This window comes from Drosophila nasuta, chromosome 3 (genome assembly GCF_023558535.2).
Source record: "Drosophila nasuta strain 15112-1781.00 chromosome 3, ASM2355853v1, whole genome shotgun sequence".
NCBI lineage: Eukaryota > Metazoa > Arthropoda > Insecta > Diptera > Drosophilidae > Drosophila > Drosophila nasuta.
The window spans coordinates 22,758,829-22,877,658 of NC_083457.1; the positions used below are offsets into that span (position 1 = coordinate 22,758,829).

The 118,830-nt window shown below is 38.7% G+C and overlaps 11 protein-coding genes and 1 long non-coding RNA gene across 17 annotated transcripts; 8 read left to right on the forward strand and 4 right to left on the reverse strand.

The window, feature by feature from the left end:
• Positions 1–3,491: 3,491 nt before the first annotated feature.
• On the forward strand, positions 3,492–29,869 carry LOC132792153 (homeobox protein orthopedia). The gene is given in 9 exon segments (XM_060801402.1): positions 3,492–4,242; positions 4,878–5,191; positions 12,595–12,923; positions 13,542–13,697; positions 26,788–26,992; positions 27,127–27,188; positions 27,190–27,253; positions 27,886–28,055; positions 28,115–29,869. Coding segments are annotated over 8 exon segments (1,419 nt in total). The 5' UTR covers positions 3,492–4,242; positions 4,878–5,160; the 3' UTR covers positions 28,517–29,869.
• A 1,071-nt stretch (positions 29,870–30,940) lies between these two features.
• LOC132791475 (calcium and integrin-binding family member 2) lies at positions 30,941–34,703 on the reverse strand. Of its 2 annotated transcripts, XM_060800406.1 has the most exons (5): positions 34,203–34,703; positions 34,059–34,093; positions 33,639–33,781; positions 33,424–33,546; positions 30,941–31,612 (listed from the first exon to the last, which is right to left on the reverse strand). In XM_060800406.1, the coding sequence occupies exons 1-5, from the start codon at positions 34,251–34,253 to the stop codon at positions 31,395–31,397; spliced, it is 570 nt and encodes a 189-aa protein (XP_060656389.1). In that variant the 5' UTR covers positions 34,254–34,703; the 3' UTR covers positions 30,941–31,394. The 2 variants fall into 2 exon arrangements, with proteins under 2 accessions (XP_060656389.1, XP_060656391.1); XM_060800408.1 differs by lacking the exon at positions 34,059–34,093.
• A 267-nt stretch (positions 34,704–34,970) lies between these two features.
• Positions 34,971–44,690, reverse strand: LOC132789714 (inositol-pentakisphosphate 2-kinase). Of its 5 annotated transcripts, XM_060797928.1 has the most exons (11): positions 44,592–44,689; positions 43,957–44,534; positions 43,352–43,504; positions 42,532–42,632; positions 40,860–40,889; positions 39,946–40,320; positions 39,784–39,842; positions 38,848–38,994; positions 36,848–37,493; positions 35,279–35,508; positions 34,971–35,203 (listed from the first exon to the last, which is right to left on the reverse strand). In XM_060797928.1, the coding sequence occupies exons 2-11, from the start codon at positions 44,240–44,242 to the stop codon at positions 35,053–35,055; spliced, it is 2,178 nt and encodes a 725-aa protein (XP_060653911.1). In that variant the 5' UTR covers positions 44,243–44,534; positions 44,592–44,689; the 3' UTR covers positions 34,971–35,052. The 5 variants fall into 5 exon arrangements, 3 of the variants coding, with proteins under 3 accessions (XP_060653911.1, XP_060653912.1, XP_060653913.1); XM_060797929.1 differs by lacking the exon at positions 40,860–40,889 and having other exon boundaries at positions 34,972–35,203; XR_009632728.1 differs by lacking the exon at positions 36,848–37,493 and having other exon boundaries at positions 35,063–35,203; positions 44,592–44,690.
• Positions 44,691–44,799: 109 nt separating this feature from the next.
• LOC132789716 (daisho2) lies at positions 44,800–45,090 on the reverse strand. The gene is made up of 2 exons (XM_060797932.1): positions 44,981–45,090; positions 44,800–44,908 (listed from the first exon to the last, which is right to left on the reverse strand). The coding sequence occupies exons 1-2, from the start codon at positions 45,045–45,047 to the stop codon at positions 44,835–44,837; spliced, it is 141 nt and encodes a 46-aa protein (XP_060653915.1). The 5' UTR covers positions 45,048–45,090; the 3' UTR covers positions 44,800–44,834.
• A 709-nt stretch (positions 45,091–45,799) lies between these two features.
• LOC132789717 (daisho1) lies at positions 45,800–46,146 on the forward strand. The gene is made up of 2 exons (XM_060797933.1): positions 45,800–45,920; positions 46,036–46,146. The coding sequence occupies exons 1-2, from the start codon at positions 45,845–45,847 to the stop codon at positions 46,086–46,088; spliced, it is 129 nt and encodes a 42-aa protein (XP_060653916.1). The 5' UTR covers positions 45,800–45,844; the 3' UTR covers positions 46,089–46,146.
• A 1,882-nt stretch (positions 46,147–48,028) lies between these two features.
• On the forward strand, positions 48,029–48,835 carry LOC132789718 (uncharacterized). Its single transcript, XR_009632731.1, has 2 exons — positions 48,029–48,573; positions 48,631–48,835. It is a non-coding gene; the product is annotated as an uncharacterized LOC132789718 (long non-coding RNA).
• A 1,240-nt stretch (positions 48,836–50,075) lies between these two features.
• LOC132789715 (carbonic anhydrase 1) lies at positions 50,076–53,948 on the reverse strand. The gene is made up of 2 exons (XM_060797931.1): positions 53,744–53,948; positions 50,076–50,961 (listed from the first exon to the last, which is right to left on the reverse strand). Exon 2 carries the CDS (start codon positions 50,948–50,950, stop codon positions 50,093–50,095), a length of 858 nt encoding a protein of 285 aa, XP_060653914.1. The 5' UTR covers positions 50,951–50,961; positions 53,744–53,948; the 3' UTR covers positions 50,076–50,092.
• A 20,374-nt stretch (positions 53,949–74,322) lies between these two features.
• LOC132792739 (luciferin 4-monooxygenase) lies at positions 74,323–76,218 on the forward strand. Its single transcript, XM_060802195.1, has 4 exons — positions 74,323–74,722; positions 74,786–74,984; positions 75,042–75,161; positions 75,219–76,218. Exons 1-4 carry the CDS (start codon positions 74,380–74,382, stop codon positions 76,192–76,194), a joined length of 1,638 nt encoding a protein of 545 aa, XP_060658178.1. The 5' UTR covers positions 74,323–74,379; the 3' UTR covers positions 76,195–76,218.
• Positions 76,219–77,010: 792 nt separating this feature from the next.
• LOC132792841 (luciferin 4-monooxygenase) lies at positions 77,011–79,242 on the forward strand. Its single transcript, XM_060802345.1, has 4 exons — positions 77,011–77,424; positions 77,483–77,675; positions 77,733–77,855; positions 77,913–79,242. Exons 1-4 carry the CDS (start codon positions 77,049–77,051, stop codon positions 78,886–78,888), a joined length of 1,668 nt encoding a protein of 555 aa, XP_060658328.1. The 5' UTR covers positions 77,011–77,048; the 3' UTR covers positions 78,889–79,242.
• A 1,917-nt stretch (positions 79,243–81,159) lies between these two features.
• Positions 81,160–83,251, forward strand: LOC132789779 (serine protease inhibitor 42Dd-like). Its single transcript, XM_060798040.1, has 4 exons — positions 81,160–81,254; positions 81,592–82,508; positions 82,576–82,717; positions 83,061–83,251. Exons 1-4 carry the CDS (start codon positions 81,227–81,229, stop codon positions 83,195–83,197), a joined length of 1,224 nt encoding a protein of 407 aa, XP_060654023.1. The 5' UTR covers positions 81,160–81,226; the 3' UTR covers positions 83,198–83,251.
• A 14,851-nt stretch (positions 83,252–98,102) lies between these two features.
• Positions 98,103–117,545, forward strand: LOC132788617 (uncharacterized). The gene is made up of 4 exons (XM_060796109.1): positions 98,103–98,442; positions 112,326–112,645; positions 113,598–115,412; positions 116,335–117,545. The coding sequence occupies exons 2-4, from the start codon at positions 112,328–112,330 to the stop codon at positions 116,917–116,919; spliced, it is 2,718 nt and encodes a 905-aa protein (XP_060652092.1). The 5' UTR covers positions 98,103–98,442; positions 112,326–112,327; the 3' UTR covers positions 116,920–117,545.
• Positions 104,260–109,722, forward strand: LOC132788618 (phosphatidylinositol 4-phosphate 5-kinase type-1 alpha). Its single transcript, XM_060796111.1, has 2 exons — positions 104,260–105,019; positions 106,468–109,722. Exon 2 carries the CDS (start codon positions 106,476–106,478, stop codon positions 108,915–108,917), a length of 2,442 nt encoding a protein of 813 aa, XP_060652094.1. The 5' UTR covers positions 104,260–105,019; positions 106,468–106,475; the 3' UTR covers positions 108,918–109,722.
• Positions 117,546–118,830: the final 1,285 nt, after the last annotated feature.

Genomic DNA, 118,830 nt, shown 5'->3' on the forward strand with positions numbered 1-118,830 from the left:
AAATTGACCGCAGAGCCGCATTTCAAAGTTCCGAGTTCGTCGACATCTTTGGGGCATGGCCAAGGCATTGAGTGGAGTTTTAAAGTTGTTGCCCACGCAAATCCTTTAATGCATTTTGTCGTTGCCATCGATTATCCTTTCAATAAACGCCCCCATATCCCTGCCTTCTTCCCTGTCAAAATAAGAATACAAAATAAAACGGGAATTCGAGAATCCTTGCATTGCCACTCCGGTTGGCATTGGCATTGGCATCTTGCGTAGCGTAAATCTCGCGCTTGATTTATGCTCTGGCTTAAAAGCCAATTGATGTGAGCGCGCTGAATGGAGCCGCTAACTGGACGCGTGGGTGTGTGAACGAGGACGAATACGTGTTGCTGTTGTTGCATGCTGCACGTACGAGTGGCTGCCTCTTGGATTTGCAACTGCGTGGCGGCTTAAGCGATTCTTTGACACAAAGTCAAAAATGTTGCGCACATGCCAAGTGCAGCATTCTTCTCTCCTTTCTCTTCTATTCTCTGACTTAGTATGCCAAGTGTCGCCTCCATGTGGCAGACACTTGCTTCTTAGCACACTGTCAACAGCCAATATCCTAACGGCATTTGGCAAAGTGATTTATGCCATGTCCCTGCCCAGCATTTCAAAAAAAAGAATCTGCTTCCAGTTGACCTCCAGTTTGAGATCTTTGCTTATTCGGATGACGAGGCCAATGCAAATATTTAGAATTTCAACTAGATCCGAGCAAATATTTGCTCAATACATCTAACTTTTTCGGCCAGTGTATTCTCGGATGGCGTAGCAAATGCGCAACTGACCAAACGGCTTTGATTAATTAACACGCATTCAACATTTCTGATAACAAAATTCAAGCGAAAAAAAAAAATAAGAAAGAAAAAACTATTGACGACATGAAGCTCTAATAAACGAGCTCAACACCGGATTGAGATGTTTTCACGATTTTATTTCGCTTGTTTACTTTGCATACGCTGCTTTTGAATTAAGTGTCCAGATCGGGTATATGCACTTATAATCTTATTATTTTTATCGAGAAATTATAATAAATTTGAAACGATATATTTTATAATGAGTCACGTCACTTAAGGCTTCCGAATTTTTTCTTGTATTTATAGATGATGGTATAGACATATGTGCTCTAATAATTAAATTCTATAGTTCAAATGTATGTTTCTTTATTTGTGTATAGAATAATTTAATTGTTTAGTACAAGAATATTTCCGGAGCAACTCTGGCCCTGGGACTGTTTTATTTTATACTCTCTTCTAAATTTTAAATTCAATGAATTTTTTGATAAAATGTTTAGTTCTTTGTTTGGTATTCAAATAAGTACTAAAGAATCTGATTAATTGTAATGTACTATACCTTACGAATAAAATAGTTGAAATGTAAAATATATTGGGCAGCAAAATAAAAATCTGGTGTAAAAACAATTGTAATAATCTCTCCATAATAATTTTAATGGCTCACACATTTTTAATTTAATTTTGATGTGTGATTTGAATACGAATTAGTTTCAATGCTTTTCTCGTGTATCTTTCGAAATATAAAATATAATAAAATCAATATATAATGTAAATAATATGAGTATGGTTGATAAATTTTTGGACACCACCATACTTGCTTAAAATATAGTTATATTTATTGTTGGTACTGAAAGTAAGTAAAATATTTTTGAATATTAATGCGATGGCTCAAAAATAATAAGCTTATATTATTATATGTTATAAAAGTTTTGTAGGTACCTCTCAGTTAATTTGATAATTTTAATTTAAATGAAAGTCTCATCAACGAAGTTTCAAACTACAACTCTTAAAACATTAAATTCCCATAAAAAAGCATAGCATTTTGATTCATAAGGAACTGCATTGTAATTTGTAATAAATAATTTTAAAAATGCTAAAATATTGAGAAACTAATAGTATTTTAAGAGTCACAATTGCTTCTAATGCTGAATAAGATTTATTTTTAAAACTGATATCTAAGATAGTTTGACGTTGCTGTACTTAAGTTCGATATTCGGAATTGAAGATTTGGTAATGGGATTTTGTTTGCTCATCTACAGTGACTTGGCTACCTGCCAGATCTGAGAAAGGGCTGTGATTTTTTACAGTTCTGAATGTATTTTACTGTATCAGTTACGAAAGTCTGGCTATGACTTCGACATCAATTTGTTTCTTTGTAAATGACGCTGATTTTTTCGTATGTGTCTCGTATATTTTTTTCTCTTCTCCGATTTTTGTTGTATTTGGGCTTCTTGTGGTTGACTTTGATTTGAGTTTTTAATTAACGCTTTGGATTTGTTTGCTTGCGCATTTGGACGAAATGAATTGAAAGAGTCTGAGCACGAATGCGAGTCCAAGTACGAGTCCCCGAGTCCAAGTTCGAATGTGGGCAACTGATGAGCTGGGAAGGGGGCGTGGTAGGCACATTTGAGTGGAGTGCTATGGTTGCCATGGCAAGTTTCATTTTGACAACATTCTTTGTTAGCTAATTCGGCATTTTGCATGCTGCACAAATATAAAATTCCGCCGAAAGCACCCTGACAACTGCCAACGTAGCAAAGAGGCAAAAACTAATAAGCGAGTAGGACAACAGGTGAGTGGGCCAGGCGAGTGGGCAAAGGATAAGAGAGGGCACGTGGCAGGCAGCCAGCAGACAGCAGCCAACAGCCAACAGAAGCAATGAGCTCGAGCCCGAGCTCATCGTCTGAAGGTGCTGCTGGCAGGTCCCAAAATGCCACGCGGCTCAATCTTTGTCATCCTGCGAGAGTTATGCTTTATACAAATTCCACAGTTGCCGCCCCCGAAGTTGACTTTTTGCAATAACTGTGAGTGTATTTTGTATGCTGTGGTTGCACTGGCAACCGTCGTTCACTTTTAGATAGATAGAGCAGAGTGGGGTGGCAATGAAAGCTGCGCCGATTTCAAAAGTTATCTGTCATCGTTTATCGATAGGCAAACACACTAAGCTAAGCGCCAAACATTTGCCTTTTATCGCTGTGCAGCACAATTATTCTCCCCATTTGGTAGCCGCCCCCCACACACAGTAAAAACATGTTTATGGGCGTTCCCTCTGCTACACGCATTGCAAACAGCATGGTGTCTCACTCGCTTCGGGGCAGTGTGCGGGCGTCAGAGTGAGACAACTAGCTGTGCACGCATGCTGCTAATGCTAAGATGGCAGCTGGCAACTCATGCTATCTCGCTCTCGCACAGTGTGCGCGCTTTGCAAATCAATGCAGAAGTTAAGCAGTTGGGCAGATAGCAAAGCAGATAACACGCGCCTTACCCGCTTTGTTGCTTTTTGCTTTTCGTGTTTCGCTTGTCGATTGTTGTTTGGCAAGCCAGTCGAGCTGAGTTGCCTGCCCAGGGGGTGGGTGGCGATTGAAATCGTTGCTGTCGTTGTCGTTGTTGTCGTTGCCGTCAGTGCGCAGCGTCGACGTTCACGTTATCATCATCGAGTCAATTCGTTTTGATTTTTTCGCATTTGTCTCAAATGCGAGCGAGTCGTCTGGCAAACGTTACGCGTTCCGTTTCGTTCCGCACACAACCGTTTGTTTGTTTCGGCGAAAAGCCGTCGCCAAATTTTCACAATCATATTCAAATGCAAACCGACATCGAAACCGGAAAGAGTTAACTCTGAGCCAAGTGTTCCCGCAGGCCAAAACTAATTTGACTTATCAAATATTCAAACAAAGTGCAAACAGTGTGAGAGTGTCTGTGGAAAAGAGAGCATAATAACTAAGCATCGATTACAGAAGAAGCAGTAAATCAATTTAATATCAAAACAATAACAACAACAATAACAATAAACCGCAGTCTAGCAAATTGCGGTCCGTCGGACAGTGTCCAGCTGTCAGTTGGTCAAACATTTCATCAATAAACGATACAACTTCCGTAACATTGCGTGCTCACCTTCAACTTCTACGTGAAGGTGTGTGTGTGTGAGTGAGTGTGGGTGTGTGCGAGTGTGTGTGTGTGAGTGTTAATGTGCATGTGCGTGTCTCGTAAGCGCCAAGAGAAAACTTTTCAACTTCCGGCCAAGTGACTTCGATTTAATTTCTTTGGCTTTTTTATGGTCAAGGCATTTAATTAATTTTACTATGGCAATTTGAGTTTGTCCTGCGTCCAGCGTCTGCATTGAACTCTGACCCAAGCGGTTAAGTTTTGCCTACAAGACACACACAACAAGCGGAAGGGGTTAGCTTCAGACATCAGGGGTCGAAAGGTGAGTGAGCACAAAAGAAAACCAAACTGGAAATGCGCAATCAAAATCTTAAGGATACAATCAATATACCAGGCACTTCACTTGCGATAATTTTTGAGTGAAATGTTGAGTTAATAAAGCAACAAAAAACAAACGAGACTTCTTAGTGTTTAGAAAATATTTCTTACACAATTCAAATTAGTTATAAAATATATTTTTTTATGTATTGAATATAGTTTTCATATTAATTTCTAAATTAATTTTTTTTATATACTTAGCATATTTTCTATATTGCATAATTCTTAGCAATAAATATATATTTTTTTTTCAAATAAGTTATAAAATTCTTCTTTATATCTCATTAAAATTTTAATTTATCATATTTTTTTTTTTTAATAAAAGTAACCTCTTTTGATATTCATTTTAAATAGAATTCCTAACACATTTTCTATAAGATTATTTAAGAAATAAATATAAAATGCTTCGACAATGTGAAGTGTGTTTTTCTTATGTACATTGTTTCACATACTAAAAGTAAAAGTCAAAATCATTTGTTTATATTTACCATTTTTAATTATTACCGATTCACTAATAACTGAATAAATAGCAATCCTTGCTTAATGTTATATCTGATTCAATCTTATTTCTATTTGCAGACCCCCGCTTTTGGAAGGAATTAAGCGAAAAAAACAATATTGAAATGTAATTTGCAGTTTGCATTGCGCTAGATTTAACATACTGTGATAGACGAGTATACGAGCAGATTCATTGTGGATGCTGCCTAAATGAAATAATAAATATATATGACATACACAAGGAATTCAATTAAATTGAATTCGAATTAAGATTACGGATTACAAACAGCAGAATTTTCGGCTAACGACAGATTAAAAAGGCGACAAACTGTCGACGTTATCGATACGCAACTTCTCGGCAAGCATGCTGAACAATCTTGGGGCCAATGTGCTGGGTAAGTAGCAGTAAAAACGGTGGAGAAGGGGAAGGGGGAGTGGGAGGGACAAGCGTATAATATTGTAATTAAGATCGTCGAGTGAATTGCGCTAATATATAATAATATGTGCATTAATCTCAGCTGTCCAGCTGGGCCATAATTAAACTAATTTCTTGAGCATACCTCAGCTGTAGAAATATGTAGAGAGAGGGGAGGAGGGGGAGCTACTTCCGACTTATTGGATATACAGACCATCGATGCCCGATGCTAAATGGCCTATAATTGAGGCGTCTAAACAGCTAGCGCCGCTGTCGCGTGCATTTAGCAATAATTAAGTTGTATTTAACTAGCTCGACTCGCATTTTTGTTGTGGGTGCGAACTGTGTGTGTTGTGTAGGGCCTCAGTCTATACTCGCTCCCATCAGTATATGCACAGTGGCGTGGGTGTGAGTGTGAGTGTGTGTGTGTGTGTGTTAATTGCCATAATTGCTCTTTTAAATATGCCGCACTGAAATTGTAAATTACATTTGTACATTTCACATAATTATCAGTTTATAAATATGCACCACTTTACGATAATAATAACTCATAAATGCGAATACGTTTTTTCTACCACATTGTTGATCATTTTTCAAGCACTTTCAATTTTGGCAATCAACGCATAAGCAGTTGCAGTTGCCTGCCACCTTCATTGCAACTCTGTGTTGCAACAACAGTTTTACACTCGAATGAAATATGGCCCGCGAGCTTTTATTGAATATGTATTTCGCTGGCATTCAGCTCGATCAATTTTACACCCACACTTTACTCGTAATTAATTACTTTTATTAATTTATTGCCATTTTTCATGCACTTGCTGTGCCCGGCATACGCTGCGTATGCGCTATGCAAACAGTTGCAACTGCGTTGAATGTCTCAGTTACGATTTTATTATATTTAATTTCCTCTTTTGTTTTTGGCCCGTTCAAAACTATAAATTTCAATCAGTTGGCGAACGCGTCGAAAAATCCTTTTCTGCTGTAGCAACCAAGGCAAATCCTGGCTGCTAATAAATTTCATAAACCCTTCGCTCCCCTCTATTTTTGTGTCGTGGAATAACAAACACAAAATGCTAGGCCAAGCAACAGACGGCATTTGCATATTACGTATGCGCAGCGTAGGCCAAACACACAGCATGGACTGTGGCGCCCAATTAAACGCCATTTGCATGCAAAAGAAATGCGAAATACGAAGTGAAAGAGGAGTGTAGGGAGAGAAGGGAATGAGACTGTCTCTAATTCGCATTCATTTTACGGAAAACTTAAATCGTTTGACTTAATTTCGACTGGCAAATTGTAGACGCGACGCGTCTCGGGCATTTTTTCGTGGATGCCTGGATTAATTAAATTAATTTCATGATTGCATTTGTAATTTGACTGGCAAACAGTCAGCTCCCAAACACACTGTGCGCATTGGCATTTTTGCGGTCCGCTGCGCTAGTGAAATATGTGCTCCGCTTTTGGGCCAACATTTGCATCGAAATGTTTTGCGGTTGCTGCGAATGCTGCAACTGTTGCTGCGGTTGCATGGACCTCGTCTCTCCTCCCCCTCCTCCCCCTTCCCTTGGCAGCCCACAGAGAGCTGCCGCCTAACCGCACAATTTCCAAATTTCAATAATTATATACAGTGCATGCAACTGACGCGTCTAGGCTGCAGTTGCAGTTGCATTTCCACAGTTGTTGCTGCTGCTGATGCTGCTGCATTCACTAGTCCGTCCCGCATGTGTTGCCATATATTTTGTGGCAGATATTTGCATTTAGTGCGTTGCAATGCGCGATGCAGTGCCAGCTTCTCTCGCTCGGCAGCCACCAACCAAACTGATTTGCGCAAATTGTGCAAATTGCTTGCGCGATAAATTCATGTTTGCCAATTTTAATTAATTAATCGCTTTGTGCGGTTTTCATGCAACGTCCGAGGCGAAGCCTCCACGTGAAGCCAAAATGGCTGCCCGCTTGGTCAGCACACACATACACATACATACATGCCTCACACACAAACACACACACACACACAGAATGAGTGAGAGATATACATCAGCTTTGGGTGCCGCCATGTTTTATTGTAACTGCAAATCGTTGCGAGCATTACACAACATTCAACTAATGTCACAACGACGCCATTTCAAATTAGTTTCTCGCTCCGATGATTGATTTCATATTTCAATTAAAGAACATTACAAAAATCAGATAAATTACCGAATGAAATTAGGTTGGTAAATGTGTAGAGAAAAGAACAAAATTCTATTCTAGAAATGCATAATCATCATAATCAACCTAATTTGTAACTCGGTGGAAAATTGATAATAATGTGGGTAACAACTGTCATACTAATTTAATTTTGTTGCACGAAGTTCGATCGACCAGGCATATAAAAATAAAACTCTACAAACATTACTTGGTTTTTAAAAACTTGCACAAAACAAGATCCATTTCTAAAAACTTGAGTTCAGTCACAGAATTATTGGCTTAGTCTGAAGATCTGTATTTTAAATATAGCTAACTAATCCTGGCGATCTTTTAGGCCCCCTTTAGTTAATTGATTGTAAATTTTATTAGAGCATGGGAAGTAATAAGAAGAGAATAGAAGAATTAATAAACTATAATAATAATAAAACAAATTAATTAAAGAGAGTATAATGTGACATTTTCTACAAAAGATCTGTTTCATTTGACAATAGTGCGCCTATTCAAATGTCCTAAAAATAAATAAATTACGACTGTTTAGGCAACTTTAAAATGTTTACTTTCTATATACATTTATTATTCTAAAAATATAATTGCTTGGAGTTTGATTAACCTTAAATTAATAAACGGTTATTCTTGCTTTTTTAATAGTCAAGTGTTCAAAATAAATATAATTTTGTAGCTTCTTCGCTTTGACTTTATACTTGTTCCTACTTCTGCTTTGATTTGCTTCTCTATGTATACATATATTATAGTTATTACAATATGAGGGAACGATTGGACCAACATCAAAACCATTAATCAAGTGTTTTCGATAAATACAATCTGTTTGAGGTTTGCTTCACTTGAGGTGTTTTCCTAGGCTTCTACTTTTATACCATACTTATACACATTAAACGAAAATGAGTTATTTAAAATGCATAAGGATTTCACTCATTCAGAAAAGTTCCTCATCTAATCATTAAAAATATTCCCATCAGCAGAACATAATGCTGTAAAATTATGTAAACCAACAACTGCTGTCTTTTGTTAGCTACTTGAGATATTTGTGCTGCAAGTGTTTGCAGCTCACACAGATTTACTGTTGGAAATCGGTTGCTGTGGCTGAAGTTGCAGTTGCAATTGCAGCATATTGAGTTGGCTTTGCTTTTCGTATTTATGTGCCACAACTGTAAAATCAAAGCTGGAGCTGAAGCCTGAGCCTAATGCCAGAGTTGAAGCTGAAGCAGCCATCGAGTGCGATTTCGAGAAGTGGCGCTATTTGGCAAGAGAGTAAGACAACTCTCAGACAGATGCTCGTAGCAACAACTGAAATGCTAAAAGTCGCACTTCTTCTTGGCTTAGAGCTGTATGTTTCACCTAAGCGGATCACTGAAGCGTTTTGTCGAGCTGCTGCAGATGAGCGAAGAGTACGAGTAACTCGCACCTAACACCGCGCCTTAAATTTACTAATCACGACCAAAGCGAAGTAGCTGAAGATCCGCCTAAGACGAGAGCTGAAGCTGATGGGCTGATGACTCCATGATGTTGTGTTGGCCCTGTTACAGTTGCAGACCAGTTGAGAAGTTGAACAGTTGTGCGATAACTGTAAATTTTAAATAGTCAACAAGTTGACGACGGAAGCAGCTTCAGCTTCAGCTTCAGATTTCAGCTTTCAAGATGCTGTTTGCTGTCGTTTAGTTTAGTTTTGGTTTTAAATGTTTGACAAATGTCAATGTTGCAACGGGGAAAGGGAGGAAAAGCTGTGCCTATCTCTCTCTCTCTCTCTCCTTCTCTCGCTTTGTGTGTGTCATGTAAGCGCTGTCAGGCGCGTCAAAATCGCTAATGAACAGTAGCCGCGCTCGGTGTATGTGTAAAAATTAGCACTTTGCTGGCGAGCGCTTTAAAAGCGACTGCAACAACACAAGTACAAGCAGCAGCAACAACAACAAATAACAGCAACATGAGCAACAGTTGAACTGGAATAAGGGAATGTCGCCGTCTATCAACAACAAGTGCTTACAAAACAGTCCATTCAACTGAAAGATACTCTGTAAAGCACGCTGAGATACAACGCTATCAATTCCAATACAAAATCATCCATCAGTCAATATAAAAGAATTATGGATTTAAGGCGATAATGTTGAGAGCTTGACACCACTATAAACTGTTTACTGACTAATTCCGAATTTGTATCATCATATAAAGAAAAAGATACATTTTAATGCCAAAGCTTCCAAATATTAAATTCATTATGTTTTAGGCGCTAAACTGACAGCTTTAAATGCTCATTTTTCTTAGCAAGTACACAGAGAGAAAAAAATTTTAAATTGAAAATCCTGATTTAAGAACTTTTCGATATTATCTTGAAAACAGAATTTTAGGTAAAAAAGAGGTTAAATAAGATTTCTAAGTTAAATTTGAATCACATTTCTTGATTTTTTGACTTTTTTTCTGTGTACAACGTAAGCAGCCACTTTTTTATTTTATGTTGTAGTTATTTCATTTATGAGTTTTATGAGCTGACTTCCAATTCCCATTTCACAATACACAGTTCCAGTTTCGAGGCCTGGCACCTGTTGCTGCATCACACAGTCTGCGCTTCAGCTTTGGCTCTGAAGTTGCCGAAATTTTAACAAGTCCATTTGAGAACAATAAAAATCATTGATGCTCTGCTCTCACTCTCTATGTCGCTGCCTTTGTCTTTCTCTCTCTCTCTCTCGCTGTCTCTGTTTGTGTTGCACATCAAAGTCGGCTAGCTAAATTGAAAGGCTGAGTTTGAGTTGAGTTTTTCTGCAATTTGTATTTTTTGTTTCGCTTTCAACGGAAATTGCACACTTGCCTTACGCCCACACCTTCACTCTTAGGCGGGCCTGAGAAGTGCGCATAATTAAATGAAAATAATGACAACATCAGCTCAGATTTAGCTTCGGTTACAGCCTCAGTTTTTTTTCGTTTTTTTTTTCCATTTTTTTGGTCAAGAGTCGAGCCCAGAAAGGTTCGAGAGTTCGCATCAACTGGCGATGAGTAAATGTTTGACTTGTAGACAGAGTTGAAAATATCAGAAAAGAGTTGAACACTGTAGTAGTAGTCTCTTTGTTGTTGTTGTTGTTGTTGTTGTCTCTCACATCTCTCACAGGCAGCGCCTCGCACATACATGTTAAAAATTCCAGACATGCGTTGGAAGTCTCGATGAGGTCTCCGACTCACTGACTGAAGCGCGATCCCAGCGACTTTGACTCGACTAGACGAGACTCGACTTGCCTTCATCCACCCCACTGGACGTACATATATCTATTTGTATTTGACTATGATTTGTTGTTGTTATGTATGTCGAACTTCTTCGTGTTGTTCGCGTTGTTGTTGTAATTGCAGGCCGAAAAAAAAACAACACAACAACAAACACGTTACGTAGTCAGGTGAGCTAAAGGTAAAAATGAAGTGAAATGAAATGAAAAAGGGGGTTACGCTCAGAGTTAACATTTGTATCTATATCTATACAGGTAACTATGTATCTCTATCTGTATCTGTATCTGTGAGTATCGCACCTCAGTTGAGATGCTGCTGCTTCTGCCTCGGCCTCTGCCGCGTCGCTGCTTTTGCCTCTGTTTTTGGCATCTTTTTTTTTCTTTTTTGAATGACAGCTTGTTGAAAATTTCAATTTATCCGATCGCCGCAGTTCGGTTTGAGCAATTCACGACGTCGAAACTTGACGCGGACATCGCGCGACGGTGACGGCGACGGCGACGGCAAAACGGAGAACAGGATTCATTATTCGTGTTTGATTCGTTCAATCGCATCTTCTAACAACTTTTTTGCATCATTCAATTCCAATTCGATCAATAAATATTTACAAATTGCGACGGCATTTTGTGTGTGGTGTGTGTGTGTGAGTGTCCCTTGTGTGTGCTGCTATTTAATTTACACAAACAATTAATTAAACCTACAACAACAATTTATAAAATTTCTATGCTGTGGGCTGTGCCTGTAAATTACATTTAATTCGAAACATTCTTCGGCTTTTTTTTCGTTGCTATCTCTGCAAATAATTATGCGTCTGTTAATTGTCACAGAAATTTACTCGACTTTTGACTACATTCATTTACAACAAATTTACTTCAATGGTTAACACTATTAACAAAAACAATTCGTAGCTTAAAGTCAGCTTGTGCATTTCAACAAAGCTTCTTAAATAATATTTGTGACATATTTGAGTTTTAGTTAGTGAATTATTAATACATTTTTATTGCCAATTAATGTGTATTGAGCAATGTAAGCGAATTAAATGAGAGAACTATATTTGAAAATTACTCAATATTTAGATAAGCATTTATCAGCTTATTATATATAAGTATTAATCAGACCAATTACTCTGCTGTAAATTATTAATGAAAATACACCGGAAAATAGAACTCATTCGTTAAACGTAAATTCAACGTAGCCTAAGAGATTAATATTAAGAAATAATTTAATAGAAAAAAAGGACTTAATCTATAAATTAAATTTATTTATTAAACGAAGAGTTTTTATCAATTATCTTATAGACATTTAAAAGCAAATCCTAGCTCAACTAATTTCTTAATCTCTTTTTTGTAATTTAAACATTGAAGTGTAAGCAAATTCAATGTCACTTCGGAGAAAAATATTTAAAAATTATTTTACATTTAGAAAAACATTTGTTAGTTTAATAGTGAATTAAATATTAATCAAATGAGCTTCTTAATCATTCGCTTCTCTTAATTGTTGATTATTCAACAAACTACATATTCACTTATCTCCATTAATTTATTAAATGAACTGTGGGTATCTCATATACAATATAGATCATAATCTTGGCTTAACTAATTTCTAAATCTCTTTTTCTTAAGCTTAGAGATTAATATTCAAGGTTTGAAAGGCTTATAATAGTCGATTACAATTTTTTTGGTCTTAATTGTGAATAAATGAAATGAATTAAGTTCAAATTGAGAGATAAATATAACAAAATGATTTTTTTATTGAACAGAACTGCTCAAACTGGCTTTTCAGTCTTTGGCTGCGTTAGACGGTTGATTAATCATCAACTAAACACCTTAAATATCATATTAACGATGAATTTTAATAGGATTTAATATAAGATAAGATAGGTTGCATACAAGAGCAATAATCAACATATTTTTACACAACAATTATATTTTTCCTTTTTTTCTCTCCTCTCTCGGTCTCTCATTATTCTCTTAGGCCCCAAGGATTGTGATCTACCGAAGGCGGCAATCACAGCACTGCACGCGGGCGTCAACAGCTTTAGCCAATTGCCCGTCGGCCCGAGCATCGCGGACCTTGGGGGCGGTGGTGCCGGACCTGGTGGACCTGGCGGTGGTGCCAGCGTGGGTGGAGTGGCTCGACTGCATGTTAGCGGGGGATTGTGCGACAATAGCAATGTGCTAAACGGTGCCAGCAATCATAGCAATAACAACAACAACAACAACAATCACAGCAATAGCAACAGCAGCGGCAACAACAACAGCGGAGGCAACAGCGGCGGCAGCAACATGCAGCAACAGGATCAGGTGAGCAGAGACATCTCTCTGGCCAGAGATACTTAGCAGCAAGTAAAAGCTGAACTTTTAATAATCCATGTTCTTTTCGATGTTTTTTTTCCTCAAACTCAAAAAAAATCTCAAAACTCTGCTATGCATTCAAATACCAAAAAAAAACCAAAAAACCAATTCGAAACAAAAATTACAAAAAATATATACAATGAAAACGCAAAAAAAACGAAATCCAAAATCGAAATCAAAAATCTATTGTGAATGTGTAAATTGTGTGTGTTGAATTGTGTATAAATAATATTATGTGCAATGAATAAAAAAAAGTAAGTGTGATTTTATTTCCATATTTCCATATTTTATGTAAAAACAACAAAACAAAATAGATAAACCAAATCAAAATAGTAGCAAAACGAAACCAAATCCCTTTTAGTTGATTTTAGTTTGATTGTAGATTAGTTATCGTTATTGTTATCGTTATCGTTATGGCTATCGTAACTGTTATCGTAATTGTTGTTGCTCTACTAATTGTAATTCATGCTCTTGTTGTTATTGTTGTTGTTCCTCTCTATCACATGCATTGAGATTCCTCTCACTCATGCCATCCCTCTCTCTCCACTCTGCTTCGCTCTCTTGCAGCACCTGGACAAAAACAAGCAGAAACGTCATCGCACTCGCTTCACGCCGGCGCAGCTCAATGAGTTGGAGCGTTGCTTCTCCAAGACTCACTATCCGGACATCTTTATGCGCGAGGAGATTGCCATGCGCATCGGCCTCACCGAGTCTCGTGTCCAGGTGAGTCATTCTACAACTACTTCTCTTCTCCTTGCCATCTTGCCACATGCATGGCTTAACTTTGCTTTGCGGCTTTGTTGCGGTCGCGGTGCATCGCTGATTAGCATTTGAGCCACAGCGAGCAACTGCAGTTGGCCCAATAAACTGTTGACAGTTGGCAAACTGTCATTCGGCTTGACACTTTGTCGTTTAGTTCAACATGACATTTCACGTGTGTTGCACTAACCGCAGCGATGTTAGTTACAACAGACCAACAGCCAAAATGCCAAATGTTGCAACATTCTCTTGTCGAATGCAACTTCACATTTCTGGCATTTATTTCAAACAAGTTTAGAGAATAAACTTATTAATTAGGAAAAAGAATTAGAAACTTATTGTATTTTGAAAAAATGTCGCATACAAATATTTGAAAAACTTGAATAAATGCATCGAATTTCATTCAAAGATTTTTTGACTAACATTTCATACCATCTCAAATATATGTAATCAGAAAATTTATCTTCAATGAATGATTCATAAATAATAACAATTATTATTGAAATATTTGCATATTTCAAGAGCAGTGTTTAAAGATTTTTTTCAATGAAAATCGTTAAATATCTCCAAAATATATATTTGTATTAGCTAATTCAAAGATCTCTTTCCCTAAACTTCTCTCATTGTTTACGCATCGATATAGTTTTGTATTTGATTTGTAATTGGCTCAATTAACAAACAATTAGCAAGTAAATATTATAAACAATACTTCAAATGAATTCAAACACTCATTTTAATTGACAATTGACAATTGAAATTAAGGCAAGTTCAGACAACATTTAATTTTTGACCACAGACATGAAAATTTTCTTTTTGCACTTGTATAAAAAGAATTTCGTTTAAGTTTTCTGACATTATTTCAATACTATTTCGCTTAATTTTCAAACTCACACTGAAGATTTTTGTTTAGTTTTTTAATAGTTATTTAAAACTGTGGCTAAACTCTCATTTAAATGTTACATTTTTCAGTTAATACTTCAGTCTCATTATTTATATTGAATATTTAGTTGTTTTTCTCTACAATGAATATTTAGTTATTTTTCATTTTGTATGAAATTTTTGGTCTAGCAACTATAGACTTTTCAATACAGTGAACATTCCGTATTTTTTATTTAGTTATAACCCATTTTTTTTTGGAAATTTTCAATTTTGGCAAGGCTGTATGATTTATTTGAAAAATTATGCAACTTAGTTTAATTCCTCAGATGTGTTTCAATATATTCGTATTTAAAAAATCATTTAATTTAGTTTGACTCGACAGTTTCAACATTTCATGTACTTCCCAATACTTTATTTCCATAAATGGGAATGAACGCATATTCAGCTTTATTTTGGGAATTTTGTGACTTTGGTTGTTGTTTTGGGGTATTTTCAATTTTTGAAAAACTTTATGGCTGGAAATGGCTTTAACTCACAATTTGAGCACTTTACGAGCGCATGGTCGCGCCTCGAGGCGCACAACGCCATTTAAGCGCCCAAAATTATACTTTATTAAAGCACATAAAGTCACATTTAGACGCGTCGCAGTCGTCTCCCTCTTGCTCCTGTTGCTGCTCCTGCTCATGCTCGCTTTGTCGGGGACTTATGACTGCCGCAGCCAGTGCAAAAAGTTTGCCACATACACACGCACACAGACAAACACACTCACACAAACACATATGAGCGCATCTACAGTGAGAGTGAGCATTATCCTTTTGCGGCTGGCGCAGCTCCCTTTGGCTCTGTTGATGCTGCTTCTACTGCTGCTGCTGCCTCTTGCCATTATCCTGCTGGCTTGCTGACTGCCTTGCCTTGCCTTGCCTTGGCTGGCGATGCCTGTGGCATGCTGTTCGTCCTTTTGCATGCGGGCGGGTTTTGTTTATGCGACAATCGAATTTACTGCTTCATTAAATTTGTGTTTAAGCTTCCGCTTCCTGCAGTGCCACATCAACTTGGCCTTCCCTCTCTCCCTTCTCTCTGCTCACTTCTCTTCCTTGTGTGTGTGGCGTGAAACTATGCAATGCGAGAATTGTTTTGCGGTTTCAATGAATGCCGAAAGTTGGTCCCAGCATTTGGCATTTGGCGTCTTATTGGCCAATTCAATGGGTTCACTTTTGCAGCAAGCGAAACTTGCCTCCGCAGCTAAACAATTATTTGTCCCCACTCCGCAGCAGGATAGAAAGAGAGCTGCGAAAAAAGTGCTGCCTACTTTCAGGCGCTGTCCTAACGGATGTGCTACTTTGATAAATTGTTTTAATAATTGCGTATCAGTGTCTGGCTGTTAATGTATCCTGCTCATCCGGCTGTCGGCGAGTCAACGCGTTGATGCCTGCTGCCTGATTCCTGCCCCCACGCAGGGGACGCAGCAGTCAGCAGAGGTCCGAAGGGTAGGCAGGATAATGCGTGAGGCTTGGTTTTTTGGTTAGAATTACCCTCTGTTCGGGCTGCTCTTGCTGCTGCTATTAACACGCTATAATGTTTGATTTTTCGTTGTCGTCGGGTTTTTGTGGCTTATGGAATGTCAGCCCTTTGGATTAGCAAGGACTTATTGTTGTTGTTGCTGTTGCTGTTGCTGTTAATAAAATTAGCATATAAATTAAGTTTGCATGCTGTTTTAGAGCCCACACTTTCGCTCGCATTCGTTTTGCAACTGACATACATATTTTGCTACATATATGTTTATGTATTTTATATATGCAATTTCCAACTTTAAATGCCAACACATCTCTTTCGCTCTCTGAGCACACACACACGTCTGGCCCTAAATCAATCTACAAGGATTTGCAGCTAATGACGGCATAAAGACAGCACCCATAAATGCCCCCCCCAAAAAAAAAGAAGAAACGTTGGCGCATTAACACGAAAATCAAGTCGAAACTCTCACTCACATATGCTCACAAAAAAAGTGAGTGTGCGAGGGTGTAAGTGTGTGTCTGCATATGTTATGATGCTCACGTACAACTACGTGGCATGCGGCCATTGAGAAAATAGAGGCATGTTTATGAGTCCTGGGATATGAGACAGGTTATGGCGTGCGTTTAGCCAATGCTTAGGCTCAAGGCTGTTTAATTATGCAACAATCAAAAGCTACAGCAACAATAATGCAAAAATAATTTAATAAAGTTACAGATAACCGAGTAAGCGTAGAGTAGAGTAAAAGTTTAAGAAGAGCATTAACAAATCTAATCGCATTGCCAAAGCCAACACAATAAGTCGCTAGAGGGGAAGGCGAGGTCAACTGCCAGCGGGCGGTGCAATTGTTAATTTGTATTTGCCACCGCCAGCACAGCGAGAAATTGACAATTTGCGTGGGGGCATTAAAAGGTAAAGCGCCTTAGCACCACCCATGGATCCGGCAATATGCTTGCCACACTTGCCACTCGCAGTCTGTGCTGTGCTGCATTTGGCAATTGCCACAAAATGGGGGGCGAGGGAAACAAAGCTCTAAATTGACTTATCATGATTGTGAACATTGTGAGCGTTGTCAAAGCATTGTCATGGCTTTCAGTTCTCTGCTTGGGTATGTTTTGCATTTATTGGTTTGTTTATTAAATTGTTGCAATGCGGCAAGCGACGAGTCGACGGTCAGCACGTGCCACAGACACTGCCATACTTACAACTAAATGAATTTCTCACATGATTAATTTGCCAGGCAACCACGGGGTAGCAACTGCAAAAGTGGGAAGCTGCAAGAGGGTTGGGGTAAGGGGTTCTGCTTAGACAAAGGTAAACCAAGCGAGCGAGTAATCAAGTGAGTTTACTGAAGCTACAAATAGTTAGCATTATTAAAACCATAATTATTTTTCAAGCGAAATATGTAGCAGGTGAATTTCTCAGAATGATATAGTTGAGGTTGAAAAATAGTTTATACTTCAATACTTTATGAAGACTAAATGAACCAAACAAAAATCTGTTTAAATTTGACTCTTAATCACTTTATTTAGCTTTCTTATACACGCTAACCAGATGGTAGAAGGGTTTTAGTTGGAGAAGTTAAGTTAAGTTGGTTAATTTGACAGACAATCTTGTATATTTAGTACTCTAGGGTATATCTTAAATACTACTATAGCAATATACCAAATATTGGTTTTGCTTTATTATTGTAGGGTAATATTAATTTGGTATATTTTAAGAATAATACCGCACTGTTTTGCTAACTTTTTTATTTGTTTTTTTTCCTTTGTTATTCTATATAAATTCGTTTATCCATTTCTTAACTTATTTTATATAAATTGTAAATATTTCCATAGATAATCTATTCAATTATTGGCCTTAAATGTTTATAGTCGGTTGATAGTTAAATCCTTTATGAATAACAATTGAATTATTATTTGATTGCTTTCTAATCTTTCTGTAATTTATATTTATATAATTTCTGTGATACATATTTCTATATGTATTCCGGGCTATTTATGAATACATTTATGAGTGTACATTCGTTTAAATACTTTATGTATAATAAAGAAAATTATTATTTGATTTAATTTGTCTTTTAGTCATAAATTTAATTTCTTAATTTTCTTATTCTGGCTTATTTAAGGCTTATTTAAACCTGATCATGTATATGAAGAAATCACTATTTGATTTAATCTGTCTCATACACACCATGTTTTTCTTTGGTTAATTAATTTTTATATAAGCTATTTGTGGCTTCAAATATTTACATTTCACCTGATGCCTGCTCTTAAACATTTACGTCAAATGCAAAGTTTATATACGAGATGTTTATAGGAATTTTGAATCATCAAAAAATTAACATTTTCAATAAACATTTCAAGCGGATATGTAGCTGCAGCTTATTCATTTCAATTCTGAAATAAGTTCAACTTACGCACGAGTTATTCAAGTTGAACTCAGATTAGTCACGAATTGACAGTTGAATCATTGTAGAGACAATTAAATGTTCCTTAAATGTTAAGGCACTCAAATATTAAATACTATATAAAATTTCTGCAATTGAACATTATCTCTCTCCAAGTGTCACGTTTATCGATTGGTCAAGAGAAGAAGAGCTCCACAAATAGAGTCGAGTTCGAATGGGGACTCAGTGATAAATTATGGCCTCGACTTCAGACGCAACTAATTTATTTGCTGAGCCGCCAGCTAATGCCAGCTCTAATAATAGCCCACTGGGCGCCACGATTGATGGCTGAGGTGCGATGAGAAGACGAGGGGCAGCTGAAGGATTTATGGGGCAAGCAGAAATACGAGTAGTAGTTGAGTTGTGCATGCATTTTTTAGCAGACAAATAAAAATGCCAAGCAAAAATGCTGCTGAGAAGAGATAGAGATGATAAAATGAGGGGCAAAAATTTGAAGCAACTCTCAGGTGTAGCTGTTTCTAGTCCGCGTTTGATAACCATGGCATCGCATTTTAATTAAAGTTTAATTGAAATACCAAAACGAAAATATGCAACAACACAACGGGAAAATGGGAAAGTCGAGAGAAACAGAGGCAGAGAGAGAAAGAGACAGAGAACTGTAGAAGGAGCTCAACGAAAAATTCGATGCGCGTAGCTTAAATTAGTTGCTCGCTTTTTTTGCAAAGCTGCAAAACTTTAAGGATTCCTGTTAAAGTTGGAACAGAGAGTGAGAGAGAACATATTGCAAGAGAGGGACAGAGAGTCAGATACAGAGACTGCGACAGTCTGTTTGTGGACGGGGGAGACATAAAGAGGGCATAAAGAAAATCTGGCACGCATCCCGTTTATGGCATATGAAGCAATTTCAAAAGCAATTCCGTTGATACTTTTCATTGAAATGTTTGTGTGAAAATGGCGTGCCAAAGTGTCCACCGTCTGGCTCTGCATGTTGCAACAGTATTGGTGTGTGTGTGTGTGTTGGCCATTTGGGATAAGCTGCAAAACGATTCTGGCAGTGGCTATTGATAAATGAAAAAAGGTTCGACAAAAGCGTTTTGTGTTCTTCTCTTTTCTTTTGCCTCTGCATTTTTTTCTACTCTTTTGATGGCAAACAAAAAAGGAAAACAAATAGCAAATGTTGGTTGGGAAAACGCGAGCTTTGCGCATGCTCCAGCAACGTGCACCAAATATTTTCGGGGGTTGCATTGCGTGTGGCAAGCATCCCCCACACTCCTCGACACACACACACACACTCCAAACTCCATTTATGCTGCACTTTAGCTTGCCTCGATGCGATACAAAACTTCGCAGCTTGCATTCCCACACACACACATTTACAGTGGGCACTAAAAGTAATGCCAGTCAACGACCGATGCGTCAACTAATTCATAAATCAGAGCAACTAAGCCTAAGCAGCAGACGTTAGTCGGCTGTCGGCAGTAGTCCGGCAAATGGACCAATAGTTGGGCCAACCCCCCAATGGAGGGCGAGTCGATGCCAAAAGAGACTCATCTCTGAGGGAGTGGGCGTGAGCACGAGTGTGAGTGAGACGGGCATAGTAACAACGGTTGGATTGTGGATGCTGCTTGCTTTGCTGCCTTGTGGGTGGTGGGTGGAAATCGAGGGGAAGACAGAGTGGCGGGGGACAGCTAGATTTGGGTTGGGCTTTCGCTTTGAGAGGGGGTCGCAGCAGCAAGTGTCGCTGGGCGCGCTCGTAAAGCAGGATTTAAAGGATAACATAAAATAAATCGACTCCATTTGTGTTGTGCTCCAACAACAACAACAACTGTCTCCAACTCTGTAAGTGTGTGTGGGTGGGTGGGTGTGAGAAAGTCTCTGGTTGCTTTATGAATTTATACGCAGTTTTTATGTGGCCAAGCGAATGAAAAGATATTGGCCGAAAAACGATTTCCATAAACCACTCAGCTTCTTCTCGCTTTCTCTGTGTCCAATGTTAATAATAAAAAGAGAAGATGCTTAAGTTGAGTTGAGTTCAAGTTGAAGATGTTGATGATGAAACAGAAGAAGCGCTGCAGCACATCAAACAAATACCAGAGAGGTACAATCATAATGCCTCAGAACTCAGTTGACAGTTGCCAATTTCGATTGTTGACTGTGTGTCGACTCTTGGCTGTTGTTTCTGGAGTGGCCTTTTCATTTGGTTGCCAGGCCAGCGAGCGCTTCGCTTCAAAGAAATGCAATAACCTGGCCAATTGATTTTTGATTATGTTGCAACGGTAACAACAACGACAGCAACAACAACAACAACAACAGCCATCATAACCAGCAAAAATTGCCAATAAAAGCAGAGGCAAATATTATGGCAACCGAGAGCCAGAGAGTTGCCTTTGACAGTCCAAATGTTTATTAATAGAAACAGCATTGGAGTGGGAGTGGAGTGGTGAAGAGAGGAGAGGAGAGAGGAGAGAGATGCAGCAAAATGGAAATCGTTCTCGTTTTTCCTGGCTTAATAAATAATATTTGCATTGCAGCTAATCGAATTTTGATTGCAATTTTCAGTCTCTTTGCTGCCGATAGTTGACATCGCATGCTTTCAGCTCTTGCCGACCAAAACTGTGATTGATATTTTTGCAAAATTGGCTTTTTCAAGTGCGCAAAGTGTATTTCAATGTAGCATCAGAGGATATTGCATTGCAGGATATTGCACTTGAGGCTGCTTGCTGTGTGTGTGTGTACGAATGTCATATGCAAATATTTTTGTGGATAATTTCATGATTTGATTTGCAACTTTAGTGCTATGTGGCAAACGCAATAACTAGACGCAATACGACAGCTGTTTATTAGCCATAATGTGCAATTAATGTTGCATAACGATCCGCCAAAATACTGAAAGAGGGGATTTCGACTGGGATTTGCCATATGACAGACGATTATGAATGGCCTGCAATCAGAGTTAGCACTTGCTTCAGTTTCCGTTTCAGTTTCAGTTTCATAATAAAAATGCCGTTGGGTCTTTGACACCAGTTACCAGTTACCAGTTACCAGATAGCAGTTAGCAGGCAGCATCAGAGCAGTTATCCTTGCTTCGCCCTCGCTCGGCAGCAGTCATAAAATCAAAGCAAATCACTTGTTATCCCATTTGGGCTTCATCCCTCCACGTCGTGTTGCATGTCATTTGGCAGCTACTTAATTTCTGACTTCTGCTTTCAGCCTCCCTTCCACCCTTGTCGAAATGTGGGTGCTGTTGCCCTCCCTCAGTTGTTGTTGCTGCTAATATTTGTGGCCTGCCGCAAGAAATTGCTTTTTCATGAACTTGACTCATTTATTATTTGCAACAGTTTCCTCTGCCTTTTTGGTTCTTGTCTCTGTTGTTGTTGTTGTTGTTATACTTCTCACACCTTTTGTTATTGTCTGTCTGCCCATTTTGCTGGTGGTGTCTTTCCTTTATTTTCTCTCCTCTCTTCTGTATGTTTTGTTTTTTTTTGCTTTTGTTGGCTTGGTGTCATTCGCAAGTGAAAATTAAAAGTCCAAACATGAAAATGCTTTTGTTAGCAGCATATGGCTGGAATTTTTGGAAAAACTCGTTTTCCATTACGTTCTGCTCCATTTGCTTTGACCAACACAACAACATTGCATAAGCTGGTGAGAGATATTTTCTGATCAGTGTTAAAGTTGATTTAGCCGTTAAAGTTAAATCTCTCTGAGGTATTTTAATTTTGATTTAGATAAAGTTGAAAATGGAATTTTTATTTAGTTTTATCATCGGAAGAAATCAAGATACACTTTCATATTCATTTATCACATATTTTCAAAACTACAAAAAGTTTAAAGTCGCATTTTTATTTGGTTTTATATAAATATGTGAATATATTCGCATGATTTCAATTAATTATTTTCCCAATATAATTTGCACATAGTAAATGTATTTAAGAGATTAAATAATCGAAATTATTTTGTATCATTCTTTCAACTTTTTAAAGAGTTGATTGCTTTGTTCACTGATAAATTTGTGTGAATTTTTCACTATCAATTATTTATTAGTGGCGAACTTTTTTTAACATTTCTAAAGCAATGAACATTTCTCACTTACAATTGTGTAATATCTAGGAAAACTCTTCAATGTTTTTATGTAGGTGAATAATTATTTAATATTAGTGTCTCAGCCAAATAGTTTATAGTTGGATTTTTAATATTACCCAATGTTAGATGGCTATTGGTTTGCCTTTTTCATTCACGTCGTAGCGTGTGAATAAACCAAATATAGCATTTGCTATATTTAAGTATTATCCGGTATATTTACTTTTACGTGAATACCACTTTCGCAATTTTTTATACCCGCTACCCATAGGGTAGAAGGGTATTATAACTTTGTGCCGGCAGGAAATGTATGTAACAGGTAGAAGGAGGCATCTCCGACCCTATAAAGTATATATATTCTTGATCAGCGTCAACAGCCGAGACGATATAGCCATGTCCGTCTGTCCGTCTGTCCGTCTGTCCGTCTGTGTGTCTGTCCGTCTGTCCGTCTGTCCGTCCGTCCGTATGAAACACTGGATCTCAGAGACTATAAGAGATAGAGCTATAATTTTTTTTCGACAGCATTTGTTATGTTTGCACGCAGATCAAGTTTGTTTCAAATTTTTGCCACGCCCACTTCCGCCCCCGCAAATCAAAAAAATCGAATAACAAGCGTAATTTTAAAGCTAGAGTTACGAATTTTGGTATATACAATAATTACTATAGTAGTTATGATTCCTGAAAAATTTGTTGCGATCAGAAGAAAATTGTGGAAGTTATTAAAGAAATACTTTTGTATGGGCAAAAACGCCTACTTACTATGGGTCTGAGTTGCTTTGGCCGACAATCTGGTACATTGTGCCGTCTATGGTATATTTTGAATGGTGTACTATATCGATATACCAAATATACCATTTGGTATATTTTTAGTATTTTTTTTAGTATTTTCGGTATATTTTGAAAATGATACCGCAATATTTTGCCTTTATTAAAAATGGGTAGCGGGTATCTCACAGTCGAGCACACTCGACTGTAACTTTCTTACTTGTTTTATTGTTGCTTTCTTACTGACGAGTTTTAATACATTGTGCTTTTGAAAAATAAATGCAGATTATAATGGATTTGCTTTAATCATCTATTTAGCAGCAGATTCAAAATATGCTAAAAATCTGCTGATATAAAATTCATACCTGTATTATTTGCCAAGGTTGACTTGAGTTTAAATTTAAAATGATTTATTTATAGCATTCAGCAATCTGATTGCATTGGCTGCTCATCACATTTAGCTGGTTTTATGTCTTGTTTTCGTTTTTTTCCACAATACACAATAAATCAAATTTGGAAAGAGCTTGAACCCTGTTTCACGCCCCTTAGGCAAGCAGCCAAGAGTCAGCAGAATCACAGAGTAACAGAGTCACAGTCTGTGGCGGCAGTCAGCAGCCACTCAAGCGACGAGCTGATAATTTATGCATAAGGGCGCAGCTTAAAAAATTACCGTCAAAACACAATTTAACGCGGCATAAGGAGCAGAACCAAAGCAAAGCACAGAGAGAGGGGAGGCAACAAAAAACATGAGCATACATTTATTGGACTACTGTCTGGCACACAAACACACACCCTCAACATGTATGTGTGTGTGTGCTGGGAGAGGCGCATAAAAAATAAATGTTTTGTTTAACCGACATTTTAACGCCTATTTACGTGCCTCGCACGTCATGCACGTTATGCCAATTTAATGGTCTGCCAGCGCGCCTCCAAGTAGGCAATGACTTTTAGCTTTCACCCAAGAAGAAGAAGAAGAAGCAGGAAGAGCTATATAAATATATAAAAGAGAAAATAGAGAGAACACCGAACACAGAAGGCAAAGCGAAGCTAAAAATATGCGAAAATGCCAAGCAAAATAAAAGAAAAACACAACGATAATTTAATTGCCGTAAACAAAGAGAAAGCGAGACAACAAACGGGAGAGAGTGAGAGAGATAGGGATAGTGAGTGCGAGTCAGACAGTCAGACATTGTCTTAAATTATTAAATTAAAAGTTAATGAATAGAGCGACGCACAAACACGTAAAAAGCATAAACAAGTCAAGGTCGCTCTGCTGTAAACGTTGCTGCCGCTGTCGCAGTCGCAGTTGGCGTCGCAGTCAGCGGCAGCTGGCAACCCTCTCTGCCATCTCCATTTGCCGCTGTCTCTCCCTTGCCACCGAATGTGGCACATTAGCGTCCCTGGTGTAACATTGCGCGCATATTTAGTTAACGCTCGTCGATCCCAGCCTGGACAGCAACTGTCGCTCTTCCTCTCTCTCTCGCTCTGTGTCTGACTGCAACTGCGAGTGTATTTCACTGTGTGTTTGTGTGTGTGTGTGTGGCAGTTGTCTGCCTGCCTTGCTGGACGACATATGACAAATACACTGGGGACCATCATCAGCATTACAAGCAAAGTTACTTTGCAGCACAAAAGTTGCCATTTTTCTTTCGCTTTTTGGCTTCAGTTTCAGTTTGAGCTTTTGGCTGTGTCTCGTTTTTCTTGGCCATTAGTTGGCTGCGGCTTTGGCGGCGTCGCAACTCTCGGTGACAGCTCAAGATTGCCACGGATTCACGCCACGTTTATATATAAATACGCGACACAACAGCACAGCAACAGCAACAGCAACAACAAGAAGAAGGACGTGGCAACGGTTAAGTTGTCAACCCGGCAAAGTTGATGTGGATTCAGTTTAGTGTTTCGCCCGCTTTTGTTATGCACGGCGGAAAAATCGTTTTCATGTCACAAGTCATTCAATTGCTAGCGAACTTCATTTGCCAACTCAGTAGTGCTTTGTCTCTCTTTCCAATACTCTTTTTGCTATTTCTTTCGAGAAAGCATTAAAAACATTTTGCAGCTCAGCTCAACTCCTAGAAGTAGGCAACACTTTTTCTATGAATTGCAAATCGAAAACTATGCGTCTGTATTTGCATGTGTGAGCCTACAAGTGTGTGTGTGTGTTGCTACTGCTTGTAAATGTCAAAACCTCAACATGTCTACACATCGTCGTCGTTGTCCCGCTTGGTTCTTATGCATATGGAAATGCCAATTTCAAACAAAACACATCCGACATGGGCTTGCTGCTCTCTCCATCTTCTTCCCTCTGCCTGCCACCTTCTCGGCTCTTTTGGCCAAGGCACTGGGCTGCCAATATAAGACAAGAGCGTGTGGCTGACCAAGTGGCAGCTGCCCCGGCCAATTTGCTTTTAGCCTTCTCTGCTGCCTCTGCCGAATGCTCTTGTATAGATAAAGAATTTACATATGGAATTTATGCGTGCTTACGTGTGTGTGTGTATGTGTGCGAGTGTTTGTGTGTGTCGAGACATGTTTTGACTGTCACGACGGTAATTGATCTCGATTAAGACCATGTAAGAGAACTCGCTTAACAAGCAGACAACACATGTGCGCACAAATATTGCAGATAGAGCGAGAGAGAGAGAGAGAGACAAGGAGGGAAAGAGCAAGACGAAGCCAATTTGTTCGCGGTCTTAAGGCTTTAACTTGCATCAGCTTTAATTGCCAGCGGAGCAATGACATTCCAGTTGCCGTATTTCGCAGTTAATTGCTGACAAAGTGAAGTTCAATCTCGCTATAAACATAATTATTCGGAGCTACTTAAGAAATGCTAAAAGTTATAAGAGGGAACATTAAATAAATATAAAAAATGCGCACTTGAAAATCACAATTAAATGAGAACCAAATATTATATTTTCACATACTCATTTTACAAAGTTAATCTCATTTTTATTGGCAGCTGAATAACATATATTCTTGACTTGTAATAAGATTTTAGTCTTATAAAAGAATTAACGACGATAGTAAATTAGTTGAAACTCAAAATCCAGAAAAGAAAAGCTTAGTGGAATTCAATTTTAATGTTAAAGTTAAGTAAAGTTAGGAACATGTTCTCTGCAAAAAATGAAATGAAAGTAACATTTATTGAATAATGCCAGTTAGTCAATATCGTCCTTCACCATATTTACAAAATAACACAAGATAATTTGTAATAAAGCCAAAGGAATATACATATATACAATTTGAAAATTAATAATAAAACAAAACAAAACCAATAAAAATGTAGTTTTCAATATATGTTTAATATGTGTAAGTTTAGACTAACGTATGTAATGAAATTTGAATAAGACTTAATATAAAATTAAGCTGTCAACCAATAAATATTGATTTTAATGAATTGTGTTGCTTTATTTGCAGGTTTGGTTCCAGAACCGTCGTGCCAAGTGGAAGAAGCGCAAGAAGACCACAAATGTGTTCCGCACACCTGGCGCTCTGTTGCCCTCACATGGCCTGCCGCCGTTTGGGGCAAACATCACGAACATTGCCATGGGCGATGGACTCTGCGGCACGGGCATGTTTGGCGGGGATCGCTGGAGCGTGGGCGTCAATCCGATGACAGCAGGTGAGTGCGAGAAGACCGAAGAATCACATTGAACTGAAAAACTAACAGAGTATTTATCTATCTATCTGTGACTTTGTATCTATTGCTACTAATTGCTGCATTCGCTGACGACTGACGAACGAAAAAAAAAAAAGGCTTTGGCCAGCTAAATCAATCGTCACCGCTTTCGTCCTCGCTGAATAGCGGCCTCAATTCGGGGCATTAACATGGGCTCCGCCCTCGGGGCTGGCAGCTATCAGCATTACGGCCTCAATGCTTTGGGTAGGTGTTGCGTCAGGCTTTCTTATCATCAGACCCCCCAGTGTGACCCCTTCATCAACCCTTTCCCACACCAGCAAATGAGATCACATGCTTCGAAAACTTTCCATTTGTTGATACAAAAAAAAAAGATGCGTTGACAATTTTTTGTTTTTGTATATTATTTATTTTGTGTGTCTTTCTCGATACAATCCAGTTCTTTTGACAATTGCCCAAACACGACGCGAGTCGACAACGTTTTCATTTCTGTGAACTCATAACACTTTTTTTTTGCTTTTTTTAAGATTTTGGTTCAGTAGCCAGAAGATAAATAAATAAATAAATGTAGAAAGATTTATAGCGTTTTTGGCTTCGGCTGCGTGTTTGCTCCTTCAATTAACAGACATTCGTTTAATTTTAATTTTCAGGAATACCCAGAGGTATTCATCGACGACGCCATCGACGTCGTTTTATTTGATTTCGTATAGTTGTGCTAATTGACATTTTGGAGACAGGTTTTTGATTTTTGTATTTTCAAAGTTATCATTGTTACAGTTTCAGTTTGACTTGAAGTTAAAGTTTTGTATTTTTTTGTTTGATTTCACTGTGCGAAGTGCGAGACTTTAATGTGTATTGTATGTATGTATGTGTTGCAGGCGACTCGATGATGTATCAGCACAGTGTCGGCGGGGGGGTGAGCTGCGGACCGGGCGGCTCCCCGAGCGCCACCACACCGCCCAACATGAACAGTTGCTCCTCGGTGACGCCACCGCCACTCTCCGCACAGCCAAATGCCACACAGAACGAGCTCAATGGCGAGCCCATGGTAAGTTGTTTAACTAGCCGAGACACAAACGCAAACTAAAGTTAACATTGTGTTAACAGCCACTTCACCAACAACAGCAGCAGGCTCATCAACCGCAGCAGCAGCAGCAATCTCACCAGCAGCAGCAACAGCAGCAGCAAGTATCTCACCAACAGCAACAGCAGCAGCAACAGTCAGCAACACCAACACAACAGCAGCAGCAGCAGCAACAGCAACAACAGCAGCAACAGCAACAGCAGCAACATCAACAGCAACAACAGGACAGCGGCAATTTGCTGCCGCATTGCCATCAGGCCATGCAGTCGCCAGATGGCGCCACCGATGAGGATGTTTGGCGAGGACACAGCATTGCAGCGCTGCGGCGGCGAGCTTCGGAACTAAATGCGACTGCGATTCCATCGTATTTACACCACGCTGCCGCCGCACACAACAACTACGAGCACCACAATTCGGTCTACTGAAATTTGTTGAAAAGCTTTGAAAGCTTTTCGGATTACGGTTTTTCCAATTGCGGCACTCACGAGTTTTAAGAAGCCAGCCAGCGTACAGTTTGAGAGTCAACCCCCGGCCAGCAAGTTTAGGGTTAGGTTTAAGGATTAAGATTAAACCAAAAGTTATGTTTAAACGAATTGTACAATTTTGATGATGAGTTGACTCGTGTTATTTTTTTCTTTATTTGTTCTTATTTTGGAAAAAAAATTGTCCAATTGTCCATGCAGCGAACGCAACGGCGCAGATTTTGAACTTAAAAGACTATAATGAATGTAAACCATGTATACGAGATGAGAACTTGAAAAGCAACTCAATTCAATGAGCTATTTAGTAGAAGATGAAGAAGAAAAAGCTGACGTAGTAGATGAAGAACTAACTCCATATACAAACCCTATATGTGTACGACTATTGAAAATATTAAATATATTAGCTTAAGCTTAAAAGGAAACGGAACGGAAACAAAAGAAAAAACCAATATGAAAACTTGCTTAAAATATGCAATTTATTTAGAATTAACACTGAAAATAATATATTATTATTAATAATATCACATAGCAACATAACTGTATACGAATTGTAAAAGATTTTTAGGCAAAACAAAAAAGTCTAACAAAAATTGTATAAAATGAGAAATGAAAAAGAAATCTAGACATTTGTCTGGGATGTCACAATAATTTTGCAAAAGTTTTCGCATGCTTCGACTTGACTTTAAGAGCATTATAATAATATTAAATACTATATATATGAATATATATGCCTATACATATATAGGTTATATAGCAAGTACATTTTAAGCATTTGTAGTTGTATTACTTAAGTGTTGTTGTTTTTGTGTATAGCTCATTATTGTTTAGTTCTTTTGCTATACTTACACACACAGATACATCAATTGTTTCACTGCAATAAACAAAGAAAAAACAAATAACTATGCAATATAGAAAAACAAAGAAAAGCCCAATTAGAAAAAGCCACAGAATGAGATGAACAGATGTCAATGCAACGCATAATTGATTAATTCAATAATTAATTAGATGGTGTCAAACGAATGGTTTAATTTTAATAAACATACATACTAAAGATACATAACTAAATGGAATACTTGTAATAGACTTTCTTCTAATGTTTAAGCCTACATTTAAACAAAACCCAATGCAAATGCTAAAAACAAAAATCACAAAAAAAACACAAAACCAGAAAAGTGTAATACTAAATTAATATGTATGTAATTATGTATGCGTATTATTAATTAGTAAACTAAATTAAATATGAATTGAACGTGATTTAAATAACAGATAAATGACAAAAATACGAAAAATAAAACTGATTTCAGTGTAAAAACGGGTTTTGCATTATATCTAATTTGAAGTGGTATATCCTGTAAATTTTGAGGATAGAGAGCTGCTAGTTATAGCTGGATATTTGGAGATTATATTAGATTCAGTAATATTCAGATTCTAAGCTCTAATTTTTAGTTAGCTTCATCTTTTAGATACTTCTCAGTTATATCTCAATATTGTCAGCATGTAAAATACAAAATAACATATCTTAAAGATGGAATTTGGATATAAGAAAGTTTAGTATTATTTTTACAAACTAAAATGAACTTTCTTTTTAGATATTTTCCAGTCGAGTACTTTATTCTATTGCCCACCTAATTATTATTAACTATTGCGCTGCAATTGCATTTAATGCCGAGTCAATTAACTAAATCAGCTCACAGGATAACAGGGTGCAAAAGTCAGGGGAGGGAGGGGGCGTGGCAGGGCGGCGAACTTTGCTCAATGTAGTTGGAAAGTAGCGGGAAAAGCAATTACAATAATTGCATGTGATCAGCTTTTTGGCTTGCTAATAAAAACGCCAAAACGAATTTGCCACAAACAACTTTAAGCTGAAAATTGGCAAATTGATAAAAGTTTGACAGCGCACGCACACAGATACACACACAAACATGCACGAACATGCACAAACATGCTCACACATGTACATACGTTGCTGTGTGTGTTTGGGGGCAACTGGCCAAATATCCATTGCAATGGCATTGACTGCTTGCCATGATTGGGGTCAGTAGCAGAGACTGCAACAAACAGTGTCCGCTGAATGTTTACGGCTGCTGTGACTGCAGCTGCCATATATGCATACCACGTGTATGTCAGGGAGGATAGTTAAGGTATGTCCATGTGGTTTTACTTACTTTACTTAAAGTAAGAAAACTAGTTTTATATGCAAAGCTGAAAGCAAAAGACGTAATCTAATCAGATTAAAGAATAGCTGATTGCCTCATAAATGTTAATAAACAGGTTATTTTATATACTTGCTATATAGAAAATATATTTATTAAGCAGTTTTTTAGTAAACATTACTACACAATACATAAACTCAACAATATAGCTGCTGTTGATGAAGGGGTATTATTTTGAAGCCAGCTTTAAGCTGACCACTGATTGCAGGGTATTTTCACATACTTTCAGCCTATTGTCGATCATATTCAACATTTTTGTTGGGCATAGGTTGTGACACACACACATAGCTACTCAGATGTGTGTGTGTGTGTGTATGAATACATGAGTACATGAAGCTTATAAATTTTATAACGATTTGCTGCTGCTCGTTTGCTATGGTGACATTTGACATGCACATTGTCAGGACAATTGGTCAGACTTAATCACACTGATGGCATTTTTATGTGATGTGGCAGCAGCCACACAGTTGCAGGTTGCACAAGTAGCTATATAGCTGTGTAGCTGTGGCAGCAGTAACAGCAATTCAATAATAAAACTACACACAAAGTACTTAAATATGCAGCAAACGAAGATGAAGAAGAAGTTTTTGCTGCTCTTTCTCCCTCGTTTAGATTCGTATGTGGAATGTGGAGAGAAAGTCGGGGGCACGGAGGATAACATGCTCGAACTCCAGAATTGATAGCTTGCCATCGCCATCGACGTCGGCTTCCTCGATTACCTTGTCAGCAATCTGCTGGTGCTCCTCCGGGCTCAGCTCGTTTTTGGTCATTGTCGTCAGGCAGGACATGAGGTCAGCGTGCCCAATGAAGCCGTCTTGATCGAAATCTGCAAAGTCATGACAGACATGCATAAGTACTAGTCACAACACATGTACAGAGAAAGAGAGAGAGAGAGAGAGAGACACATACACACACACACCTATGCAAATGCAGTTGTGCGAAGAAGTGTGTGTGTGTGTGTGTGTGTCGCATTATCAAAGTTGACATGTTCATGCATAAGAGTCAACTGATGTGTGCAAAACTAAGTTACGGGCTATATTCTTATATATAACTCTAGTTCTGTGTGTGTTTACCATGTGTGTGTGTGTGTGTGTGTGTGTGTCTTGTGTGCATAATCGCATGTGCTCGTTGTCTGCGTTGCATGCTTCAATTTGTGACAATCTAATAAAGCACATTGAGACAAAGTGCCAGCGTTATGTTCACATCTCAAAATATTATCGTAGAATTGAAAAACGAATAACTTAGCAGGACTTAACTGCAGAAATGCCAAGCTTCAAAAGTAATATTACAAACAGAAAATTTAATGTTGAAACAAACAATTGCAGCAATTTAAATACTGATATCTTAGTGAACAGTTGTGCAAATATTAATACAACAGTTAATCGTAGAATAGCCAATAAATTCTTAAATTTATTACTATTATTATTAAATACCATAACAAACCTTAAGACTGTTAAATTCAAAGTAAATGCGGCATTAATAAATCATTGTCATCAATCAATTGTCGTAATAACTAAATAGTTTCAACAAAAGAAACGATTATCGGTTATTAAATGCACTTTCAACCGACAGATTTCATCGCATCAAATCGTTGAGGTAAGCGACAATAAACTTTGCACTAAGCGCTCAATTGTTTTTATTAAACAAAAGCAGAAGCAACAGCTTAAACAATTCAATTAAATGTGTCGTTCTTCTTTAATACAATTTGAACTTGGTTAGGGATTCAATTTGATTTGCTAACCGTATCAAACACAACTGAATAGAGTCGCACTATGAATATTCATTTAATTGCTATTGCAAGCACACGAAGTATATTTATTTATTTGCTCGCAGAGTCGTAAATCCCAAATGTACTCAAATCAATTTGTGTGCACAGACCCAGGCGAAGAAGGAAAATGGAAAAGGGGGGGATTGCAGAGAGAGAGAGAGAGAGAGAGAGAGAGAAAGCGCGACATTTTTGCAGATTCTAATTTAAATTTCAATTAAAATGCTTATTAGAATTTATGACTGTCCTTGAACTGTGGCAGCAAACTGTGTGGCACCAAAACTGTGCCACCAACAACAATACCAACAACAACAAACAGTTGTCCTGTACTGACTGCCTGCCTGCCTGCCTGGCGGCAATAGCTTGGGCTCTGGCTTGGGCTTGGACCTGGGCCACAAATTACTGAGCCACGACTCACAATTCGCGGCAAATGGCAAATGGCATTGCGTTCCATGTAAATGCCAAAGACACAAAAGGCACAACAACGACAAAACGGGGCAGCAACAACAATGCAAATGCATAAACAAAACCGGGAAAATTCTGGCCAAAAACGTGCAACTCAACAACAAGCAAGCGAAGCAAACAACAAGTAAAAGTGCTGCAGTTGAAACGACGCGATTCTAAGATACCCTACGACCGCTAGATGGCGCCAGTGTGGAGTTCCCTGAGCCCAACTTCTGCGTTTACTAAAGTGCAAGTTAAATTAGAACTGTTTAATAAATGAAATGAAAACAAAGAAACTAAAATTAGGAATTCTGATATACAAATAGCCATCATGCATTTCTATTTCTATTGTAATCTATTTCTGTATAAAGCCTCGCTCATTTACTTTGAGCTGCAGGGTATTAGGTAAAATCATTGCCAGAACTTACCATAAATTTTGAATGCGTAAAAGACTTTAATATCTCGGGGTGCTTGCTCGCTAAACACGGAGAGGGCATCCAAGAAGTCCTCAAAGGATAAATTGCCCTGGCCATCGCGTGAGAATGCCTCGCCTGGTCAGCAGCAGCAGCAGGAGGCGTTGCCAAATAATATAAGAAACGTTTTGCTTATGAATCTCAGTTGTTGTTGTTGCTGTTGTACTTACAGATACGTCGTCGAAATGGATTCTCACGCAACTCGGGCATCTTCTCAATGCATTCGCGTGGAACCTTGACACTCGAGGTTTGACCCTCGGTCATTTGGCGTGGCACCAAATCCGGACGCAGCTCACGAAAGCGTTTATGCACGCTGCGAACAAGCAGAGAGAGAGAGAGAGAACACACAGCACTTGATGAAAGGCTTTGTCTGTATAATATATGTGTGTGTGTGTGTGTGCTTTGCTGAGTGCCTAAACAAAAGGATGCGGCAAACAAAGGCGCCAATTCAACTCAACTCAGCTCAGCTCAACACAACACAACGTTTTCCCTCATATGAAAAGAAAATAGTTTTCCTTTTGCTTATTATATTAAATAACGTAGCAGCAAAAAATATGACGTATACGCCCCGTGGCGTGGCATATGCTTACCGCAGTATCTCTTTGCGTGTAAAGAACGTGCAATCCTTTTTGTGTTTTTTTGCATTATATTTAAAGAGCAGCGAGCACATGAAATTGATTTGTTTAAAAAGTGAAAAGTTTAGCCAACTTAAGAGCGAGCGAAAGAGAACGCACCTGATAGTCATCCAATTGCTGTTCGGTGAATGTCACAACTTTGTTGCCCATTGCTTATCCAATTGTGTTTGTTTATGCAGTAGGTTTAGCTTCAACTCGACATTCAGCTTCGATTCCGTTTCCCAGCTAGCAGGCTCCAGGCGTATACAACGCTACACACTACACGCTCCACGCCAAAAGCAAACTCGTCCAACAACTGCTGCCTTCCGACTGGCAAAGCGCTGAGCGACTGGCAAACAAAATACACGGCGTCGTCTGACTTTGCTTAGGCAGCCCAGCGCTCACAGTTGATAGAGCTCACAGCATGGCCGTGGCCCAGAACTGTGCCAGGCCAGCACAGACCTGCCCAGGTTCAGTTTTGAGCTTAGTGCGACTGACATATCCTGCGGCGCCTTTGCGGCAGCGGCAGCGTGTGGCTCCAGCTTGTCCTGGCCACATTCGCATGGAAATTAATTAAGGAGTGTTCACGGTGTGTCAGTTTGCCTCTCGTTCTCGTTCTCATTCGCTTTCCTCTTTTTTTTTCGTGCTGTTCATTTTTGCCTTGCTTTCGTTTGATTCACCCACGCCTGTTGGGCGTGTGTGTGTGTGCGCGGTTTGTTTGCCGCTGTTGGACACCAAAAAGGCGAGCGGCAAAAACGCTTTTAGAGGTGCGGCGAATCAGCTAAAAAACCAACACAGCAACACAGCAACCAACACGCACTTTGCACACAAACAAGCCAAAGAGTAAAAACCCAGACTACACACAACAACTTGAACAAAAAAAAAAGTGTAACACAGTTTGTTGTTGTTGTTGTATTTATTGTTGTTGCTGCTGCTCTAGTTTTGCAGTTTTTCCCATCGAGTTTATTAATTAATTTAATGCTCGGCAGCACTTTTCAATTTCCCGCATCTGCTTTACGAACTTGTGAAAGTGACTATCCGGTTTGGGATCGAGATCCAGCACACTCAGCTTGGTGAGAAATTGACGTCCCTGCAGCGTGACGAGCCAAGGCTGCAATAAGCTGCAAACAAAAAAATAAAACACTGATTAGCTAGTGAACATGTGTGTGTGTGTGTTTGTGTGTGTGTGTGTTTACCTGTTGTGCCTGGGCTGGCAGCGAATTTCCTGAAATGTCAACATTATGGAGCAGTCAAGCGCTGTGGCGCCCAACATGTAAGCCTCCTCTGCCGCCAGCTGATCCACATTATCTAAAGCCAAAGCCAAAGCCGGCTCCTGCTGACAGCGACTAAGCAGCGCTCGCAATGCCGCATAGCTGGGCGTGGCATGTTGAGCCTGCCCCGTTTGCCACATGTAATGAAAATGCCTCTGAAATTGCCAAGAAAAACGGTTTGCTAAACTTTAGCGTCAGACAAACAGACAGTCAGTCAGACAGCAGTCCAATCTTATGGCACACACAGAAAAGTGCCCAGCCACTTGGCTGCCATCCAAGTGAGCGCGTCCAGTGCAAATCCCCACTGCACCACAGCACCACAACACCGCATCCCACCAGCACTTTTGACCAATAGCAAAGTCAGCTATCTGACTAGCTGGCGGGGACACTCTTCGTTTGCCGTTTAGCTGCCCTTTCAATTTCATTCCTTTTTAGCTTTTAGCACGAGGCACTCACTTGAAGCATTGTTGAAACATCAACCAGGTAGCTCAATGTAGTTGCCTTTGTGTGGCATCAAAAAATAAAGAAATCTCAAGAAAGAATATACAACTATAGCTAGACGAAAATTAAATACTCTTGTTTATGTCTTAAACACGCTTTTGTAAATCTTTGTTTAAATTAAACTCTCATAGAGAAAAACAAAATTACATAATATATAAATATAATATTTTCAACATTTGAATTATGCCGAGTTTTAAAATTTTTTTATAATATTATTTGAATATGATATTCTTGTAGTACATGAACTATTTTCATTATTAACTAAGCTTGATCAAACGATTTGTAAAAATCTTTTAGATATTGAAGTTAAAATTTTGATGAATAATTGTTAAAGAAAAACATTTAGCACAAATTATATATGTATAAATATATTCTGAATATTCATTTCATTCTAAGAGAATTTTAAAATATTTATTGTATTTGTGGTCTCTGCATTGAATTGAAGCTGTGGCATAAATAAGAATAGGAAGGTGATATTTTCTAAACACAACTTTTATTTTCACACACAAATCAATCTGTAACAACAATTAAATTTCAAACTTTTGGCATTAGGCAATTTAGTAAAAAAGCAAAAGCAACATCTAACTCTACTCTGCTAAATGCAGTGACTCCAAATAGCAACTATATCAACGATATTTCGACAGCTGCTTCAAAGCACGACAGTTGCCACAACAATATTGTAGTACTCGCAGAGCAAAGTGTATTAAAATGGAAAATGGAAAACAGAATCAACTGATGGCCATCAAATGCAAAAAACGAAAAGAAACAAACCAAAAGAGCGAGCAGAAAAAAATGGAAAAAGGATAACAGTGAGAGTTTTGGGAGAGTTTCCCCTCTCTTTTGCTTGAACTCGATAAAAATAAACACCAAAAGGGAGATGACGACACAGAGCCAAAAAGGAGACTTTGGGAGACTCGAAGACTGGGAGAATGGTTGATAGCCAGCCAAGGCAGCAAAAGCAAGAGCAAGAGGAAGAGCAAGTTCTTTACTTACCTTTACCAGCAATTGTAAATGCAAAATTTTTTGCAGCACACAATTTTTTGGTAAGTGAAATATTTCCGCTTTGTTGATCTGTGCTCGAGTTTTATTCGGATTCGGAGTCGCCATCATCATCGTTGTCGTCGTTGGTGGCGATGTCGCAGTTGGCAGTGTTTCCGTTTCCGTTCGAGTTGCTGCCATTGCCACATTCGTTGACAACCTGGTTGTGCTTTCACAGCACGTTGCTGCTGTCGATGTTGTTGTTGCTGTTGGTGTTGCTGTTCGGCTACGCTTTGTGTACCTTTGGGTCGCTTTTTCAGCAGCTGCTCTTGTCGAGCATCGTCGCTGCTGCTGCTGTTGCTCTTGCTGTGGCTGACCAGCAGCAACAGCTTTGACAAACTCAACTATTCCTGCCAGCTGTTGTTGTCCCCGCGTCTCCGTCTCATGTTCGTGCCACGCAGTGGCAACAGCAGCATCAACATTAGCCGCGCCACTTTCTGTAGTAGTTTCTGTTGCTTTTGTCTTCATGCCACACCCAACTGCAGCGCCTCCTTCTTCTGGTTGCTGTTGTTGTTGTTGTTGATCCATCTCATTCGTGTTGTTGCCGTATTCCCTGAGCAGGCAGGCGACCAGCAAATGTTTTATAAGCGCCATAATTTCACTGGAGAATTTCAGTGATTTTATGGCCATGGCGTTGGCGTTGGCATTGAGGGAGCCCAAATGGGAAATGGCAAATGGCAAAATGGGGAAATGGTCAATGGTCAATGGGTATGGCATTGGGATTGCCATTGCGATGTCGATGGCGATGTCGATGTCGAGGCGATAGCAATGGCGATTGGCGGTGTGTGAGGTTGCAGAGAAAGTTTTTGTCCAAAATTTCGTTTTGTTAGCATTTTCAATGCACATTCCAATTTTGTGTGCCAGTTACGCCAATGTTGTTGTTGTCGTTGTTGTTGTTGTCAACGTTGTGTTGTGCAAAGGTGTTGAAATGAGTGAACAAAACATAAAAGAAAACGCAAAAAGAAAAAGAAAATGGCAATGTTAGCGGTTTGGCATTCGAGAATTTGTGTTTGGCTGTTGCTTGCATTATTTATTGAATATTTGCGTGTTGAACAATTGGTTTCCCGATTTCTCTCTCTATCTCTCTCTCTTTCGCTTGCTTTTGCTCTTTCTTTCACCCATCCAATCTCTTCTCATTCTATTTCTCTGTCTATTCCTTTATGGATTCTCCTGCAATTGTTATGGTTACGTTCCAAATTTATGTCGCATATACTTATTTTGTTAGCTTTCAATAAGTTTTCTGAGCACACCTGAACCCAAGAGTCGTTTATTATTGAATACAAGAGATAAGCTGAGCATATTTATATAATATTTACAACTAACTGAATTAATTTTTGCCACCCAGACAATTTCTCATATTTAAATGACAAAGTCTAAGTCTCGTTTTATTCAATTTAAAATTTTATTTCTTTTGGCAAATAATAAAAAGTATTTGCAAGTCTTTTGCATTCACTTTCAGGTGCAATAACTTTATATTTGGGACTTTGCAATGTGTGAAAATAAAATTATTTATTGAGAGTATTAAATTTAGTTTGAAATGCAAAAAATGTAGTCAATAAAGTATGTACATATATAGAGAAACTTATTTAACAAGAAGCAGATTAAGACCAATGTATAAATCTAAACCCCACTTTAATAATTTAAAAAGGAGCATTTCTTAGCTATTTACGAAAATTACTTAAAAATTGAATTAATATTAAAAAAAATGTTTATATACGGAGATTCTTAATAAACTCAAAGCATATCCATATTTAAGAATCTAAAGTTTGCTTTTATTAATTTAAAATCCAGAAAAGTTAAAAGGAAATGTACTATTAGTCTCATCATGGGGTAAAGCATAACACATTTGCTAAAGAATTTCCTTTCAACTGATCAGCTATGCGTTTAAATTCATTTGGAAAGAGAGCGCAGCGGAGGCAAAGCAACAACAGGAGGGGGGATTAATTTGCACTTACCCAGGAAAAACGCGAGTGTGCAGCTCATCACAGGAAATCGAATTCGCGTGATCGCCATAAATTAAATTGCCGCGCTGAAATACACGTAAATTATTTTGCGGGCAGGCGAAAAGTGCATTCAAGGCATTGACCATGCGACCGGGTGTACTAAAAAAAAAACACACACACACACACACACACGAGAGGAACAAAGAAAAGCAGTGAAAAAAGAATATCAATAAATACGAGTATATGTATGTATGTGTGTGTAAAAAAATAACACTATTAAAACATAAATGTATATGCGCGATATATCTGTATGCTACAAATGGAGGCTGTCGCTACAAAAAAGCGGTCCACAAATTTTTGGCCAGAACATTGCAAAAGCCGTGAATGAGACGGCATGGCGAATAAATACCCTGTGGAGAGTACACTGCAGCGTACGCTAGATGGCGCTGGTGCGCGCCTAGACAAGAACGTTGCAGGGTGTCGGAAAAGAAATGAAAGTGGAAGCAGCCGAAGCAGGCGGTAAACCGGAATGAAAGCACAAGCAAATTGAATTTCGTGCACGGATGCACGCATGACTTGAAACAGCGGGCCACAAATAAACGAATGAGCCGCGGGAACCCAACGAGAACCAAAAGCTGAAGCAGAATGATGTCCTCGCTGTCCTGTTCTCTGGCCGCAGTCGTGTTTTTAAAGGCTTGGCCCGGAAATATGGCACACGGCAGAAATGCCATCCAAGTGCTAGCAGGTAGGCACAAGCCACAGCTGTTCGGAGTTGGAGTTCGCGTTGGAGTTGGAGCAGTGGCAGGCCGAACAGAAAGTGTTGGAATTATGAAGCACGACAGGACACGCAAATGGAGCAGATTGAAATTTATGACTTAAAGGCGTGTCCAAACAGTAGCAGCAGCAGCACCTGAACAGCAGCAAACAGATTGAAAACTTAAAACTCACCCAGAAAATAGCTCCATTGGACAATATTCTCCCAATCGTTTGATTTTGCCAGTCTGCAACTGCAAAAAGGAGGAAGCCATAGTGTGAGTCAAAATGTTTGTAAATCAAATAACAACAATGTGGCAATAAGAGAGTGAGACGAAGACGGACACTCGCACTCACCTTTAGGTGCTGCATGCTGCAATAGCGACACCTGCACTTGTCTGGGGTTAACTGTGTTAACCGTTCGCCACCCGTTGCCAGCAAGTTGGTCCGATTGCAGCTCGTCGCAACGTCGGAGGTCGTGTCCATTGTCTTTGCGCCCGCTGGCATTAAATCAAATAAATCGCTGACATCACTTGCCAACTGCAGCCAGCCCTGTTTCGGTTTTATTTCGATGGCATATGTATCGCCCAGACGGCTGATTCTCTCCGTCCCTCCACCTCCCCCTCCATCATCCGCACTCCGTTTGCTGGAACTCGTGCTGGCTGCGCGGGTGCTCAACTCGTTGGACTCGTTGCAGATGTCGGCATTCATGTCCGTGTTCATGTCCTTTGCCTACAAATTATTTCGTTTGGCTTATTCTCTCGTTTCGTTTGTTTTTCTTTTCACTTTGCTCTCTGCCTCTCTCTTTCATTGTTGCCCTTGCTTGCTGCACGTTAAGCGCATGTGGCAGGTGTGGCAAGTGGAGCACGTGAGGGGGCAGCGTCAGCGTTGACGCCATTTTGACTTGAAAGTGCCAACAACAAGCAAAGTGAAGTTGTTGCGGCACAGCAAAAAATATACGAAAAACACACACACAAAATACACATAAAAAGCGACAAGCATTGGGGGTCCTGGACAAGGACTAGCACAAGGTCCAGGACCTGGACCAGGTTATCGCAGCCAGAGCACGAACATGAACTGTAACTGCCTGCCATTGTCCAGCTTGTTGTCGTTGTTGTTGTTGCTGTGACATAAAACAAAAGTTGTTGTTTGCCGCGCTGATTGTATGATGAGTTATGGAGCTGGACATTCACATACACTCATACTCATACACATACTCATACTCCACACACACACACACACACACACTTCACACAATTGCTTACTCACACGTTTTCATCGCATTCGCCTTTTTCTCCCAACTTGAAATTGAAAATTAACATTTAAAGGCACAATTAAAAGCGGCACTTTGCCTGTTTCCCCTCTCATAACCCTCCGCCCCACTCCTGTAGCGCTTCTAGTTTGCCGACTCATAGTCATATCCTGTCCAGCACACAATATGGCGTTAGTTATGGCGCCGTAACTATTCTTTTTTCTCTCCACTTGCAATTTTATTTCGGTCAATGCTTTGGCACCAAAGCCATAAATTGAATATATAACCATCGCGACGAGGCTGAATTCGAAGAGTCCGCACAGCATCAACGAGAAGCGCGTCTCTTTCCCGACTACAAAGATATCCTGTGTCTGCTAGAGTTAAGTCAGCGCCATCTACCGTGCGCTTGTTGCAAAACTAGAAGAACAGACACTGCACGCTAGATGTCGCTACTCAGTTCTTCACAAACAAAACATCGACTAATTTACTGCATTTTAAATAAACAAATTAATTAAATTCATGGCACGCTGTGATAGTAAATTTATGAAACATATTGTCAAGTAATTAATATAGAAGTCATTGAGGTAATTATTAACTAAACAGTGCACATGTTAGCATTCAAATTTTATGGAAATTAAACATGAAATTTTAAATATGAAGAACTAATCAAACAATAGTAAAATACAAAACCGGAGCACACACTTTAGGTAATAACTACATAGAATTTATTGTGAAAAATATGGAATTATTTTGAGAAAAAGAGCAAATTAGAAAGAATATATGTACATAAATAGACATCTTGTTCAGTAACATGTATTTTTTGATTGTTTTGATGAAGAGGTTTTTTTGAGTACATTAACTTTTCTCATTTTTTATAACAAATTCTTAAAACTCGCTATAGTCATATAAGAATTTAAAAGAATTCGAATGTATTTTTATATCAAACTCATGCAGTTGAAAAACACTAAGAAGTATCAACAAATCCGTGACACTGTTCATAATCACATACTAAATACTTCTTCCATCTTGTCAATTTTAAGACCATATCCGTTAAACTACCCGTTTTTATGTTGTTCAGTGGATATTACAGGATATGTTGAACTAGTGGCTTTGGCGGCACTTTCAAAGCAATTTCGGCGTCTTTTATAACCGCACAAACCGAAACGGCCATCGGGTTCAGGCAAGGTTTGTAGCTTCCACTTCCAGTGGCTGCTAGCCACAGCAACAACAATGGCAACAACAACAGCAAACAGCGGCAATAACAACCACAACAAAAGGAACAATGGCTCTAGCAATAGCAACAACAATAACAAATCGCAATAGCAATAGCAACAACAATGTGTTTACACTGTTGCCCACTTTAATTCAAAACAAAGAACCGTTGATTTATGTTGCCTTAGCTTCCACGTTCACGTCTATGTCCGTGTTCCGTGTCGTCCCATGACCAGGGCTTGGCTTCTGGTTTAGAGCTTTGGCTACATCCACATCCACATAGAAACAAACATATAGTTTGTAGTTGTTGCTGTTGTTTTGTTGGACGGGGGCGGATATAAACCGCTGAATCGAAGGGCCATTGCATATGGCCGAAAAAATGCCAATATTGTTCTTGTACAAAATATACAATATATTTGAGTCGCGTCCCAAATACGGCGGGTGGACGGAAGGAAGGCGGAGGCAGGCAGGCAACTCACCTGCAAATTGGCAAGTAAAACATCGAATGTGGCAGGCAATTGGGTCACATCTGGCAACATCAGACCGAATGGCCCCACAAATTCCTTATCCAGGCGCGCAACTGCAAGTGGAAAGAACCAAACATGAATGTAAAGTGCAGCAGAGCAGTCGAGGAGCCGCCTCGTTCGTTTATTGATATATAGATGCCTCTGGGTTAGCGACTGGCAATGATAAATTGTGGCAGGGCCCAGGACAAGGTGCAGCCAGCAGCCACGAGCCAGCAGCCAACAGCGAGCGTCGAGCAGCAGCCTGCAGCCTGTTGCTAGTCAAACGCTCGCTCTATCGAGGCAGACGTCCGATGTCGCAGCCCGCGCACAACTTGCCACAACTTTGCAGGCAACATAAACCGAATTTTGATATATTGCTGCGACTATTGGCTACGGCTCTGGCTCTGGTCCTGGTTGTGGCTCTGGTGCCACGCTTGCAACACTGCCACTAATCAGTCCCATGTGCACATGCAGCACATTTTGATGTACAATTTAGAAACTGGAAACTGGAGCAAAGTGAAACTACGATATAAATAGAAAGAGATAGAGAATAAAAGAGCGGCTAAAATGCTCTTTTATGATTGATTGCTGTGGCGGTTAAAAGGCTTTTGGAATGTGGCCAATGGCCAAACGTTGGCGTGGTAAAGGCCAAGGCAATGTTGCAGCAGCTGATCAGCACAAAAAAAAGAAATACAAAGTGTAGACCACAAAAATGCTTGCAACAATGGCAAAGTCATGGCATAAAGTCACTCCCGACAATCCCCGATGAAGATGAAGACGAAGATGAACTCACCCGGCCTGTGGGCGCGTATGTGCTCGTTTATCCAGAATCTATCGCTTTGCTTGGGTATGGCAACAATATCCGGTTCGCAGACAAACTCATTTCCTAATAGACGGCGCATTATCTCGATATAAGCCATAAAATCCGGCATTGTCAAGACGCCAGCTAGAAAAGAGGGAAAACGCAAAAGAAATAAGATAAATGAAATAAACACATTTGATGCAATGGCCAAAAAGATGCACACCCAGCCGCAAAAACAGTTACAGACTCTTGCCACAGCCACAGCCACAAACACATTCACATACTCATCTTACACATACATACGTAGATGGAAGAGGAGCTAGCACAAAGTAAGAGTAAAAGCCAGCCAAGCGGGCAATAAGCATGGCACAATACACAAATTGGCCAACGCCAGAGGAGCTCAGCTCTTGCTTTTGCTTCTACTTTTTGCCAGGCAATGAAGATGTGGCTGGGATAGGGATTGGGAACTGTAGTTGCTGTGGTGTTTGAAGTTGCACGCAACCATTTCCTGTCCAAAAAAAAAAGAAGAGAAACTAACAACAATAACATAGCAGCTCTTATTTTGTATATATAGTATGTATGTGTATGGTGCTAACCTTTAGTTGGGTCGGAAACGTTGGGCTGTTTTTCCGGCCTCGACTGGCAACTGTCCTGGGAGTCGACGTTGTGGCTCTGCTGACGGTTGGATATCATTTTTGGCAAACGTAAAACTTTTTTAAATTGCGGCAACGCCAGCACCAAATTTGCATTACCCTCCGCCCGATAGATCAACTCTATTTGGCTCAGCTCCATCTGCGCCGGCAGCTGCAGCAGCGAGTTGAGAGTCTTAGCTGCAGCTGCTGCTGTTGTTGTTCTTGTTGTTGTTGCCTCGATTGCTGTCATGACTTTTGCGCGGGTGTTTGCGGTTCGTTGGCGTTGTCAAATTCCAACTGACACGAACATCGGACATGGACGAGAGCGAGACTGCATCCGCAAAAGCTTGGCACTGTCTACTTGCCCAATGGCGCGCCACTGTTGATGATTTTGCCGATTGCGGTTTTGTGGCGAGTTCGTGTTGCTGTTGCTGCTGTTGCGGCGGCTGCTGGGGCTGCTGCTGTTATTGTTGTCCTTTGGGTGTTTTGAGACAAGCGATAAGATAATCCCTTTTGCGCATAAGCCAAACAAATTGCGCTGGCTGCAAAATAGTTTTGATGAAATAATAACTATTTATATGGCTCAGCTTAATATTTACACAACGGAACAACATCTGTTAAGGCTGCAAATTTAATTATTTTGTTTATGAAATGATCACAGCTTGTTGCCGGGCACAGGGTGACTAGAGTGACTAAAACGGGCAGCTGCAGCAGCTGCCAGCTGTTGTGGCGGTTGGTCGATAACCGATCAAGCGATAAATTGCCTGTGAAAATTACCCGCCATATTCAAATAATAAGAAAGTCTGGTTACATGCTTATAATTGCTTTATTTGGGTGTTGGTTTAGTTCTTGCGAATATATTGTGAATTATCTGTCTGTATCAACGTATGGCCACCAGCATGTAGCACTTGTGTAGCTGTTTGAAGAGTAAAGAGATTAATTCAATTAAATACTTATTCAATTTGCTGACTCTTTTAATTGTAATTACCAGCGTCAGCACTAGACAGAGCTGCAATCAGCGCAAAGACAAAGCCACAGATCTTCAGGCAGTTCATGTTTGATTCGAGCTGAACGTATTTGATATGAATTGGCAAGCTGCACATGCAGCGTTTTTATAGCAGCTCGAGTCGCTGAATTGGAATTTCCACAAGTCAAGCTAATCTTGATCGAGTCTTAGAAAATACCCAGTTACATGACCTTGATAGCATTGATAACTGTAGCTTACACTTGTGTTTACATTTTGCAATGGCTTCAAATTCACACGTCAATTGTCTAATATATGTATGCTGTTTGATATACTTACACGAATTGCAAAATTTTGAATATTTTAATAATGTATATTGAACTCTTTCATCTTTTATATATATCAGTAATTGTTTAATATTGGTATTTTTCATTTAAATTATTATTAAATTTTACCAATAAAGTAAAATTATAATATTTTAATTTATAAATAAATTTGGAAATTCATTCAACCCTTTGTCAAGCACATAGTTTAGAAGCATTCTTAATAACAGTCCATCAGTTTCACTCCCTCCTCATTACAAAGTATTTAATGCGTTTACTGGGAATCAATTAACATATTATATATAGCAAATATGCAAATAAGATAAAGTATATTTACATGCATGCGTAGAAAATCCAGCCGGTTTGTAATTCCGATTAAATGCAATACAAACAAATGTGCTGATTAAAGAGACACTGAGTGCATGCCACAAGTTAATCGATCTTTAACCTGCGAATAGCTCAATAGGAAAATCCCACCTTTGGCTGCTGCAATCCAACTGCTATAAAAGATCGCACAGAACTCAGTTAAGCATTAGTATCAGTCATACAAACCACATCAATCAATATGCAATTCTTCAAAGCTGCTGCCGTTCTTCTGGCCATGTTTGCTGCCTTCGCCAGCGCAGAGCCCGCTCCACAACGTGAGTACTATAGAGGAAAGCTCTTGTTGACAATTAAATTTATAATTTTCTAACGATTTGTTGACAATTAAATTTATATTAATTTCCCATCTATATTTATTTGTATTCTATACAGCTGGCACTGTTCTGGTTCAGACTGACAATGTTCAATACATCCGCACCGGCTAATTTATTAAGATCAATGATGTAACCTCTTTGAATAAAATGATTATAAAAACAAACTAAATATGCTAGAGTACTTCTTGAATTAAAGATTTTTAATACTGGCTGCGAGAGAAGAGAATGGAGATCAATATTTAATTCACTGAGATTTTATAAGATGAGAAAAATGCTTTAACTAATTCTTTTATATTAGAAATTTAGTGTGTCAAACAGTAAATGGAAAGACTTTAAAAAGTCATAAGCTTATCAGCTAGACAGTGCGATTTGATGCTTGTTTGTCAGATGCTCTCATTTGTAAATAATTTAAATATATAATTGCACTTATAATAGAAATGCGCACATGAGCTTAATAGAAAATGAATTGTGGTGGTTATGGCTAATAGGTAGCCTAGTTACGCATAAAGAACTGATAAAGAATCATTTTTAAATATGACTGCATATCATTAATATGAGGTATATTTATGATTTTATTATAAATGAATATTTTTTAATAATTATTTGGGTACAAACACATTTACAGAAGACTTTATTTTAATAAATATAACGAAAGAGAAGTTGTTGCTCACTTTCCATAAACATTGTGTTAAATATGTAGGGTATTTTGTAGTATAACCCCTACACATCTACCGTCAACAGTTTGCATTGGCAATACGCAATTGCAACTACATATGTATATCAATAGAAGTGATGCTGAGAACAGGTTTTCCACAAAGCAATGCTATCAGCTGAATGCTCACGTTGTTGTTCGATTTAATTAATATTGGCGTTTAGCTCTTTAGTATTAGTGCAATTGCATTTGCGTATTGATAATAGAATTATCTGGGAATGCCCCGAGACACAATTTGTAGTAACATGCATACTGGCAAAATTATGGGAATAGTTGAGAGTTGTTTGTGGCCAAGTAACATAACTGGGCCATAATGAATGTTGCCGTGATGGACTCTCTTCGCTTATGCCTGGCTTTATAACCAGACCTCAAGCCTCGGGGACCGCCTTCATATTTGCACGATCCCGTCGAAACAGAGCAAAACTTTAAACAATTTGCCAAAGCGCAAAACTATTTGGTTGTCCTGCTGCTGTTGCCGCTGGATAGAGGGAAAGCTTTGCTTTTGTTCCGCAGCTATTGTTGCACAGCTCCCTCGCCGTCGCCCTCACCACCCCTTGTCGTGGGGTAGTTTGGGGCAGCAAACTCAACCACGTTGTATGGTTCGTTACATCAACAATTATTTTAAACTTTTACCGCAAATATTTCCTTGGCTGGTTTTACGCCTGAAATAAATTGTAATAGAAGTTGCCTGGTTAACAGCTCGTATGACTGGCGGCGACTTTGCGGCGACGACGACGGCGACGATGGCGACGATGGCGATGGCGAGGACAATGCCCAGTGGCTGCCAATTTCTTAGGAGGATTCGCAGCCACAGCCACAACGCACAGCCCCAGCAGTCGTGCCCAATCTCCAGCTAATCCTTTTGATTTTCGACTGCAGCAAATTCCGGCTAGCAACAATTTCAATGTTTCACCACCCCACCTCTAGTCTCTCCCCCCTCGTTGTTTATGTGGTAACAGTTGTTGTGCAATCTCTCTACGCCTGCCGCTCCGCTCTGCATTGTGCGGGTTCAATAACTGGGAAGCTTGACTGTTGGCATTGTTTGAACTGCGGCTGCCGCAAAAGCATTGGTACGAGGAATTTGCAACGTTTACGCCGGAGTATTTTGAGCCAACGGCCACTTGTCGGCAGTCACGGAATCACAGACTCTCCGACTCTTCGACTCCGGGACTTACTTTCATGTTGAGATATCAAAGCAAATGTTGTTGGCGCATTCGAGTTATGATGGCAGGGTTTTGCTTGTAATCAGGATTCATTCGGTTTGCCGGATAACCTCGAGGGCGTTTATTGGAAATTAATTTTTACGTGTCTATCTCGGTCAAAGTATTTCAACCAGTTGAGCACAACATGCCAAAGTTCTGGCTGCTGGCTTCAACCGCATTCCCCAATGCACTCATCAAGCAAGCAAAGGTATTCTCGTATTCCATTTCCCCTTCCCTTTTTTATGCTTACTTTTGTTTGTCTGCCTCAAATCGAATGTTAACAGACTTTGACTATGTGCTTCAGTGCATTCCCAGACAGCCAAACAGGCTCAGTCAAATGCTTGTGAGTACTCTCTCATCTCATCTGACCTGACCTGTGTTTGATAGTTTGATAGTTCGCAAATCACGCAAATAGAATTGAAATTGACTGCAGACCAATTGCAAGGCAGATCTTCAAGATTTCAATTGATTGGGTTTTTACGCCGGGCAAAGCCCAGTCAGAGAAAGAGAGACAGAGCTTGAGCAGCGACTTGAGATTCTGCTATAAAAGCAACGACTTTTGCCAGTCAGTTATATATTCGTAGAGACAACGATACAGTCTAGACAACAATAATGCAATTCTTACGCATCTGTGGATTTGTCGTGGCTCTGATTGTGGCTATGGCTAGTGCGGCTCCAGAACGTAAGTAGAAACAGGACATTCTCGAATCCCTTTACAACAATCTTTACCTTTCAACAGCCAAGGGCACGGTGCTGATTCAAACTCCCAACAGCCAGACCATCTATACGGGTTAATAATGCAAGAGGCGAGCTGAAGCTGAAAAGTTTGAAAAAAAAAATTGGAAATGTTCGACTAAAATTTGTACATGGTAATATGCAATGCAGGATTACACTCGCAATTCAATAATAACGAAATATATAATCAAATGTGGTTTTACTAAAAATATTTTTCTATTTCAACCAAATTTCCAGCCTAAAAACATGCAACATTTTTTTCAGAAATGTCATGAACTTCATTTTTGCTCTCCATTTTTGTTCATTTTTGCTAAAGTTGTGCACTGCTAGCTTACAAAGAGAGCTAGCTTTCATATATTTTTATACCCGCTACCCATAGGGTAGAAGGGTATTATAACTTTGTGCCGGCAGGAAATGTATGTAACAGGTAGAAGGAGGCATCTCCGACCCTATAAAGTATATATATTCTTGATCAGCGTCAACAGCCGAGACGATATAGCCATGTCCGTCTGTCCGTCTGTCCGTCTGTGTGTCTGTCCGTCCGTCCGTATGAACACCTAGATCTCAGAGACTATAAGAGATAGAGCTATAATTTTTTTTCGACAACATTTGTTATGTTTGCACGCAGATCAAGTTTGTTTCAAATTTTTGCCACGCCCACTTCCGCCCCCGCAAAACAAAAAAATCGAATAACAAGCGTAATTTTAAAGCTAGAGTTCCGAATTTTGGTATATATAATAACTACTATAGTAGTTATGATTTCTGAAAATTTGGTTGCGATCAGATAAAAATTGTCGAAGTTATAAAATAAATATTTTTGTATGGGCAAAAACGCCTACTTACTAGGGGTCTTAGTTGCTTTGGCTGACAATCTGGTATATTGTGCCGTCTATGGTATATTTTGAATGCGGTACTATGTCGATATACCAAATATACCATTTGGTATATTTTTAGTATTTTTGCAGTATATTCGGTATATTTTGAGAAAATACCGCAAATTATATTTATTTTATTCAAAATGGGTAGCGGGTATCTCACAGTCGAGTACACTCGACTGTAGCTTTCTTACTTGTTTTATTAGAAATAAAGAAAAAAAAACGTACATGTAATTTAATGAAACCTGAATGTTAAGCTACTGCAAAGTTTCTAATTTTATATTTTTTCGCTAGGCCAAAAGTATGCAATATTATTTTGTGAGATGTGTCTTGTTTTAGCTTAGTGGACTCCAAATCAAATTCATTATTAAAAACAAAACTAAATTTGTAATTTACTTAGCTTGTGCTATGCTCAGCGGCTCCCGATTCGCTTCTAAATTATTTGTTTTGCGACACGGAGAAGAAATTTATCCGCTTCAGGTTTGATGTTTTACCTATTGTCAAAGTTGCGTGAAAATATAGTTGACATACACAGCTTTATTAAAAACAAAACAAAAAAAGAAAGAGAAAAACAATAAATTTAATAATTAATTAATTTAATAGAACTTGTCGATTGTCCAGCGGCACCAGAGCACGTGAGTTTCCAGCAATGCGACAACCATCGCGATTACAGAGCTTGCCAAATTGCGCCACTTGCTGGGCACTTATATTAAAGATGGACGCACAGATTAGCCACTGGGTGGACAGTGTGGTGGTGCCATTGTGATAGGTGCCACTGTAGCTGTAGAAGTCATTCTCGAATGGCCAAAACAGTGAACAGAGATCAAATGGCGGCACCTCGATAACCGAACCCGCGTTGATAAGCGCATCCAGATTCTCGGTAATCTGCTGCATGGATTCATTCTTGCACTGGGTGATGACAAATAAATATGAGATCGTCACATATTCAAATGGCGGCGTGGCTGCATTTTTGGCATGCAGCACTTGCAACTCGAGTGCAAAGCGCCGTGAGCTAATCGTATGCTCCGAGCCGCCCCATTTGAATGAGGCCTCCACAAAATAATAATTGTCATGCAACAGAGAACCGCGAAGATGTGGTTTGCACTGTGGAGCGCACGAGATGCGCATCACCACAGTGCTGCCATTGTTTAGCAGCATAATGGCCGGTGGCATTGCATCGTAATTGTGCCACATCAGCGGTGTCCCGCGACCCACTGACAAGACCAGACGGCGATCGATGTTGATGGGCGACGGGAGAAAATCATTCACACTGGTCGGATAGAAGTCCATTAACAATATGCTGGCGGACTTGAGGTTCAGTATGAGAGCCAGGGACATGAAAAGGCTAAGCAGAAGCATTATGCAATTCGATTCGAAGGCATAATCCATGAGCAGGATCATAGGCGACATGAGCGCATTCCAAATTAGAGACAACAAATGGCAAAACATGATGTTCACAGCTAAGGGGAAAGAAGGTGAATAAATATGTTTATTAATTCGTCACAAGTCGGCTAATGCAAAACAGTTTAAACGCTGATTGAAACCCATCAAATGCGCAACCTTTGACGGAATTAGCGAACTGCTATTCAAACAAGCATTCAGTGTAAGCTGTTTGGCTGCGAGAACTCTGCTTTTGTGGGTCAAAGCTGTCAACTGCAATCGAGTGAAAGGATTACATCGGGCCAATGCAATGTGCTGGTCAATGAAGGCAAACACAACAACAACACAATGGTACAACAAGGCAGCCAGGCAAGCAGGCAGGCAGGCGATTGAGCACCGTTATTGACGTGCCATGTTTGTGGCTCCGAAGTGAGCCATTTAGTTAGGGCCATGAATTTCGAGACTTGTGCTGGCCGTAACTAAAACCAAATACTCTGGCACCGCATTCGATGTGCGTTCTGGGCATTTTATGAAAGGACAACAAAGCATGAAACAGGCTGAAAACTTAAATAAATACCTAACACACAACAGGCAAATGACACCAAAAGCAACAGCAAAAGCAAATACAGAGTCCTGCTGCATCCTTGCTGACAAAGTTTGCGACGCGTGCTTCATAAAATAGTCATATTGCATGAAACTCCCCCATGAACCTTCGACTCAACTCTCGACTGCCGCCTATATAGTACCTGCTTATTATATGGCCTATTCGTTTTTGGCCAAAGCCATGGGGCCAAAGCTAAAATGTAAATATTTTCCCATGTAATTATACGTGACTCGTGTGAGTGTGAGTGTGTGTGTGTTTGAGTCTAAAATGTATTACACGAAGCCCATTAAAAGTTGTGAAACCAAAAACTGAAATTGCATTGGGGACTTTACAAGCGAGTCTATAAAATAATCAACTTGCCAAGTGTGCTTTATAAATTCCATATGAAAGTCCAGCGAAAGAAGCTGAATTATGTGGAAAAACAGGTAAGAGAAAAGCAAGTGTTCTCGACTGTGAATTATCCTGCATATGCTTTGATAAGCTGAGAAGATTTCGAAGGGAAATGAGCATGCTTATTTTATTATTTTGTCTTGATTTTATAAACTGCAAGATATCGTATTTGTATATATTCCATTTGTATAATTAATCTTTTAAATAAGAAATGTGCAATTAAATTAAAAGTAAAAAAAGTTTGGATTAGATGGTTTGTTATTTGCAATCATCTTTTAATATGAAATATTAAATATAAGGACCGTGGATATATCGATACCTAGCAACTATTTAGACTTTCAGCTTCAAATTAGGTCCAATTTCAATATATTCATATTTGTATTTGATGTGTCATTAAATTTTAGTGCAATTATTAACAAAGTAATATACCTATATATTTAGTATATTCATATACTCTTCTATTCAAAATATACCATAGAGTACTAAATATATACCAGATTGTCAACCAAGGAAACAAAGATAACGTACACAGGGTATGCTAATACTTAAGCCAAAACATAAAGCGCAAGCCGATTAAGTTCAAAGCTGAAAAGTAGTAGAAATATTGTTGGTGATGGCAATTATAATAAATGTATGTATCGTATTCGTACAACATTAAGCCTGAAATTATGTTTTGAATTGGGTCAAAAAAGCTGTGCAATGCACTAATAAGATTTTCACCTTAGTCAATAAACATACATTAAATATTGAAGCAGATGAAGGCTAAACAACTGTCTGTCAGAAACTGCAATTCACGTTACGAAATTTAATAGCTTGCATCATTAATTTCCAAATTATCGAATTTCAAGCTCAACTGCAATGCATTGCAAATTACAAAATTAATTTGAGCAGCAATATTCACACATGCTTATTTAATGATTTGTGAAACTTTTGTTTCACATCAAGTAATCGAATCCTTTGGCTGGACTTCGCCTAGAGCCGAAGGCGCCTTTGCTAACTGTTTGTTGCGGTTAATGAGAATTCCACACGAGCTGCATAAAGTACGGAAAAAGTGGAAAGTAGAAAGTGTTGTAGAAGCCGCAACCGTCTCATGCAATTGACAGGAGCTGGCTACGAAGTTCGAACAGGTGGTTTTGGCTGGCGGGCCCAACATCAATATTACTGTGCAGCACAGTAATTAAATTGAAACCACATCGTGTAATACACACACACACACGCGCACATAAAATGAAGTAAAAAATCACACAAAGAGCCAGATGAGGAGGAGGGGGAGGAGCGAGGAGAAGCCAACGCGGGGGCGTTGGACGGAAAATGATTACCTGCCAGTGTAAGTTTATTTATGGCTGGCAAAGCAAGTCATAAACAGCAGCACACGCAGACTTTGGACTGTAGAGCAGGAGAGCGTGGAGAGCGGGGGGAGGGCAATGGGATGTTGCAGTCGCTTATTTTTGGCTGTGTGCCTCTAGGGTTAGCATCAAGTTTCCTGCTTCCAACGAAAATCCCCTTTTTGCCTGGCCTGTTTGCCTAGCGATAACTTTTCACTTGCAAAGCACAAATATTACAGAGTGTGTATCTCCATCTTCCCCTCGTCCCCTCTTCTCTTTCCCTCTTTGGTTGCATGAAATGTTGACACGGGCACAACTTAATATTGAATTTATTATATTTGTTGGCCAAGCTCTTGTATATTATTTTGCATTTGCAACAAGCAAATTATTTCTGCCAAAATGCTCTGCAAAATGTCTGGCTTTTATCGCAACCGACAACCAACAAGCCAACAACCAACTTGGCCAACTTAACAGCTGCATTTTACAACTTCTCGGTACGCAAAACTTTTGTGTACATGAACCGAAATAGTTTGGCGCACTTACCTTTGACCTTATTCTGAAGCGGCAACAATTATTTTTAAACAAAATTTGTAAAAGATTTTTAACAAGATTAATAACAAGACAGGTCAATACACGATACACGATCCACTTTGAGTTGATTCCTAAATAATTTCTACCCTCTGACGAAACTTTGTTAATTCTGATACGCATGGAATTTTGAAAACATTTACAAAGCTGCCCAATCACAGATGAATTTGTTTTCATAACATAATAGAAAGTTGATGAAAGCAGCAGAAGTACTCTTCTTCATCATAAATTATAAGTTTAGGCCAGCAGGAAATGTAAAAGGTTGATGAAGGCATCTCCAAAAAGTAGTTTAGTTTCCTTAATTTGACAATCTGGTATATTTGGTACTTTATTATTTTGAATATAATAGTACATATATCAAAATACCAAATATAGTTTTCGGTATAATTTGGTTTATAATCGGTAAACCGAACTATTTTTACTTTTACCTAATACAACTGTCGGTATATTTTAGTATATATTCGGTATATAGATTTGATAATTACTGTTTTGTTTCACAGAATATGGGTATCTCAAAGTCGAGCACACTTGCTTCTTTACTTTCATACTTGTTTTATAATTGTAAATTGAGTTGACGCAGCTTTGATATTTTTGAACCCTCTCAAGATATCTTTGCACGTCAATTGCTTTTCTTCTTGTAGTATTTATTATTTGATAACATCGTTCTGCCAAATGACAACTGTCTTTCTTTCTGTGCGCTGTCAACATTTATTTTCAATTTCAGAAATAATTGCTAAGAATACCATTTTATTAATTACGTTTTGCGCTTTTGGCGTTTTAGCAACGAAAACATATTTATTTCTTCGTATTTAGCAGCATGCCAAGCCATAAGAATCCTTTATCCTTTGGCCAGCACCAGGACTCATCCAAAGCGGATGAGGTTGGCCTGTCAAGCTTGTTTTTCATTTCGAATTTTAATCAAATTAAACGGGGGTGGCCAAGTTGTAAATGCCTTGACGATAATATCAAGAGTTATATCGTGCTTGTGGATGCGAGTTACAAATACGAGTCCAGAGTTGCAAGTTGCAAGTTGCAAGTAGCTGTCTAGTGGCCTGCACTTGACAGCCGTCACTGAAATGGCTGAAACGTCTACAAATTGCTTGTTTGCTTGGAATTATGCAAAATTCCACTAGAGATTTTTCGAAAACTGGCGACGAAAGCGGCCATAGAAAATGAGTTGAATCTTGGCCCATTCTGAGACATTCAAAGACGTCCAAGGACTCGCATTTGTCCTAGTCCGAGTCCTGCTTTGGCTTCTGTTGCTGCATCTAATCCTCTGGCTCACGTTGCTTGCATTTCAAATTCCTGCTCACTCCGCATCCGCATCCTCATCATCTTTGTCAACGTCATCATCATCGTTTGCTATTTGCTTTGAGGAAATTGAAAAGAAATTATTATAACTTGTATTTACCGAGTCTGTCTGAGTGCCGGATGACCGGCTGACTGGCTGCCTGGCTGACTGCCCTCAGGCACAGTTGATGCTAAACTTTTTCAGTTTCGTCCAAGAAGTCACTCTAGTTGCAGTTACTTTCCATCTTCCCAAACTCTGTTCGTCCAAGACATGACCAAGTGCAGAAATGTATGCAGGCTACGTGCGGAAATGTTGAAATTTATTCCTAAAAATATATAACTTGAGCTTGAGGTCGCGTTGTCCACAGTTCTTATTTTTTTTTATTTTATTCTAAAGGGGTGCCCCGAGTTTGCTGTTATTAAAAAACTTTTTGCAGAGTATGCGTTGTTGTCGTCGCATGTTGCCTTTTTATTTTGCTCACCAAAAACTTTCGAAATTAAAAGGATTAATCCAGCTACTTTATATACAAAAATAGTCAGGTAAATTTTGTGTTTACTTCGCAAAGTTTTTGATTGAAACTTTTGATGAATTACACGTTGCCAAATGGCAAACTGTCAACGCCAGCCACACACACCAACACACACAATCACACACACCCACAAAACATATTACCACATTCAGCTGTCTAACTGACAGAAATCAAAACGCCGCCACTTGCTGGAGGCTTAGACTGATGATAAGACTGTTAGAATTGAGTTAAGGTATACCCTATCAAATTGTACTACAAACCTAAAACATATTGAAAAATAATAGGTGGGTGTATAATATAAAATTATCTCTTTTTCTTATAACATTATTTCTTTTTCTATTTTTATTCTATTTGTGAATTTAGTCAAAAAATGATTACACGAATTACAATTGATTGGAGATGGTATGCCGCTTAAAATTGCAGAAATATCTTCAAATATATCTGATAACTGAAGGTAGTAGCAGTAGTCGAAAGTATTTTTTCTGAATTTAGTGAAAAATTGTTCAACGAACGTAAAAGGTTTATTGAATATAATATGATCTTTCAGTTGTAATTGCTCTGATTAATTCAGTCAGATATTTCTTATTGAAGTAGTAACTTCTTAATTGTATGCTACATTCTACTTTTTGTTACACTTTGTAAGGACTAGAAAAATTAGATACTTTTTAAAAGTTTTCTGCTTAAAAATTATTTCAATTACAAGATAATTAATATCTATATATTATTTATTTTATCATTTGTTGTTAGTGTTCATCCTTGATACTTAATAAGATTTGTTTACCTATAACAAAAAAGTGTTCCATTATAAGATAATTTATATCTTTGTTCTAGCATTTTCGAATACATATACAATTTCGTTTTTCGTTACATTTTAAACTGTCTTTATAAAATGAATGTTGACAGTTCTAATTGCATTTCATCTATAAACCAATTTGTATCCAAATAATTCATAGTCGTAATCGCTTACTATTGAATTATATTCAATTATAGACCATTTGATATCCATATTCTTTCAATCCGCAATGTATTGTTGAATGATCATACCCTTTACCCCATATATGAATAAGTGTAGGGCAAGCACATAAGAAAAGTGTTGCTTCCTATGTTGGACGAAAGTCAAAGTTAATGCTGTCAGCTGCAGATTATGACTGACAATTGGCCTGCTCCCAGCAGCAGGAGATGGACGTCTCGAGGGCGAGAGAGAGGGCGAGACAGAGACAGAGTTCGAGATTGCTAACTGCATTTGCATCCCTAAAATGCAATCTAATACAATCTCTAATAATGCTTGAGCATAACTCTGACATGCTTTGCTTTGTGCTTAACTTTTGCACGTTGACTTCGGCTCGTTTTCGTTTTTTTCTGGCTTTTTGCTTGAGCTTGTGCCTTTTGTCAGAAGTTCAAATTGAAAAGGAAAACTTGGCTATTTTGGCCAAGGACTATCAAGGCGTGGAGCAGGCGAGGGAAAGTGCGCGCTAGACAGGAGAGAGTGCTCCTAGTTTTAGTCCTAGTCCGAGTCGTCGTTGAAAGTGCATTTGTATACAATACATTTGAGCTGTCTAAAACTTTCTCTACACATGCGAATGTGTGTGTGCGTATATCTGTGTGCGTAATATCAAGCTGTCAACACTTCGCTTTGACTTCTGCTTCAGCTCTTGTTATTATACTTGGCTTTTACTGTTGTTGTTGTTGTTGTTGTCGTTGTTGTTATTCTTGTTTATCTGAGCGCAAAAGTTTTGTGAAGAAGTTGCTCCAAGTTTTTCAGTGCATCGCAAGTCGAGCACAAAAACTATTAAAAGTGTATCGACTCATTTGTGCCAGGGATATTTTTTGGCAAGCTTATCAAATTACAGCAAAAAGATGATGGCAAAAAAAAGTTGCACAAAAAAGCAAAGCAAACGACCATTCCAAATGGTATTCGACTTTAATATTCAATTTGTGCACTGTGCAGTGATTATGGAGATAACTTGGGGCATGATCAACTTGGGGATACTTATGTTAAACTTAGAATAACATGAAAGTTGGGAATAATAGTATAAAAATTTGTATATGTTAAAAGATATTAGAAGAAACAAATAATATTGTTTTTTAGGTTCTCAGAAATTCGCTAACTTAAATTAAATTTTTTCGAAAAATACTAATTTTGTAGAAATTTTCTACTAATACTTTAGATTTTTTCATCATTATTTCTTAAGATATTTTATACTAATTCATTCTTTGAATATATTCTACAAATTCTCTTGATTACTACTTCATTCTTTATATATTTTCTACTTGTTCTTCAAATATTGTATACTAAATCATTAGATATTGTTTTTAATAATTATGCATTTATTGCTAATCATTTATCGTCATTATTCTATTAGATTTTTCTTTATAATTGTGAAATTAATAATATATATTCTTTTTACAAATTATTATTCTTTGCCATATTATTAATTGTTTTAAATAAATGAATATTTGACTTGAAACATTTCTATAAATTCTCTAAATGATCTAAGGGACATCAATTGATAATAAGTCATACTCATTCTGTTTATAAGGTATCAGCTAGTCGAGTCTTCTTGCCTGCTTTACTCTGATATTTTTTCATCATTCGTTTGCTCTGCTCCCTTTCTAATAACTTTAGTTTGGTCTGCCATCAGTTGGCGCAAAGTGAAAGGCAAATCAATGGCGAGTAGCTGCAGTAAAATAACAAAAAACGTGGAAAAAAGAAATGGAGCCAAAGCTCTGCACAGAATGAAGATGAAGCATTTTGCATACTAACCAACTGACCGTTATGCTAGGACACGGACCCAGACACGGACACGGACATAGTGACTAGAATTGAGCTCAGCTGATGGCGGGGCATTTGCAGCAAAATGGCAAGCGGCAAGCAGTAAGCGGCAAGTGGCAAGTACGCCTGCAATGTGAATGCACGCAAAGTGTCCATGCTACGTGACTGACATTAAGTATTGGCATTGCCCTTGTGGTTGTTGTTGTTGCTATTGTTGTTGTTGTTATAGTCACTTCCACGTTTATTACTCGTGAAAAAAAAGATGCAAATGTGCTGGTCGCAAAGTTTCATGGCATGCAGCAGCAGCTCATGAGCATCGAGCGGCCTTAGCCCAGGCCAAAGCAGCAAAGTGTCCTTGTCTAATGGTAATGGGTCTTAATACACCTTTGAAGCCTGCGCTACAGTTTCAGTCATTTTTTTTAAGTGGATTTTCCTCTAGGGGCCAACTCAAAATTATATGTCAATCGACACACACAGAAGATTCGCCTGCTGCCTTCGTCCTTTGCAGCTTTTCGTCCTTTGTGCAGTTAAAAGAACGTGCTAATCAATATGCTGAACTCTTTGCAAACTTTGTTATCGTTCAAAATTAGTTCAGTTGAAGATGTGAGAAATGAATGAAAATTTTCTCAAATTAATAAGACAACTCTGCATATTAAGTTGTGAGTTGATATACAAACAGCTTTTAATATAATACTATTTTAATTTGGAAAATAAATTACACAAGTGATTCTAAAGAACTTTTATGCTAAAAAAAAAACTATTATTAAAAACTATTTTATTTTCTATACTAAATTAAATTTACACATTTTATTCTTGTTAATCAATAAGATTAACTTTTTGCAAACTTTGCTATTTTTCAAAGTTAGTGCAGTTAAAGATGTTGGAAATAAATCAAAATTTGCTGAAACTTTTGCTTATTAAACTGTCAATATATATTAAATTAAACAAACATTTCTGAGCACTTTATTATAATAGATTTGCGGGTTAAAAACAAATGCATTTATATATTCTATGCTATCTTTTAAATTTCAGTTCAGTTGATGATGTACTGAAATAATAAAAGTAAATATTTCATCCTATAGACTGATTTTAATAAAATATTAATTTAATTAAGAAAATAAATTAAAAAAAGGATTCAAGCTAACTTTAATGTAATGGAAACTTTAGTAAGAAACTTATTTTTTTGAACTCTTCGTAAACTTTGTTATCTCTTAACTGACATTAAAAAGTCAACACTGCAGAAATTAAAAATAATAATAATAATAATAATAATAGAAATACAAATAAAAAGTTTGCCATTTCCAAATATTTGTTTTATATAATTCGATTGTTTTTTGCATATAAATAAGATAAATAAATAATTGGTGAATTGCTTTTTTCTGTACTTAATAAAAATAAGAAATAAATGATAATTTTAATATTATGTATTATGCAATCAAAAACAATGAATTTTTTTATGAATTGATTTTTATTATGTCACTTATAGAAATAAATAAAATAGAGAATAATCTCTTTACACCTCAAGTTCCCCTGAAGCAAGAAATTCAATAAAGTTGAACAATAATGAAATTTATAAGATCAGCAATTGGAAGTCAATGTTGCCGCTTTACAATTGCATAACTTGAAATGGTTTTGACACCGCTTCAAAGTGCCTTGTTCTTCGTCCCTCAAACTTCGTTTTGGTAACATTTTCTCAATTCACTGTGATTCATTTGCATTTTATACAGCATTTGCTTTGATATTGCATTTTTGCAATTGAGAAATGAAAGAAAAACCAAAAAAAAAAAAAAAAACGAGAACGAAGAATAAAATTGAAAAGAAAATGTAAAAAGGAAAACTTTTGCTTTGGCTGAGCTTTCCTTTGCAGGCGGCGAAAGCAAACAAATAATTTTTTCCTTTTCATTTGCAGAGCGGAGATCTTTTGCTGATGCGCTTCTCAGCTATTTGCTATGTGGAAAATGCTTTGGGAAAACTGCTGCGCTTGACGCTTGATGCGTGTCCTTGGCAGCGGTGATGCTGGCGGTGGCGGTGGCATGCCACATGCCGTGGTTGTTGCTAGTTGAGTTGCTGTTGCAATTGCGATTTGCAATTGCGTTTGGCCATTAATATGCAAAGTATGATATGCAGCTGCAGTTGAGCTGCGATTTGTTGCGCTCCATTGCGAGCACTGTGCAAATTTACATGCGGCAAATATTGAAACGCCAGCCACGTGCCACAAGGAGCTGCCACAGCAGTAGCTTCTTCGGTGGCAGCCAAGAAATGCAAATACTTATTTGCAGTTCATTAAGTTGTGTGTCTGATGTCATCATCAAAATTGGAATTGTTACTCTAATCGCATTATGATTGAGACTCGACAATTCGATAGCTGCTTGCAGCTTGTGGCAATAACCCACATGTTGCAGCAACAGCCGCAACAATGCATATCAATTAGAATTGTGACCCGCAGACATCAAGCAGCGTTTGCAGCTTGAACTTGTTGCAACTTCACGCACGTGTGCCACATGTGAAAATAGTCTGTTCGTGCCCCTATAGGGTTCATATAGTGTGGCAAGTCGAGTCAGCTGCCTCTACTAGTGACAACAACACGTGGCCGTCGCTTGCCACGCGACCTGCGGGCAGTTCACCCTTTCCTTTTACCTGTTGCCCATTGACTGCGGCACGTGCAACACGCTGTGTGGCAGCGTCGCATTGTCGTCCGACCGCCTTTGGCTTAAGCCTTTGCGGCTTTCTGATGTTTCGAAGCTAAGCCGGGGCTAAAAGGTGTGAAAATGCAATGAACCCAAATATGCAAAACGCTTTTGCCATTCCATTCGCACACATATTTCGCATTTTACTGAATCGCATATCCTTTTAACCTCTCCGAACACATCCATACACATCCTTTCATAGCGCTCAATAAAATTTCAATATGCTTGTCGCAGCATTTCACAATATTTCAAGCGTCTCCCCCATTCAACTTTTCTTTCTGCACAGAATGCAAGGAATTCGGTGCGCATAAATTGCAAAAAGGAGTCGACTTCGATTTCCCAGTTCGAAAAGGATGCGACTGGACTCAGGCAAAATGCTGTGATAATTCCCGCTCACTTATGTGCCAGGACACAGCCTTAAGCAGGATGTGCCATTGTGTTGTGACTGCACTGCACAAATTAGCCCGGGTTCAGAACTCTTTCTCGACCTCCTACTAATAGGATTTGTCTGACCGAAAAAAAAAGAAGTTTATCAATGGCGCGTTGGATCAGGATGTTTATGTCTAATCTCTCAGCTCTTTCTCTTTTTACTCACAGTGTTTTTCTAAACGATTTTGGGCAACGTTTTCATATTCGCATTCGCATTCACATTTGCATTTGCATTTGAATGCAGTTTTAATTATACAATGCAACATCGTTTCCTTCCTCGCACGTTTTATGTCCTTTGGCATTCGTTATCCTTATGTTTTATGCATGTTCCGCAGTTGCACTCCCTTCTGCCTCTCTCTGGCTTTTTGGCCACTGCGCGTTAACCGTTAACGTTGGCATTACCGTTAACCGTTCGTTACCTGTTACCAGAGTTACCTCTGTGTCTCTGTGTCTGTGTCTCTCGGTGTCTCTGTGTTGCTGAGCCGGCTTCTGATATTGTTATCTCTCGTTGACCTGCTTCCGCTTTTGTCCTTTGGCTCCGATTGCCTTGCAAATGCCATGCAAATTAAAACAGTGATTTCTGGGCATTCAATTGACATACAATTTTCCACTCAGATTTTCCCCCATTTTCCCCCCACTAACTGATTTATTTTCTTACCATTTTGACATGCATATTCATGGGGCGAGCGAAAGGGAAAAATAACTCAAAGCAACGGCAATTGCTAGCGTTAATCAAACGCTAATGAAAGTAAATTCACTAAGCTTCAGCTTCAACTTCAGTCTGCAGTTGATCCACTTTTCCTCCCCCCTTTTCGCTCTCGATATTGCAGCAGCACTTGTGATGTGGCACATAAAAATAACAATAAACTTCGCTAATTACATCGAGAATAACCTTGTCGTCGAGCCAGTCGAGTCAACGAGTCGACGAGTCGAGCATCAAAGCGAGAAATAAATTGCCCCAAGAACGCATATACGATTTATAGTATACACATAAGAGTGTGTGTATATACTACATATACTAAATAGTATATAGTATATAGTATATAGTACACCTGTGCTCTCGTATACAATGTAACTGTTAACTCAGCTCAGCTGAGTGCAAGTTATAATTCGTTTTGCGGGCAAGGACATTGCGCATATGCGCGCGGACAAGGACACAAAGCTCAGCACTGACCCGCGACCCTGCGACACAACGACGGTGATGGCGACGGCGACGGCGACATTCGTGCACTTCGCTCCCAGGGTTACCTCAAATATATGCCATAAATTAAATTTACGACACAATTAAGCTTAGTTGAGTACAAAAATGTATTAGGCAAACTTAAATAGTCGCTACAAAATTGAGAATTCAGCTTTAAAGGAATTCCTTCAGAATTTTACCTTTTAAGCATATGAAATATTTCACCAAAAATAAATTTAAATGTTTATAAAAATACGTAATTACTATGGATGACTGATATATAAAGTTTGTTCTAATTAGTGTACCAAATTTTTGTATGCAAATGTCAAAATACTTGAATGACGACGAAGATGTGTTCTATATAAAATGTTGCTTATTAAAAATAACTTTCTTTTTATCTATTTATTAAAAATGTATTTGCTTTTATAAACATATTAAATGCATAAGCTATTTGCTAAAAATGCCCAAGACTTTTTATTGAAACATTTTTAAATTGTAAATAGTCTTGTATATTATATAATATAAATTTATGAGAAAAACTAGAAGTTATAAATTTGAAAGCAATTACAATTTAGACAATTTCCTGATTAATAAAGTTTTTCTAATCTACTTTCCTCTAACTATTCATCCTCTTTTAAATGATCTTAACACACATACATACATCTTCTGTATTTCTTTAGCCCATTCAAACCCTTGGTGCTACCCTCGCTTGCTGACACAATTAACGCCTGCCCGCATAGCCTTGAGTGGGCATTGTTATTATGTTAATAATAGGCTGGGCATTAAGATTATCCCTGAGCTAATGCGTACATACAAGTCTCAACTTCTGCACTACCAGCATTTAAAAATTGCTTTGAGAAGAAATAAAACTTTAGTTGGTATTGCAATAAGCTGTCGATAAGATCTGCAGATGAAAGAACGAAAGGAAAAGGAATTAAGCGCTGAAAACATTTATGTTTTTTTTTTAAGTTGTAAAACTAGCAGAGAGAGAGAGAGAGAGTGTGTTGATTAAGATTTCTGCTTTAGAAGGGATTGAACACTTACTCGTAATAAAAAAAAATATGTAGTCAACATCAATGTGTTATTCAAATTTGTTGTTGCAGCTTCTTTCTAATCAAAAATGTTTTGAAATATTCTTGGTAATAATTAAAAATTAAGCTTTAGTTAGATCTAGAGATAAGATAATCTTTTAGTAAAAAATTATTATAACATTCTTTTTTAGAGATACTTAGATAATAATTTAGATTTGTTTTGTAAAATAAAATTCCATGCACTGATAAAGAAGAAACTTTCAGAAACTAAAAATAACAGAAAATGTTCACTGTACAACAACTTTTAACTACAGGATATCTAAAAGCTAAATACGTTGTGCAGTTTCATCAGTATTGTCTATTGAAATACAAGCGCAGGATGAACGCAATGGATGGTTCCCATTAATCTATCATCAAAGAGATAAAAAGTGTGTGAGAGAGAGATGAAAAGAGAGGTAGACAGAGAGAGAGAGAGAAAGGTCGGCTAATGAATGGTAGAAACTGAAATGGTAGCTATTTGATTGAAGGTTGTTTCGTTTGCAAAGTTTGCGACGAGTATTCGTATTCGTATTTGCATTTGCATAATTTATTAAATTTTAGCTACTAATGAATTGAAATGACAGAAGCCAAGAAAAGTTTTTCGTGTGCCACGCGTTGCAAGTTGCCAATTTCGCGAGTAGCGTGCTGCGCTTTTTGGTGTTTATTTATTTATTTGCAGCTCTGCTGATTAATGATCATTGCACTGCATTCAATTCTTGCTGAATGGTGAGTGTGCGAGTGTATGTGTGTGTGTGAGTGTGTGGGTGCACTTAACACACTGACAGCGCAGAGTAAAAAGTTTTGCCGCTGCTGCTGCGCTCCAATTGCCGTCGCTGTTAAAAACTTTAAATGCGGTTTTTTGCACGAAATTACTCAACGAGAGTTGAGTTTACGTTTTCCTCTTTTCTTTTCCTTCTCTATTTTTTTACCATTTTTTTTTTGCTGTCCCTCATTTTTTTGTATTCTTTTGCTTTAAGGGTAAATGTGAGTGTGTTGCTGTTAATGCTTCTTGGCGCGACGAACGCAGCCGCCCTCTCCACAGCTCTGCTTTGCTATTTACGCAAGGCTGCTGCCACTGGATGTTGCTGCTGTGTTTTCATTATTTATACGCACAGTCAGCCAGCCAGTCCAGTCAGCAGGAGCAGGAGCAGTTTTTTTCTTCTTTCTTTCTTTTTTTCTGTTTTGCTCATTGCATTGTGCCTGCGTTGAAGCTAATAAAAACGCAGCAGCTAAGTCAGCTGAGGCAGGAACAAACGCGGCGACAGAGAGCCAACGCAGTGGCAGCCACATAAACAAACAAGCAACCAAACAAACAAAAACAGAAACAGAAGTAGCAACAGAAACAGAAACTGTAAGAGAAACAGCAACAGAACTGCAACTGCAACACAGAGTTGTATTTTCTAGTTGAATTGAATAACTGTGGTTAGCTCCATGACCAGCTTCAGCTCTTTAATGCCCAAGTCTAGTGGGGTATGTTGCACAATGAATGCTGCCTATCTGAAGGCAAGTAAATAGCTGTCAGATAGATATTAAGATATACTTTAAAGTAAAGCTCTTCAAATGGTGTTATTATACTTACCCAATTAAATACCAGTAAGGATCTGAAAGATTAATATGTTAATATACTTTTAAGTGAAGCTCTTCAAATAGTAATTTTGTCGCTCATTTGATTACAAGTAAATATCAGTCATATACATATGTAGTAGTGAAACTCAACTTTAAAATAAAGGATATTGAATGTTATTTTCATCATTGATGAATAGATGAATATTTATTTAACTATTTTGAATACGATTAAAAATCTGCTAGATAGTCATATAAAATAAGCTTTAAAGTAAAGTTAAGTTCCTGCCAGTTAGATTTGTTAGAAAAATGTTAAAACTTTTCTTAAATTCTTGTCATCAAATCACAATCAATCTTGATTTGTATACCACAATAAGTTACCTCTTAGAATTCCCTAGGGTATCTACTAGTTGAGCACTTGACTGCACACATAATGTTTGTCTCTAAAGCGTTTTTGCTGCAGTGCTCAGACAATATCTAAGAATTGCTTTCAGAATGTTCGCTCTAGTTGCCTTGGCTCTTGGCTCTTCCCACTATGCCAATCGTTGTCTCTATTTTTTTTTTCTTTATGACCAGCTCGCTCTTTAGGCCAAGTTGGCAGAAAGTTTGTCTTCTGGTCAGCGACGTTGACCAGTAAAGACTAGACTCGACCAGGCCAGGCCGTACACAGCCAATGAATTGAATTGTTTCTCCTTTCAACTTACTTTGCTTTTGTTTATGCAGGCAGAGCATAAATTTTATGCGGCCTGAGCAAAAGCAAAATTAATTTTTTTTTCCCCATAGCCGTTCATTTACTTGGCCTCTATAACTCCATCTCATATTTGCTATTATTGCAGCAGCACATCGATAGGAACCAAAGACGATATCTTTGCTTTATGCTACGTTAAATACCTGCTCAGACATTGCTGTGGGAATAGTAATTGTGTCTATCAGCTGTCTGTTAGCTAGCACATATTTATGAGTCAGCAACGCGTCGTATACTTAATGCTCTTACTAATGGCATTTCAATCATTTAAGCTAACGACTTGTAGCAAACCTCATTCAGAATTCACTTTGCATAAGGTCGAAAAAGTGTATTGCCCACATGCAGCATAAGAACGTATTGTTGATACTCTTGTTTGCTAAATACTCAACTGGAAATACTCGTCTAGCATTTGCATTATCAATGCACAATACGTTCGGTAGATTAAAGAACAACACAAACGTCTGGGAACATGTTATTTTGCGGAAGTTGTAAACATTTTTGCTGCAAGAATTCCAAATGTAGGCAAGTAAAAATGCATGAGATACTTGAGTTAATACGATTTTTGTTAACCTGCCCTGCGAAATGTAATCAAATAAGCACTCAAACACTCGTATACTCGAATAAAAGTGCCAACACTCAAAGCGCCGCAAAGTATGCAGCGATTAATTAAATTTCAATTTTTCCCACACACGCAGACAAGAGTATGTGTGTGTGTGTGTGTGTGTGTGTGTGTTATTTCATCATACATATAATGAGCAATTATGTCAATAAAACACAAAGGCAAACAAGCGTAAATGGCTGCCACTTGCCGCACACATACACACACACATTGACACAGACACACACCTTCAGAAGCTAATAAAATTGAAAAGGGAAAAAACATGCAGACAAACTCAGATTGCAGCTCTCTCCCTCTCCCTCTCGCTCTTCTCTATATATTGTAGTAATACTTTCATGTGAAAGCTGTCGGTAAAACAAAGAAAATTCGCTAAATGAACATTTTAATTGTCAGTTAAGGGAACACGACGGAAACGAGCGTGTCGCACTGTGAATCGCTTTCGACTATTGCTCCATGCAAACACTGAAGCAAAACACACGAATTCTTTATGTGAAATGCATGCACAGTTGCAACTAATGTTTTCGTTGTAATCGCATTGGACTTTTGTTTTAGATACAGTGTGGCAATTCGTATTAAATATTAAACAAACTATATTTTAATGATTTGGTTGTTAAATATTATTTTTTATTAGTTTTAAAATTAACTCTATGTTCGTTTATATTATATTATATTAAATTATGTAATCCATTAATTTAATGTAAAAAAGACATTGCAATCTCAAGTTAATTTTATATAAGACCAAGTTTTATTAATAAGTAGAAAATCTTATTAGAAGATAAGCAATATATATATTTTGTTTATAATTTATAAGTAACAAATAAGAAAGAAGAATAAAATTTCATTAAAAAATAATAAGTTGTTTAAAAACTTTACGAAATAATAATGAATATTATTAAAGACTATCCAAAAATTAAATATTTTCTCACTACAGTTCATATGAGACTAAAAAATAGCTTTACTATATTTTGATTTTATTAGAAGTCAAAGTGTCGGCAGCATTTTGCTTCACTGTTCATTGCATGTCCTTGCATGTCCTGTGTGTGTCTGCCTATGAACAGACTTAGTAGGTGTAGGCCAGGCAACTTTTGCGTGTGATTGCGATTGTGATTTCTGCAATGTGCGCAGTTTGGCGATGAAAGTTCCAATTACCGTTTCTCCTTATCGTTGCCATTTTCCCTCTCTCCTCTCTCCTCTCCCTTCCCTACTTCCACTTCCCATTTCCATACCCATTCCAGTTTCCCGCCTTGCGCTGTTCCAGTTAACTGGTCACATAACTGGCATATGTGCGAATTTTGTAATTAAAATTTGCGCCCATTGGCTTTTCCGGTAATGCCAACGAACCAAGTTGAAGGCAAAGCAAGAACATTTAAATTAAATGCTTTTTATATGCCGTCAGGGATTTCTGCATGCTGTCCTGCTCTCAGAGTCTTCCATCTCTTTCTCTCTGGCACTCCATTAGCAGTAGCGCAGTTTCTAAGGGGTTTCAGGACTTGAAATCAAATATGTAATTGGTTTGTGGCTGCTCTCTCGGTTTCCTATTCCAAGCGACAAGACCCTGTTCACTTTATGTCTCTTCGCAGGCATCAATTATGCACATGTGTGTGTGTGTGCGAGTATGATAGTATGTGTGTGTGGTGCACAAACACTTCTCCTCTGAGGCGTTCTAATTAATTGTTAATTGCTCATTTGAACGGATTATTAGTCTTGTAGCGATTTGTAATCACGCCTAAACCCCATAATTGCAATGAATTATTAAATTCTGCTGCATAATCACACCTCAATTGTTCTCTGGCAACTTTGTTGCAAGCCTCAACTCAACTCAATTCATTTCAAGTAGAGAATACTTGTACTGCACATGCCGCAATAATATTGACAATAGAGACTTTCGCACAAAACAATCGATTACTTTGCTTTGTGTTCACAATCATTTTCATATACTATGTTATATAACATATGTACATACGTGTTGTATGTGGCGCCGCCTCATTTGAATACCAAACTAATTTAAAAGACAAGGCGAGACAAGCTCCAGGTATTCCCGCCGGATGAGGTGTCAGTGTTAACCAAATTGTGACAGACAGCCGGGAAGAAGTCGAAGTGAAGAGCGAAAGTACTCGGCAGTAATCAGAGCAAGACAATAAATTATGTAATGTTGAACTTCAAGAGTAAATTCACACAGGACCAGATAAGACACTTTATTATTTAGGGATTAAATTATGATTTAGTCTCGCATGTACTTGATTAATATGTGCTGCATGTAACTAATGCTTACAAATACTGTTTAATTGGAGACGTGTAAGGATAGCATTCGAATATGTGAAGTTATTTTTTACCCACAGCTGTGAATTTTGAAATCGCAGTGCTTCCGACCTAATGTGATCAACTAACCAAATAGGTTTATGCAAAGAAATCGTTATGAAAATTTGTTTCTGTCGGACTGCTATTTCAAAGTTCACATATGTACATATTATTAACGTCGGAATATTAAATAAAAAATGTATATGTACAACTTTTAACAGTATAAATAATTTCTATAATTTTAATTTTTTGATCTTAATATTCTATTAGCTGTTAAGGTTCTCAACACTTTCAGCTATGGCATATTATATAATTCAACAAAATTAAAATTTAAGATATACAAATTAATACTTTATAATATATATGACATATATTATTTAAATATGGCGCTTTTCTTTGCAAAAAAATACTTGTAGGGGCCAGCATTTATTTATGTAATATTTGATAAAAATTTAAACACAGTTGTCCTTTCATTTATTTAATTATATATCTTTAGATTGGAATATTTAATTATAAATTACAGCTTGTGCTGAAGATTATATATTTTCTACTATTTAAATTCCATTGCCTTAAATACTGTTCATAACTTTGTCATAGCTTTCTTAGCTCTTAATGCCTATGTCGAATAATATTGTGTGATTTTAAATACAAAATGTATCTTTTGTACCTTTAGAAATTCATTTATTTTTGAATATTAATTTATATTTGCAATTCTTTCAAAGATATTTATTCTTTAATTATAATTTCCTTACAATAAATAATTGCAATAATCCATTTATGTGTTACATTAAAAAGCAGTATTCATCTTTGGCATATTCGATTACAATTTGTTTTATATTTGTCTAAGCTCAACAATAAATGCAAATGTGTACGAAATACAAACACTCGTATTATTTTTAAATAGAAATACTAAATTGTAATTGACAGCCCTTGCCATCGCATAAATATTTTCAATGATTTCAATTTCCTTGTCATAAATAATTGCCACATAATCTCAGCTTTGTTAGCTGCTTGAACCCTTCACGCTTTGCTTCAAAATGCAGCACTCATCAGTGTAAGATTCGATTAAAATTTAACCACAGTTGTCTCCAGCTCAACAAGACACGCAATTTAGAATTTAATATATGCTAAGTATTAATTATTTCTAAATGCAAAAGGTAAAGGCTTTTCTGGCATTTTCAAAGCTCTCTTACAAAATGCAATTGCAGGGCAGCTAAACTTGGACATTAATTAAAGTGATGCACTTAGGCGATTAAAATGTTTTAAATGACGTGCAAAGTTGAGAGTTCAGAGTGCTGGAAAACAGAGATGATGATCAACTTGATGAGAGGGCAGCAAGAGCAGCAGCCCTTGAGCCAGCCTCTTGAGCTGTCTAACTGAATCGCTTTACCTTTCACATCTTTCACCTTTAGCATTACACTTTGCTCTCGCATTGCTCACTTCAAGCAGCGCCGACGACGAAGCCGCACAGCAAAACGCAGCAAATTCAATTAAATCATAATTTCAATTACAAGCTGCAAAATTAACCACAGAAACCAACGGTCATTACACCGTAATGCCCAGGAGCTGACATGACCATGCCCTCTCCTCCCCTTAACACTCCACACTGCCTTCTCTTGCCCCTTTCACCCGCACTCATTCCATTGCAATTCATTAACACTTCAAAGTTTTTCCCTCGCCTGCATAGAAACCAAAGAGAGAAAAAGAGAGAGAGAGAGAGCGCAACAAAAAAAATGAAGGAAACCGCACAACAACACTTGAGGCGCTCGTTAATTTGTTAGCCGAACAACAAGATGCCGTCTGTAGACCACTAGATACTACAGACATATATAAGCTTTATATATACGTACATTTGGTTTCGCATTCGCATTCGTATCTAAGCACGTTTTAAGCCAGGCCAGAAGCCGACTCGCAGCATGTCCGCGCTGTTTCCTACAAATTTCACTGCCTTGCGGCCAAAGACAAACAATAAATACGCGCAGCTGTGTGCGAGCGAGATGGCCTATGAACAGAGTAAGAGCGAGATAGCGAGTGGGAAAGCGAGAGCGAGAGACCAAACGAACCGCAAGCCCGGAAAGAACTATTGTTCCGGAAAAGTATTCCAGCTAGTTACGAGTATCCGCAGCGAACTGCAAAAAACCCAAGTCAGAATGTCGCAGCTGAGACCAGGAGATACCCTGTAAATTGCCTTAAACTATGGTATCAATTCTAAGACTTTATAAAACAGCATGTTGCAATTGTAAAAGACAAGAATAAACTTGGGTATATACTACAATATATCAAAATATAATATAATATAATAATAATATAATATAATACAATATAATAATATATTACACGCTACGGTGTTCTATAATAGATACTACAATATGCCATAATATACTATGATATCAAATAGTTTTAGTTAAGTCATTACTAAATAGTTTAAAGAAATGCATATTTATGAAATATTTTTAATTAAATTTTCAAAACAATTAGAAGAAATAACTATAAACAAGAACAGATATATCAAAGTTATTGTTCAAGTACTTGATTTCTTGTTAAAAACTATTTTGTAAATGAACATAAGAATTATTTTGTAAAAACAAACAAAGCTTTTTAACATTTCATAAAAAAGTGAAGCTCAAATAAATAATAGATAAAAATTGTACAAGGAATAGTATCAATAAAACTATTGAATTTGACATCATTATGAAAACGAAATTCCAAATATATAATAAATAAAAATTAAAAAAGAACTGAATTATGGTGATCAAAGATTGTCTCTATAAAAAGTGACCTGAGTGGCAAACCAAAATATAAACTCTATAACTCGTCAACTACTTCGTAGTGAAGCTCATCAATAATTTATTTTATGAGCAGAAGACTTTTTCTATTTGTGGCCATTATTGTAGGGTATACAAAAAGTAAAAATGATTTCGCACAAACTTTTCTGTTAGTCAATCATTTTAATTAAGTAATTTTTTCGCCTACTTGTCGTAAAAGTTTTAATAGCAGCTGAGACTAGACGCCGCAGTGCTGCGACTGCGATGGCGACTGGCAATAGGCCGTGCCCCAAGGAGAAAGAGGAGAAAGGGGAGGCACGAGGGTTGATGTAATGGGGGGTGACGACAACATATTGCCCCGCGGCTGGACCAAAAGCGGGTCGCATTTCAGCACGAAGAACTCGCGGCTCTAACTGCATTTGCGGTTAATTATAATGTTGAGCCTGATTACATTTGGCCAGCAAGGGAGAGAGGGGGAGAGAGCAGGAAGGAGAGAAAGAGAGAGAGGGGGCGATAGCTAGTGGCGGCCTTTCACCAACTTTTTGGCGCTGTGTCGCATTTTCAGCTCGTTTTGTGTCAGTTTCTCGCACTTAATTGCTGAGATTTCTACACAAATTTTTCGCCCTCTCACTCTATGTATGTGTGTTAGTGTGTGTGTGGGCGCTGTCTGTGTATTGTTGTGTTGTCGTTTTGTTGCCTGACTGTTTAATGACCTCATCAAAAGCCAATAGCAAAGTTGTTGCCAAAGTTTTATTAGCCACGTTGCAGTCCATCACTCAACCCGACAGATACTTAACTTGTTGTTCTTGCTGTTGTTACTGTTGTTGTATGCACATTTAGCGGGCCGTGTTATTAGCCAAGTTATAGTCGAAAAGAGCAACAATGAAACAGAGCCTTGTCCCTGCTCTGCAATGAAAATCAATAAATGAACTTTCTACAGCTTTCAAGCAAATTCATTTCTCACTTTACTGCCTCACACACACATATGTGAGTACACACACACACACACACTCACACACACACTCACACACACACTCACACACACACTCACACCTACAACTACCAACAAGACAAAGAATCCATCCTTGAAAAGTAGGTAACGACAGGTAGGAGAAGCTGTCGCTCAACTCGAACAACTTTGTGCTACCTCCCCGAAGTGAAGTTTGCCTTGAAACGGCACTTCAACGAGAGCGAAGGAAGTGCAGAAAGAGGGGGAGGAGAAGCTACAGCCCTTGCTTGCACCTTGCATGTTAAGTTGCAAGTCGAACTCAGACTACGCGTCTCCATCTCTGACTGCGAGTCTCCATCTCTGACTGTGGCATGTCCTGGAGCACACGCTTGATTTCCTAACTAAGCACGCAAATGAAGCGTGTACGCATCAAGGATGCGCCACTCTATCGGCGAGTGTCCTGTCTCCTCCATGTTCCATGTCCTGTACTCACAAAGTAAACGAAGCAGTAGCAGCAGAGGGAATGTGAATGTGAAGACACAAGCAGGGAGCAGGGAGATTCAAAGAGAGTTCTGCGCGTGCAGCAACCACAGAGCCATCAGATCAAACTGTGTTTAATCGTTAAAATTATGCAATCGCTGGAGCTGCACAGTGGTGCAAGATAACATGGGAAATGCTAGTGGAAGGAAATGATTTTTAATGCTTACAATCTGAGGAGTTAAGCAACAATTTGTTGTAAATGACATCAAACAGCTTCAAAAACGCTTCTTAGAAAAGGGTATAATATCAATATCAACTATCAATATATCACCATATTTTAAGCATTGACGAAAGATTGTGTATTGCTTTTTGTGTATACTTTTTTCAACATTCAAAAAAGGTATTAATACATATGATAACATAATTTGCTTTAATAATGATATGGTAGTATTTTTTAACCTACTTGTACAAAGAAATTGACAATAGGCTTAAACGATTGACAATGACAGATCACAAAATCTTTGTTCAACTCAAAGAATTCTGAACATTATGTTAAATTCATATTATATTATTAATAATGTTTATACAAGCAAATATTCCTTAGAAGATGGAAAAAGAAAATTTATAAATCACACTTCCTAAGAAAATAAATAAAAGATTTGGCCTTACTTTACTTTAAACATATATTAAATTGTCATTATAACTAGTTATTAACAATTAATAAACTTTACAGATGTCAAAAAATGTAAGTGATCTACAAAATTTGTATAATTATACAACAACAGTATTTAGGTAAACGATCATGAAACCTTTTCTTCAACAAATCTTCAGTTAAACTAGATTTGAGGCAATTCGTTTGTAGTTTATAGAAAACCGAGTCTATTTTTAAATGACGTCTGATGTCTAGTCTATCACTTTGAAAAGCGATCGGTAAAAGCGAGTCTTAATCAGTGTCACCTCGAGTTATAGAGAATATGTCAAATTTGTAGCTGTTGTCGGCGTCTGAGCTGTTGTTATGATTGTCGGCTAGAACAACAGCTTAGTTTGGTTTAGCTTGGATGAAAGCGTGTCGAATCAATTAGCAGCTATGAATTGGAAGTTTGATTCGCAGCTGTTCCCCTATATATAGAGTGCATACATTAAATCGTTTGCTCAGTTGGTGGATTGAAGTGTGTGTTGATCTCTGTTTTGGTAAGCGAAAGAAAGCGAAGGCATGACGGCGACCAGTTACGACAGCGTTAAAAAGATCTGGTCGGGACCCAAGAGCAAGGAATACTATGGACCCGACATGACACTCGGCGAGGTGGCGCTGCTCATACTCAAACTGCACGCGGACAAAGTGATGCAGGTCTTTGATCCAACGGGGGAAGCTTTAACAGGAGGTCAGCTCTATGAGCAGAGTCGTCTGCTAGCTCACGCCTTTCAGCAGTTGAAGCTGCACCGTGGCGATGTTGTTGGGATTTCTGCCACCAATACCACTTACCTCACCGAGGTGGTTATTGCAGCGCTGCTCAATGGCATGCCTATCAATCCACTGCATCCGGAGTTCGACAAGGGTGAGAAAAGATTTCTAAGCAATCAAAGTTGCAGTAAAAACTTATTATCTCTTTTCCTTCTAGAAACTGTCGCTTATATGTATGAGATCACCAAGCCCAAGGTCATCTTCTGTGATGTGGACAACTACGAGACCTTGGCGGCTGTTAAGCAAAGTCTCAAATTCGAAACTGAACTCATTTTGTTGAGCGGCAGTTTGCCAGGCGTGCGCAACATTCAGGATATGCTCAGAGACGGCGCCGTTGGCTACGATCCTACCACACTGTAGGTTACTTTTTTCTTCCCTTAACTGAAAGTGAACTAAAAGAACTCTTCTGCTAGCTTTGCCTGCCCACATTTAAGTGGCGACGACACCGCTTTTATCATCAGTTCCTCCGGTGTAACCGGTTTGCCAAAGGGCGTCACGCGCTCGCATCGCAGTTTATTGAACAACACCAAAATGTGAGTAGACAACTCTTAAGCTATTACCTAACTCATTACAGTTCTTTCTGCTTCCAGTCCACAGTTGTTCACAGCTAAGACGGTGATGTTCTGCTTTAGCCCGCTTTATTGGGTCTCCTGCATATTCACGCTCTTCGCCTCGCTGGTCAATGGTTGTAAACGCGTGATCACCAATCGTCCTTTTAGTGCCACGTATTTTGCGGAGCTAGTTGCGCGTCACGAGATCAACTTTGTGCTCACCGTGCCACATCACATGGCTCTGCTAGCAAAATCGCCTCAGGCGGAGAGTTTGCTGCCTAAACTGAAGTCGCTGAACTCGATTGTCTGCAGCGGTTCCAAGTTGCCGCTTTCGATCTGGCGACAGCTTTACCAGCTGCTCGGCAGTGATCGCTTTGCTGTGCTTTACGGTCTCTCGGAGATCGGAGGTGTGAGCAAGAATGTCGGTGGTCCACTTGGTAGTGAAGGGAAACTGTTACGCAATGTGCAAGTGCGTCTGCTCGATGAGCAGGGCAATGCCCTGGGTCCCAATCAGACGGGTCACATTCATATACGGCTCAATCAACGATGGGGCGGCTACTATCGCAATCCGCAGGACACGCAGACTACACTCTCGGCCGATGGACAATGGCTACTGACTGGCGATCATGGTTACTTCGATGATGAAGGCTGTCTGCATTTCCAGACCCGCGACACGGATGTGTTTCGGTACAATCACTTTCAGATCTATCCAAAGCAGATCGAGGATGTCATTCTCCACTTGCCGGGTGTCCACGAGGTGGGCATCTTTGGCATACCCGACGACATCTCCACGAATCTTACTGCCTGTGCTGTGGTGCGAGATCAGGACGAGGTGGGACAAAAGCTTACAGCGGAAAAGATCAGCGGCATTGTGGAGGAGCATCTCAGCGAGGCTTTCCATCTCCGTGGCGGCGTTTACTTTGTGGACTCGCTGCCCAAGACCACGAATAAGAAGATACAGCGACGTCGCATTCTAGCTGAGCTTAAGAATAATTCTAGTTCCACCCATTTATAAATACAAAGTTGTAATAAAAATATAGAAAAAGTTATCACGAGTGTATTTTGTAAAGAAATTAAATATGATTTGCAAAAGTTGTGCTAAAAAAACAGCGTTTAGAGTTGAAAATGTGAATAAAACAGGATTTGTCAAATGTATTAAGACTACAATTAAAGAAATTATTCTAAAAGAAACGGCAACGACAATTTGGGTGGCTATGAAAATGAAACTCAGTGTAAAGAAGATTATTCTTACTAAATATATAAGGTTGTCCTGAAGTAATGAAAGTTATTTAATGAATATGTAGAGTTGCTAAAGCTAAGATTAGAGGAATTATCCATACAAAATTTAGAGACAACATTTATGCAAATCTACTTAGAACAGAGAAAACTGTGACGAGAGAATAAAGAACATGAACAGGTCTCAATGCTATAATCAGAGGAATTTTTCCAACAGAGAGCAGACATAGCGAGGTCTGGGAAAAAGGGCAAGTGATTACATCAGCTTCCAGTTAGAATTACTAATTAATATAATTGACCAGTCAGGAAGATGTCTCTCCAGTGAGGAATGGCCAGACTTCTAATTGAAGTTGAACTTTTATTTACCTAGCGGTAGAACTCCAGACTGCGCCAGATGTCTGCTCCCGATCATGTTGCCACTCAATGAGCATCTCTTTGCACCAAATCCAATGACTCAAAAGAGTGTCAAACAACAACAACCAGAAGAACAAGAAAACAAACTTGTCGATGACGATGTCGCCGCGTGTCGAGGCAATTAACAGCAACAGCTTTTGTTTCCTATTTACGACATCGTATAAAAAACGAAGTGCGGCGCAATAAAACACTTAGTTGAGAGACAAACTCGACAGCAGCATGAAGATGAGCAGCAGCGGTGGAGCAAGCGCCAGCTGTGAGGTGCACTACGATGCTGCCACACGCACGTGGCAGGGACCGCGTGGCAAGGAGTTCTACGGTCCCGAAATGACACTCGGTGAGGTGACAATGCGTGTGCTCAACTTGAACGCGGACAAAGTGTTGCAACACTGCGATCCCACGGGCGTGGAGCTTACTGGCGGTCAATTGGCGCAACAAGGTCTAATCATCGCACAGGCCTTTAGACGACTCAAATTGAGCTGTGGCGATGTCATTGGCATCTCGGCCAACAACACAACCTATTTGACTGGCGTCACAATTGCGGCCATGTTGTCGGGCACGCCGCTCAATCCGCTGCATCCGGATTTTGATGAGGGTGAAAGAGTGTGAGGTTCCCAACTTCCTATAAATATTAATGATTCTCATTATTTTAGAGACTGTCAAGTACATGTACGATATCACCGAACCCAAGCTGATCTTCTGCGATGTGGAGAACTACGAGATCATCAAGGCGGCCAATGCACGCTTGGTCAAACCAGCCCTGATCTATCTGGTGAACGGACAGCTTCAGGGAGTGTCTGATGTTTGGGACTTACTCAAAGAAGACAAAGACCTTCCAGCAGCAGAGTAAGTGTTTCAAGTTGTCTTAAATACAATTATGTTAATAAGTTTATCCCTTTGCAGTTATGTGCCTTGTCCCACGCTTAATGGCGATGACACCGCCTTCATTGTCTGCTCCTCCGGCACCACAGGCATGCCCAAAGGCGTCACGCGTTCCCATCGCAGTCTCATTTCGAATTGCAAGAAGTACGTAGAGCGCAGTTACTAAAAGTATCATCGACTATAACTCTATCCTCCTTCCAGTCCCAAAACCTACACCCGCGACACCACAGTCTTCTCCTTCAGTCCCTTGTACTGGATCTCCGGCACTTTTATACTTCTCGCCTCATTGCTCAATGGCAGCAAACGCATCATCACACATCGTCCTTACACCGTCGAGTATCTGCTGCAGATCGTCGAACGTCATCAGGTGACCTTTCTTTTCCTCGCCTCGCATCAGATTGCACTGCTTTCCAAGTGTCAAAGTGATCTGCCCAAGATACAAGCTCAACTCAAGTCGGTGCAGGTTTTAATTGGCGCTGGTTCCAAGGTCTGCAAAGCGGTCTCTGCGCGCATGTACGAGCTGATTGGCAACATGCGTTTCGTGGTGGGCTATGGCCTCTCGGAGGTGGGCGGGGTCAGCAAGAATATAGGTGGTCCACTGGGCAGCGAGGGAAAGGTGATGCGCAACATGGAGGTGCGTGTGCTGGATAAACTCCGCATGCCCCTGGGCATCAATGAGGTAGGCATCATCTATGCTCATTTGCGTTACAAGTGGGCGGGATATTATCGCAATCCCGAGGCCACAAAGCGAGCTCTCAGCCCGGATGGACAATGGGTGCGGACTGGGGATATTGGTTATGTCGATAGCGAGGGTTATTTGTATATTCAGACCCGCGACACGGATGTCTTTAAGTACAACAACTTTCAGATTTATCCTGAGCAGATTGAGGAGTTTATTCTGCGTCTTCCGGGTGTTTCTGAGGCCTGCGTCTTTGGACTACATGACGAAGTGTCCAGCAATCTTACCGCCTGCGCTGTGGTTCGCACTGCGGATGAGGAAGGAAAGCAGCTGCGGGGGGACGATGTGAGGAATGTTGTGAAGCGACATTTGAGCAGCGCTTATCACATTCGTGGTGGAGTTTTCTTCATTAATGCGTTGCCAAAGACCTCCAACGACAAAATACAAAGACGTAAGGTACCCGATCTTATCAAGACCTTAGGCGTAACACCCGAGTAGCGATCAACGAGAATTATGTATTATTTCATAATTATTATTATTATATATTAGTTTTATGTGAAAATACTCTACATTCGGATAAGTTAAGCAATCCAGGTACTCATTTCCAAACAAATTGTTTAACTTTAATAAACACTTGAAGTTTATAGGCTTTCATTTTAAGTTTTAGTGCCACATGAATGTTTTGTCAGAACAATTTTAAATGATTATTAAATTGAGAAACCTTTTTTTTGAATTATTGAAAAAATACATTCTAAAAGTGGAAGTATTTGATATTACAAAATAAAATAAAGAATCGAGGCCAGGCGCAAAAGCATCTGCAGCCCACTGTATATTCGAAACGTATTCAAATAAAATGAGACGATATTTGTATCAAGACTACAGTCAGCGCCACAAAAAAAGCCGCACTTTTAAGGGTTACGAATTTGTAACTTTCAGGGCCTGTGGTTTCATTATATGATTGCGGATTCGCTCAATTTTTTTTTTAACAAGTTAACTGATGGTATGTTAATAAAAGTGCATACCAATTTTTATTTTAAATTTGTTTTTAATATTAAAAAAAAAATGTTGTTTTTGGTTTCACCCTAGTTTTAGCGACTTTTCACTATTATGGCAAACTTAATGAAAAAAATCATAAAAGTTATAATAATGAAAAAATTCAACAAAAACTATTTTTTTCCAATTGAACACCTTACTAACTATAAAAAAAATTTAAATCTAGGCAATTTAACATTAGACATATTTTTTTAATTTAACTTAATACTTAGAAATGCCGCCTTTGGCCTTAATTACAGACTTTACCCTATGGAGCATAAAATCGTAAATGGAACACAATTATTTCTTTGTTATATCGTATATCCATATTTTTTCTATACTTTGTTTTAGCTCATCCATAGTTTTGGGCTTTCGCTTTCTTTTTTTGGCCCCCATATAGGCCCCAACATTCTCGATTGGACTAAGGTCTGGGCTGTTTCCTGGCCAATCTAAGGACTTAATGCCCAATTCTTTCTTCAAATTGGACTGATTCTGATTGGTCAAGAGTGCTATTTTCAGATGAGTCCAAATTTAATCTCATTGGATCTGATGGAATTCTCAAGGTGCGCGTAGACGTGGGTAACGGTTTTCTGAAAATTGCTGCATAGCCACAGTAAAGCATTCACCGTATGTTATGGTATGGGGATGCATATCCAAATATAAAACGGAATCAATTTTAATGGTTCAGGGTATGATCTATGCAGAAAAATACAAAGAAATAATTTTAAGTGGAGTTGTGCCTAGCATTGAGTCCATAAGTGAAGAAGAAGAAGAACCCATTTTTCAGGATGATTCTGCACCTTGCAATCGAGCGCGATCTGTGAGTTACTCAGTGTCCGATTGTTACCAAAACAACTTATTCAGATAAATCGAACATTTTTCTATCTAAAAATAATAAATTTGAAGAAAGAATTGGGCATTAAGTCCTTAGATTGGCCAGAAAACAGCCCAGACCTTAGTCCAATCGAGAATGTTGGGGCCTATATGGGGGCCAACAAAAAAAGAAAGCGAAAGCCCAAAACTATGGATGAGCTAAAACAAAGTATAGAAAAAATATGGATATACGATATAACAAAGAAATAATTGTGTTCCATTTACGATTTTATGCTCCATAGGGTAAAGTCTGTAATTAAGGCCAAAGGCGGCATTTCTAAGTATTAAGTTAAATTAAAAAAATATGTCTAATGTTAAATTGCCTAGATTTAAATTTTTTTTATAGTTAGTAAGGTGTTCAATTGGAAAAAAATAGTTTTTGTTGAATTTTTTCATTATTATAACTTTTATGATTTTTTTCATTAAGTTTGCCATAATAGTGAAAAGTCGCTAAAACTAGGGTGAAACCAAAAACAACATTTTTTTTAATATTAAAAACAAATTTAAAATAAAAATTGGTATGCACTTTTATTAACATACCATCAGTTAACTTGTTAAAAAAAAAATTGAGCGAATCCGCAATCATATAATGAAACCACAGGCCCTGAAAGTTACAAATTCGTAACCCTTAAAAGTGCGGCTTTTTTTTGTGGCGCTGACTGTACGTTATTTAATATCTCAGCTGATAATGCTGACCAAGAATTTCTAAATGTTTGCACGTTTATTTTATAAATTAACCAAACCGTAAATGTATAAGTAATGTAGCGAGAATAATCCGGAATTCTGAATAATTCCGTGTATAATTCTATTAAATTCGACTTGATTAGCAGAACAGCATTGACAATTAATATATGTACTGGAATTATTCACCGTGTATCCAAAGTTATTCTTTCACTTGTTGAAGCAACTTGAGTATTTGGAGTTAGAGGTGATGGCGTTGATAAAAAGAAAATTATTTAGTAAGTAAATGACAAATAGATGAGAGGTAAATGGCTAAGTATTGCAATTTAGAACACAATTACAATTAGTAAAATATAATGATAATATAAAATTTCATTAATGAGAAGTTAAATTCTCTAGTAAATGGAGTATTGCATATAAGCTACTTATAATAGTAAAAGTGTGTCGACAATTTATATAAATTATTTGTATTTATTACAAAAATATTAATAAGAAAAACATTCTGGAAATAACCGCTTTAAAGACAGACGAAGCGAGAAGAGCAGAAGTAGCACATTGAGACATAGATAAATTAATGCATTCACCCATTCATTTACTTGATTCTCACTTGTACAGACCGTATGGCAAACATGATGCTCCTGATGCTGGTCCTATTACAAGCACCTCTGCCCTTCGCCCAAGATCAGTCCAGTATATTCTCGAAACGCTTGGCCAAATTTTCCATCAACGTGTACACCAAACTAGTCGCGCAGAACTCCAATCAAAACATCATCTTCTCACCCTTCTCAATCCAAACCTGTGCAGCCATGGCACGCATGGGTGCGAAAGGTAAAACAGCAGCTCAATTGGATCGCGGTCTTAAACTGATTTCCAATAATGAAGCACAGATTGCCGAGAGTTTCCACAAAGTACTCGCTGCATATGAAAAGAGTAGCATTCTTCACATTGCCAACAAGATATACATAAAAGCTGGCTATCAGCTTAGGGATAAGTTCAGTTCAATAATCTTTAAAAAGTTTCTATCCGCTGTCGAGCCCATAGACTTCTCCGAAGATGTAAGGGCTGCAGAGAAAATCAATTCCTGGGTCGCATTGCGAACCAATAACCTCATAAAAGATATAGTTGATTCAAGTGCATTGACGGCGAGTACGCGTTTGCTGTTGATCAATGCGATACACTTCAAAGGAAACTGGGTGCATCAATTTCCAGAGAGAGACACCGGAAATGAACCTTTCTATGGGAACACTGACAAAAGCATCGATGTACCCATGATGAACTTGAAAAAGCGTTTTAGATATGCAACACTCGATAATCTTAATGCCACTGCACTGGAATTGCCCTACAAAGACTCAGACTTGTCCATGCTGATCGTATTGCCTAATAGCAATACTGGTTTGCCACAACTGGAGAGGAAACTTCGGATAACTCCGCTGAGCCAGATTACGGAAAAACTTGACTGGAGGGACGTAATTGTCAAACTGCCTAAGTTTAAGTCCGAATTCGAGGTGGAGTTGAAACACACTTTTAAGCAGGTATATTTACTATAAAGACTTCTACTAACAATGAATATAACTAATTCTTATGTGAAACTATCAATAGCTGGGAATGTCCGATATGTTCTCGAATGATGCTGACTTTAGCAGAATGATCACAACTTCGGACCGGTTAAAAGTGTCGAAAATCATTCACAAGGCTGTTATCGAGGTGAATGAGAAGGGCACTGAGGCAGCTGCAGCCACAGGTAAGTTTAAAGTTTTCTTTCTATATATGTAATTGCACATCATTCTCGTGTTACATGCAGAAATTGCTACATAAGCATTATTTAAGTTCCCCAGCATATTTAATATATTTTCCAAAGTACATTCCAAAATTACTATATAAAATAAATATTTTTTATGTCTTAAACACCTTTCAAATCGAATACGATTAAATTTGCCACACTCATGATCAAAAGGTATAATCTAAACAGTTTGTTTCGTGTCTATCTCTCATTTTAACAGTAACAAACATTTATAGCAGAACTGCCATCATAATCAAATTTTATACTACAATCTTAATTGTTTTTGTCTCTGTTATTTTAACAGCTTCAATCATTGTTGGGTTCTCATTGCCCTCGTTGCCACGGGAGCCCAAAAGATTCTACGCAGACCATCCATTTAACTACTATATCATCAATAAGCAGAGCATTGTGCTCTTTGCTGGGAAGTTAATAAACCCTTAAAATAAAAGGGAATCTATTTCATAAATCTAAACAAGCATGCATTTGTCTATTAATTAAAGCAATTTAAAAACCTTTAATTTATAATATTTTATTAAAATGCTAAAAATTTAACACTAGCAATTCTATGCCAAGAATTACTAGCTTATTCTCGAAGTTAACTTGCATCTTAATTGGACTCATGTGAATAGAGCTGAGGCCACTGTGCGTGGCAAAGACGGTGGGGTAACTAATGCGAGGGATTCAATGAATTTTAATAGAGATTGAAATTGTAAATGCAATGTCCCCCGACTGGGGATATAGGTTGTGTAGCGGACAACCGAGCAACTGACTGGAAATTGCTGAATGCGTCTATGGGCCGATGGATGCCAATGACAAGCAATTTGTTATTTGTGGCACTCCTGTGGCTGCCCCTCTGTCTTCCTTCCTTACTCCTCGTCTCACTTGTGCTGCTGTTGTACCTTGGCAATGGGAGAAAAAACAACAAGCGAAGAACAGTCGGTGTGAACAGTGTACATAAAATGAATTGAGAAATTAAAATTGCAATATGCAATACATATTTTATTGCATTTCTCTGCCGAGCGTTGAGCTTTCCATTGAGGTTAACATTTGGACATTTGGACAATTGACAAATGCCAAATGCCAAATGAAATGCTAGAAAACACGATTCAATTTACATTGCGTTGTCGATGTCCTCGCCGTTGTCCTTGCAAATGTTGTTGTTGTACTCCTAGTTGCCGTTGTCGTTGTCGTTGTCATTGTCATTGGCCTGGCTAACCAACTGGCGACAAGTGCAATAGTTTTGCAGGAGTTGCAATGTGCCACGTGGTTGAGGCACAACATGATATTGAAACCAAACCAAAACGAGCTCAAAACTAAACCCTAGCCATATGCTCGCAGTCCATCTGCATTGTGCAACTAATGCGGATTATCCGAGGACTTTGCAAACTATACCCAAGGTGTAAATTTGTATCTGTGTGCCTGTTTGTGTGTGTGTGTGTGTGTCGGAGGATTTGCATAGCCAATGAATGAATGAACTGAATGGTTGAATGAGTAACGGGCTGTATGAATGAATGAATGCATGGGCATGAATCAACTCTTACGCTTACGTTTTTCTATCCCATTTTTTTCTTTCGAGTTTCTTAACACTTTCCAAAGAACTCTGCCGACACTTTAAGCTGCTTGCCACTCTGCCTTCCTTCCATATTTATGCAACAGAATTTACTTTTTTTCTGCCCCACTTCTCTACCAGTTATTTCATTCCTTCGTTCCGCATCGCCTTGTAAGAAAAAATAAATAAGCGATAAAGTCCGAGGCGAGTCTGCTCGACTAAGAAATATTACTACTCATTTTAAATTAATAAATTACAATTAAGGGACAAGTACGAATTAAGTATTATTACATTTTATTTCATTTATTTATTAAATTTCGTATATTATAGAATAATGTATTTAAGTAAAATTGAATACTTATAGCTATTATCTTACACCTACATCTTTAAAGTTCTAGACTCAAATGTCTAAATATTTTTTATGACCTGTCTGTTACATTCTCTTTTCTCCTTTCGGCACAAACTCATAATTCTCATTTACCCTTCGGCTGGTAAGCATAGAAAAATGCTATACTAAAATTCACAACTAAAGAAAATCATAAAAGAAAATGCCTTTTATGTGGTCTGCAGTTTGTAAATTTTTTGCTTGTTTGCCGCAAAATTTGGCAAAAGTTTCAAGTTTGATTGTAAAATACAAAAATAGAAAAATAAGCAAAAAATATATATACAGAGAAATCATTTTTCGCAAATGTATAAAAATACTATAAAACTGTTATGCAATTGCGAAAATTGGCAATTTGCAATTTTGAAATGACATACAAAAGAAGCAACAACGAAAACTTTGATTTAATTTTCAAGCTAATAACATGGATATGCAATATTTTGTGGTATTTTGTGGCGTCAAAATTTGTTTTGTTTTATTTATAGAAATTCCTATCTATTTCCATTTCACTCAATTAAACTTTTACCTCAAAATATTATATTTCAAAATAAATACGAGTTGAGTATTTATTACTTCTTTGACAGCAACACTTTAAATATTTATTGATTTTATACATTTTAATACCATATTAAAATACATTTGTGTAAATCTTTATTGCAAAATATTGTTTGTTGTATTTATTTGTTTATTATTAGCCGCTGAATTGATGTGCAAAGCAAAAACAAATGATGAAACAACTTTTTCCGCTCATGCTGTGAAAATATTAAATTTTATTACTCACACTAGACTACACACTGCACAACATGGAGCCACAATGTTCTGTGCAGCAGGAGTAAAGCCAATATTTTGATCATAAAATGCATTTCAACAAAAAAAAGGGAAAAAATCAGCAAAGTAACAAACAAGGAAGAAGTAGCAGAAAAAACAAAAGAGAACAACAAACCAGCAAAGAAAAGTCAAGCGACTAAGTGATACCCTATAAATGTGAGACTTTCAGTTGCTTTAAAGGTAATTATATCATTTTGAGGTGATAGATGGTTTATCAATCACTCCGACTAACTGAAAATATGGTAATATTACATTTTAAATATTAATAGAAATGAAAACTAGTTATTATTTAGTTTCATTTTAAGTTTGATATATTCATAAATAATTACCCTATATTATTTTATTTCGTGGTGTTAGCAACTCTTTATATTACAATAAAAATTATACACCAATTAAATATGGATTTTATTCTTCAATTAACGTAAATAAAAAATCAATAAAGGCTATTTGCTAACAACGTAAAATAGAATCTTATCAATTCATACTTTATACTATGTTACAATATATATAGATATAAGTATTGAAAGCTTTATTTATTTTATTTTATTTCTACATGAATGTTACCTATTTAAATTTATTATACATTTATTTTCTTAATTTTTTTTCATCTTCATTATCAAATCTCATAAGTTAACATTAATCAAACGAACAATTCTCTTGGACTGTTATGGGATAACCCAATTGATAATTATATTGTTGCAACAACCTTTTCTTAAAGCAGATATACCCGTGTAAAAAGTAAATTTACAAATTTATGCAAACACTTTAAAGTTTCATCAAGGATTTCCGTAGCATATGAAACATGTAAACATGCAACAGCAGCAACAACAATAAAAGCAACAACAGCAACTGGCACGGCGACAACAACAGCTTTATGATCAAGTTGCGCCTGTACCAAAGAAAAAAAAAACTACAACCAGAGATAAACAGCAATAACAACATCGAAATATTGTGAGTGTGTTTTTTTTTTTTGATGTCGAAATGATTACAATATGAATATTTGGGTGGAGGGAGGAAAAGTGTAATTAAACAACAAGCATAATTCGCTCTAGGGTTGATCTGCTCACCAAGAGGGAAAGGTAGTTAATAGAGGGGAGAGTGGTGGAGGGGGAGAGGGTGCGCGTCCCGCATATGCGGCATGTGGCACACATGTCCTGCTGCTGCTGCTGCTACTGCGCTGCCGAGCGTGTCCTGCGCCGTCGCAACGTCGCGTCGCGTTCCTCGCACATCTGCCGCGACGTTGATTTCGAAAGTGAACAGAGAGAGAGAGAGGGGGTTGAAACTAGAATGTGGCATGCCACACATTCACTACTGCCATAAAAAGCCGTTACTATCGTGTAGAGGACAACTCTAGCCTGGCTTATCGATACGCACACACTTGAAAGGGTTTTGTGGGAAGAGGGGAAGGGGGGGAGGCATGAATTTATGCTGGCCCTGACATGCGCCTGGGAATGCGAGCATGTGGCCAAGGCTCAGGTGATACATTTTTCAACACACCCACGCACAAAACAACGAGGCTGAGAGTGAGGCAGCCACTGGACGCTTGCCACATTCAAATCAACTTCAAGTTCATGCAATTTTAATGCCAAACAATGCGAAGCCGAAGCTGAAGCTGAAGCAGAAGCTGCAGCTGACTTGTGGTCACCACACACACACACCAAGAGGTGCGTGGTTAAAACATTTTGTAAAAGTATCTCTACAACTGTAGCTTTTGTATCTTTTTTGTGCAGTTCCTTCTGCGTTTGTCGGTTCATAAAATGTATATTTTTGTGTTGGCCTCGCAGTTATATGTACGTATATATAAATATCTTGATTTTATTGTGGCATTTTATGGCGTTTCTCTTCCACTTTGTTGACCGCATATCTGAGCCTGATATCTGATGGTTGCTCCTGTTCCTGTTGCTGACTGCCTTTGCCTTTGCTTTTGCTTTTGCCTTTTGCTGCGGTTTTTATCTGACTTGTGATTTTCCCGGACGCCTTTACATATGCGCTCACGCGTGCCCCAACTGCCAATGAGGCATACATTTTTGATTTCACGCACTTTTGATTGACGAAACCAAAACGTAGACGAAATTCAGCGAATGCTGCGGGCCCCAAAAAAGATAAACACACTCTCGCACACACAACAAAAGAGTGTTCAAAACTGTGTGTATGTGTGTGTGTGTGTGCTTGATACAAAGCTTCAAATGCTCGCCGATAAGCGGTACATTTGCATGATGCAACTGTCAAAGCGAAAAGCGTCCTCATTTCCGGCCAAGATAAGCTGAGAGAGAAAAAGAAAAGAAAACCGCAATTGAATAGTTTTCGGCTTTTCCTTTATTCAACTCAACTCAACTTCGACTCGACGCAAATCGAGGCGAGGCCCAGCTGCTGTTGTGCGCATTTTAATTTCCTTTAACTTTAAGCCAGGCCAAGAAAAACTGGCACAAAAGCCGTCCCTCCTCCTCCTCCTCCGCCTCCTTCTCTTAACATAATAGACTCAAAGGACGCGTGTCCCGACGCTGCCTTCCGCCCGTGCCACATGCCACATGTCGCCTGCCGTCTTGCCTTCCCTTTTGGCCACGCTTCACGGCGCCCACACGGGGCTGGAATGTTGATAGATAGACGAGAGAGTATAGGCAACTTTCGTCGGGGGTTATGCTTACGTGTTGCTGCTGCCTCTTGCCTCTCCTTTGTGTCCTTTGTGCCTCGTGCCACACGAGGCGTCTCAGTTGAGCGCCTTCTGCCAATGGGCCACTGGCTAATAGTTCACTTTTCATCACTGATAAGCAAAACGCCAGAGGCAAAAACTCTCGCCCAAACAATATAATTCCAAAAGTATTTTGAAATATAGAAAAATGTTGTTTTCAAGCTGGCGAGAGTGGCGAGAGACTGACTGAGTTCCAGGAATTTGCTGTAGAGAAATTTTGAATAATTTTAAGTAAACCGTTCAAGCATTTCAACAGAACCTTAAATACAAATGGAAGCGGTTTACTTTGAAAGGATGAAACGATGGATGAAAATAAATTCACATTTCCCTAATAGCCGTTGGATAAAAAGTAAGTCCACTCGAGTAGCGAACAAACTTTACTTAGCATTGTTAAGTAAAGTAGTTTCGAACGCATTTAAGATATACATATAGTAGTGGAGGAGCTGACATTATTTTTTATAGAAATTAATAATATTTACTACACTTCATATTATTATTTCATATAGTTTAATTTAAACGCCTACTGCAATCGGGTCTTAGTTGCAAAGCCTGAATATTAGGTATATTTTCTACTCTACGGTATATTTTGAATACCAAATCTAGTATGGTTTGGCATATAAAATATGGTTTTATTGAAAATGGGTTACGTGTATCTCACAGTCTATTACACTCGACTTTCTTAATTGTTATTTGGTCTATTTAAAAACATCACAGCATAGGATTTATTCAAAGATATTTTCTTTTATTAAGTACTTTTGACATAATGAGTTTGTAAATAAATAACTTTGCTAGGGAAATAAATAATTGCTTAAATAGAATCGAGATAAAAGACTGACTTAACGTATAAAGCAATCTACCAAAATATTTACTATAGTTTTAATATGAAAAGCTCAAACCCTATACTATTGTATATAATATGCAAATAAACCTTTAAATACATTCATTCTAACTACAAGCTAAAAATTTGCATATGTGAAAACTGTATAAAACTTCTTTAAATTAAAGTCAAAAAAAGTATATATGAAAAGAAACGTTAATAATAATTATGAGCTTAAGAATCTTACTAGAAGGAAGATGAAATTTTGCACACGGAATTCAGAAACATTGCGAACTTATATTTGAATTTCTTTTAAACAAATTCTTTGTAATTATTGATTTCATTTAAATGCAATTTTTTTTATTCAAATCTAAAACAAAATTTTTGTTCTAAAATTGTAAGCTTAGTAACGTGTCTCGTATATAAAATTAATGACAATAAAAAAGTATTTTTTTTACTTATAAAATACTCGTAATTACAGGGAATTATTTAGTGTGTAACACATTATTTTTGCACTCTCATTGTTGCACTACTCGTGCCATCCGCCAGTTATTCGTTTGCTGCATAGCTACAAGTCATTGCACCTCCAACGCTTTGCGATAAGTATCCACTAAATAGCTGAGATACTTTTGTATCTGCAACACTTTAGATACAGACACTTCTAATTAAGTGGTCCGACATAGACACGCAACGTGGCAGCTGCCACGCAATTTGCTGGCTGACTCGACGAGCACACACACACACACACACACACACACACACACACATACAACGAGCACAATCCAATCATTAGTGCAATGTGCGTGGATGCTTTCCACAATTTCCCCCCCCATTGCGTAGTCCTCGCCCAAGGTCGCCCTTTGCAAAAGGACTCTTTGCCCCACCTCATGCAATGTCCTTAACCCTACTCGCAACTAAACTTGGCTCATTTTCCAACTAAAATATGCTTGCCTTTGCTTTATTCGTGCAAATATTTGCTAAACATTATTAAACTGAGCCACAACTCGCTCTCTCTCTCTCTCTCTCTCTCTCTCTCATGCTCATATACTTTATATTTATTATGCCTTTTCCCAAGTGGACTCTTAGTTGTGGTTGTATCTGTATCTGTATCTGTATCTATGTGTTTGTGCGGGGCATAAACTTTCGAGTCAGCCAAGCAAATAACAAAAAGTATCTACGCTTATCGCTGCAAGCATTTAAAAGTCAAAAGCTTAAAGCATAAACAAATATTTATCACGTTTCTTTTTCTCGAGCCAGAAAACTGAACTCAATGCGTTGCGTTGCGTTGGCTGTGTTGCATGGGGCATTTAATCGCATGTGGCAGAGAGACCGAGAGAGATAAGATAAATCAACTTCAAGTATCAACACGACAACAACATTGCACATGTCTCACGAGTGTATTTTCAAACCGGGACTTAAGAGGCTTCAAATGGAGTTCGCCGAGTTTGCTTTGGGCAAATAGAAAATCAAACTATCAACTCGAGATAATCACACTTCAAACTGTAAATGAATGTGATCGTGTTTCCTCTATGAATATTTCAATTGATTTCTTAATTATTCAATGATTTTTCTCCTAATTTTTCAATTCTGTCGAAATTTAAGTTATTATTCAAAATAAATAATAAACTACAAAACATATTGTGACTAAAGTTTAATTTGGCATTTGCAAACGAGAAAATAATAAAAATAAATTTATTGAAATTCTCATTTATTTCAATGAACGAATAAACTAGATAAAACGCAAAAATTGTTGAATTTCAATTCGAATTTGTGTTAGTTAAAAGCTTATAAAATATAGTCCAAAGTTAAAATGAAATTTGTATGAAAGTTATAATAATACGTACATAATTCTATTTAAGAATTTTATATATTGAAATTGTCATTTATTTTAATATTTGTGAGGAAAATATAAATTTGCTGTATTTCCGCAAATGGAATTTATTTTAAGGTACTTATAAAATGTAGATAGAATATTTATTAATAAAAAAAATTATTTATGCGCAAATTATCATAACACAAAATAAATTGTATTGGATTTATACAATTTAAATATTGGTTTATAAAAAGTGCATACAAAATATAGTAGAACACTGCTTAATTAATAGTTTAATACAAAATATATATACATATACATATATTTATGCATTTTTAAAGTAAGCTGCTTTTATCTTATAATACTGAATAGTTTTCAGTTATAACATAAACTATAAAGTTAAAGTTAAGATATTGTTGCAACTCCATTAGGATTATATAAATATTTTAAAGATGCTTTTAAATGCACAGTAATATACTAATAATATTTAAATACACATTGAAAACACCAATAATCCAATAACCATGGATAATTAGTAGAAATTTTAAGCTAAACTTAGTATAACTAAAATCAATATAATGTAAGAAAATATTAATGCATCTTATAATTTGTGAAATACAAAAGTCTTAGCAGAACACAGCAAGTTAGAGTTAAAAATGTTGTTGCAAATCTTGTAATTGTTTGACTTTAAATTAACATTTTAATGCATTTTAAAAGTAAGTCTGCTAATCAAGCTTTAGCAGCAACTAAAAAGTTAAAGCGAATGCACAGAAAATCAAAATATGGTTGTAGCTCAATGTGGATTATAAAAATAATTCAAATGTTTCGACAGCGTCTATAAATATTTAATAACGATTTGCCAAAGCACTCGCCGAGCAGCATTTGGACTAAGTACTTAGTTAGTGGGCCGAAAAGGAGAACGAGCAGCAGACGAGGCGAGGCGAGGCGCAGTTAAGTAGTTGAGCAGCCTGGCAAGCTGCTAAATTATATGCCCCACTGGCAGTAACCCGACACCCCGAACAGTCCCCTTGATCTAGATTGAACAACAGCTTCTACAAGCTATTTCCTTGGCCATCTCGTGTTGGCCATCTGCTCTGCAGGCAGCTACATTCAATTAATTTTACACGATGTAGCGAAAATCCAGCTAGCAGCAGTTAGGGGCAAAAAACAAAACTAACGATAATTTTACAAAAGTAAAAGATGAAGAGTGAGAGCGAGAGAGAGAAGGAGAAACGAAATTTAAAGCAAAAACTACGTTGTAATAACATTTTAACGATATTAGCACGAAAAATGTGGCCGACACACAAAAGCGGAAAGTGGAAAGCTTAACGATGCTAAACGAGTGCAGCAGCTCCATAGAGCGAGAGAGAAAGAGGGAGAAAGAGATAGATAGAGATAGCAAGAGGAAGTTAGAGTTTGCCATATGCAGAAGCGACACACGAAAGAGATGGAGATAGAGAGAAGGACCTAAAGCAAAAGGCCGTTAGCGAAGCGCTTTTGCGGCTGCCGCGTTGCGCTGCCAAAAGGAAATCTGCAGCGCAAATTGTTCAAATATTTTGGCTTTTCCACACAGACACACACACATACGAGTAAACTTAAAAGTGTTTCGCAAATAAAAAAAGAAGAAAGAGAGAAGGCAAAATTTGTGTGTTGTCTGAGCAGAAAAAGCGACAAGGACAACAAAGCGGCGCATTGTTCAAATGCAGCGAGTTTGTTACATAATCCACGCACAGGCCGCAGACACACACAAACACAAACACACACACACACGCATAGACAACATATGTTATTGCACTAACCCAGAGAAGGAAAGAGACAGAGAGAGGGAGAGCAACATGCCGATAAGCAGCCATAATGGCAAAGCGAAAAGAGTTTTACGCTGCGTTCTTAAAGCTTGCTTCTCTCTGTTCTCTGTTCTCAACTCAGCGTTGCCATCGCATTATTTTCCACAGCATAAATTTCAACACATTCAGCCAAGCGCACACGCACACACATGCAGACAAGGTTACGTGTGGGTGTGCGCCCAAGTTTATGCAATGTTTTCGCTTGTTTTGCGTCATTGTCAACAGAATTATTTTTCGCCTTTTTCGCAGCAGCAGCAGCTGCTGCTGCCTTTTCGCTTGTTAATATATAAAAGCCGCTGCATTGTTAACTTGTTGCCGTTGTAGTTGTTATTGCTGTTGTTGTTGTTGCTTGTGGTGCGCTTGTTGTGGAAGATAGGCCACAGCGCTCTTGTCTCGTTGTTGTTCCCCAGCACTTGTAAATTGTGTGATTTTTCAGCACAAGTTTAAACAACAATGCGCCTCAAGTGAAGCGTGGGCGCGCTATCTCTGTCTAGCACATGCATTAAAACAAAGGCGTGTAAGCTACTAAAATAGTAAATTACGACAAAACAAGAACAAGGAGCACCAACGCAAGCAGCGCAAGCTCAGCTCAATACATGCATAAATTGTGTAGCATACTTATGTGGGCGTCAAGTGCTTGTGAACTTTGCTTTGGCTTTGGCTTTGACTATGACTTAATAAGCGCCACTCTTGAGTGCATGCAGCAGCCAAGACAAAGCCAATCTCAAGCACGCTTTAAACCATTTAGAAAGAACAAAAAACAAACACATGCTTTAATTAGTCGAATTAGCAATTTCATTGGTTTGCACTTCTATGAAAAAAAGAAACAGCACAAAAGTTGAAGCATTTGCTTAAAGCTTTTAAGAGCTTTTTGCTGCAGCTTAAAAACAACCGCAGGGCAAAACAGCAACCATATCAATGCACTAAAGCGAAGCGTGGAGGTGAGAGAGTGCGAGAGTGACAGCTAGAGTGGGTGTCAAAAAGAGTGTGAGGAGGGGGGAGGGCGACAACACTTGCTGATAACGGTTCAAGTCTGTGTGAAACTTTAGATGTCAGTTCTTTCACGCCGCATTGACAACTGACACAAGGTAAACAGCAAGTGACTGCGACTGCAACGGCGACGTCGCTGCTGCTGACGCTGCTAACACTGACTTGTTGCAGTCGACGTCGCTGCTATCGCTGTCTGCGCTTGTTTTTGATTTCCACTGGCGGCGCTGCGACGCAACTCAACTCGACGCGACGCGTCGCTTGGCTTCGCATCGTTAAATTATTTTTCTTTACTGCATGGCATATTCTTTATTCTTTTTTATTTTGTGATATTACTTTATGATGACACAGAGCTGTGCCGCCGATAAGCGGAAAATGCTGAAGCAGCGTTAAAAGTGGTGAGGGGGAATACAAAAAAAATGAAATAAATAATAATATGCAATTTAAGGCGCCGACAAGGAGTCAAATTATCGCTGTGCGATGTTATTGATACTCTCAGCTTATAAACTGTTTATTTTTGTTGCCGACTTGGCAACAACTTGACTGCCTGGAAGACTGTGTGGCTGGAAGGCACCTGGAAGCCTGGATGACTTTGCAGCGTAAAGCTAATCGCAGTCCCTCTCTCTTTTACTTCCATTATTCATTTCGCTGACACATATGAAATTTGCAAAATTCATGCGATCGGAGAAATGCGTTTCAGATTCATCTCAACATAACAAATGAATAGTACTCTATTTACATTTATAAGTCTTAAACAAAGAGAATGAATATGATTACTAATCTATAAAAACTAAGTGATGAGCAAAGCGTTCTTTCTTGTAGTTGACTTCCAGTTGTTCTTTGGAGTCAATTGTATACTTAGTATAATGGTAAATATAACTTATACCTTATTAATTTATGAAAAAATTCCATCTTAAATTTATTATGAGAGTAATGAAAAAAAATAAACAAAAATATAAAAGAAAAATATATTGTACAAAATTCATTCGTATATTTATCACAGTAGCGGTTACGTTTTTATATTTTTTATTACATGAGTCATGAAAACATGCTATTATATATTTTTGCATCAATAATTATTAATTATTTGTGTCACAAACAAAGACGACGCCACCAGCGCGCTTTATAAATTCATTTCATTTGATACGTTCTCCATAAAATATAAAGTTCTTATTGCTGGAACACCTTAACATATCTATAAATATTTGAATACGGTGCAAAGGTAAATATTATATTCAAAAACAAAAACCCCAAAAAGTTCATTATTAAATAAAATTTCATAAATTTTACATATCATAAATTTTTTAATAAACAGAACAGACATTTTTCATTATATTAAAATTTGAACATTTTTTATTTGTAATATTTGTAAATTTGTAATATTTTTTTCTTGTAGTCCACTTCATTTCGCTTGCTCGCAAAAATTATATTTATATATATTTGAAGGTTGTAAAGGTTTCTCATACCTAGCTTACATTATTTCGAAAAATCTTGCACAACAATTTTTCGATCTTAATATCTTTCATAACTTGCCTTATGTAATTATAACTAACTTTTCAAAGTGAATAACCTTGAAACATGCTGTACTTAAATAAAAAAAAGCTCCTAAAACTCTTATCGGCTATGTAAGTTAAAGTGAAATATGTTGTAAGATTGTCCAGTTATCGATAGAGTCGATTTTTGGTAGCGTTGTGCAATTAGTTGGCCTATAAATAGCCAAAGCAAATGCGCTGCTCGTAAATTTACCAATGCAACGGCAGCATATCGAAACAGTTGCGATAACGTTGAACTCAATTACTCGACGAAGTCGGCGAGTGCGAGTGAGAGGCCAAGAGGTGTGAGGGAGAGGCAGTTAGGGAGCTGGCATTAGGGGTGCAGACAGCTGGCAGACGATGGCGCATAATGCACTTAAGTTTTCTTCCGTCTCTCATATCGGGGGGTGAATATAGACTGCTTGCTGCTCGGAAGTCGTGGCATAAGGCACACATCACTGCAATTGAGCAATTGAAGCGAGACAGGGAGAGAGAATGAATAAGAGGGAAAGAGAGAGAGAGAGAACAGAGGTGAACTCGCGCCAAAGGCAGCTGCGACAAATTTAGTTGAGTTGCTGTGTTTGCTGCTGAGGATAATTACTCTCATATATTGTGTGCGTTTGTGTATATATGTGTGTGTGTGTGTTGAATCCTTTGTACTGTTAGGATTTCGTTGTGTGCGCCGTGCAAATTCGGCAACTGCAACAGCAACTGCGACTGCATCAGCAACTGAATTTATGTTTATTTCCAGGCACAAAAACAAATCCGAAATCCAAAGGCAGCTGCACAGCTCGAGCCACAGTCCAACTTCTTGCTTTGCTCCGTCTCCTTTTCCTACTTGAAGTTGTTCTTCTTGTTGTTGTTTTCTCAACAGTCTAAATTTCGTTAACGTGACAAAAATACATTGATTACATTCTTTTCCTACACTGCAGTGTGCGGGTTGTTGACTAGAATGGGGGAGAAGGGAAAGGGGGAACTCAACTCACGTCTGCACACTTGGCACATTTGTCTCTCATTCGTCGACGTCAGCGACGACTGCGTTGGCGTCTCTGTCTCTGTCGCCGTCGGCAGTGTAAACATCTCGAGCAAAATATGCACGTAGATCCTTGCATCCTCTTCCTGTTGTCGATGTTGTTGTTACATTTTCTGCTGCTTCTACTTCTACTTCTTCTTGTTCGTCTTCATCGTGGTGTTGTTGTTGTTGTTGATGCGCTTACGTGCAAAGGTCTTTGAACTGACAAATTACATTGCTCGCTCTACGAAATTCCTTTCACCGTGTGCACTCTGAACTTTCTTTATGTGCCTCCCTCACAAACACACACACACGTATACTGTTTCATTAATATATGTGTGTTTGTGTGTTTGCCCTGCACGAATTTCTTCATTGTAAATAGTTCGACATTCTCGGCGCAAGTTTATTTCCCCTGCAACTACAACTGATAAAACCGAGTACGGGAAAGATTTCAGCCTTATCCAGAAGTGTGTCAGCGCTTACCTTACTAAAAATAACAATAAAAGTCCACAGAAAAATAAGAAATTACAGAATTACCTCATTTATTTCATTACTTTTTGGAGGATATCCGCAAGTCGTGAGCTTCCTCTCTTTCTCTCTCTCAATAATTTGCATGCTCATTCTCATTTGTTTTCAAATTTTAATTTCTTACGTTACCTCATCCTCTCTCTTTCTCACTCCCTCTGCCGCAATTTGCCTTTACTCTACTTTCACGCACTCGAGAACTTGAGAGCGTTGGCTTGACTTAAAATTGTTATAAAATTGGCAAATTATTTAACAAATGAGCGTAGGTTGCATCAATTGTTTGTTTCTGGTTCGAGGTGGGCGCGACATTAATAACATTTATTGCGCCTTTATTTCAATTGTTTAATTGTCATCAAATTGTTGATATTGAAAGTTTTCGGCAGCTGAATCAACACAGCGAAACTTGAAACTCGATCGTTTGCTTATCGCACTGATCAATCGGCTACCTCAACGTTTACACAATTCAGCTGCTCGTATAATATTTTGTAATCTAATCAGCACTTGTTTAAACTATAAATTCAACAATTTCGAAACGGAAATGCTATTGCAGCAAATTGAAAAAAGTCTGAGTTGAAAATCGACACACAAGCTTAGCTGAGGTGAGTTGCCCTAGTTTTCACCACAGTGTGAGTAAGCTCAGCTTTCTAGCAGACAACTGCTGGAACTTACCTCGCTCACTCACTCAATTAATGTGTTCATCAGCTATGCAAATGACACAACGCAAAAAATAAAGACAGCGCCAAAAATGTGTGTAATTATGCAAGTCAGAACAGAACAGCAATACAGTTGTAAGAAGCAGCGACAAAACATCAAGAAAATCACGGCAGCTGAGAGCTGAAATGAATGGAATGCCGCGCATGCCCAAAACGAAAGAGCGACAGAGAGAGAGAGGTGTGATCTTCCGCAGCCTCCGTTTCGTTGTCGTTGGCCGCTCTCGCTCACTCTGCTACGCTTTGTTTTGCTCACTAAGCAACGCTACCGGTTTGGGTGAGCGAACAGCTGTGCAGAATACGTCATGATAAGAAGTAGTAAGAAAGCAACGGCAACAGCAGCGGCAGCGGCAGCAGAACCAGAAACCACCACGAACAACGACAACAAGCAATGGAGCGAACAATGCGCTGCATTATGCGAAACTTATGTACAATATGATTAAGCAAACAACAACTATGAACAAACTACCCGAGGCAGGGGAGACTGAAACTGGGCGCAGCAGCGGCAGCGGCAGCTGCTTGGCTGATAGCGCGTGGTGTGTGCTTCGCTCTCAGGTAATGCACGTCACCTAGCTCTCTCTTGCGCTCTCTCTGCTACTCGCTCTGAGAGAGCGGCGCTCTTTTGGGCTTGCTAACAGCAACGGTGACACTGCGATTGTCATTCTGCTGCCAACATTTGAACAACGCAGACGCAGACGTCGCGATCGTCGCGTATATTTTGTGTTTATTCATCGATAGTGTTTACGTATTTCGCCCGGTGTTTTTCGTGTTTATATCGGAATCGTTTACCGTTGCGCAGTGTAAAACTATTTCCCACTCTTCTCTACCCCACCCCAAACATTGACAAACTGTGTGTGTGTTGTGTATCGTGTTTGGTGTTGTGTGCTTTGTTTGTGTAAATAACACTGACCATAATCAAATGACACGTGCTTAAAATAAAACAGCGATATTAATACTAAACTGGGATTACCTCGACTTTGCTTTATCAATAAACAACGGTAAGTTTGGCCCCCTCTCAACAACAACAGCCGTAAAAGTGAATACAGCGAATACGCGCCATAATCATAAGTACACTCATATACATACTCGCGTATTCGTCCAAGTATGAATGTGCTTTTCGGCTCTTTATGTTTATGTTATGTTTGTGTCCCATCGCCCCAACGGTGACCCCAATAAGCAAGTGCTTTGCTTTATCAACAAGCATATTACGGGCAGCTTATCAATAAAAGTACAAAAACAAATATAAACAATAAAATTATCCAGCATTCCTTCGGTGTACGCCCCTCATTAAAGACCCCTGACACTTGGCCATATAAAAATATAATTGCTATGACTACAACGAGAGCATTCACTTTACTTTTGGGGCGGTTGACAAACCCCACAAAAAAAAAAAAATTAACACAACCTAAAGCCAAAGCCCAACCTGAAATCGCAAACGCCGTTTTATGACTCAGGGATTTTTAGCGTCTTTGTTTGCTTTTCTTATATCTTAATGTTCTCGCTACGGTTTTATATCGTCGCATTGTAGATCCCGTGAGTCATCGCACTGTCTGAAAGGTGAGCATAGCGACAGGGACAATTCGTCGAGCTTTTGGGGGAGCTTTCCCCCTTTTTACATAGCGAGTGAGTGATCACAAGTTGAGCTCAGGTTGTTACACTCGCCATTTGATTAATCATCTGAGGGAAACTGTGGGAAATTCGCGAAATTAATCACGAGGGAAGTATGGTTAACTGTCCCAATCTTATCAGTGACACACTTATGTCAGTCTTAAGCATTGGCGCTTTGGTTTCCTTGATAAGATACTGAAATAAATACAAATTATAGTATTTGTTTATCTGTTTAATATGAATATTTGATGAGCTGTTGAATGAATAATCAGTCAGTCCACAAAGTTTCACAACTGGGTTTTTAATTAAAATAGAAGTTTCTTCTTGTTTGTCAATTGGAATGTCATTAAAACAACATTTGTGACGTCATTTCCCTGAGGTGAATACCTGAGTGAATAAGTGACTCATGGAAGAAGCATCATAAATTGTCTTCTCAGCACAAAAAGATTTAGCGCATAAGAAAACATTTTCAGTCTAAGATCAAAATGGAAAAAAACTTATGAAGCAATTTCCTCTTAGACACAAAATCACTTCATAATAATATTTTGCAAAGAACTGTTTTAAGTTGAAAACTTTTTAGAGTGCTTTCAAAAGCTTTGCTCTTGCTAAAAACTTTGATTAATCACTTGAGCAATGAAAAATGTGAACAAACGAAGTTGTGTGTTGAACTTTGTACAAGTTTCAAGAACGCATTGAGTTGCCCTCGTCGAGTAATGAGTTTTAATTGTTATTAATCAATCTGTCAAGCTTAGCGAAATTTGTTTACAGACAATTTGTTGATACCTTTGATTATGGCACTGCGGCAAATTGAATACGCTTGCAACGTGCCACACACATTGAGCATTGGTGCTAAAGAGGAGTCATTAGTGAGATCGCTGCCTGGTTACGGCAAGTAAGTGAGCATGTCAAGGCGTTGCACGACTTGATTACAAGGCGGTGGCATGCAACAATCGAGTGACCACACGAGACGAAACTAAACCAGTCGCGAGCTCAGTCCAAGTTCCAGTTAAAGTCATCCACCTGAGCGATTCGAATTCACATTCACATTCTCAACTGAGCTGATGATGAGATGTTTATCAATGACAATGGTGTCGATAACATTATGCTACCGTTAGAGAGACCCGCAATTAATCGAATCGAAATGGGAATGGGAATGGCAAAGTGGTTGCTCTTAAAGGTGTAATTAAATTGAATTAATGTTTCATGCGCGGCGATTCAATTGATTTTCCATTGAAAATGCCAATCGCGATGCCCCAATATGGAGCAACAATGGAAACAACAAACAAAGAAAGGCATTTGTAATGGTAGAAGCTTTTTTCTAGTGTTGTATTGTCGCCAGTGTTGCGTAATGTGTCATAAATTTCGCCATTTGACAAAAAAAAAACCAATTCTATTTAAGGGCCATTTGGCAATTGTTTATTGTTGCAATTGTTGTTAACAATTGTATTTGTTTGCTTTGCGCTTTTTATGCGTCATTCAAGCTCAAAACAAATAAGCATAAAATAACAAAAACAAAAAAGAATACTTGACTAGATTGAGTGCAGTTCTTCGAAAGAAAAATATTTAGTTAAATCGAGGCGATGGCCGCATTTAACATAATTGCACAATTATATAAAAACTGATTTATTATTTAATTGTTTGTCACTTGAATGACAACAATTAATTATGCATATGCACAGAGCACAACACAAAAGAGTCGCAAAAATAAAGCGAATTGAATTTAAAAATGAACTATTTAATACGCTTTACAAAAAAACTATTTTAAAATGTATTTTAGCAAATTAAAAAAACAGAAAAATTAAACGCAAATATCTTTCAACGTAGTAAAAAATAAACAATGAACTTTAAAGTTGACTAAATGTAAATGGTTTTGATTTGATGAAATTGCAGTGATATTGCAATTGGGAACACGAAATACAATTATTCTCATTTTACACATATTCACAATTTAAGAAATAGAAAAATTGAACCCAAATATCATTCAACACATTAAAAAGTAAACATTTAGCTTTAAGTTAACTAAATTTAAAGGGATCTAACTTGGTGAAATTGCAACGATATTGCAATTGGGAACACGAAATACAATTATTCTCATTTTACACATATTCACAATTTAAGAAATAGAAAAATTGAACCCAAATATCATTCAACACATTAAAAAGTAAACATTTAGCTTTAAGTTATTTAAATTTAAAGGGATCTAACTTGGTGAAATTGCAGCGATATTGCATTTGGGAACCCGGAATCCAATTATGCTCGGTTTACACATATCCACTGAATAAATGATGATGCCCGCCCCGTTTAAAGATGAATAAATAAATAATTTGCATTATAATCAATGCAACATCTGCCAGACGACAAAATAAGTATTTAAACAAAAGCGAGGGGCGGGCAATAATATTATTACGTGGAGTAATAATAATCAATATGAATTGGCAAAATGTGTGTGTATAAACAAATGGGAAATGCTTAACACAGCGATTAAAATTTATTGCGCTTATTCCGCATTTCGGATTTCACATTTCACATTTATTCAATTTATCAATTTATTATTTACCATTTTAATATGACAACTATTAAAAAGGCGCCCGGTATATTTTTGTTGTTTTATTATTAATTATTCAAGTGCCGCTTAATTAAGTTAATCCCCCAATTTTCCTTTTCAAGTGCCGCAAAAAAAACACCGAAAATTCCTCAACAATTTGTTAATTAAATGAACAGTGAAATTATGAACATAACTTATGAATAATATTCTTTGTAAAAGTTGGGAGAAAACTTTCGCAACAATTTCAGTTTATCATCTTTTTGAAAGTTAAAGAATTGTTATTAAATTTGTATTATTCCGGAAATAGAAATATGATATTGTAAACCAAATTAAATGTTTACTTTGTGGCGATAACATTTCGAATGAAATTTAACTCTTTCCCTTCTCTCTTTGTGAATGAATAACCCGTTTCAATTCAGCCCAAATTCTGCGTGAATCACTCTCAGAAATTTGCATAATTATTCACAATTTTATAACCATGGTAATAGTCATTTATTAATTACATCCACTGACCTGCTCAATGACGTCGTCCTTTATGTCCTCTCGAGATATCCACTTAACATATTCAATTCCATTCATTGCATTCCATTCACTTGATTCATTTTGAAATTTACATTAAATATTGTAAATGTGTATTTTATGCACATTTTTGGGGCGTATTTCTTATCACAATTTTAATCAGCACTTACCGAATATGTTATCGATAATCGCTTTTGTTATCGGCATTTCTTGAAAGTTTTTGAGCCAACGAAGTTAATGGCTTGGGCCCAATTGTGTGTATTGGCTTATTGTATTCGGCTTAAAGCAAAAGTGCCGTTAACAGTCGTCGCTTTTGTTGCGTCGCGTGTTGCATAAATTATGAGTATTATTTCGTATTTATTTTTTTTTTTGGGTTTTATGCTTTGAATACCCTACAAGGAGGCGATTAGTTGGGGTCAAGAATTTACAGGGAAAAATCGGAAGAGGAAATGCAAGCCAAATTTCTAATCTTAAATATGAAAGAAATTCTACAATTTTCTATATTCTTAGTACTATATCTGTAAACAAGTATCAGGTAAATAAGAAAATCGGAAGGGGAAACTGTTTATGAGTAGTCACAAGTTTCTAAAAAAGACAAAACAAAAAGAAATTGATTTTTACAAATTCAAATTGACTTCTAATTAAAAATGTCAATGATAAAGTCTCTAATATTAATAAACGAATAAATAAAAGAATAAAAAAAAAAATCACTTTCTTAGCTCAATTTCATTTTATTTGCATGAGAAGTGGAATATACAAATATAAAAAGTGGATTGTATCTAAGATTAAAAAAAAATGAAGAAAAATTCATTTGAAATCTTATTTAAAATGAATTAATATTTAATACTTTTCTAGCTGTATTTTCTTACTACAATTTATCTATATTTAAATTTACAGGGTATGTGACAGCAGTTTATCCATTAAGATATTCATTTTATGGCCTTTCTAAGCATTCCGATAAAGCGCAATTAATTGTTTCCCCCCTTGAAGCGCATCGCATATCGAGAATGCTGCTGGCTATGAATACGAATAGCTATAATATAATATGAATAACACTCGTTCGAATGATAACTCAAAACCCGGTTTGCGCCTCATTTGCAAAACAACTTTATTAAGATTCTTTTACATTTCTTACAATTTGCATATGAATTTAATTTGTCGCCACTTTTGCTTATCGATCTGCTAATTAAACAAAGACGAGAGATGCAGATAATAATGGATGGACAAAATAGAGGGGAGGAGAGGAAGAATAGTCCTATAGAATGAGCCATAATTATGGCAGACCTCCCTGTCTCCGCTTCAAGTCAGGAATTGAATTCCAAATTGAAATTTTACATCAATTTGTACACTATTAAACACAGCTCGAGGCTCAGTCAATTGTTAAATGCAATTTTGTTGAACAAAATATATCGTGACTGTGTTGTTATTGTCGACATTTGTATTTTTGTAACGAGCTGTTTGGTTGTTGCTGTAATTTTAATGAGCGGAACATTTATTAAAATTACTCATCGCCAACAATAAATATCGATTTGAGGCGTTTCCCCGCTGCTGTTTCTATTATTTCGCTAAGGTTTTTTTTCTCTCTTTTTTAATCAATTGAAAATTACAGTCGCAGTTATTGTGAGGCTGCTGCTATAGCTGTTGCTGTTGGTGGTGCTAATGAGGCGCATTAAATTGTTGCTGTAAATTAACACCACGAAAATGTGAGTCGACTTTGCCAAGGGGGGGAGTGTCTTTAGCTGGCTTCGGGGCGCACTTTGTGTCGGCCATAATCTAATTAGTTAAGCCAGAGCCGCGACAGTAACGCGCTTAGCTCTTGTCATACACAAATATATCTACATATTTATAATGCTTAATTCTAATTAGATTTTGCGTTGCGTTGGTCATTTAAAAAGTAACGTTCACTTGAAATGTATATCGATAGGTCAACGTCGCAGCGGTGGAGTGATCACTGTGACATTTGTGCTAACGACGGCTAGATGGCGCCAGCAGTTGCCAACATTCCACAGCACTGTTTCACAGCGCTTTGCAGCACTCGAAATAAACAGTCGCTACCTGTTGACTCATTCTCGCACACGGTGCGATTGTATAGCGGCACTGCTCTAACGCACAAGTTGTCTGGCTGTGGTCGCTGCTGGCTTCGTCGCACCATCATTCTACAGAGTTGACTCACACTGCGCGTATGACTTGGCCAGCTGTGCTGTGCGCTTGCAAATAAAAAAAAAAGAGAAAAAATAGTGTATCAAGATTTCACTTTGTTTTTAAACATTATTAAACAATAGTCGAAATTACGAGTGTGTGTGGCAGTTAAAGCAAAAGTTTTTTGTGGTTTGTTTGCGGTGCGCGCGCGTCTCAATTGTGTTTTTGTTCTTTTTCTCGTATTAAGCACAGTGAGAGATGTTCGGGGTCTTCATGCGGCTGCCGCAGTCGCTGCTACGCGAAACATAAAAGAAATTTGCTGTTTGCCGCCGACGTCATCGAACACGCATACATAGCGAGATACACTAAGCACACACACACACATGCACTAAGCAGTCATTGAAATTGTTGCTGGATATGTGAATTATGAAAGCAATTTATCAACTGGAAATCGAACAGCGACAACAACAAACCACAAACTGTCTGACCAAGCAAGAAGAAATACGCGAAGCACAACGAAACAATAAAAGCGTTCATTGATCGACGCGTCACAGCAACAACAACAGCAGCTGCAGCGAAGGGTTGGAAGTGCAAGAGTAACAGAGTGAGAGGCGCATAAGATTCGCCGCTCTCATCAGCAATTGGCTGGAGTGCTATACAACTACAACTACAACTTGTTGCTTATACTAAACTTACACACACACGCACATAGTCAGCTGTGTGCGTGTGACCTTTGGCGGCGTTTCCCCTCGAGCATTTTGTGTGTAAGTACGCTAATAAATTTATTCAAATGGCAGCAAATGGCTGAAACAAAAGGCAACGCGTTTAATTGCAAGCTCATAAATGTGTACATATATTCCGCATTGACAACAACAACAACAGTATTGTTACCAAAGGTTTCTCAGCTTCCTTGACTATTTAGGTAGCTTTAACAGCGGCTGCTTCTCTTTAATGACTGTTAAGCCACTGTTAACTATTGCCTCACTATCTACGTAACAACAACAACATTAGCTGCGATGATGTGAGCTTTAATTTTAACGACTGTTAAACGCTCTGTTAAGCATGCAAAACTGTTAACGCGGCCCTGTTAACTGTTATTTAACAACAATTGGAGCAAAAAAACAATTAATTAGCGCATTTCATAAGCCTTAATACATTTTTTTGGCTTGTCAATGGCGTCTACGTATTTTTCTGCCGCTGATAAGATAAAATACCAAATAGCTGGTCAAAAGGCAAAACAACGCCCACAGTTCCCCTAATAATAAATACACACACACAAAATTTCGCTTTTCATTCAGCAAAAAGAGATTATGAAAATTTTCCGTTGTCATTATATGTTGTTAATAGATTTATCTATTATACAAAATATATACATTCGCTATTATACATAATTCCGCATCCGTATCTGTATCTGTATCTTTAGCTGTAGCCAAGAGAGCGCTTGACAAGCACAAAAATAATATAAATAAAATACACATACACTTGGCAAATGTATGTGTGTGTTGTATATTTTTTTGGCTTTCAATTTCACAAATCAAAATCCAAATAATTGTTTTTCTTTCTAACGCAATTTAATTGTTTTGACTTTTGCCATATGCAAACAATTGTTTTGCGTTCTCTCTTCTTCTTTATAATCTTTTTTGCATTGCACATGCAAATTATTATTAAATTGTTGCAAATTCCATGACGAAGCTTACAGTTTGAGTAGCATAACAGTTTGGGAGTCACGCTTCTCCAAAATGGAATACGATAAAAACGATTTGTTGTTTGTGTAGAGTAAACAATGATAAACAGCATATATGAGGCGATGTCTGTGGCAGCAGCTGCCTTAGCTTTGAGTAGAAAAGTGCGAGAAGATATGAGAAAAAGAGAACAACAATTGCAGCACAATTGAAGGCAGTTTGTAGTTGATTTATTTGTTTGCTTTACGGTTTGCACTCGCTTCGCTGGAAGGTCAGCGTTCGTTGCTTGCCTCCACTGTGCGTCATAGCGAATGCGCACTGTGTTGAATTGCAAACGTGACAATTGTAGCCAAGACGCGACGCTTAATCATCACCCAACACATGCACACTCACACACACACACACATTTACTTTGTTGCCTGCAATTTGAGCGTTGCTTTTTACAGTTTGCGAGCCACTGCCAACACCCAATATTGCATTCTCTGGCTAACTCTCCCACTCTCTTTCCCCCTCACGCTTTGCTGCCACAGCCCGCAGCATGGAGGAGCAATTGCAGCTGGAGCTACAGCCGCTGAACAAGCAGCAGCAGCAGCAACTCAGCAACGGCGAAGCAAGTGGAGAACAAGTGGAGCATGTGGAGGAGCAGCAGCCACAGTCGAAACAACCGCCACAACTCAAACTAAACATCAACACGTCAAGCAACTCGATCAACGATTATGTGGCCACCACAACAGAACAGCTGCCCGTGATACCAGTAATCCAGCAAACGTGCAGCACGCCCAGCACACCGCTGCCACAACCGCAACCAGTTGAGCCCGTGGCAGGCACATCGCGGCAACTCTTCAGGGAAGCGGCTAACGCTCATGGCGGTCAGGAGTCGCTGGCGCTGCTGCAGCAGGAGATTAGCAACATTGCGGCCACGCAAATTCCGAAGGTGTACAGCGACAGTTCGATGCTGGACGCGACGGTGTCGAGGAATCCCTCGACGAAGCACGAGAAGAAGATCGGACATCGTCGGGTGGCAGAGGGCGGCGAGGTGACGTACAAGAAGATCCAGTCGAAGCAGATCATGGGCTCCATTCAGCTTGGCATACAGCATACGGTGGGCAGCTTAGCGAGCAAACCGAAGCGAGATCTGCTGATGAACGACTTCTGGGAGATGGAGACGATTGCCTTTCCCCCGGAGGGTTCTTCGCTAACGCCTGCGCATCACTATAGCGACTTTAGGTTCAAGGTCTATGCACCGATAGCTTTTCGTTACTTCCGCGATCTGTTCAACATTGAACCGGACGATTTTCTCATGTCAATGGTGGCATCGCCAATGCGCGAGTTGTCCAATCCGGGTGCCTCGGGTTCGATTTTCTATCTCACGGACGATGATGAGTTCATCATCAAGACGGTGCAGAAAAAGGAGTGTGAATTTCTGCAGAAACTGCTGCCCGGTTACTACATGAATCTCTCGCAGAATCCGCGAACGCTGCTTCCCAAGTTCTTTGGCCTCTACTGCTTTCACTACAACTCAAAGAATGTGCGACTGGTGGCTATGAACAATCTGCTTCCTTCGGATATTAAAATGCACTCCAAATACGATCTAAAGGGTTCCACTTTCAGGCGCAAGGCGTCGAAGGCAGAGCGCCAAAAGGCGAGTCCCACATTCAAGGATCTCGACTTTGCCGAGCATCATCCCGATGGCATTTTCCTCGAGGCAGACACTTATACGGCACTGATGAATACCATTAAAAGAGATTGCATGGTGCTGGAGAGTTTCCAGATTATGGATTACTCCCTGCTGGTTGGCATACACAATCTGGACATTGCGGCCAAAGAGAAACGCGAGGAGCGCATACGCAATGCGCGGGCGAAGCTGCAGCGCAAAGAGGGAAGCGCAGCAGCGGCGCCTTTGGCCACGGTAAACGATGACGATGCACCCGAAGCGGATCAGGTGAATCAGCTGCATGCGGTCGCCTCTTACGCTTCGATACCGGGCACCTCGGCAGCGGGCTTGAATCGCACACGCAGCATGAATCGCCAGCGTTTGGTGGCACATTCCACGGCGATGGAGTCCATCACCGCCGATCTGGATGCCACGATCGAGGAGGGCGACGATGAGCCAAAAGGCGGCATTCCCGCACGCTCGTCGAACGATGAACGCTTGCTGCTCTACATTGGCATCATTGATATACTGCAATCGTATCGTCTCGAGAAGAAGCTGGAGCACACATTCAAGAGCATACTGTACAATGGTGACACGGTCTCCGTTTGTCGTCCGTCGTTCTATGCGAAGCGCTTCCAGGACGCCATGGGCAAGCAGGTGTTCAAGAAGACACCCACATTTCCGCTCAAACATTCCCCCTCGAAGCGCAAAACCTCCACCACCCAACTACGCACGCCGCTCCCCCGCACGCCCGCCTCCAATGCGGCAAACGTGACGGTGAACGGCGGCGGCGGAGGGCGGCCAGTGAATCTGGCCATGTTGTCGGGCATGTCGACGCCGCCGCCTGCGTTCGATGACATCTCCGAGGAGGATATTACGGCTGCTGTTTCCACCACAACGCTGCAGCAGCGCAGCAGCAATAGCAACAGCAACATTGGGAACAGCATCGAGAAGCATCGTCTGCAATCCCCGTACTCTTATGACAGTTCCATGCGCAGCAGCAGCGCCTTGACCAGCGACTACAGCGACGATGAGTCCACAACGGGGGCACAGATCACTACGCGGCACACACAGCACAGCAATGGCAACGTTGTGAGTCGCCAACACAGCGGCGACATCGACAGACCGAACTCCGGGTCGAGGACACTGCATCTGACCAAGACGAGTGTGCAGGTGACCACGGTGGGCTATGTGGAGGAGACGCCTGCGCATATGGTGGATGTGAATGGGAAGCCTGCAACGGTGTTGCATGCCACCACAAAGACGGCGCACATCCAGGCGCCCAGCTACACATCCACGCTGCTGGTGAACGATGTGCCGCGATGAGGATTAGAGAGAGAGAGAGAGAGAGCGAGAGAGAGGAACGAGAAGGCGATGGCGATGTGTAATAAATATCCTGTTTACCTACCCTACAGATTGGTGCTGGCTTTCACTGAGAACACTGTAATATCAACACACTCCCCCCACCACCCGCTGCGTTGTGTGTGGCATGTGGCAAGCGTAAAAGCGAGTGTGTGAGTGTGCCTCTCATATTCGATGTGGCTGCTGCCGCGCGCACAGCTCGTTTATCTTGATTAAACAAATACGAAAAAACGAATATGTGTATTCGATATGAAAATTTATGTGGCGCGTTTGTTAATTGACTGCCACACACTCACACACACACACATACACACACTCGCGTTACTATGCAACATGTTAGAGAGCAAACGAAAAGCTGAAATGAAAAGGAAATCCTAGCAAAAAAAATTCGACTCAATTTGCTTTTTATTTCGCTTTTCGTCTCCCCATTAAAATTTATAATTATTTTCATTTTCCTATCACATTTTGTTTGTCCTTTTCCCATTTTTTTTTTATGTTCGTGTTCGTTTTTGCTTTGGTTGTAAACTCGACTCGTAATTTGTCTGTGGCCTTCATTGGATATAGGTTCTTGATATTATCTCTATATGTATTACTGTTAGTCGCAAGTTTTCTCTGCACACAGCGAGAGAAAACTTCACAAAATGCTTTAGCGCAAACAAGTTTGACATTGTTAATCTGTGTATTTTTGTATTATAAAATGCGTTTATCTGTATGCTAGGATCATATTGTATATACTTAACAGATTTAATGAAATAAACGAAATTATTAACAAAAAAAGTCATGGTGCGATTATCTTTTAATTGCACTGGTTCAAAGCACTTTTAATTATTTGCGAATTTAATGAGTTCACATTATGTTATTTAATTAAAATTCGCATTGAATGTGTTTATCAAAATAATGAAATTCCCAATTAATGATCGATACGCTCGATTAATGTGTGTGATCGAGTGAAACATAAGTGCCCAGAGCATTACGCGAGTAAAGCCATCATCAACCAGGGCTGCGACATTAAAGCCAGTTAGTTAATTAATAAGCGTAGTGATGAAAAATCTTGCGTTTTTATTTTTAATGAAATTCTCAATAAATGAGCCTCGCGCCGTTTTCATCGAGATTTACAATTAATAAGCTTAAATCAGGGATGCCGTACTTTTAATGTGACCGCCTCCTCGTTGATTTGCTGTCTCACTGAAGTGCTTTAAAAGCGTTGACAAATATTAATCGGCCTTATTCTGCCTTTGTTGATTTTGTTGTTGCTGCTGTTGCCGTTTCTGCTGCGCTGCGTTCGGCTATAAATCACTTAATGATTTTCCATATTGGTATTAAGTACCGTTAATTTTTATCGCCTTGCAGCAAACGTTCGTGGCGGCGCAGATACGCCAACGAGCATTGCGCAATATTTATTGTGCAAGCCATGGGCTTGCTCCTCACCCCCCTTTTCTTCTCTCCCCACCTCTCTTCAGCGCGTTGGGTGTTCGCAAAGCTCTTCATTAATTAGCCGCCGCCATCCTTTTTATGCCGCATCGTTAAATGAAAATTTGCATTGCATACTTTTAAGCGTAAAGCGAAAATCAACATGAATTTGTTTGGCAAGAAATCCGCGCAGACTTGAAATTGTATAATTTAACATTGCTATTTAAATAGTTAACAATATGCTATTCGATATTTATTTATATTTGTATAATTAATTTGCGTAAATTCTATTGTTCACATTTTAATTAAAAATCTCTCAGATGCCTTGTAAAACAATTAACAATAATACTTGCTTTGCATGTATTTCACTAAAAAATACAATTAACATGCACTGTCATATACCCTGTAGTTATGCTGAGGCATAAATGTATTCTCTGAGGCAATAAAGTTTTTAATACAGCCCATGGCAGGCAGAGCAGAAAAGGTTTTATTTCCTCTGTTCGTTTCAATTAATTTTCCCGGTATGCCATTTAGTTATATATTTCAACTTTTTTTCAAGTGTTTCCGCTTTTAAACAATTAAATTGGCATTTATTTATAAATATTTACCCATTAGAGCACATATGCGTTGCGAATTATTCCATTATTATCGGTCCACGCATAAATGGTTAAATATTTGAGCAGCGAGCAGCAGTGCTTGCAAAACTGTAATGGCAAATTTGCGGCGAACACAAAAACCATTGCATACTTTGCAGTGGCGAACGAAAATACACTAAATGCTTTCGGTTAACTGCGTTTTTCGGCACTCCTTTTGCATAATTATGCTAAAACCAAAAAAGCAGAGCAGTAAACAGTGGGCAAAAAGTAAATAAATAAACAGTAATAAATATGTTGCTACAAGTGAAAGCCGCAAAATATATTTCTATGTATATATTTATGTTTGTTGTCAACCCAAAAAATTTATATATATATATATATATATAGGAAAGTCGTAAAACCACCAACAAGTGCCAGCCAAAACTGATGAGGGGCAAGAACAGGCAGCAGCAGCAGCAGTGGCAAATATTGTAAAGCACTCGGCACAGAAATGTGCGGCATAATTACTTTATTTCATTTGCATAATATAGCGTAAATGCTTTTGGCCAACATTTGCATTTGTTCTCCCTTTTCCCCCACTTGTATAAACTGTAGATGGAACTCCGGTTGGAGTTGTATATGAGGCTGGACAGGTGCGCAGATTTCCAAGGGGGAATGAGAGGGGAATGGTAATGGGAACAGCAGTAAAATCTGCATAAATACCTGGCCACAATTTGGCATCACATCAATTACTTTGAAATTATAACACAATTATATATGTAAGTGCAGATAGAGCGAAAGCGAGAGACGAGTAGAGGGAGAGGGGGGAGGAGAGAGCACAAAAGTTGCCACAGCAGGCTGCACTCTAATTATGTCTCTGCCACATGTCAAATGTCATTTTGATAACAGCAACTTTGCATTAAGCCTGAAAATTCATCCGAATCAAAGTTGAAGCCAGTCTCTGCAGCTGTCTCTCATCTTAGGGTCACTTTAACACAAGCATAAAGGGACACCCAAAAGGACCTGCACACACACATACACATACATATATAAATGTATTGATTAAAATAATGATTTGTTGCGTTGCTCGGCGGAAATTTAATTTTTTCTGCAAACGGATATTAATACGAAGCGTCTGTCTGTGTTTGTTTATTCTTGTGTGTATGTGTGTGTGTGTGTGTGGGAGCGAGGAAAATACTTTAAAACTTGGCCTGATAGTTGTTGACATTTGCCCCAATGCCATTAGACCCTTGGGGCATGTTGAAATAAATTAAGCAGGCGTCAATTGCATTAAACTTAATGAATTTAAAGCGGTTAAACAAATGAGGCAATTTATTAAATGATTCACGCAACTGATTTGCATTTCTCTTTCTCTTCTCCTTCTCAGGAATGTCCTTTCAGCGCAGCTACAGCAAAGTCTGGTGGGGCTCGGAGGGCCAACAGTCAGGCAGCAGCTTCACCAGCGGCGGTTTCTACTCGCACTTCAATTACGGTTACCAGCAACCACAATTGCAGCATCTGCAGCAACAGCAGCAGCTGCAGCTGCAACAGGAGCAACATCAACCCGCATCCTTGGACAGCGCCTTGCAACGGCATCTGGGCAACAACGCTGGCAATCTGTCCAGCATTCAGGAGGTCGACGATGAGCAGAACAGCTCAAAGCTCTCCTGGCACAAACACGACAGTCCCGGCAGTCTGCGCAGTCAGGTGTGTTATCCAGCATATTATATACTTTACATATACTTTACTTTATTATATGCGTATCTCTTCAGCCATCTCGAAATACTATCGAAATGTGTATTACCATTTTAGCTTTCGCTTTAATTTGCAATTCAGCTCTCAACATTTATATAAAGTGAGAAATTCTGTAAAGCTTTATTTTCACTTATTAATTTTTGAGGAAATTTCGTTTCATTGTCAGCTTTTTTGCTTTATTAAAGTACAGTCTGAATTTCTGAATCTGAACATATTTTCTATTATTAGCAAAATTTCTCTTTGTCTTCGATGTACATTCATTATATCACATTATTATACACATCTTTTATTGTACACTTAAAATAGAGTTCTATTTTAATTCATTTTGACATAATTTTTAACAACATTTTATGATTCAAAATAGTTAGAGTTATAAAAGGTTTACTTTGAACTTATTTATTCTTAAGATTCTGTTGTTCTATATTAACTTTTTTTATATATAATATTTTGAAATATTCCGAATCATTCTACAATGATTTCATATTCCTTATTTGTTAATTGTTTTCATTTGATGAGAAAGTTCTTTAAATAAATTTAATTACTATGCACTTCATAATCTTATTTCATTTTAATTTCACTGTGTCGATATTTAATTCCTCATAATTTTCCTTATACATACATAAAATATAATTTTATGTACGTATATAGATTTCATCTTGCACTTATTTTTTCTTAACGATATGTTTCACTTATTTTATATTTGTTTGCAATTTTCTTAGTATATTTTATGAAATCTTCCGAATAATTTCATATGCATTTCTATTGACTGTCTATATTATTTTTACGTAGATTTAAGTCTTCTGCCATTTCAAAAATGATCGTATGCAATATTGTTTCCCTTTTCATTGTTAATTTATTTAATTTACTCTCTAAATTAAAATTTCGATTTGTATTGATTTTACAGGACTCGGGATTCTCTGACAATGAGGAGCAGCACCACAGCCAAAGCTCCACAGCTGTGGCAGACACGACAGCCACATCAACAGCAACAGGCACGCCCAGTGCATCGCCCACATCCTTGAGATCGGTGGCAACTCCGCCAACAGTCATACGCCGCGTGGGCAACTCGTCCTTCTACTCGCCGCTGGTCAGCGTCACTCGTCGCATCTCCTTCAATGGGGTGACAACGCCCAAGAAGCAGCCACTGGCAGCAGCTGGCGAGGAAGGCGATGTGGAGGAGGACGACGAGTTGTCTGCCAGTCGCAGTCGCTTGTTCGAGCAACTCGACAGTCTGCAGCTGGACGACAAAGATGAGAAGGAGCCAGCGCCAACTCCGCCTCGCCCGGCTGTGAGACGTCGCAAGCGACTGGCACGCAAATCGAAGCTGGAGCAGGAGCACGAACTCTCCGACGAGGAGGAGCCCATGTCGCCAGTGACGCCACCGCCGCCGTACAACAACGAAACAGTTTACTTGGGTGAAGCGCCGCCGCCGTACAACAACGAAACCGTGACCTTTGGCACTGCGCTGCAACAGGAAGCGGAGGATACATTGAAATTTGAGCCACTCTCGCCGCTGCGCAGTCGCTTCACAGCCAGCACAAGCACGCCCAAGGCGAGAGCGAGAACGCAACCCATGAAGCCAGAGCCTCAGCAGCTGGAGCAGAACAAAGCTGTGCAGAGTTGGCTGCACGAGGAGCGCTGGAGTTGCGAGCCGGAGGTGATGTGCATGCTGCAGCACAAATCGATTGCCCAGGAGGCGTACAAGAACTTCACCATCACGACGAGCGCGGTGGCCAAGCTGATGCGTCAGCTGCAGCAGCAGGCGCTCGATCTCCAGGCGCACTTCGAACGCACCGAGCGAGTGCTCGCCGGGATGCAGGCCACAACTTTAGCCGAAGCTTTGGCTGGTGCCACGAGGCTGCTGACGCATCTGGATGAGTTTGCCTGTGTCCTGGAGCGTCGAGGCGTCTTCTTCAACGATGCTCGCGTTGAGCGACGACGCTTCGAGCAGCATCTCGAGCAGATACGTACTGTGAGCAAAGATACACGGTATTCTCTTGAGCGACAGCATTACATGAACCTCGATTCGCTCCTCGATGATGTGCAGCTCCTTAAGAGACACACTTTGATCACTTTGCGTCTGATCTTTGAGCGTTTGGCGCGTGTTTTGGTGCTGAGCATTGAGCAGAGTCGCTGCGATCTTTTGCTGCGTGCCAACATCAATATGTTGGCGACTCTGATGAACATTGATTACGATGGGTTCGCCTCGCTATCCGATGCTTTTGTCCAGAATGAAGCAGTGCGTGCGCTGCTCATCATTGTGCTCGATCACAAGCTGAGCTCAGTGCGTGCTTTGGCTTTGCGTGCACTCGCCACGCTCTGTTGTGCCCCGCAAGCAATTGCCCAGCTGGGTGCTTGTGGTGGTATTGAGATTGTCCGGGATATACTTCAAGTGGGTGGCAACAACAACAGCGTGGAACGCGGTGGCATCGAACGGAGGGAGGCAGTTTCCCTCTTAGCTCAAATCACAGCCAGCTGGCATGGACCCGAGCATCGTGTGGATGGACTCAAAGATTGTGCTGAAACTCTTGTTGCCGGGTTGGCTGCTTTGTTAACTCCTGAGTGCTGTGCTCAGACCTTGTTGCTGTGTGCGGCGGCTTTGAATAATCTGAGCCGCATGGAGGTCACTTCGCACTATTCCATCATGTCGAATGAGGCCATCTTCAGGCTGATCTCGACGCTGGAGCATCAGAGCGACGGCATCAGCGTCTTTCTCTATGTAAGTGCTAACTCTCTGCATCTCTTTCTTTGAACATTGAATTATACTGAGCAGCAGGGATGGATGTTTTAGTGTGTGTGTGTGAGGCAAGGAACTAGTTCCGAAAGTAGTTCAAATATCACATAGTTTTATTTTTAAATTGCACGTCATTTGATTTTATAATGGATAAAGAGATAATAATGTCATTTGACTTAAACGCTCTTTAAAGTTTCAAATTGTCATTGATTTTATGTAATTCAGACTTACTTAATATTTCATTGCAAAATGAATAAGTTCTCTAAATGTGCATCATTTTATTTTAATATTAAGTATATGAAATATATCTGATTCATCTTGAACACATAAATTAATAATAACATTATATTTAACTAGTTTCATATTGAGCACTGTTTAAGTTTATAACTATTTTTAGTTCCAAACAAAATTCAGTTCTAAATATTTACAAAGATTATTATAGAGATTAGTTTAAACTTCTCATTTTTTATATTAGCTTATCTGATAACTCGTTCCTCTTAAAGTTCACGAATTCGCTTTTTTACTGAACTAAACATCAGTTTAGAGATTTAAAACTTTAAAGGGCGCTAACAATTGAAATACGATTTGAGAATCGATTTGTGAGCTAATTTGTTGCTTTTGAGCATCGATTGCCAGCCCTGGTTGCTGCTTTGCTGGGCAATTTTATTGAAAGCATTGCTTGGAAGTAGCTCGTAAAATTTATTTGTGCATTTGCAAAGCAATTTTTTCACAATCTTGGCCACGATTTTTCATTTGCCTTGCGTCCGACGAACACACACACACACACAAACAGTTCTCTCTCTCTATCGTTTTCTTCTCCTTTCACTCTCGTACTCTCTCTTTTATACGTTTGTATTACATGTATTTTTTTGCTCATCAACATTTGTGCTTTATATCGTTTGAACAGGAGCAAATCGTTGGGATGCTGCAGAACATGTCGCTGAACAAGAAGTGCCACAGCCACTTGGCCAACGGCATCATCATAAATTTCATCACGTCCGTTTACCAAACGGAATTCTACAAGACCTACGACTCACGTGCCGAATGCGATGCCCAGCGGCGCAGCATTAAGGCGATTCTCCACACGCTGACGCGTCTCGTCCAGCACTCGCACACACTCGGAGCTGAGCTCTTGGAGCAGTGGTGTCTCCCCGATCTCCTGCGCCACTCGCTGGCCATGCACACCGACAAGCTTGGAGCAGGTGGAGCGGGTGGAGCTGCCCAGTTGGATCAGAGTGGAGGCGGCAGCGGATACAGTGGAGACATCTCTCAGCTGGCGCGACAATTGCTGCAGGCCCATCAGCAAGAGCAGCTGCTGCTGGCTGCTGGAGTCGGAACTAGAGCTGGAGCTGGAGGAGGAGCAACGTTTAGCAGTGGACATCAGACGCCTGAAGCTCAAGCGGGCAGCAGTAGCAACAACAGTGGACGAAGCAGAAGGCCATCGTCGTCGTCGCTGAAATTCAATTTAACACGTCAGGAGAGTTTTGTCTAGTTTTCGGGTGCTGGGACACCTGAGTGGCGAGTGGCGAATGTCCTAGGCACGTCCTCGTCGTCGGCAGCCCGGACGTGCGTCAAGTGTTATTACTTGTCTCTCTGGTCACTGCGTGACCCGTTTTCCTTGTCTGCTTCATCACTCGCTCTTATGCTTCTTATCCTTAACCTTATGCTGGCAAATGTAAACGAAGTAATTTTTATATATCCGGCCAAGCAAAAGAACACACACATTGTACCAAAGGAATAACAAATACGAGGCAAACTTTTGCATTTTTGTGGGCCAAGCACAAAAATGTTCGAAAAGTGCATACGCCTTGTTTCTATCTCTATCTCTTTCTTTACCCAGTTTACCTGTCTCTCTTTCTCTGTCTCTCTCTAGATCAATGTAAATATTTTCATACGGCAAGAGAACCAAAATTTGTATTTATAGTCAAATTGTGTGCCAAAAAATACTATGAGAAACACGTTATTGTAAATTATGTTCGTATTTTTTCGTATTGTACAGTTACTCAATAGCATAGACATATACTATATATTAATACCATTGTATTATTTAGCTATTAACATTTAAATGTAAGCAAAATATTGAAAAAAAAACAAAATACACATTACTTTTTCTTTTACGTTTGTAAATGAATTTTGCTTTGATATTGAATAAAAATATAAAGATGAGAAATATATAAAACAGATTTTGTATTTAAAGGAAATTGGTTGGGAAAGTGAATTATTTAAGGCATCTATTAAATAATACAGGTCAGACGTTTTGTTTAATTCTCTGAAAAATATGCAAAACAGAGTTCGTAGTCAAAGAGAATTCGGAAAAGTGAATTGTTGGAAGTAAAATATAATAGACAAGAAAAGGTAATATAATTTATTTTGGAAAGATTTTAAGCTTCAATTAAATAAAATTTTGTCAGGCAAAACTGATAATAATTCTCTAGAATTTTATGAAATTTACGTTTAAATTGATATTGAATACAAATTTATGATAAATAAGCGTAATACGTAAAACTAATTTTGCATTTAAAGCAAATTCTTTGGAAAAGTGAGTTGTTTAAGGTAGTAAGGAATAGCTTTTATATATTAAATAATATAATTTATATTGAAATTATTGAAAGCTAGATTCATCAAGAAACTTTTCTCTGGGAATTTCACATTTTTTTTCCTTGACGTCCAACTACTTGAACCTCCCTCTGGAAATATGTAATCAATATTGACTTTGGCAAATTCTTGCAGTTTACATACGAAATGTCACAGCTTGGCTTTGGTCAGCACTCCATTTGCCAATGTCATTTGCAAAAGCCATCGATACTGAGGGACAAGCAGACAGACAGACTGACCATCGGATGGGAGGATTGAAAGCTAAGAGATTGCAGTGATCACATCTTGTATTTACTTGGGAATGCAAAGCCACAGGCACTGCACATTATCGGACACTCGCAATCTGGACTTACACATGCACACAGCGATAAGAAGGAGTTGCACAGAAAGCAGCTGCTTAAAGACTTGTAACGAACTGAAGCAGCAGCGCTGAAATGTATGCTACAAAAATTGATATAAACATATACGCGAGGCGTGTGTGTGTGTGTGTGTGTGTCCTGTCAAAGTGGATTCTCAGTGAAATTCCAGCTAGCTGAGATGTCAAAAAGCTTGCCTATCCGTATCCCAAGTGGGGGGTCGAATACGGAGGGGGGGAAGCTAAGCATAAACAAGTTCTTTAGAGTAGATTGAAGTTATTTAATGTCGGCATATTTTGCATGGCTGCTTCCAGAATGGCTGCCTCGCTCTCTCTCTCTCCCTCTGTGTGTTTGTGTGTGTGTGTGTGCTGGGTGGTAGAATTTCTTAGAAATGTGCCACACACTCACACACACATGCGGCAGTTGGGAAAGTCTTCAGTTTGTGCGGTTTG

Bases quoted from the DNA above. Each gene is read 5' to 3' on its own strand.
- LOC132791475 (XM_060800406.1), bottom strand. From the start codon at position 34,253: ATGGGCAACAAAGTTGTGACATTCACCGAACAGCAATTGGATGACTAT. The intron at 33,782-34,058 runs GTAAGCATATGC...GCTTGTTCGCAG, and splicing joins ACACGCAAAGAGATACTGCG to CGTGCATAAACGCTTTCGTG. The intron at 31,613-33,423 runs GTAAGTTCTGGC...ATGACTTTGCAG, and splicing joins TTACGCATTCAAAATTTATG to ATTTCGATCAAGACGGCTTC.
- LOC132789714 (XM_060797928.1), bottom strand. From the start codon at position 44,242: ATGACAGCAATCGAGGCAACAACAACAAGAACAACAACAGCAGCAGCT. The intron at 40,321-40,859 runs GTGTGAGTAAGC...AATAATTTGTAG, and splicing joins AAGGCGAATGCGATGAAAAC to GCAAAGGACATGAACACGGA. The intron at 35,204-35,278 runs GTAAACACACAC...TTTTGTTTGCAG, and splicing joins TGCCAGCCCAGGCACAACAG to CTTATTGCAGCCTTGGCTCG.
- LOC132789716 (XM_060797932.1), bottom strand. From the start codon at position 45,047: ATGAACTGCCTGAAGATCTGTGGCTTTGTCTTTGCGCTGATTGCAGCT. The intron at 44,909-44,980 runs GTAATTACAATT...CTCTTCAAACAG, and splicing joins TCTGTCTAGTGCTGACGCTG to CTACACAAGTGCTACATGCT.
- LOC132789717 (XM_060797933.1), top strand. From the start codon at position 45,845: ATGCAATTCTTCAAAGCTGCTGCCGTTCTTCTGGCCATGTTTGCTGCC. The intron at 45,921-46,035 runs GTGAGTACTATA...TATTCTATACAG, and splicing joins CGCAGAGCCCGCTCCACAAC to CTGGCACTGTTCTGGTTCAG.
- LOC132789715 (XM_060797931.1), bottom strand. From the start codon at position 50,950: ATGTTTTGCCATTTGTTGTCTCTAATTTGGAATGCGCTCATGTCGCCT.
- LOC132792739 (XM_060802195.1), top strand. From the start codon at position 74,380: ATGACGGCGACCAGTTACGACAGCGTTAAAAAGATCTGGTCGGGACCC. The intron at 74,985-75,041 runs GTAGGTTACTTT...CTCTTCTGCTAG, and splicing joins GGCTACGATCCTACCACACT to CTTTGCCTGCCCACATTTAA. The intron at 75,162-75,218 runs GTGAGTAGACAA...TTCTGCTTCCAG, and splicing joins TTATTGAACAACACCAAAAT to TCCACAGTTGTTCACAGCTA.
- LOC132792841 (XM_060802345.1), top strand. From the start codon at position 77,049: ATGAAGATGAGCAGCAGCGGTGGAGCAAGCGCCAGCTGTGAGGTGCAC. The intron at 77,425-77,482 runs GTGAAAGAGTGT...TCATTATTTTAG, and splicing joins GCATCCGGATTTTGATGAGG to AGACTGTCAAGTACATGTAC. The intron at 77,676-77,732 runs GTAAGTGTTTCA...ATCCCTTTGCAG, and splicing joins AAAGACCTTCCAGCAGCAGA to TTATGTGCCTTGTCCCACGC.
- LOC132789779 (XM_060798040.1), top strand. From the start codon at position 81,227: ATGGCGTTGATAAAAAGAAAATTATTTA. The intron at 82,509-82,575 runs GTATATTTACTA...AACTATCAATAG, and splicing joins TGAAACACACTTTTAAGCAG to CTGGGAATGTCCGATATGTT. The intron at 82,718-83,060 runs GTAAGTTTAAAG...TTATTTTAACAG, and splicing joins TGAGGCAGCTGCAGCCACAG to CTTCAATCATTGTTGGGTTC.
- LOC132788618 (XM_060796111.1), top strand. From the start codon at position 106,476: ATGGAGGAGCAATTGCAGCTGGAGCTACAGCCGCTGAACAAGCAGCAG.
- LOC132788617 (XM_060796109.1), top strand. From the start codon at position 112,328: ATGTCCTTTCAGCGCAGCTACAGCAAAGTCTGGTGGGGCTCGGAGGGC. The intron at 112,646-113,597 runs GTGTGTTATCCA...TTGATTTTACAG, and splicing joins CCGGCAGTCTGCGCAGTCAG to GACTCGGGATTCTCTGACAA. The intron at 115,413-116,334 runs GTAAGTGCTAAC...TCGTTTGAACAG, and splicing joins GCATCAGCGTCTTTCTCTAT to GAGCAAATCGTTGGGATGCT.